Source organism: Microtus oregoni, unplaced genomic scaffold, assembly GCF_018167655.1.
Source record: "Microtus oregoni isolate MIOR12 unplaced genomic scaffold, Mior012 000003F_ref0000135, whole genome shotgun sequence".
Classification (NCBI taxonomy): Eukaryota; Metazoa; Chordata; class Mammalia; order Rodentia; family Cricetidae; genus Microtus; species Microtus oregoni.
In genome coordinates, this window is record NW_024543062.1 from 64,523,533 (window position 1) to 64,645,428 (window position 121,896).

The 121,896-nt window shown below is 44.8% G+C and overlaps 4 protein-coding genes, 1 non-coding gene and 1 pseudogene across 9 annotated transcripts; 5 read left to right on the forward strand and 1 right to left on the reverse strand.

Moving 5' to 3' along the window:
• Positions 1 to 8,869: 8,869 nt before the first annotated feature.
• On the forward strand, positions 8,870 to 14,810 carry LOC121446560 (NADH-cytochrome b5 reductase 1). The gene is made up of 9 exons (XM_041649245.1): positions 8,870 to 8,936; positions 9,197 to 9,346; positions 9,491 to 9,563; positions 10,004 to 10,110; positions 10,547 to 10,676; positions 11,336 to 11,419; positions 12,886 to 12,971; positions 13,614 to 13,713; positions 14,043 to 14,810. Exons 1-9 carry the CDS (start codon positions 8,922 to 8,924, stop codon positions 14,213 to 14,215), a joined length of 918 nt encoding a protein of 305 aa, XP_041505179.1. The 5' UTR covers positions 8,870 to 8,921; the 3' UTR covers positions 14,216 to 14,810.
• Positions 14,811 to 17,997: 3,187 nt separating this feature from the next.
• Adipor1 (adiponectin receptor 1) lies at positions 17,998 to 37,957 on the forward strand. Of its 2 annotated transcripts, none has more exons than XM_041648881.1 (8): positions 17,998 to 18,156; positions 25,275 to 25,509; positions 28,299 to 28,415; positions 29,144 to 29,315; positions 31,114 to 31,300; positions 33,217 to 33,404; positions 36,617 to 36,810; positions 37,103 to 37,957. In XM_041648881.1, exons 2-8 carry the CDS (start codon positions 25,369 to 25,371, stop codon positions 37,229 to 37,231), a joined length of 1,128 nt encoding a protein of 375 aa, XP_041504815.1. In that variant the 5' UTR covers positions 17,998 to 18,156; positions 25,275 to 25,368; the 3' UTR covers positions 37,232 to 37,957. The 2 variants fall into 2 exon arrangements, with proteins under 2 accessions (XP_041504815.1, XP_041504816.1); XM_041648882.1 differs by lacking the exon at positions 17,998 to 18,156 and adding an exon at positions 18,233 to 18,559.
• A 15,340-nt stretch (positions 37,958 to 53,297) lies between these two features.
• On the forward strand, positions 53,298 to 90,180 carry Klhl12 (kelch like family member 12). Of its 4 annotated transcripts, none has more exons than XM_041648447.1 (12): positions 53,298 to 53,677; positions 56,867 to 57,123; positions 65,283 to 65,436; positions 68,432 to 68,649; positions 73,339 to 73,488; positions 77,600 to 77,714; positions 82,863 to 82,969; positions 84,163 to 84,358; positions 86,096 to 86,254; positions 86,554 to 86,652; positions 88,241 to 88,427; positions 88,701 to 90,180. In XM_041648447.1, exons 2-12 carry the CDS (start codon positions 56,929 to 56,931, stop codon positions 88,825 to 88,827), a joined length of 1,707 nt encoding a protein of 568 aa, XP_041504381.1. In that variant the 5' UTR covers positions 53,298 to 53,677; positions 56,867 to 56,928; the 3' UTR covers positions 88,828 to 90,180. The 4 variants fall into 4 exon arrangements, with proteins under 4 accessions (XP_041504381.1, XP_041504384.1, XP_041504382.1 ...); XM_041648450.1 differs by having other exon boundaries at positions 88,322 to 88,427; XM_041648448.1 differs by having other exon boundaries at positions 56,923 to 57,123.
• LOC121446208 lies at positions 90,027 to 91,839 on the reverse strand (annotated as a pseudogene).
• Positions 91,840 to 94,858: 3,019 nt separating this feature from the next.
• Positions 94,859 to 111,876, forward strand: Rabif (RAB interacting factor). Its single transcript, XM_041648948.1, has 2 exons — positions 94,859 to 95,036; positions 108,971 to 111,876. The coding sequence occupies exons 1-2, from the start codon at positions 94,911 to 94,913 to the stop codon at positions 109,214 to 109,216; spliced, it is 372 nt and encodes a 123-aa protein (XP_041504882.1). The 5' UTR covers positions 94,859 to 94,910; the 3' UTR covers positions 109,217 to 111,876.
• Positions 96,679 to 96,754, forward strand: LOC121446683. Its single transcript, XR_005974114.1, has one exon. It is a non-coding gene; the product is annotated as a small nucleolar RNA SNORD19 (small nucleolar RNA).
• Positions 111,877 to 121,896: the final 10,020 nt, after the last annotated feature.

Sequence of the window (121,896 nt, forward strand, 5' to 3'; positions counted from 1 at the left end):
GTCCTCCTGTAACGCTGGCCCGTGGGCAAGCGTGTGTGGGTGTTTTCTGAATTAGTGTTTGATGTCTTAAACACACAAAAGTGAGCTTCTCAACATCATCACTCTCTGGCCTCCTGCGCACGTACACACACACACACACACACACACATACACACACACACACAAGCTCTGCTAGGAAGTCAGATGTTATGGCCCATGCCCAGAATCACAGCAATTAAGGTGTGGGGGCTCAAAAATTCTCAGTTACCTCAATACTAGAAGGGCTATTACATGAGACCCTCTCTTTAAAAAAAAAGGGGGGGAGCTAGATGTAGTGGCACTCGCCTTCAATCCCAGCACAGGGAGACAGAGGCAGGAAGATCTCTGTGAGTTCAAGGTCAGCCTGGTCTACAGAGCTAGTTTCAAGATAACCAAAGTTACATAGACTATTTCAAAAAAAGAAAGGAAGGAAGAAGGGGGGAAAATGACATAGATGTTGATTCTCTAATGGAGAAGAGATGAACTTCAATAAAAATACAAATGAGAGTGTTTTTACATTGTCTACTTTTTCATTTTAAAGTATTTTTTCATACAGAATACTCTATCATGGTTTTCTTCCCCTCATCTCCTTCCAGATCCTCCCACTTCCCTATGTAACCCCAGCAGTCCAACTCCATGCCTTCTTCCTCTCTCTCATTAGAAAACAAGGAGCCAAATAAACAAACAACCCAGAATAAAACAGTCAAAAAGGAAAAGTGCAAGAAACATGTACATGCAGATACACACATAAAACCCATAAAAATGCAAAAACAGAGACCATAATCTATAAGCAAAAGACAAGTATGGTGAACAATAACCAAACAGCAGGGTAGTGGGGGCACAAGCCTTTAATCTCAATACTAAGGAAGCAGAGGTGGGCAAATCTCTGTTGCAGAATATTTATATGCTGTGAAGATGCATCTTTGCCAAGGTGCTTTCTAATTGGTTTAATAAAGATCTGAATGACAGGGGGCTGAGATGGCTCAGAGGTAAAGAGCACTGGCTGCTCTTCCAGAGGTCCTGAGTTCAATTCCCAGCAACCACATGGTGGCTCACAACCATCTGTAATGAGATCTGGTGCCCCCTTCTGGCATGCAGGCATGCATATAGACAGAACACTGTATACATGATAAAAATAAATAAATTTTAGGGGCTGGAGAGATGGCTCAGATGTTAAGAGCACCGATTGCTCTTCCAGAGGTTCTGAGTTCAATTCCCAGCAACCACATGGTGGCTCACAACCATCTATAGTGGAATGTAGGGATACAAGCTGTACACTCATACATAAAATATAAATAAAAAATCTTAAAAGGAAAGAAAAGAAAAAAGATCTGAATGACAGATGAAAATAGGCAGGATTTCTGGGGAGAGAGGGACAGAGAGACACCAGCAAGATGGGGAGCTAGTGCTGTACTGAGGAAAAGAAAAAGTCATGTGGCAGAATGTAGATTAATAACAAGCTAATTAAGTTATAAGAACTAGCCGGGCGGTGGTGGCGTACGCCTTTAATCCCAGCACTCGGGAGGCAGAGGCAGGCGGATCTCTGTGAGTTCGAGACCAGCCTGGTCTACAGAGCTAGTTCCAGGACAGGCTCCAAAGCCACAGAGAAACCCTGTCTCGAAAAAAAAAAAAAAAGCAAAAAAAAAGTTATAAGAACTAGTTGCGGATAAGCCTAAACTAAAGGCCAAGTTTTCATAATTAATAATAAGTCTCTGTGGGCTGGTGGCCCAAGAAAGTCCAACAAGAAAGCTTGCTACAGAGCTGTTCGTTCAAGGCCAGCCTAGTCTACAGAGCAAGTTCCAGGACAGCCAGGGCTACACAGAAAAAAATCCTGTCTCAAAAAAAAAAAAAAAAAAAAAAAAAAGCTAACCAAAGAAACAAAAAGATCAAACAAAGTCATTATGAAACGAAACATCTCCAAAAGTGCCATTAAGTTTGTTTTATGTTGGCCATCTGTGCTGGGCATGGGGCCTCCCTTTGGTGTGGTTTGTGTACCCAGTGAGACTGCATTGAAGAGAACTATTTTTTTTTCCTTTTTGAGTAGTTGTCAAATGGAGACAGCTTCTGGACTAGGGAAGGAAACGCCTATCCACTTCCCCTCTCAGTGCAAGGGCACCGACTACTGTCTTAGACCTGTGCAGGTCCTGTGCGTGCTGCCAGAGTCTCTGAGTTCACGCGTGTGTCAGTCTGTTGTCCGGAAGGCTGCTTCCTTGGTGTCCTCCATGCCCTCTGGCAGTCTTTGCGATCTTCCTACCTCTTTGTCTACTGTTTTTCACACTTTCCAAAAGCTAGAGAAATGAAGATTCCACATAGCCAATTGCTTTTCACTGCAATGTTTATTCTTCTTTGCAGTAGAAAAAGAATGTTGGGCCAGGTTCGGTGGCACACGCCTTTAATCCCAGCACCTAAGAGACAGGCAAATTGATTTCTGAGTTCGAGGCTACCCTGGTCTACGGTGTGAGTTCCAGAACAGCCAGGATTACTCAGAGAAACCCTGTGTAGTCCTTGAAAAGAGGAGAAGAAGGAGGAGGAGGAAAAGGAGGAGGAGAAAGGGATGGAGGGAGAGAAGAAGGGAGGGAGGGAGGAAGGGAAGGAAGGAGGGAGGGGGAGAGAAAGGGGAAGGGAAAGAGGAGGAAGGGGAAGGGGGGAAGGGGAAGGGGGAAGAAAGAAAGGAAAGAGGAAAGGAGGGAGATGTTGGGCCAGCAAGGTGGGTAAAGCTTGCTACCAAGCCTGTTGACCTGAGTTCAACTCCTGGAACCCACATGGTGAAAGAAGAGAGCTAATTCCTGCAAGTTGTCCTTTGCCATACACACACACACACACACACACACACGCACACACACACACGCACAAACACACACGCACAAACACACATGCACACACGCGCACGCATAAACATTTGCATATTCTCTGTTTTTCTCTTTTTCAAAACAAATGAACAAACAAAAACAGAATGTCACGAGAGACCATGTGCACATCTTTAAAAAGAACATAATTCAGCCATGCATGGTAGTACCTATAGTTCCCGCACTTGGGAGTCAGAGGCACGAGGATCTGTGTGAGCTCAAAGCTGGTCTGGTCTACATAGTGAGTTGCAGAGTTCCAGGCTAGCCATCGTTACATAGTGAGTTCCTGTCTCAAAAATAAATAATAAACAATATACTTACATTATTTTTTTTGAGATGCGTCTGACTGTGTACCCAGGAAGGCTATGACCTTGAGCTCACAGAGATCCACCTGCCTCTGTCCCCCGTGCCAGCCCTCCAGTGATAATATTAAAGTCATGTATCACTTTGCTGGCTTATTACTTTTATATGGGTGTTTTGTCTACATGTATGCCTGTGAACTACATGCATGCACGGTGCCCACAGGGCCAGAAGAAGGCATCTATCCCCTGGAACTGAAGTCACAGGTGGTTATGAGCCACCAGGAATTGAACTCAGGTACTCTGGAAAGGCATCCATCTTTCACACCCTCTGGATTTTTTTTTAATTTTACTTTTTTATTTAGAAATTATGTGTGGAGATGGGGAGGTTCAAGACAAGGATTCTCTGTATAGCTCTGGTTGTTCTGGAACTCTCTGCACCAGGCTGTCCTTGAACTCACAGAGATCCTCCAGCCTCTGCCTCCTAGTGCTGGATTAAAAGTGTGCACCACCACCACCATCCTACCCCAGCTTTTTAGATTTTAAAAAATCATTTTTAATCCTGTGTCTGTACGTATGTGTATTGGTGTCAGTATGTTCACATGAGTGCATGTCCCTGCAGAGGTCAGAGGCATCAGATCCCCCTGGAGCTGAGTTATAGGCATTGATGAGTCACCTGACAAGGGTACTAGGAACCAGATCTTCAACTTGGGTCCTCTACAAGAGCAGGTCACACTCTTAACCACTGAGCCATCCCCAGCCCCCCCCCCCCCCCCTTTTTAAACCTAGGCTAAAAACAGCCCTAGAACTTAATGTCTTCCTCCAGGGCACAGGGCAGGTTTGTTTATAAAGACAGTGACTCCCTGTGCAGAGATTTAGAGGCTGCCTCTCCTGCGATGTGAAAGCTCTGAGAATTCTCCTTCCTCCCTAGAGAAGATCTGTTTGTCTCCTAAGCAGAATAATAAAGATAATGTTTCCCCCTGTGGCGAGTTTGACAGTGATCCTTCTCCGTACAAAACCAGACCTTTCCTTAGGTTAGCACGTCTCAGCCATGGTGCAGATCCTCCGTGTGCGCAGCATCCATGCAAGCCGTGGTGAATCATCCCACACTAGGTTCCCCCTGGAACTGGAGGGCAAGGGGAATATGGCCACATGAAGTCTATAGTGTCTGCATCACCAGGGAAGTCTGGCATGTCCCTGGGAAAGCTATCTTCCTGGCAGTGATTACATTTTCTTTCTTTTACAAAGATTGATTTATTTATAATATATTCAGTACTCCTCCTGCATGTATACCTACATGCCAGAAGAGGGCACCAGATCTCATATTGGAGGGTTGTGAGCCACCCTGTGGTTGCTGGGAATTGAACTCAGGACCTCTGGAAGAGCAGCCAGTGCTCTTAACCGCTGAACCATCTCTCCAGCTCTCTGATTACATTTTGCTTTGTGTGTTTTTCCTAGAACCCTTTCTTACTTTATTATTCATACTGTTCAAGGTACTTAGTAAACAGAGACTGTTTCCCCCAGGGGCCTGTGCATGGAAGAGAGCAGAAACATTAGATAGATGCATGAGTGTGTTCCAGAGGAGCTGCAGAGGTTTTCTCTCAGCAGAGTGGCACAGTATGCTAAAGTGATAGAAAGAAGCCAGCCAGAGCACTCCAGGAAGAAGCAGGCAGAACTCTGTGAGTTCAAGGCCAGCCAGGGCTACATAGTGACACCCACTCTAAAAAAGTGAATTAATTTAATACATTAATTACAATTAAAGTAACTGAAGGAGGAAAGATATGGAAATGACACTAGGTAGGATGCAACTACAGGAATCCGCAGAAAAGATGGTGGTGCTTCAGCCAAAGCAACAGCAGGTGGTGAGACTTGGTTAAATGTTGAACATATTTAAGATTGACCAAGATTAGTGAAGACTGGTTGAGGGTTTGAGAAAAGGAGCAAGCAACAAAATGGATTTTTCAATTGACAGAGAAAATAAAGTCACATACAATGTAATATATTTATATACATATATACTTGAATAGCTCTCACTAACATGTACTTCACCTTACAAGGTTCTTATTTTTGTTTGAAAAACAAAGAATTGAGACTGTAAAATAAAAAAGCACAAGGGAGCTTTGGAGGTAAAAATTATCCTATATCTTGATTGTGGTAATTACACAAATCTATACATGCTTTAAAATTCATAGAACAATACACCAGAAGCCTACTTCAATGTATAACAATTTGCAATTATTGTATTGCAACAGTGGCAATATGATTCTTCTTAAGGCCTTATCTTTTCAAGGTATACGCTAAAAATATTTAAGAGCAAATTACATGAAACATGAGGTGTTATGGAATATTAGTTTAGGATGTGTTACATTTGCGCTTATGGTGTGGAATATTTGTCTAATGATGCAAAGATGTGCTGTATTCTTTTATGTTTGTTGTATTTGTTTACCTCCGTGAAGCTGTATTACTTTGCCTGTCTAAAACACCTGATTGGTCTAATAAAGAGATGGATGGCCAGTAGCTAGGCAGGAGAAAGGATAGGCGGGGCTGGCAGGCAGAGAGAATAAAAAAGAGAGGAGCTAGGAGTGAGAGAAGGAGAAGAGGATGCCAGGGGCCAGCCCCCTAACCACACAGCCAGTCATGGAGCAAGAAGGGAAAAAAATATATAGAATAAAGAAAGATATATAGAATAAAGAAAAGTTTAAAAAAAGCCCAGAGACTTTTAAAAAGAGAAACAGGATAATTTAAGTTAGAAAAGCTGGCTATAATAGTTAATCCTAAGGAAAAAGAAAGAAAGAAAAAAGCTGACTAGAAACAAGCGAAGCTAAGGCCAGGCATTCATAAGCAAGAATAAGTCTTCAAGCTGGGTGATGGAGTCCCAAAGAGTGAAAAAAAATACAATAAGATTTGCTTCAAAATCATACTAGAAGGGATGAGCAAATTGAATTGCCCAGTGAGCGAAGTGCCTGATGCACAGGCATGAGAACTTGTGTTTTTCACCAGTGCCCATGAGAAAAGATAGATGTGGTGGTGTGTAACTCTAATCCCAGGTCCAGGCAGTGGAGATGAGATGATTTGCAGTTTACAGGCCAGTCAGTGGGTATAGGCAATCAAAGAGCTCCAGGTTCAGTGACTGACCTTGTCTCAAAAGATATGGTAGCAGTTGGGTATAGTGGTGAACACTCTAATCCCAGCACTTGAAAATCAGAGGCGCACGGATCTCTGTGTAGACCAGGCTGGTCTCAAACTCACAGAGAACCACCTGCCTTTATCTCCCTACTACTAGGATTAAATGCATGTGCCACCACTGCCTGGCCCCCAGAGATTTACTTAATTTTAGGTTTTCAGGGAGAGGGGATTCATGAGGTGCTGAGTCAAATCCTTGTTTAAGCCAATAGGGTGATGTTGGGGGTGGAATTGAAGTAAAACTTTAGTTCCCCCTTCCATGCAAAACAAGGTCTCTTGTTTAAGGCTCCTTCAGAGGAGGTAGAAAAGGGGAGTGGTGTTGCACCGTCAGGGTAATGAGCCTGGTTAATATGTGACCTGCGGAATGGCCTGTGAGGCATACAGGGCTGTTAATATGTGACATTGTGAGGCTGCTACCACTGAAAGGCATGGAGGCTGGGCATGGTCTTGTCAGCCCTTTGTGGCCATGGCCTACTTACCTGAAAGGCCTGTTTCCCTGCCTGTGCAACATGACGGTTGAGAGCACACAGTACCCAGGATAAGCCATCTCACCTGACCCAGTAGTTGCCAGAAATGCACTCTAACTGTGTGCCCCTTTGGCTGCCATGCTCTCCTCTTGTTCTGTACCTCTCCCTCCCTGCCACATCCCACCCAGGAAAAGGAGGAGGACCTGGAACCGAACCCGGCAGTAAAAAGGTCAGCGGTGGTGATCTCTGAGCAAGTCAGACGCTCCAGAACGTAATCCCATGGGTCTCCTAGAACAAAAAAGAAAGAAAGGGCTGATTGTGGTGGTACATGCCATAGGATATGCTGAAGAGGCAGAAGCAGGAGGATCACGGATTCGAGGCCCTGGTGGTTCACAATCATCTGCAACCCCAGTCAGTTTTCCTGACTTATTTGGGCATAAGACATGCACATACATACAAACATACAAACATACATACATACATACATACATATATACATACATACCGGCAAAATATTCAGACACACAAGACAAAATGAGGAATTATTTTTAAAAATTAAGAAAGTATGACTCCATCCTCTCCCTCCTTCAACTTCCTACACTGGTGGGCACTTTACCATTCCCGGGCACACGTTCCTTTAGTCGGTGTTTCTGAACTGTGTTTAAACAATGTTTCAGAGCAGACATTCTAGCTGTACTCAAAATTCTGAGTGACATCTTCAGCCACCCCAGAGGGGGAAAAAAACCAAAACCATCCTTGGGACACTCAGAGTTGACTGAAAACCAAGGCTTCATTGTCCCTCATGTCCCTAAGGTATTCATTTCTGATGTTGGTAGTGTCATGTGTGGACCATTCATCCATCATTGTATCTCAAAGAGCAAGTGCCACTTTGGAGAACATGTCTGAGAAAGCATGGCCATGGCAAATGTGCAGCCCCAGCGGCTTCTGGCGTCTCTTTCTAGTTTTTGTTCCATGCTTGTTCTGTCAATAGAGCTGAGTCCTAAGCCCTAAGGGAGTCTTGGGGCCGTCTTCTGAGGTATAGTATAGTATGGTATCGTATACTATAATAATTATATAGTATAGTAGTAGAGTAAATGAGCTGCTATCCATTTAGCATTTTGCCCTCTGAAAAACATTACATTAAAAACAAGCACATCTCACTAGGCCTCAGAATAGTCTATGAGCCAATGACTCAAAGATCGTTAAGTATATTCATCTATTGATGAAGAAACACAGAGGAATGAAGTAAGTTGTCCAAGGTCTCAGGGCCACTAGGGGCTAAAGGCATTGTTCTTGTGTAGTGCTGAGGACCCATATTTGGTGGGAAGCTTGACTTGAACCAAAAGGAAGCCCTTGATTTTTAAAAGATATTGATTTATTATTTATTTTTGTTTTGCATATGAGTGTTTGCCTTTATGTACGTATGTTTGTATGTACAAACATAGTATATACCGTGCATATAGTCCCTGAGGATGTCAGAAGAGGGCACCAGAACCCCTAGAATTAGAGTGACAGATGGTTGTCTCAATATAAGTGCTGGAAACGCAGACAGGGTCCTCCACAAGAGTGGTGAGCTCTTAACTACGAAGGCCCTCCTGACTGATACTGATGAACTGATATTGTGAGCAAAATCAGTTGTTTTGTTGGAAGGACTAGGAAATGAAGTTGCCCTGTCACTCTTCCTGAAACAAACACAGTTTCAGTACAATTGTCTGGCAAGGCAACCTGTTGGGAAAAAACAACAAGAATTGCCATCTGATGACTTCCTGTTCTACTTTAAGCCTGTCTCTGGCTCAACATTCCACTTTCCATGAGGCTTTCAAACTAGAAGATACTTATCACGCGAATTAGCCTGGCTCCATGTTAGACGGAATTGTCATCCTTTCCCTTTGGGGTACTTGTAAGTGGCGGAGACCCGAAAGCTAGAAGGAAGAGAGCTGACACTGCTTAGCTAGCCGCATCCTAGGACCACCCAGTCCATAGAGAAGAGGCGAGCCACACCGGCCCTCCTCCCTAGACCACGCCCTAGAGAGCTCCGCCCCCGGGCCCGCCCCGCGGCGCATTGTGGGATCTGTCAGCCCCACTGGAGCGGGACGCGGCGCTAGGTCATGGCGATCCAGCCGGTAAGACTCTCGCTCGGTGCCCGGGACCCGGGGTCTCCGCCCCAGCTGATTCTGGGCAGTTGGTACCGCGGGACTGGACTGTGCCAGCCCTGGATGCCGGGGTTTCGCTGCACCAGCTGCGGGCTGGGGTCGCTACTCCGCTCACTCCTGAGGCTTTGGCATTCTTTCTGACTGGAGCTCGTGATCACCTACCCTGGTCCCCCACCCACCTCCTGGCTCTTCTTCAAACGTGGCGATCATGCTTCCTCCTCTACCCGTAGAACCCGGTCCTGCTAGCCTCTCTGGGGGTGGGGCTGCTTACTCTACTCGGACTGGCTGTGGGTGCCTATCTGGTTCGAAGATCCCGCCGGCCGCAGGTCACTCTCCAGAACCCGGATGAGAAGTACCTGCTGCGATTGCTAGACAAGACGGTAAGTTGTGAAGAAGAGGGGTAGGGAAGAGAGGGAACCGAAGTTCTCCTGTATTGAGGGATAGCATCCACTGCAGTTAGATTGCTCCAAGGGACTTGGCAGACCAGACCTGCTTGATGAAACATCTTCTCGTTCATCCTCTAGACTGTGGGCCTCAACACCAGGAGGTTCCGCTTTGCCCTGCCTACCGCCCACCACATTCTGGGACTGCCTGTGGGTAAGGAAAAGGGAGTAGGCTTCTCTCCTTGGCATCCTACAACGACGGCGAGTCACTACTTAGCTATTTTCCCTGTACACATCGTACCTCTTTCCTCACTTGGCTTTATAAGGGACCACTCCTTTAGGGTGTGGCATCTGTGCCCCTAGTCATCTCTAACCTCTGGTACTCCTTCCTGTATCCTGTGGGACTTGTCATAAGCTCCCTCCCACCCCAGCAAAAACTTCCCACCTGCTGCTAACGTCCTGACTGTAGCTGAGGGAGTTTCTCAGGTGGGAGGAGGCAAGAACGGCTGCAGAGGGACTCTCCCTGAGGCACGTTCCTTGGACCCACACCAAGAAGCAAAATATTCTTTTCTCTTAAATCTGAATGTTTTGGAAAGGTGACAGGGACGTAGCACCAGCCACCGCAGCTTATGTAACCCTCCCCATGGTTCCCAGGCAAGCATGTCTACCTCTCGGCCCGAATTGATGGTAGTCTGGTCATCAGGCCTTACACTCCTGTCACCAGTGATGAAGACCAAGGCTATGTGGATCTTGTCATCAAGGTAAGCATAGAGAAAGGAAACCTCGGGGCTGGGGAGATGGCCTGGTCTTTAGGTAAAGAGTTTGAATTCCCCAGCACCCATGCAAAGCTGGACACAGTAGCCCATGCCTCTGAATTCCCAGCATGCCTCTACTGGGAAATGGGAGGTGGATACCTGAGAATTCCCATAAACTCAGAGTTTGGGGGCCAGGTAGCCTTCCAAGAATAAGAAAGATAAGATCCTGTCTCAAACAAGATGAAAGACACAAACCAACATCTGAGGTTGTTCTCTGACGTCTCCGCATTTGTTGTGGCAGGTGTACACACGCACGCGCACGAATGCACACACACGCATACATACACGTTACATGCATGCATACATACATACACGTTACATGTGTACATACACACACACATATATATGCGTACACACATTTTCTTCCTCTCTGCTTCTTCAGGTTTATCTGAAAGGTGTGCACCCCAAATTTCCTGAAGGAGGAAAAATGTCTCAGTATCTGGATAGCCTGAAGATTGGGGATGTGGTGGAGTTCCGGGGGCCAAGTGGGTTGCTCAGTTATGGTGGAAAAGGTGAGTATCTGTCTTTTCCCTCCTACTGTCTCACTTCTGTCCCCACAGTCCCTTGGTACAGTGTGCATACGTGCACGTGTGTACCTAGGTAAGGTCTCCTAAAACACCTCTGCTACAGAAAGGCAGGTTTCGCCTTGCTCACCAGCTGTGGTGGACAGCTGTGGAGATTATCAAAGTACACCTGTGCTCCTCCTCCCCTCCCTCAAAGATTCTTCCCTCTGGCTAAGAACGGAAGGAGAAAGCTTTTAGCCCTTCCCAAGGGAACAGCTGGGTGCTGTGCCATACTCCTGGTGAATGTTCTGGACCACTAGGGAAAGTAAATTCACCCTGGCCCCATGCCTACCGCCTCACCAGGGAGCAGTTCTCTTCCAGAGGGTCTTTGCCTCACACCCCTTCTCTTGCCCTCACTTGGCTCTGAATCTTCCAGGCTGTGGGTACCACTGGGTTTCTTTGGAGTGTGACTTCTGTGCCCCCACTATGTGAACTGACTGGTAGGCAGACAGCCCAGCCCCTTTGTTCTTCCCACATCATTGTCAGGGCAGGCTGACAAGTCCCAGGATCAGATTCCGTAGCAGCTGCTAAAACAGAATTTTCAATTCTGCATTTGTTTATTTAGTTCTTGTTTTGAACTGACTCTAGCCCTTCACTTGACTTCTCAGGGAATTTTCACATTCAGCCCAACAAAAAATCTCCACCTGAACTGCGAGTGGCAAAGAAATTAGGAATGATTGCCGGAGGGACAGGTCTGTATCCCTTGGGAGACAGTTTTGCTTAGCATTGTTGGGCTTGCTTTGCAGATTCTGACATGATCTCAGGCTTTGTAATAGAGGACTAGCTATTAATCAAGGGACCGACATCATTCACCCCCCCCATCACTGTCTAATCAATGGACCATCATCATTCATACCCCCCATCACTGCCTAGACTTCCCCAGTAGCTTAAATCATAAGCAAGGAGAAACAAAAAAAAAATCACAGAATGAGAGCAATAAACCAGGAGCGTTCTCCACAAACTGAGTGGGTTTAATGACTTTGAGAAAAACAGGTAAGTGAGAATAGGGGAGGAAAAGACCAGGCCTGGCCCTTCAGGTCTGAAGCTCTAGATACTTGGAATTTGAATCAAGAGGCTCACAAAGTTGAGAGTCTGCCTAGGCTACATCCATAGATACAGAGTTCTAGCCAAGCCCGGACAGTTTAGTGACCACCTAGCATGCTCACCGTCCTAGATCCAAGCCTCTATATCTCCAAAGAAAAACAAGAGTGCTGTAGTACCACTCTTAGATACTTACCTGCTATCTATACGTGGGTAACTGTGAGCCTTTCTCGTCTACAAATGAGGAATTAGAGATTCCTAGAGCTTAGGTTTCCATAGTTTTTGTTTGTTTGTTTGTTTGGTTGGTTGGTTGGTTGGTTGGTTTTAGTTTTTAGAGTCAGGGTTTCACTGTGTAGCCCTGGCTGACCTGGAACTCATTCTGTAGACCAGGCTGGCCTCTGCCTCCCAAATGCTGGGATTAATGCACCACTACTACCTGGCTACCACAGGTTTAGTTAGTAATGGTCACAGACAGGATTCAAATCTGACTTTGCCTGATTCCAAAGAACTTATTCTTACCCTCTATAAGCAGTGTTCCATAACTCTTATCACTGAAACAGAAGGGACCATAGTGACCTATGACTTTTTTTTTTTTTTGATGGGATCTTATGTTATGTAGCTCCAGTTGGCCCAGAACCCACTCTGTCCTCATGGATACAAGACAGAGTGCTGGGAGGTAAAGATATGTGCTACCATCTGTGTCAGGCCTAATCTATAGTGCTTGTACTCCTACCTCCAAGGGGCTTTCAGGGCAAGTGTCTTAGATTGACTCCTTAGAAGGACTCGAGACAGAGTTTATGTAGCTTTGGCTGTCTTGGAACTCTGTAGACCAGACTGGCCTCAGACTCATAGAGATCCGCCTTCCAAGTGCTGGGATTAAAGGCGTGTGCTGCCACCGCCCAGTTTACACTATGTTCTTATGTGAATATTAAGCTCCAGAAACGTAGGTCCTGGTGAATATACAGGTGGAGGTCAGAGGATTAGATACAGCAGGAAAACATCAGGGTGTAAATGATAGGCTTTGAGATGACAGTTGGTCAGCGAAGAAGTCTGGACAAAGCAGAGAGAACACGTCTCTCCAGCCGGCACATCTCACCATGGGGTTATCCTCATGCAGGAATTACTCCAATGCTGCAGCTGATCCGCGCCATCTTGAAAGTCCCTGAAGATCCAACCCAGTGCTTTCTGCTTTTTGCCAACCAGGTTGGTTTGCTTTTCTCAGTCCCAGGACTCTAAGGTTGGCTGTGTGGATAGACGGGGCGGAGAGAGGGAACTGGCTCGGTGCCTATTCTAGTCTCTGTCCAGAAGCCCTTCTGTGAATACAGGGGCCTCCATCACAATAAGAAAGAAAGAGGAGGACTAGAAAGATGAGGATGCAGATTGAGTTTACAGTCCCCACAAGGCAGCTTACAACTTTCTCTATCTCCAGCTCTACGGGATCTGACACTCTCTCCTGGACTCCAGGGGCTATGGGTGCCAATGCAATGCACTTACATTCATGCAGGCAAAACACTCATAAAATAAAAATAATGACTGTAAAAAAGAAAGAAAAAAGGGGCCTAGTATTAAGCCAATTTCATCTCTGGCCCCCAGGGAAACAAGAGAAGATGGAGGTGTCTCACGCTGAGCATAGGAACTTGGACCTTCTTGGTCAAATATCCCTTTGTAATGTGTAAATAAAGGTCACTTCCTGATCCTTAGCACCTAAAAGTACTGCCAAGCCTTGACTCTTCCTAGAACTCGAGCATGCCTTTAGTATTCCCTTTCCTTCTTGGATGGAAGGTTGTCATAGCAAAGTACTTTTCTGATGTGGGCCTGAGGTTTCAAAGACTCTTTGCATTTCAGACTGAAAAGGACATAATCTTGCGGGAAGACCTAGAGGAACTGCAGGCCCAATATCCTAACCGCTTTAAGCTCTGGTTCACTCTGGACCATCCTCCAGAAGGTATCTTGTCATTTCTGAACATCTAGCTAGTCCCTTATTATCTAAACAAGCCACATCCCTGCCCCTCTGTGAGTTCTGGTTTGAGTAAAACAGACCATCCCGGCACTGCCAGAATCCTAAATCTGTGTGCACGGACAAATGATCTCCTGGTCCTTTCCTTCGGGCTCCTGTTTCTCAGGTGAATGGCAGGGATGTGGCTATAGTTGCTGCTGTAAACTGAGACCTTCTCAGGAGCCCCTCTGGGTCTTCTCAGGGGTCTGTCCCGGAAGCGTCACAGCCTATTGCTGACGTGGATCAGAAGTATCTGTTCTCCTCTCCCTCTACTCCAGGTTGGCCCTACAGCAAGGGCTTTGTGACGGCTGACATGATCCAGGAGCACCTGCCCGCTCCCGCAGACGACGTGCTGCTGCTGCTCTGTGGGCCACCGCCAATGGTACAGCTGGCCTGCCACCCGAACTTGGATAAGCTCGGCTATTCCCAAAAGATGCGATTCACCTACTGAGCATATCGAAGCCTCCCTGACCCTATGTGTGCAGTCGTCCCTAGTCAGTTCTTGACCGCCATGAGACCTAGTGCCTTTGCTAAGAGCGTCTCATCCTGGAACCTGGCTGCTTGCGGAAATGACACTCCTCTAGCTAAGGCTGAGTCACTTCCAGGAAGCCTCCCTTACCCTAATCTCCATGTGATAAAAGGTCTAGATGAAGCTCACAAGGAGCAGTCTCTTCTGTAGGGCCAGGAAGAAGGGAGCGTGCATACTAGCCATAAAGCTGGCTAGTTCCTGAGAGCACCATGGGCTCACCTTCTTAGTGTCTGTGATGAAAGGAATGGGAAATGGACATTTTGCTCAATATTCAGCACTTCACCTACTATTTATGCGAGTCCAGGTTGAGTGGGCTTAGAGACATAGTCCTACGGAAACTGAAGGAATGAAATTATTTCCCAGAATTCTAACCCTCAGAGATACGGTCTTACTATATATTTGCATGTGTATCTCTCAGTCCCTGCCTGGGCTCGAGTGAAATGGTTACCCGCAACTTAAGATTGCTGCTTGTACAAGGAATCTCTGGTTGTTCAAATAAATGGAGCTGAAGCCCTGATGATCTCAAGGAGTCATTGTGTCTGGGCTCTTTGTCTCCCAATGCCTGAGGACACTGGAAGGGAAGGGCTCCCAGCACAGGCTCTCCTGGGTGTTTTACAGAGCTTCTGAGGAGCTGTGCCGTGTGTGGAAATGTGAGCTGCCACCAGACCCAGGGCTTATTCCTGCCACTGTCCTGCAAAGCCAGAGTCCAAGTCCTCCCTGGAGGCTTTAGAGACGGGGGGTGGTGGGAGAAAACACAGTTAGAGGGGACTTTTAGAGTGTGGATAGCCTTCCCAGAGGTCCTTTAATTTGGTCAGTCTTCCCCTCTTTCTGTGGGCCTGCCTTCACGCTATTTATCCTTCAGAGTGCCCAGCATACAAAACAAAGTATTGTCTTTCCATTTGGAAGGGACATCTGCCCCTTTAAAAAGTAACCTGACATCACCAGCTCTGAACAGATTTGGTGACTGGACAGAGTTGGCCTCTCCCAGGCCCATCAGTCCTAAATAGCCTTCTATGCTTGAGAACTCAAGATTCAATCTCTTCACTTCTCCCAGGGTAGGACTAAGGCAGCACTGTGGTTTCCTTGTTAGTCTCATTGGGAGAAAACAATGGTTGGGATTCAGTAGGAAGGTCAGTTTTGGTTTGATTTTTTCCATTTTATTGTGTATATGTGGATGTTGGCCTATATGCATGTCTATGCCCTGCATGCATGCAGTACTAAAGAATGCTAGAAGACAGCATAGATCCCATGGAACTGAAGTTACACACTTTTGAGAACTGTGGGTGCTGGAAATTGAACCCAGGTCCTCTGGGAGAGCAGTCAGTGATCTTAATGGCTGAGCCATCTTTCCAGTCTTGCAACATGGTTTTTCTGCATGTAACTGGGTGTCTGTCTCTTAGGCTTCTGGTAGAAGATTTATGAGACCCTCAGAATTCACACACACACACACACACACACACACACCACACTTGCTCACACACCCTAGTGGCAAGAGAACAGATTTCTTCGGTAAATCCTATTGGTGATATTCCATCTAATATATCTTGATTAGACAGTATGTATGCACCACTGTTCTGTGAGCTACCTCACCTTCAGAAAGGAAATTCTTGCTTAGGATGGTGATCTTAGTGAAGCAGCCCAGCAAAGAGCTTCCTGCATGGAAGCTTACTAGTCCTTGTTTTGTGCAGAAATGACTGCAAACATCTATTAAGGACCCATTATGTGAGCACTCAAAGTATCCTGAGGTTACAGCCATGACCAAGAGTGGATGGTGGTAGATTTTCTCCCCCAAACTCCTCCAAGTCTAAACAGACAAGTGGCAGATCATCTCAACACGGAGTGATAGACACTGAAAGACCCTACAGACCCCCTCCTCAAAACCCGCAGCTAGCATGCTCCCGGGGGAACGTCCTGTTTGCTTAAAAAAAAACATCTCCGGATCAGCAGCCAGCCTGCTCCCATAAGAACATCCCATGTGCCTGAGAGAGCAGGAGAGACTGCAAGGCAAGATGTCAATAAGATAGGATATCAATAAAGCAGGTTAGCTATAAGATAGGAACAGGATGACTGTTGCCAGGCATCCATGCTGAGAAAGGAAACCATTCATGCCCCCGCCTCATTCCAATAACCACGCTTTTGCTTCTGTAAGTTTGCTTTTTGCTGACACCCATGCTGAAAGAGGAAACCATTCATGCCCCCGCCTCATTCGGGTCGACCGATAACCACGCTTTTGCTTCTGTAAGCTTGCTTTTGCTCTCCCCTATAAAAAGACCTCCCCCCAGTCTGCAGGTGCGCAAGTCCTCCGAAAGACTTGCTGCCGGCAGGTACCTGTGTTTACTCAATAAACCTTTTGCTAATTGCATCCTGTGGCCTGGTCTCGGAGTGTCCTGGTTCTGGGGTCTTTATCAGAGAGGAAAGGTCCTCTCTGAGGGTCTTTCAGACACTACTGCAGAAGTATAGGGTCCACATAGGAAGGAGCGGAGAAAGAGCCAGAGGAAGAAGATCTTCACATCTTGTAACAGACATGTACCGGGTGCCATGCTAAGAATTCCGCCTACATTGCACAATATAATCCTCATGCTAATCCTGTGAGTTGAAGATTAAGGATTTGCTAAAGGAAATACAGCCGGTCAGTAGATGGCAGAGCCTGAAACTGAATTTGGGATTATCTGCCACCAAAGCCAAACCTAGAACTGAGCATTGTAAACTGCTTGGATCTTTTGGAAGGTGGTGAGGGAAGGGCGGTGCATTGAAGGATCCGGTACAGAAGCCGAAGTGAAAGAGAAGACTGGCTAGGAAAGGAAACGGGATGTACGTGAACCCGGAGCCCATGCTTTTAACCAGAACAAAATCGACTTCGCTCTCCTGGGACATCCACCTAGCATCCATACCTTTCCCAGCATCTAGAACCGTACTAGAGGTGCATCATTCTTTGGAGTGAAGGAAAATGGACAGTCCCTAAATTCTATGTTGTTTACTTGCGGCAGAGAAATACACCCTATCTTGTTTTCCAGGTGTGCCCTCTGGGTCACATGGGAACATGGGTTGGAGCTGAAAATCGTCAAGCTAGGCTTGTTTGAAACAACTTCTCCCTTTCTGAGAAATAACAGGAACCAAAACTCAAACCAGCTGAATGCCATACTTATAGTAGTTATTCCATAAATAACATACAGAAGGAAGAAAGGGAGGGATTAGGAAAATGGATATAAAAATGAAGAGTTTCGGGGCTGTGTATGGTGGCGCACGTTTGTAATCCCAGCATTTGAGAGTCTGAGACAGGAGGATTGCCGCGAGTACGAGCCCAACCTGGGTGGCAGAATTAAATATTTTCTTAAAACAAAAATGAAGTGTTTCGGTGCTAGAGATGTAGTTCAATGGTACAGGGCTTGCTCAGAGATTCAATTCCCAACACCGAGGGAAGAAAAAAAAAAAAAGGGTTCCGAGCTGAAAAGCTAGGAAGTAGGGTGGGAAATTCAGCATTCCTTCCCAGGGTCCGCTCTAATTCTCCCGGCTCCCTTTTCCACCACGCGCCCAGTGTGTGTGGTCGGAGAAGCAGCTTTTGCGGTTGGCCAATGTGAGGCCAAGCTGCGACAGCCCGGGCGAGCTATTGGTTAGAACAGAGGCGAGGCGGGGCGTGCGCGGGAGCTGGCGGGTGATTGGCACGCGCAGGAATGCCTGGATCGGAGGGGCGAGGTAGCGCCGGGAAGGTGACGCGGCTGCGGAGGTGACGCCGTGAGGTCGCGCGGCCCTTCCGGCGCGGGCAGGGCGCTGAGGATCGGGCGCCCCTCGGCCGCAGGCCACCTCCAACGCCGCGGGATGTAGCGCCCGGGCCCGCGGCCCCCAGCAGAGCAGCCAGCCAGGCCGTAAGTGTCCCGCGGGTGGGCGGGGCGCGGGCCCAGCAGGCTCTGGAGGGGACTGCCCGGGAGTGGCCCGCCCCTGGATCGCTGCTCACCGTCCGGCCCTCCGTCAAGTCCGCGGTAAACATTTCCGGCCCCTCCCACCGCGCGCCGCCTCCGTTCGGGGGGCTGCTCGCCGCGGTCGGAGCCCAGCAGTCCCGGAGTGCTGCCTTCGCAGCCGCGCGGGAGACTGCCGCGTTCCAGCCCTGCTGGCGACCCCCGGAGTTGAGCCTGCCGAGTTGGGTGTGGGAGCACCGGCCCCGGGTGGTCGGGAATCCTAAGGCCCCACAGCCATCCGCAGGTCAAACGTGACGGGATCCCTCCTGAATAGAGTTGGAGGGGAAGTTGATGGACAGTCGACAGGCCTAAGGTAATACTCAGCTAGAATGTAAACAGATGCTGAGAGTGTTGGGAAAGAACCAGATTTCATCTCAGAAATCTAGGGTTGAGAGACGGTTTTTTTGTTTGAGAATTTGGGTCTTCTAGTACTTGCTTTTAAGAAAATAAAGTGGCTGTCCCTCGGTTTCTGGTGCTACGTGGGTGAAGAAGAAGCTGGACGAATTTCCGTTTACACAGTTTTGGATGTCAGCGGAGCGCTAAGAGGCCCTGGGATCTGATATATTAATCAGATTATTTCCCTCGAGTATTTAGCAGACGGGCCAAAGAACCCAGCAATTGCAGTGCCGTGGTAAATCAAACGAAGATGGGAATGGCTGATTCTTTTCCTAACCAAAGTGGTGTTGGGAAGTGTTTACTGCCTTTGCCTTCTCATAGTGCGGGGCAGACGGTGATGATGCGTCCGCTGTTCCTGGGGGTTACAGCAGCACTTTGCTGCAGGCATTCAGATAGGATGGCGCTGAATAGATTGCAATGTCAGGGTTTCCGGCTTGCAGCCACTACATTTCTTTATTCCAGAAGTGGTTTCTGTGTTCTGTTTAGTGATGGGTCCTTGAGAAAGCAGTCTTAAAATGCTGGTGTTATCTATGAAGCATTGGACTTTGGTGTGGACCTTCACAAAGCTGCTCCTACTTGCGGAGTAGAATCTCAGGTTGTGTTCACCGTAGCCCAGAAATCACACGATTCCTGGGGAAGAAGTAAATGAGTGACTACTAGCTGCATGTCAGAGAGAATCCTAGGAAGCAGCCTTGAGCTAATTGGCCCCCACTGCCTGTCAACATAGTATGCCACCTTCAATAGGGTGTTAGGCTATCTCTTCGGGGTGACTCGTTTTGTTTTTCTAAGACTCCCTGATGGAAAAATGAATTATTCACTGCTCTGGGTGCCTTGCTTCTCCACGTCCTCTTTTAGATTCCTGTGCCTTCCCAGAATGCCCTGCTACTATCTGTACCTATCAAATCTTAAACTACTTCTACAAAGCTTTCTTCATCATTTCAACTAAAGTGATGCTTCTAGGTTTCTCCAGCACTTGTGAGCTTTATAGTGATGCTATTAGAAAATTATTTGATTAACACCCCCCTCTTTTAGGGGTGGTTCGAGACAGGGTTTGTCTGTGTAACAGCCCTGGCTCTCCTGGAACTCTGTAGACCAGGCTGGCCTCAGCCTCTAACTCAAAAGAGATCCACCTGCCTCTGCCTCCTGGATGCTGGGATCATAGGCGTATGCTACTATGCCCGGCTAATTTTTTTTTTTAATTTAAAAGATGTTATGTGTACAACTGTTTGGTCTGCATGTATGTGTGTGCACCATGTGCACGCCTGATGCCCACAGAAGATGAATCAGATCCCTCAGAACTGAGCCAGCATGCAAATGCTGGGTATTAAGCCAGGGTCCTCTGGAAAGCAACAAGTGCTGTTAACCACCAAGCTGACTCTAACTTGGCTTGCAACACGGTAACTCCTCGTTAGAGGCGGTCAGCAACCATCCCAAGTTCGTTACTCTGCTTCGCCTTCTCTCTGCTGCCAGAACTGTGCATTCCGGAGTGCTCAGGAGATATTCTCAGACTACAGGACGGAACTTACCCTTTGCTGGGGCCAGTGAGTAGTTCTCTGCTTCTGTAGGGAGGAGTGGAAAGCTGGGCTGAAACTCTGGCACAGCCCTGCTGCTCTATCTGCCCATCGACTTGTCACTCCCAGGGGCTGTGTCATCTTCATATCTAGGAGCTTTATTAAGTAACATGATGTTTTTCTTGTCTGGTGCTGGTTCTCATCAAACTTGTTACATTTTGTCCTTAATGTCCCTTTGTCCCCAATCTGCTCATCAGATTACCATGCTGAACTTGGTCCCATTTTTGCTGCTCAGAAATGTTGGGGGTGTGACTAATGTTTATGAAGTTTGTAGCTGTCTTGAATCGCAGAGATCTTGAGATACTCTCTAGCCAAACCAGTTCCAGGTGATGAGTGGTAGCAAGTGCCAACCAGTTTCCTTGTGCTTCAGTGGGTTTTTAGGGGTGCACTGTTTAAAGTGAATTTGCGGGTGCACAGGTTAGAGTGCGTGCTATCTTGTGCAACTGTATTAACCAAATACTTGGAATGTGCTTGATTCTAAAACAGCAGCTGGCCGAGCATGGGTACATACCTGTAAGTAATCCCAGCATCTAGGAGGCTGAGGCAAGAGGATTGCCAGTGTTTCTAGACCTAGACTCTAGGTTACATAGGATGTCCCAAGGCAGCCAGGATTGCTTAGCAAGACCCTGTCTCAAAAGAGTTGGAGTGGTGACATGAAAATCCCCCAGCTGGTCCTCCTCCTCCTTTGGTTGGAGCTGGATTTAGGAAAGTTTACCTGTCTCTGAGATTTAAAAGACCTGTTTTCTTCCGTTGGGGTAGTTTTAACTGGCAGAGCTACAGAGGAAGTTAGATTGTGACTTGCTTCCCCCTCGGATTCTGAGTCAGTGACACTTGGCATCAAATGAAGAGCAGGCCCCATTACTGTGGTTGGTAATGCCAAGCATTGACCTTCGCCTTGACTCATTTCTCCCCAGTAGAGCTATGATACTACTAACCTCCCTAACAAAGGCGACTTAGAGGAGAAATGGGTCTCTGGCTGGACTGCTAGGCTGGTCTTCTAGAACCTTAGGTCAAATCTCCTGGCCCCTCTGAGCTTTTGGCTGCAGGGAAAGTGTGTGTCGTAGCTTAGAAAACTTGGAAGTTGCCTTCAGAGAATTATTGTCAAATCTCTAAGGGAAACTCTTCAGCTAATTGGCCGGTGATTAAAACTCAACTTTTTCTCCCAAGTTTGGTGCAGGATTATCCTGTTCGTAGGAGCACAAATGCCTCTCCTCCACAGCTTTACTCTATAATAGCTTACGTTTATCCAGTTGGGAAGCTTAGTGGTAAAGTTTATTAGCTTGAGTTGAAGAAATCCCAACAAAAATGCACTCTTGAGTTTGGCTCAATTATAATTTGCTGTGTTGGGTGTGGCCCATTTGAGAGGAAAGGTGTTTCTTCTAAAATGCAAAAGGACATAGAGTGCAGACAGATAGTTGAACTGCATCTTGGTTCTCCTAAGTCTCCTGGAATCAGTCTTAGCACCTTAGGGGTTTGTGTTGAATTTAAATTAACAGACTAAGACACTTCTAATTCCCTGTTGTTGGTGATTGGTCCACCATACAGCAATGTTATTTTCAAGGCGTAGTGTTACTGCTCTCTTTTCTTGCCAGACCTCAGATCCCTCTCTTCCTTACCTGTCTCTGTGTTGCTACAGTTTAGAAGACCAAACTGGACAATGGACTTTTCTCACTATGCTGACATGATCTCCATTGACCTTCATTGTATGTACATTAATGCATGATGATATATTTTGTATGATGAGTTGTGGCTGAGGGCTTCATTGTGAGCTCACTGGGATGGCTGTCAGGTTTCAAGACTAAGAAGATGGGAGGGGCTAGGGGCTAGTGACAGAGGAGCTGGACAGGATCAGTAGAGTCAAGTGATTTGAAACGAAAAGATAATAACATTTTGTCCAAAGGATTTGAAGTCACAAAACTTTTTATGGTCAATTAAAGAAACGAGTAAAACCACCAAGTTGGATTCTGTTTCTGATCTTTGGACTTTTACTGTACAACTTAAAGTTTGTATTATCCTTGTGCCTCTTGTGGAAGATTTAAACAGCACTCAACTGAATTAAGTGTGTGACCATTGTTCTCGAGCAGTGAGATCATGTCACTTAATGTGGACATGTCACAAGTTAACTTAAGCCATCTGATTATAACAAAGACAGTGATAGAACCTGTTCAATTTCTGTTTTACACAGGACCTTGTCCTACTAAATAAGTTTGTTAAGTATTCAGTGAATGAGAAGGCTTACTCTGGGGAAGAGGATGAGAGGAAGCCAGCCCCACAATAGAGAAAAAAGGCACAAACCTTGACCATTGGTATGATGGTAAAGCACATGTTGGTTGGCTGTATTGTACCCCCTTCATTCATTTTGAAATACAGATTCAGACAAGAATTGGATCATTTTAGGACCCATGTATTACTGTGTTCCAGAACGTGGGCACGTTTGTTTTAGTTTCTTCCCTGGTTGCCTGCTGTGACTGGTAGTTTCGTGTGCCCTGTTTTTCAGACTTCTCAAAGATGACTGAAGCTGTTTGTTGTTTGCTACTCAGTGTTATGAGTTGATCTCTGAGAACTGTTTATTCCGTAGGACTTCCCTTTGAAGAAGTATATTTTGAGATCAGCAGTTACGATTTCCCAATATTTCTTTTCATGTGAGTTGCTTATCCACTGAGGTTTCCAGGGGCCTCCAGTTTCCTGTTCCTCTTGAGCTCAAGTGTTGACTGCGATTGTGTGTATGTTGGCAAATGTCTTGTCACAGTCTTGCACACTTTAAGGGGGAAGAACTGGCTGTGTTGACATAAAGGTGTGCTATATAGTGAGTTATTGTTTGTGTCTTACTGTAACTAGATTTGACTCTTTCAGCTTTGTGTGTGTGTTAAGCATAGGATGATACATGAGTTCGGAGGATGCCTTCACCTGAGGGCAGATTAAAATATTAGTCAGACATCTCCAGAACCAGTAGGAAGCACGTAGGCAGGTAGGTAGGTACAGACATTTGAGCGTGGAGATTAACTCTCCAAATAGACCATCTGCAAGCTAGAGAACCAGGGAATGCAGTGGTGTGATTACCAAATGAAGGCTGAATGCTGGAGGCCGAGGCTGCTTGTCCCAGAGTCCAAAGGCCAGCCTGGAGTTCTGACTGCCTACAGGAAGCTTCCGTCACTTAAAGGAGAACACTTTAAACTTATTTGTTTGTTTATTTATTTATCTAAGAGAGTGTAACTGTGTAACTCTGGCTGGCCTGGAACTCTATGTAGACCAGGCTGGTCTTGAGTTCACCCAGATCCTCCTGCCTCTGCCTCTGCCTCCCGAGTGCTGAATTAAAGGCACCATACCCCTTCAAAAGGTCACTTTTCTTCTGTTTTGTTCTGCCTAGGGGCAGCCAGTTGGATGATGTTCCCTTCCAAGGGTGAGAGCAGGTCTTCCTTTCTTGGGTCACTAAATTCAATGGCAGTGTCTTTCTGAAACCCAGCACCCCAAAGAATGCTTTGCCAACTATCTGGATGCTTCTTAATCTAGTCGTTGATACCTAAGAATTACCATACCCTACATATACCTAATTATAATCTCTTTGAGGGAGCTGAGATTACTCTTGGGTAAAAACTAATACAGATGCAAAGATGTTTGTTTATATAGTGAGCTGCCATGGGTGAAGCAGTGTGTCTTTGGGGAATAGTCATGTTTGTGTCTCAACATGAAAGAGTCAGGCTCTTAAGTTTAAATTCCTCTCTCGTCATACAACCCACTCTGTTTTTTCTACATTGTCCTGTATTATTATTCTGACTAGGGCTGTTGCTATGAGTAACAAGGGCCTTGTCTCTGGAAGAAGGAAGGCTTGGTAATTTACAACATAGTAGGAATCTTTGGAAACATTCCTTTCCGTTTTTATATCATTTATATCTCCCTGAAGCCTAATTTGAAAACACTGCAAGTCCAGTGCAGAAAATCCTACAATGTTTGAGTTTTCTGGGAAGACTGAGTTCTGATTTCCTTAAATGATCTTGAATGCTGTATCTAGTTTATAAAAAAGTCATTTGAGTGGGGCTTAAGTTTATGGGCTCTGGTGATCGGGACATGCTCTTGCAGAGCTGGTGATTAGGTATGTGTGTGGCAGAGGGTGAACTTGGGGTGCCTCCTCGTCTTCGGCTTCCTGCTTCCAGGTAAGTCATTGTTTTCTGTTAGAGAAGTGTGATGAAAGCTTGTTATTAGAGCCTGGAACCTGACTGTAACCTTCAAAACATTAGTAGATTTTGCAGAAGAATCAACCAGTGAGCATATCCTGAGTACAGCCACGCACGGCACACTTGTGCAGGTGTATGTAGATAAAGGCCAAAGGCGTTCACTTGGCATTTAATGCATTACCAAACCTGTGTGAGCTTTTAATAATTGTAGCCAGATGTGTATTTCACATAAAAGAGAAAAAAAGCTAGACATGGTGGCAAACACCTTTAATCTCAGCACTCCAGAGGCAAGGGTAGGTGGATCTCTGTGTTTGAAACTGGCCTGGTTTACATATCAAGTTCCAGGTTAACTGGGGCTACACTGTGAGGCTGATCTCAAGCCCCCCACCCCCAAAAGAAGAAAATGGATTTATTGAGTACATTGCAATGAAACAACCAGTTAGACAGTAACGGGTATAGTCTACGGCAAATCTCTGTTTTTGTTGTTGATTTCACATCTAGGCCTTTCATGGGGAGAAAGAATTTGAGCAGTGGTGGGCATTTCTTTTCTCTTTAAATGTGCGCCATTCCTGTGGGAGAGCCTTTCAGGGTGGGTACCCATTTTGTGTTGGTGACAGTTTGGTATAGTAACAATAAAACCTGTGAAGGGAAAGAAAACTATGTATATAATGAGATTATAAATGTATATGAGATTTTATATATGTATAGATCTGAGATTACTGTTCCTAGTGAAGCATAATATTCTAAAGCAGACAGCAGATTTCATTTAAACAGAGAGCTAGCCTGACAATTAGTGTAGCTACGCTGATTAGCTGTGTCATATTCAGTGTAGAATTAATTACAGAAATGAATTCCATGCTGCCAACACCCCTCATGTTTGTGTTTGCAGTGTCTACCATCACAGGAAGATCTCTGCCCCCTGGGGCTGAGAGACCCAAACCTCTCCTCAAGCTGAAGCTGCAGGGTATTGAGGTACCAGCCAGATGTCTTCCCACAAAGGGCCTGCGGTGGCACAGGGCAATGGGGCTCCTTCTGGTAACAGAGAAACTGACACGGTGGAACTGGCTGAACTGGGACCCCTGCTGGAGGAGAAGGGCAAGCGGGCAGCCACCAGCCCAGCAAAGGTAGGCTGCTTCCAGAGTTGTTGCCTTGCCCAGCGCCCTCCTGAGCCCCATCAGCCTATTGTTTAAGATCTCACCTTACTTCTACAGTAACCACAGCACCCTGGGAATAGCTCCGTGCAAGCCTTGTTGTGCTCACTTATAGATATTTTTATTTCACTGTGAACTTTGGGGAGTTAATTTCCCAGAAGAGCACCCTGTACCTTTGTAAACCCAATGTCCAGCAGAACTGAAATAAAATAATCACTAAGTGAACATGAGTCAAGCTTGACTAGTGGAACTTTTTCAGATAGAAGGATCCTGGAAGTAAGCAGTCCAGAGCTGATGGGGAGGCTCCCCATCACATCCCTCTCCTCTTCCTAGTCCTGGAACTCGCCATGTAGACCAAACTGGCCTTGATCTCACAGAGATCCTCCTGCCTCTGCTGTCCAAGGGCTGGGATTAAAGGCGTGTGCCACCACTGCCAGATCGGTCCTAATTCTTAGTGTCTCCCTTCACATGAACATTCCTGCATTATGAAGGAGGAAAGGGGAGTGAGAGGAATGGCTCTACTCCTTCCTCTTTAAATGAGTAAGGAGCTGGGCAGTGGTGGCGCAGGCCTTTAATCCCAGCACTCGGGGGAGGCGGGGCAGAGGCAAATGGGGTCTCTATGAGTTAGAGGCCAGTCTGATCTACAAAGTGAGTTCCAGGACAGCCAGGGCTAGCTACGTAGAGAAACCCTGTCTCAAAAAGCAAACCTGAAAGAAAAAAAAAAAGAATAAGGGGAAAGACCTTGTGGCCCTCCAGGCAGACCTCAGTCATGTTCTTCATGGGAGGGCTGGGACGTGTCTTAGGGGGATCGCCACCCTTTAACCTAGGGACTTTCTTCCTTAGGAGAAGAGGAAAATGGATGTTGGGGTGAGCAGGCTGTGATCTGCACAGTAGAATCTAAGAGGGATTAGGGTCTTCACACAGGGAAAGTGAGGACATCCCAGAGGGTGAGCAGCCAGACCCCATCAATGTCTCCCTCTCCCTTTCTCACTCCGTTGTTGTTGTTTTTGAGACAGGATTTCTCTGTTTCCCTAGCTGTCCTGAAACTTGTTCTGTAGACCAGTCTGGCCTCGAACCCAGAGGTCTGCCTGTGTCTGCCTCCTGAGTGCTGGTGGGCAGTACTATCCTGGGAGCCAGGCATGGTAACATATGCTGGTAATTTCAAAATTTGGTAGACTGAGGCAAGTGGATTGCAAATTGAGCCTAGCCTGGGCTATATAGACCTTTTCTCAAAAATAGCCTCAGCAACAAAAATTGCTGTGCTTATGCGGGTGTATGGCTCATCCCTTTAATCCTTTAATCCCAGCACTTAGAAGGCAGAGATGGACAATCTTTGTGAGCTCCAGGACAGCCTGGTCTACATATTGAGTTCCAGGACAGCTTGGGCTACATAGACCCTGCCTTAAATAAGTAAGTAAGTAAAGTTTGCTGTGTTGGGTGCACTTGGCTGGCCCAGGAATGAGTGGACCAGATCCGAGGCCCCACATGCCTGGGAGTTGCTTTGGGTTCAAAATGGTTGACACTTTGACTTTTTAAGAAAATATGTATTTTATGTGGGTGGGTGTGTCATACACACACCACATGCATGCAAGAATCTGGGGGCTTGAAGAGGGTATCAGATCCCCTAGAACTGGAGTTGCAGGATTTGTGAGCTGCCATGCCAGGAAACTGCACTCCAGTCCTCTGGAAGAGCAATTAAGTTTTCTTAACCACTGAGCCATTTCCCCTTTTTATTTTATTGGTTTTGTTGTTGTTGTTTTATGTAGCTCTTACTGGCCTGGAGCTTACTGATTTACCTTTTAGACTAGACTGGCCTCCGAACCACAGTGATCCCCTCCCTGTTCTGGGATTCAAAGTATATGCTGTCACAGTTGGCCACAGTTGTCATGAGAGCAGTCCCAGAGTAAGTGATCGGAGAGCAACAAATAAGATTGTCAATGTAATCACTAAGGCATCTTTTTTTGTTTTGTTTTGAAAGTCAGTGGACTGGAGCTGAACATGATTGTGTACACTTTCAATCCCAGCTCTTAGGAGCAAAGGCAGGTGGATCACCCTGGGTTGAGGGGCCAACCTGGCCTATATAATGAGTTCCAAGCCAGCCAGGACTACATAGTGAAAGAAACCCTATCAGAGAGAGAGAGAGAGAAGGAGGAATAGATAGATAGATAGATAGATAGATAGATAAATTATTAGTAGATTGGAAGATAAGACTATAAGACTATTTGGGAAATTAGGGAAAGTTGTGGACCACTTGTCCTCGGAGAGAATGAGGGCTGGAAGATGGCTCCGTAAAGGTGCTTGTTCCTAAGCCTGATGAATTGAGTTTGATCGTTTGACCCCTGGAACGTAAATGGCAGAAGGAAAGAATCAACTCCCTCAGTTGTCTTGAGTTCTGTATGCCTTGACATGTGTACATACACACACACTAAAATAAAAAAATATATTTTAAGAGAACAGATATATCTAAGGCAACATGTACCTGAAATAATATTTAAGTAATGAGATTAAATTAAGATGAATACAATCTAGGGCTAGTGCACTAAGCCTGTGTCCTTCCAAGGCCAGTCTCTGTCTGTGCCAGATAGAGCTTACACTCTAGTATTGACGAAGTAAGAGTCTCAGGCAGTGTCATGTTTGGGAGAGGAAGCCTTGGCTTTACAAAGAGGCTGGGTGGAATGCCTTGAGTTTGAGCTGCTCTGGACCTCCTCAGAAATTGTTCAGGTTCAGAGACGATGTCTAGATTGTGTGTTTGTCGTCCTTAGGCTGAAGAAGAACAGACATGCCCAGTGCCTCAGGAAGAGGAGGAGGAGGTGCGGGTACTAACACTTCCTCTGCAAGCCCACCATGCCATGGAGAAGATGGAGGAGTTTGTATATAAGGTGCAGCCTAGACCTGGGAAGGGAAACGGGGATCAGGCTTGTCTGGGATGGTTCTAACTGGCAAGCTTATCTGGGCTGAAGGACATTTGCTTGCTGACCTTAGTTCAGTCCCACAAGTTGTCCTCTGATCTTCACATGTACACTCTTGAACGTGTATGCCCTCATACATACATACAAATTAAATACATTATTGAAAGAAGAAAGAATTCCTGCTTTGACAGATGTCTGTGGGTTCAAGGCCAGTCTGGTCTACAAGAGCTAGTTCCAGGACAGGCTCCAAAGCTACAGAGAAACCCTGTCTCAAAAAACAAACAAACAAAAGAATTCCTGCTTTATAGGATGTAGTATTAGCCTGTAAGAACTTAGAATATAAACGGGGACAGAGGAGCAGAAGACCAAGGGACTACTCTCTGGGAGAACATCAGATGGAGGATTTGTGTTTATGAAAACCATGTCTATAGTTTCATGGTTTTCTCCCATTATAATAATTTTGAAAATTCAAGAGGCCTAAAGGGGGTTCACCATAAACTGGTCAAAATATGAATCAGTACCCTGCTAGTAGTGTTTTGTCCATCTTCGGGATTTCCAAGTCCAGGCTTATTTTATTGTGACGTGGGACCATCGGAAGCCCGAGTGACAGCCTCCTAGACATGTTCTTCTGCAGTGTGGTATTCTCAGAAAGCCCAGCCTTCCCTGTGGCCCATCTAAAGGTGCCGTGTGTGTTACAGGTCTGGGAGGGGCGCTGGAGAGTCATCCCGTATGATGTGCTTCCCGACTGGCTGAAAGACAATGACTACCTGTTACACGGCCACAGACCACCTATGCCCTCCTTTAGGGCTTGCTTCAAGAGCATCTTCCGCATCCACACAGAAACTGGCAACATCTGGACCCATCTGCTTGGTGAGTGATTTAGATTAGGAAAAAAAATCCAATTTTTATTGACAAGTGCTGTACCACTGAGCAACATTCTCAGCAAGAACTCTAGTCTTATATTGGTGGTGGTGCATACTGTAGTGGTTTAAAAAATGGCCCCACAGACTCCCAGGAAGTGGCACTGTTAGGAGGTGTGGCCTTTTTGGAGTAGGTGTGGTTTTGTTGGAGGAAGTGTATCCCTGGGGGTGGGCTTAGAGGTCTTAGATGCTCAAGCAAGGCCCTTTGTCACATTCTCTTCTCTTCCTGCCTATCCAGATGTAGAACTTTCAGGTCCTTCTCCAGTGCCATGTCTGCCTGTGTGCTGCTATGCTTACTACCATGGTGATAATAGGCTGAACTTTTGAACTGTAAATCACCCAATTAAACGTTTGCTTTATAAGAGTTGCTGTGATCATGGTGTATCTTCACAGCAATAGAAACCATAACTAAGACACAGAGTCTCACCATGTGACTCTGGTCAGCCTAAAACCCCTATGTAAATGAGGCTGGACTCAAACCCACAGAAGCTAAAGTGCTGGGATTACAGATGTGTGTCTTAGCTGGGGTTTCTGTTGCTACGAGCAGAAAGCATGACTGCAGCAACTCTTTTTTTTTTTTGATTTTCGAGCCAGGGTTTTTCCGTAGCTTTTTGGAGCCTGTCCTGGAACTAGCTCCTGTAGACCAGGCTGGCCTCACTCACAGAGATCCGCCTGCCTCTGCCTCCCGAGTGCTGGGATTAAAGGCGTGCGCCACCACTGCCCGGCTGCAGCAACTCTTATAAAGGGAAACATTTAATTGGAACTGGCTTACAGTACAGAGGTTTAATCCATTGTCATCGTAGTGGGAAGCATGGCAGCACACAGGCAGATATGATGCTGGCAAAGGAGCCAAAAGTTCTACATCTGGGTAGACAGACAGCAGGAAGAGATTGTGAGCATGACTAGGCCTGGCTTGAGCATCTGAGACTCCGCCAACAAGGCCACACTGCCTAATAGTGTCATTCCTTGAGAGCCAGTGTGGCCATTTTCTTCCAAACCACTATACCCTGTCTCAAAACAAAAAAACAACTAAAAAAGTATTACGTGCCAAGGAATTCTGTAGTGTTTGTCCATGAGGAGAGAATAAAGTTTCTCTGAATAATTGATATCAGGAGCCTTGCCTTTAAATTACTGTTGACCTTAATTGACATTTGATTGCTGATCTTTACAACAGGGTAGAAGGGCCAAAACAGGAGAAAATGATACTATATGTTCTATTGGATTCCTGGTAGAACGTTCTTGTGGTGAGAACTCCTTTTCTAACTTGCCACTGTAAAAACAAAATGCCAACATCTCACAGAATGGTTTTATCGTGACCTGAGAACGTATGCTAGCTGATGGTATGCCTGGCCTCAAAAAGCCCTGGGTTTGATTCCTAGCACCAAGTACACTGGGCATGGTGGTACATGCTGGTAATTCCAGTACTCGGAGTTGGAGACAGGAAGATGAGAAAGAGCATCCTTAGCTACATAAGGAGTTGGAGGCCGGCCACGGTTACACAAGACCCTCTCTCAAAGATAAAATGTCTTGCCAGGTGGTGGTGGCCCACATCTTTAATCCCAGCACTCGGGAGACAGAGGCAGAAATCTTGTCTCAAAAAACCAAAAATATGAAAATAAAAATGAGCTGTGTTTGTCCTGATGGCAGTTCTCGAGGCTGATGCTCCTGTTTACTGGTAGACACATCAGCTGTCATGCTGCTGCGTTCCACTTTTCCTCAGGGTTTGTTTTTCCTTTTCCCTTGTGCAGGTTTCGTGCTGTTCCTCTTTTTGGGAATCTTGACCATGCTCAGACCGAATATGTACTTCATGGCCCCTCTGCAGGAGAAGGTGGTGTTCGGGATGTTCTTCCTCGGCGCGGTGCTCTGCCTCAGCTTCTCCTGGCTCTTCCACACCGTCTATTGTCACTCAGAGAAAGTCTCACGGACTTTTTCTAAGTAAGTTGAAAGAGCAGTAGTGAAAACCATGTGCATTATTGTCACATCTTGTCCCCGTGCTGAGCAGGTACTTGGAGCCTCTGTAACAAACTCTTAATGAATCCCTATTGTGCCCAAGGAAGTGAAGTTTCCTCGTCTGTTGTTATGACAAGATGATGAAGTTTTTCTTGTAAAAACTTCATGATAAACTTCCCACAACATCCCCAGCAGATGGAAACCAGTCCTGGGATAGATTTTCTACTGAAACAGTGCTGTATTTTGTGAAACTTGAGGTGTCGCTGGGTTGCTCTCAAGACCGTGTACATAACACTAGCTTATCTTTGGCTCAGCCTGTGGTGTGTGGCAGGCAGTCTGTGCTTCATACTACTAGTGCCCCCCCCCCCCGAAAAGCTTATCTTTGCTGGCCAGGCATTGCTAGACACATCAGATCTGCTGCCTGTCAGGCTCAGTCACTGTCCCCAACTCAGCATGGGGTTCTGTTTACTTGAGTAGTGGTGGTTGTTCATGCTTTCTTAGTGATTATTTTGTTTCTCTGAGTAACACTAGGTCAGTGGCAAGCAAAGTGGGATTGTTCTCAGCTACTCGGTGAGCTGAGACAGGAGGACCATGAGAGCACAGAAATTTGAGACAAGCCTGAACTCCTAAAGGAGCCTCAGGAGGCTAAGGCAGGAAAATGCTGGGAGTTTCAGGCCGGCTCAGGCTACATCATGAATTTCAGGTCAGCCGGGGATAGAGAGCAAGACTCACTCCAAAGGAGAGTTGGTCAGATGGTTCAGTGGATAAATGCACTTGCCACCATAACCCAAGTTCAGTCCTGGGACCCACATGTAGAAAGTAAGAGCCAACTCTAGTCTCCATACTCAGACATACACACACAAATAAATAATTTAAAGGGAAAAGTCAGTAAGAACAGGACAGGCAAAAGTATCAGCACCAGCTGGGTGAGGTGACACACACCTTTGACCCCAACACTTGGAAGGCAGAGGCAGGTGGATCTCTGAGTTTGAGGCCAGCCTGATCTACAGAGTGAGTTCCAGGACAGTCAGAGCTACTCAGAGAAATCCTGCCTCAAAAAAACAAAACAAAACATAAAAGTATCTTATGCCGAGCATGGTGGCACATAACTGTAGTCAGCACTCAGTATGCAGAGGCAGGAGAATGAATCAATGGGAGGCCAGCATAGGCTACCTAACAACAAAAATCCCCCAGTGTTCCTTATCTAAGGATTTTATGACTGGGGAAATAACCCAGAGCTCTTTTTGAGTGCCATGCTGGGAACCAGCTGTGCTGTGGCAGAATTTCTAGAAGTGTCTTTTGCAGCCCAGGCTGGCCTTAAATCCTCTGAGTAGCCTTGAACTCCCATCCTCCGCCTCTACCTTCTAGGTGCTAGGATTGCAGGTGTGCACCACATGCTTGGCTTTCTTAGAGAATTTTTTACTGGAAAGTAAAATGTGCTTAACCTTGTGGAATCGGGAACTACAGAGTGAGTTCCAGGACAGTCAGGGCTACACAAAGAAACCTGGTCTCAAAAAACAAAATGTAAATTTTATCGAGAATTTCATACTTGTATATTTTGATTCTATCTATTCCACCCTCCAGCTTCCTTCCAGATTTTCCCCACCGTCCCCTCCCAACTTCACACCTCCCTCCCTCCCTTCTCCCTCCCTCCCTCCCTTTCTCCTTCTCTCCTTCCCTCCCTCCCTTCCTTCCCTCCTTCCCTCCCTCCTTCTCTCCCCCCCCCCCCCCCCCCCCCCCCCGTCAAATGACCTGTTGAGCCCAGTTAGTTCCCCCTGTAGGATTGAGAAGGTGGAGACTGGAGAGGGTTGGTCTAGGTGCAGTGGAAACAGTATGTAATGAGCCATAGGATTCTTCATCTCTCCCCGTTCATGTGCTTGATTTTTGTTACTTGTTTTTAGACTGGACTATTCAGGGATTGCTCTGCTGATCATGGGGAGCTTTGTCCCCTGGCTCTATTACTCCTTCTACTGCTCCCCACAGCCACGGCTCATCTACCTCTCCATCGTCTGTGTCCTGGGCATTTCTGCCATCATTGTGGCACAGTGGGATCGGTTTGCCACTCCTAAGCACCGGCAGACAAGAGCAGGTAAGTACAGCTGGGCTTGGTGCTGCATGCCTCTAGTCCAGCATTTCTCAATCTTCCTAATGCTGCAGCCCTTTAATACAGTTTCTCGTGTGTGGTGACCCCCAACCATAAAATGATTTTTGTTGTGGCTAGGTGATGGTGGCACACGCCTTTAATCCCAGCTCTCGGGAGGCAGGCAGATTTCTGTGAGAGCGAGTTCCAGGACAGGCTCCAAAGCTACAGAGAAACGCTATCTTCGGGGGGAGAGGGGGATGATGATTTTTGTTACTACTTCACAACTGTAATTTTGCTACTGTTATGAAATATAATATAAATATCTGTGTCTTAGGTAACCTATGAGAAAGTAATGCTGAACATCCCCCAAAAGGGTCTTGACCCACAGGTTGAAAAACACTACTCTAAGCCAGGCGGTGGTGGCGCACGCCTTTAATCCCGGCACTTGGGAGGCAGAGGCAGGCGGATCTTTGTGAGTTCAAGACCAGCCTGGTCTACAAGAGCTAGTTCCAGGACAGGCTCCAAAACCACAGAGAAACCCTGTCTGGAAAAACCAAAAAAAAAACCAACAAAAAAAAAAAAAAAACAACACTACTCTAACCCCAGTTACTCAAGAGGTTGATGTGCCTGGATCAGAAGTCCAAGGCCAACCTGATCTACAAAGCAAGCCAGGACAGCCAGGGCTACACAGAGAAACCCTGGGGTGGGGGGATGTTTGGAATGTGTATCAAGCACAGTCATTTTAATGACTGAATTCTCACTCAGACAAGGGAATGAAAATTTGACACACCCAAGCCAAGAGTGGTGTTCATGCCCATAATCCCAGTATTTGGGAGGGTGAAGCAGGAGGATTGTATATGTTCCTAGGCAGTGTAGGCTATATACAGATCAAGATTCTGTCTCAAGGGGGCTGGAGAGATGGCTCAGTGGTTAAGAGCATTGCCTGCTCTTCCAAAGGTCCTGAGTTCAATTCCCAGCAACCACATGCTGGCTCACAACCATCTGTAAAGAGGTCTAGCGCCCTCTTCTGGCCTGCAGGCATACACACAGACAGAATATTGTATACATAATAAATAAATAAATATTAAAAAAAAAAAAGATTCTGTCTCAAAATAAGCAAAAAAAAAAGGGGGGGTGCTAGTTCCAGGACAGGCACTAAAGCTACAGAAAAACCCTGTCTGAAAAAAATAAACAAACAAAAAATTTACATACCGTGGGGCATTTTACCAGGAATTGTGAATAAAATATCTTAAGCATTAAGATTAGTAGCAACTAATATAATAGCAACAGGCGTTTAGACATCTTCCTTATGTTGCCTCATCTAGAGTCTTTCCGTTACTATTAGTTTTCAGAACCCTTAACTTTTTTTCTAGTTTATTTTACGTGTAGGGTTCTTTTGTCCATATGTATGTCTATGCACCACTTGCATGCCTGGTGTTGGTAGAAGTCAGAAGAGGATTGGATCACCTACCATGGGGGTACTGGGACATCCTCATCCTCTCAAAGAGCTGCCAGTGCTCTTAACTGCTGAGCCATCTCTCTACAACCATCCCTTCTCACTCTCTTTTTCCAGTTTTTCAAGACAGGGTTTCTCTGTAAACCTGGCTGTCCTTGAACTCACAGAGATCCGCCTGCCTTTGCCCCCCCTCCCCCAAGTCCCGGGATTAAAAGCGTGCACCACCACTGTCCAGCATATGCTGTTTTTTTCATCTTCAGCTACAAGCAATATTAATTGAGCACCAACTCTTTGTTTAAACAAGGGCATCTGCAAGTAGAGAAGACAGGATGGGGACAGTGCCCATTCTTCATTGTTACTTGTGTGTCCTTGCAGCCCCAGGTAGCTGTTCATCTGGAACTTCTCTCTGCTCAGATAACCTCAGAAAATCAGTCTTTTTATGATTTTTGAAAAATGTTAATTGTAGCTGGGCAGTGGTGATGCACACCTTTAATTCCAGTACTTGGGAGGTAGAGGCAGGCAAATCTGAGTTTGAGACCAGCCTGGTCTACAGAGCACGTTCCAGGCCAGTCAGAGCTACACAGAGAAACTCGGTCTCAAAAAACAAAGATAAAACAAATTTAAAAAATGTAAATTTTATTAAGAATTTCATGCTTGTATACAGTGTATTTTGATTCTATGTATTCTTCCCTCCAGCTTCCTTCCAGACCTTCTCCATCCTGTCCCCCATCCAACTTCACGTCCTCTTTTTCCTTTCTTTTTGTTTTTTTCAAATGGCATGTTGAGTCCAGTTAGTTGTGCCCATATGTGCTTGAGTATGTGGCCATCCACTGAAGCCTAGACAACTTTCCAGTGGCTGCACCCCTTAAAGAAAGCTGACTGCAAAAAAAAAAAAAAAAAAAAAAAGAAAGCTGACTGCCTTTACCAGTGTCCATCAACTGTCACAGCTTCTCCGTGGTGGGACTTGTGAGCCTCTCTCCTATCCGTGCTGAAATTTGACTGGCTTGATCCTGTGCAGGTGTTTTAATGATCCCTTTAAAAAAAAGATCATTTATTTATGATTATAAGTCTCTGTTAGTGTGTACTTGTGCCCATGCCCGTGGAAGCCAGAAGAGAATGTCAAATCTCCTGCAGTTGGAGTTCTAGGCAGTTGTGAGTCGCCCACCCTCAGTGCTGGGAACTAAACTGGGAAGTCTCTGGAAGAGCAGCAAACACTATTACGCACTGAGCCATCTCTTCATCCTTCTATGATTTAATGGAAAGCAGCCTCTGAGTCTAGCCATCTATGATCCGTACTCGGTCAGCCATCAGATGATTTTGACAGAACCTCGAGTGTGAGTGTGTGTCTATGTTTTCAAATTTTGTTTTGAGAAAAGATCTCACTAGGTAGCCCTGGCTGGCCCAGAACCCAATATATAGATAGGCTGGCCTGGAACTAAAAGAGATCTTACCTTCCTCTGCCTCCCAAGTTCTGGGATTAAAGGAGTTCACCACCAGCTAGCTCCACCCCACCTTGTTTATCTTATTTGTATATATGTGTGAGTCTGTCAGCCATGTGTGTGCAGGTGTCCACGGAGGCCAAAAGAGGGCACAGGATCCCCTCAGCCTACAAGAGCTGTCTGCTGACAGTCCTCTTTGCCAGCATTCCCTAAACTTGTAATATTCATCAGAAAATAGTTTTTATAAATACATAAATTCCAGATTTGAAGCAGCGCCTTCCATGTAGTGATTCCTGTTTGACAGTCCTGTCTGTTCTGTTCAGGCGTGTTCCTGGGACTTGGCTTGAGTGGTGTTGTACCCACCATGCACTTTACAATCGCTGAGGGCTTTGTCAAGGCCACCACAGTGGGCCAGATGGGCTGGTTCTTCCTCATGGCTGTGATGTACATCACCGGAGCTGGCCTGTATGCTGCTCGGATTCCTGAGCGCTTCTTTCCTGGAAAATTTGACATATGGGTAAGAAATGACTCTTAGCAGGGCCTGTGATGGTGAGTGACTGACCCAAGGCCAAAGCTCTGAGTAAAAGATGTTGAGAGATTTGGGTCATGAAGTATTTGACTGTGCATTGTGTCTGAAGGAAGAGGATAACCTAAATTAACCCTGATGTCTCTCACATAGTTTTTTTGTAATGTTCTATAGCAAGTATCACTTCTGTGATGTCAGACAGTTTTTAAGGGGAGACCAGAAGAGACAGGTGCTCCTCCCACTCCTCTCAGTCCTCAAGGTGGCTCTCTGTTTACTTCCACAGTTCCAGTCTCATCAGATTTTCCACGTCCTGGTGGTGGCAGCGGCTTTCGTCCACTTCTATGGGGTCTCCAACCTTCAGGAATTCCGTTACGGCCTGGAAGGTGGCTGTACAGACGACTCCCTTCTCTGAGCCTTCCCACTGAGGGTGGAGGAGGAACTTCCCAAGTGCTTTTAAAAATAACTTCTTTGCTGAAGCAAGAGGGAGAGTCTGAGTTGTCTGTTTCTAGAAGAAACCTTAGAGAAGTGAGTACCAGTCAGCTTCAGCTCACTGTCACAGCCACCGGGCAATAAACCTCCCCTTCCCATCCCCTGGCTGGGAGCCACCTCCTCAGCAGCCCTCAGCAAGGACTGCTAGTCCTTCAAAGATAGGACTATGAAGCTCATGTTGAGATTTCACCCATTCCTCCAGCCATTTTGGGGAAAAAAAAATATGAACTGGGATTCTTCAGAAATTATGTTTTGCTTTTTCTTGAAGAAAATATCCCTCCCTCACCCCTATCCTTACTTTGTAACCTGGCTGATAACAGGCCATCCGTTTTTGTAGCACACTTTTCAAAAACAATTATAACCTGGTCCCGTCTTTCTAGGGCCTAGACCTGCTTATATGGCAGGACAAACAAAGCCCCCGCCTTGATGTAGCCCGGCTAATCATGGAAGTATGTCCAGGCTTCAAATAACTTGAGTTTAAAACCTTTTTTTTTTTTCTTGGCAGAGTAATGTAAAATTAAAATGGGGAAGATATTTAATATTTAATACTAAGCTTTAAAAAGAAACCTGCTATCATTGCTATGTACCTTGACTCAAAGACTATTATGATAATAAAAGAAAGTACAGGCAACGCTTGGCATTCAAAGAGTTAACGTGTATTGTCTCAACTGCTTGCTCACAACTCCAGATAATTGAAGCTTGAGATGATTCCAGCTTCTACTGAGACACAAATCTGAATCATCCTGACAGACTCTGTGGTCAGTGAATAAGCACAATTCAGTTCCAGCTTCTGATCTCTAGTACAGTATCACCACCCAGACACCCGGTTAGGAACACTGCTGTGCCGACTGGAGGTGTCCCGCTAGAGAATAGCTCAGTCAGTTCAATGTTTGACATATAAAACTAGGGAAAGGTGGCATGCTCTTGTAATCCCAGAACTGAGGAGACAGATTGGTAGATCACTGCCTGCACTCCCAGCCAACCTAACTTAGCTACTTCCAGGCTAGAGAACCTGTCTTAAAAAAAAAAAAAAAAAAAGTGGACCGTGGTTGAAGAACAACTCCTGAGGTGTCATTTGGCCTGCATATCTATACTCCCTCACACATACCCCACCCACAAAAGCCCACTGTATTTGATGTGATTGTCTCACCAAAGGGTAATTGATGGTCTTTGATGCCTTTGTGAATTCTACTGAACCTGATTAAGAGGCTCTGTTCATTGTGTGGCGTAAGCTAGTGGTAATTCTCAGCAAATGAGCAGCCAACCGAGCTGTGAGTTACAGTGTGTTCACATGAAAGTTGGTACAACTGAGGACGAGTCATCTTTTGAAATAAACAATTTAGTCAGATGTGGTAATTAAAGGTAATACCTTTAAATCCCAGCACACCAGAAGCAGGAGGATCTTTGTGAGTTCCAGGACAGCTAAGATTATATAACTCCTGTTTCCAAAACAAAACAAACAAACAAAAATAGAAAAACAATTCATGTAGACCAAAAAACAAAATGTTTCTTAGTCTCAAGTGGTAATCCAGGAGATAGAAATTAAAACCAAAAGGACGAGGGGGACATGGTGATGTATGCCTTTCTTTCCCACAGCCAGGAGGCAGAAAAAGCTGGGCTGCTATCAATTGAGACTAGCTTGGTCTCCATAGTGAGGTCCAGGTCAGCCAGGACTACACAGCAAGATGAAAAAAGACAGAAGGAGAAGCCATTTCACTCTAGCCAGATCTGCATAACCACATAGCCCAGTCAGGCCTCAAACTGGATTCTCCTGCCTCTGCCTCCTGAGTTCTGGGTTTACAGCCATGTACCACACCCTGTAAAAGTAATATTCTATCCAGAGTGTGTGTCCCCTAGCCATCTGTCATTTATATTCTGTGAAATGCTTTATTTGCTATTTGTAGTATTTGAAATAATTTATTATTATTTTAGTTTTTCAAATGGCCAGTTGGATTATATAACCAGAGCTTCATGAGAAGTAGCCAGTTCTAATTTTAGGAAACATTGGTCTTTAATGCACAGATGATTATGACTAATAATTCGTCCTGTTGGTATTAACATCAGATTCTGGTTGCAGGAAGCAAATAAATAATCACATTACAGAAATCAGACAATGTAGTTTTTAATTTTAGTATTTTTAATTTTTTCCCAACAAAATTGTTCTTTCCTCATATGCTAAATATTAGTGACAAAGATACAGACAGGAAACCAGTATAGACAGGAGTCTATAGGTTCTGTGAACATGACATTCTACAATCAGAAAAGAAAATGGGGCTCTAATATACTTGCTCATCTATTTTCCAACACAAGCTTTTAAATTCTTGCTAACTAGACTATAGGAACCTTGAGAATTTATTTTTTAAGATTTTATTTTATGGGGGCTGGAGAGATGGCTCAGTGATTAAGAGCGTTGCCTGCTCTTCCAAAGGTCCTGAGTTCAATTCCCAGCAACCACATGGTGGCTCACAACCATCTGAAATGAGGTCTGGTGCCCTCTTCTGGCCTTCAGGCATACACACAGAAAGAATATTGTATACATAATAAATAAATAATTAAAAAAAAGATTTTATTTTATGTGTATGAGTGTTTATCTACCTGTGTGTGCACCATGTACATGTAGTCTCTAGGGAGGCCAGGAGAGGGAGTCAAATCCCCTGGAGCTGGAGTTACATATGTGTGAAAACCAGCACATGGGTGCTGGGAACCTGACTTAAGCCCTCTGCAAGGACAGCAAGTGCTCTGAACCGCTGAGTTATCTCTCCAGCCCCAAGTCCCAATTTGTTTTGTTTTGTTTTGTTGAGATATGGTTTCTCTGTATATCCCTGACTGTCCTGGAACTCTCTCTGTAAACCAGGCCTGCCTCTGCCTCCTGAGTGCTAGGATTAAAGGCATGTGCCACCACCACCCAGCTCCCAGTACCAATTTTTAAAAATTATTCTTTTTTGAGGTTGAAGCTGAAGTTGAATGCATTTGTGATGCAGCCAGTGAGCAACAAGCACTTTTAAACACTGAGCTGTCTCTCCAGCACCATAAATAATTAAATAATTCTTTGTAATATATTTTTTTCATACTGCTTTGATGATAGCTTTTCTGACAAGGGAAGACTTCCACCCAATCAGAAAACATGTGAATTTAGATTGAGATCTATTTTTATCCTTATCTAGGAAATACTTGGATAAAATTTAATCATCAGGTATTGAATGCTCCATGGGGAGAGGGACAAAACAGACTTCTTGTTCTTCAATTCAGTTTTTAAATGGAAAGATACCTATTTAGTGTAAGTAGAATGTTGGGCTTTACTTTTGTGTTGGTTTGAATAGGAATGGCCCCATAGGCTCACATATTTAGATGCTTGATCCTTAGAGAATGGTGCTACTTGACAGGGATTAGGAGGTGTGACCTTGTTGGAGGAAATGGAGGTGGGGGGGGGGTGGCATGGGAGTTGAGGCTTCAGAAGCTCAAGCCAGGCCCAGTGTCTCTATTTCTGCTTCCTGCCAATCTGGTTGTGGAACTCTGAACTTCTTTATCATTGTTTTTAATTTTGACTTAAAAAATTGTTTTTTACTCTTTATTTTGAGATAGGGTGTCACTAAATTGAACAGGTTGCCCCATTAATTCTGCAGCAGCCTCAAGAGTAGCTGGGATTACAGGTGTGTACCAGCAGGGATTTTTCCTTTTTTTTTAAATTCGTCTCACTGTAACTCAAGCCTAAAACCCTATGTGGACCAGGCTGGCTTTGAACTCACAGAGATATGCCTGTCTCTGCCTCCTGTGTGCTGGGATCATAAGTTTTATCTTTCACAAATGTTTTATAGTCTACTTTGACTTTCTAGTTTTGTCCTCACCTTTTCCATCTATGGGGGAAATTCTTTTCTTTAGGACAGAAGTAGTTCACAGCTTTAAAAACCTTTCTTCTCCAAAAGTGTTCTTGTTTTGTTGGGGTCTCCTGTAACCCAGGCTGACCTCAAACTTGCTGTGTATTTATTTGGGATTACAGGCATGTACTGCTACACTCATTTTTTAAAACGTGTTTTGTTTTTTCTTAACAAAGTTACTTTATTTTCATAACAATCTAGATCTTCAGTACAGGCAAAAGATGTCAACATGAATGGGGTTTGTTCAGGTGGGAGAGTGCCTGCCTAGCATGGATGAAATCCTAGGGTCAATTCCCAGTACCACATAAACTGGGCGTGGTTTCCTGTAAGCATGCTGTTTGTAATTCCAGCACTTGGGAGTTCAGAGGTAGGTAGATCAGAAATCAACAAATTTAGTTTAATTTGTTGAAGATTTAAATCTTAGATAACAGGCACTCAGAAACCGACCTTGCTAAAAAGCACTGACTTCTCATTTGGGTTCACAAAGCAGAACGAAGTAGCATTAAAGTGTGGCATCTGTCTCATTCTGTATTCTCTTTTCTCAGGAACATTTCTGTAGCAGGAAGATGTTTCTGTCCTTCTGAAGGAGGTGTTCAGATAACATCTAATCCTGTTCAGATGTGATGCCATTAATATATAAGTACATTAATCCGCTGAGTTGCTAATTTTAATGAAAACATGAAAGCATGTGTCTGTGGTCAGGAAGCAGAGGGAGGTGGGGGACAGCAAAGCTTCCCAGGATAAACCGTCCCCCATATGAGGGCAATTATCTACGAAGATGCAGCTGCATCCTGGGACAGAGAACATCTTCGAGAACCAGCTTGTCTCCTCAAGCAGAGGACTTCTTAGGGCCCCACAGAAGGAGAACTCGGACAATGATCAAGACCATACCTCAACTAAGACTGTCTCATGTATAGCTCTTGACCTTTGTGCCATTTTTTCTTTTTCTCTATTCAAATTTAAAACATCAGTACCTCGCAGTGGACTTGGGGGCCACTGGACCCCTTCATTTGTCCCTCCCAACGTTGCTCTATTGAAATTTCCTCTTCGACCCTCAGTGTTACCCAACTCTTGACACATTGAGACAGGTGGCCAAGCTCAGAAGAGCTGTCAGTTGGAGATTCTGCACTAAAATCCCTATCACATTACAAACTGAGAGAATTTGGACTAGGTATACATGAGTCCTTAAATATTTTTAAGTCAGGGGGCTGGAGAGATGGCTCAGAGGTTAAGAGCATTGCCTGCTCTTCCAAAGGTCCTGAGTTCAATTCCCAGCAACCACATGGTGGCTCACAACCATCTGTAATGGGACCCTCTTCTGGCCTGCAGGCATACACACAGACAGAATATTGTATACATAATAAATAAATAAATATTATTTAAAAAAATATTTTTAAGTCAATTTGAATCAAATCTTTTTGGGGTGAGGGTACTTTGTCACGTGAGCATGCCATATAACAAATACCAAGAGATAGTATGAGCTAGCCTTTATGTTAAAACTTGAAAGATGAAGCAGGGGCTTGGAAGGTACCTTAATTGGTGAAGTCCAGGAGGATCTGGTTTGAGCCTAAATATCCATATAAAAAGTAGGACATGGAGCTGCAGAAGTAACCCCAGTGCAGGGACCAGGAGACGGGTGGATCCCTGAGGCTCACCATCCAGTTACCTTAGTCCAGATGGGCACCCTAGGTCTCAGTGAGATCCCGTCTCAGAAAACAAGGTAAGTTAGCCGGGCGATGGTGGCGCACGCCTTTAATCCCAGCACTAGGGAGGCAGAGGCAGGCGGATCTCTGTGAGTTCGAGACCAGCTGGGTCTACAGAGCTAGTTCCAGGACAGGCTCCAAAGCCACAGAGAAACCCTGTCTCGAAAAACCAAAAAAAAAAAAAAGAAAAGAAAAGAAAACAAGGTAAGTGCCCCCTGAGGAATGACCTCTGGCCAACTCACACAGATGAAGTTAAGCCATTTAAAAATGAGTGTGAGGTGGCCGGGCGGTGGTGGCGCACGTCTTTAATCCCAGCACTCGGGAGGCAGAGGCAGGCGGATCTCTGTGAGTTCGAGACCAGCCTGGTCTACAAGAGCTAGTTCCAGGACAGGCTCCAAAACCACAGAGAAACCCTGTCTCGAAAAACCAAAAAAAAAAAAAAAAATGAGTGTGAGGGACGGGAGAGATGGCTCAGTGGTTAAGAGCAGTGCCTGCTTTTCCAGAGGACCTGGGTTCAATTCCCAGGGCCCACATGGCTGCTCACCACTGTCTGTAACTCCAGCTCCAGAAGTTCCAGTGTACATAAATAATTATTTAAAAGTCAACGGTTTCTACAAATACCAACTAAAAGAACTCAAGATACAATTACATCAAATCAATACAATTACATCAAATCACAGCACTCAGTATAAACCAAGTAGAAATGCATACACGACAAAAGCTGATGCTTGTTTTGCAGACATAGACTAGTATCTCTCCATTTTTAGGAGCTAATCAAAGCCAGAGAAATGACTCAGTAGGTGTTGGTGCTTGTCAGGCCTGATGACTTGAGTTCAGTGCCATGATCCAGCCAGATGGCAGGAGAAAACTTGACTTCAAGACAGTTTATGGATTACTGGAGAAAAAAGAGTAAAAGAAAGATGAAAATAGAGCTAAGAAGTTAGAGTCCCCAAAACTTAAGTTTGTCTCTTCTAACTTTTTAAAGATTAGGGGTGAGGGTTGCCACGGCACAGGTGTGGAGGTCAGAAGACAACTTGTGGGAGTCAGTTCTTTCCTACCTCTGACCTTCACCCAACACAGTGCCTGGCAAGCACGTACAAGCAACATAGCAGCCAATCAGTAGAGCTTGTCCTTGGGAGGAAGATTCCTTTACAAATGGAAAATTTTAATACAAGTCAGAATGTCCTATTAAGCATACTTTCTAGATTTGTTATGGTAAGTTATGAGTGCCTTACCAGTATGTATATATGTGCATCTGTGTGTGTGCAGGAGCCTGTGGGGGTCAGAGGACAACTTCAGATCTCTTGGAACTGGAGTTACAGGCAGCTGTAGCTACCATGTAGGTTCTGAGAACTGAAACAGTCTCTGCAAGAGCAGTAAGTGTACTTGACCACCAGGCCATCTCTCCAGGCCCAGGGAATACTACTTTATAGGTCAACAGGGTAATCAGAAACTCATCAGCAAACCCCCAGAGTGATGATATGACTCAGGAAACCTCATAATCAAATTTTTTTGCCCCAGGAATTTAGATACTAGCAGAGGCATTTCCCCCTCTTCAAAGAAACCACACAATCCTTTCAACACCGATGGAATTTTGTTCTCTATGGGTTACTAGTGAAGAGTGAAGGAATGATACAGCCGAAAGGCAAGGACAGACGGCAGCAGAGAAGCTAGATTCCTCAGAATCCATCTTTAGTTTCATACAACTTCTAGCTTTTTAAAAAATATTTACTTAGTGGGGTGTGTCTTAGTCACTGTAAAGAGACAGCACCATGACCAAGGCAATTTTCTTTTTTTTTTTTTCTTTCATTTTTTTCCCCCAAGACGGTTTCTCTGTGTAGCCCTGGCTTTTCTGGAACTGACTGTAGATCAGGCTGGCCTTGAATTCAGAGATCCACCTGTTTCCACCCCAGTGCTGGGATAAAGGCATGCTCCACCCCTGCTTGGATGGGCCAAAGCAACTCTCAATTATTTAGCTGGGGGCTTGCTTACCATTTCAGAGGCTGAGTCCATCACAGTCACGGTGTGTGGAGGCTGGAGGAGGAGAGGAGATCATAGCTGTTGCTCGCCTGCCTAAATCACGCCACACTTCCCACCTCCCACCCCAGTCTCTCCCTCTCTAGAGTTGGTAAGTTTGCTGCGACCTTGCAGCTCTCACAGTTTCCAGTATCCCTACCCCCACTTCCCACCCCCTGCCCGCAGCTGCAGACCCTACTACTGCCCAGACTCAAAACAACCTTGAATTGTATTGACTTTTATCATTGCCTTGTGACATCTACCATGTAGGCTAGGTGCCTTGCTACCAACATCCCCACATCCCTATCCCTGTTGACTTCAGGAACTTATGAGAGCAAGAAACCCTTTTGTCCCCCGGAACTGAAGGGTCTGTCTCTCCTTCAGGGCCCCATTGAGCTCCTATGGTGTGGTGCTGTAACTCTCCTACTATCCCAAAACTGAAAAGAATAGAAGGCTATTTATTTCTCTTTAAGACCCCAGGAATGCTGTCCATGATGACTGTTTCTGCTAATGAAGCTCTTTTAATGGCCTGCTCTCTTTGAAGGCCTCAGCATGGCCTATAGCCATGATGCTAAACTTTTTTTTTTTTTCAAGATAGGGTTTCTCTGTGTAGCTTTGGAGTCTGTCCTGGCACTAGCTCTTGTAGACCAGGCTAGCCTCGAACTCATGGAGATCTGCCTGCCTCTACCTCCCAAATGCTGGGATTAAAGGTGTGCACCACCACCGCCTGGCAGCCATGATGCTAATTCTAATAAAATTTATCAGAAGAGCAATTTATCTGGCTTACTTTCCACAAACCTGTAACATCTTTAAGTTATAACAACCAGTGTCCTAGCCCATCACCCTCTACCCTATTCCCTGGAAACAAGGTTTCTCACTGAACCTGGAGCTCACCATTTTTCTGGCAACGCTGGCTGGCCAGCAAGCCCCAGTAATCCTCCTTTCTCCCTCCACCTACAGCTCTGAGATTATTCCCAAGTATGACCACACCCAACTTTTTTTTTTCTCTAAGAATCCAAACTCAGTTCTTTCCCATCAAGGAATCTCCCCAGCTCCCATATCTCTTTTTGCATCCAGTCTCTAAAACTTTTGGGTTTTTTGGACAGGGATTCATATGGGTGTGTGTGTGTTTCATAATTTCTTATTTCCTTTTCAATTCCAGTTAAAGTAGGTTGTACATTTGTTATAGTTTGTTTCATTACCTGAGACTTGTAGTTTACTACATACAAAACAATTAAAACTAGTTTATGAATATCAAAGCATTTCTTCAAATATTTGCAGGTTGAGTTGCCCTAAATACCAAAGGCAAATGTAGCTTACGAGGCAAAGGGTAGTTCCCCCACCGCCTCTGGAATGCTTGCTCCTTCTTCAAGTTTGTTTCCCATTTCTTATCTCTTCTTTCCTGGAAATTGCAGCCTTCTGTGTTAGCTGGAGAAATTCCTGTGTGGGAGGGATCTAAGTGCTATCTCGGAACTAGTAGTTCTTTCATGTCTCACCCAGAGGTGGTTCCTTCCACAGAGTCAAGGGTTTGTGCTACCCACGTACGTATAGCACGGGAGGGGAACACAGTGTAAGAGCCACACAGTGATAAAGTACAGGGGAGAAAGTTACAGACCGCCATGCATATAAGGCCACACTAGTTCTTTATTTTTGGTCAGTGACCAAGAGTGAGCTAAAGCCTCAGAAAGTCTCTTGGTGCTTTACTTCGGGGGTACAGTATTTTTTTAATCATTTATTTTATTTTCATTGGTGTTTTGCCTGCATGTATGTCTGTGTGAGGGTGTCCGATCCCTTGAAACTGGCATTACAGATAGTTGTGAGCTGTGATGTGGGTGCTGGGAATCAAACCAGGGTTCTCTGGAAGAGCAACAAGTGCTCTTAACCACTGAGCCATCTCACCAGCCCCCAAACATCTTTTTGTTTTGTTTTGCTTTGTTTTTTTGACCAACTCGGAGATTTGCCTGCTTCTGCCTCCCAAGGGCTGGAGTTAAAGGTGTGTGCTACTACCACCCGGCAAGGGGCATAGCATTTCTAAAGGCAAAAGACCACACAGACCACAATTACATCAAGCTTAGATGAGGGCCAGAGTAAACTCGCAACATCTGGTGAGACATAGCAGTCATTTCACACATAACATGCCCATTAATTCTGATTCATACCTTTGTCAGTTAGTTTATGTTTAGTTTGTTCAAACATTAATTATTTTGGTTAATACAGCTGGACCGTGGTTAGGATCACAGACAATCCCATGTGCTGCCGAGGCAGTCATGACTGTTGGAGTGTGGAGGGCTGAAAAACGTCTAAGTAGATAAGAAGTGGAGTCAGCCAAGATGGGCTTACCTTCATCACTTCATTTGCTGGTTTCTTTGACTTTGGAATCCTTAATTTCATGAAGGAGAAGGCACTGTGTAACAATCAATTAAGCAGGGCCTGATGATTAACCTAGGAGCACAAGAGGACCCCTGGAGCCTGCGACGAAACCAGGGATTGTTCGTCCTTTGTATTTATCACTTATGAGCGCCAACTGTGATTTGTATGCTTAGTCAGGAAATTGGGTCATTTCTTATAAACCTATTATTATTTTTAGACACAGCAAAGCTAGTAAACGTTTGTGTCATAGTCCAGTCCTGAAGAACTATTGCAATTAGCCCAATAAGAAGTATTTCGGCTAATTTTCCCATGAGCCCACAGAGAGAAAAGGGCCCCTTTGGATGTCAGTGTGGCAATTTCTCAGAAAATTAGGAAACAACGTTCCTCAAGACCCAGCAATACCACTTTTGGGTATATATCCAAAGGATGCTTAATCGTGCCACAAGCACACGTGCTCAGCTATGTTCATAGCAGCGTTGTTTGTCATAGCTAGAACATGGAAACAACCTAAATGCCCCTTGACCGAAGAATGGATAAGGAAAATGTGGTACATTTACACATGGAGTACTACACAGCAGAAAAAAATAGCGACAGCTTGAATTTTGCAGGAAAATGGATGGAACTAGAAAGCATTATTTTGAGTGAGGTAACTCAGACACAGAAAGATAATTATCACATGTACTTACTCATAGGTGATTTTTAAACATAAAGCAAAGAAAGCCAGCCTACAAACCACAATCCCAGAGAATTTAGACAACAATGTGGACACTAAGAGAGACTTACATAGATCTAATCTACATGGGAAGTAGAAAGTAGAAAAAGACAAGATCTCCTGAGTAAATTGAGAGCATGGGGACCTTGGGGGAGGGCTGAAGGGAGGGGAGTAGAGAAAAATGTAGAGCTCAATAAATATCAATAAAAAATAAATAAATAAGTTACATTTATGCTTAACATGACTACAAATACATTCTAAGTACATTGAACATATCAGGTCATTTATAATGTAACTAATCATTAACTTTTATGTCTTGATTATCTTTGTGGTAAAAGTTTACAATAAATTATTAGTTCATGGCCAGGCGGTGGTGGCGCACGCCTTTAATCCCAGCACTCGGGAGGCAGAGGCAGGCGGATCTCTGTGAGTTCGAGACCAGCCTGGTCTACAAGAGCTAGTTCCAGGACAGGCTCCAAAACCACAGAGAAACCCTGTCTCGAAAAACCAAAAAAAAAAAAAATATTAGTTCATAAGATTAGGATTTTAGGGCTGGAAAGATGGCTCAGCCATTAAAGGCTAGGCTCACAACCAAAAATATGAGATTAGGTTTTATCATTTTATGTCTGTTAAGATTTTGAGCCTTAATTGGGTGATGGTGGCATATATCTTCAATCCCAGCACTTGGGAGGCAGAGGCAAGTGGATCTACATGAGTTCATGGCCAGCCTGGTCTACAGAATGAGTTCCAGGACATCCTGGTTGACATAGTGAGTTCCAGGACAGCCAGGGCTACACAGAAAAACCTTGTCTTGAAAAACCAGAAGAAAAAAAAGATTTTGAACTTAAAAAATACATTTTTGAATTGAAACTCTTCTAGCATCAAAATAAACTTTAAACCATAGATACAGTTCATGGGGAAACTGGACTGTTTTTGTTATGACTCACTTTCTCCCAATGGTTAATGCCTAACGAAGTTTGAAAGGCATAAATGATTAGACATACTTTTAATTAGACAAATATTTTAAGCCACATTTTATTACCATGAATGGATCATTATAACCTTATGAATTTATAAATATTAATCATCAAGCAAATATCAACCTTAAGTTCATCCCCCATAAACCTTGCATAATGTACTCAGACCTCCTACAACTTGGCTTTAAGCTTTTATGGTATTTTGTTGTCATCTTGAAGGGCTCTCTAACAGGCTTGAGCATGGCAAACATGGCACTGACTCATGCCTGAGACTAGGCACCAAGGTCTGACAATCAAAAGTCATTATTTGGCTTCCCTAGCTAACCTGTCCACTCAGTACTTACCAACTCGCACAGCACAGTCTGTCTTAAAAAAAAAAAAAAAAAAAAACAACTCAGATCACTTAAAAATTCCTTTTCTAACTAGAGTATCTTCCTTTGTTTTTATAAGAATTTCTGATAGCAAGAAACTATGGCCTTCTTCCTCCAATTATGTATTTCCTACTCATCCTCGTAATCCCTGGATCTCTATTACTTGTTACATGGTAGGCACCATAGAAGGGAACGATGACATTGGATGGGGGTTGTGCTTGGTGTGCAAACCTTTAATCCTAGATCTCTGCAAGCAGAGGCAGATGGATTCCTATGAGTTCAAGACCAGTCTGCTCTACAGAGTGACTCTCAGGACAGACAGGGCTACACAGAGAAATCCTGCCGGGAGTCCGGCAATGACAATAGAACAAATTATCATTTTACAGGCCAAGAGTATGCACTAAGAATCAGACTCTATCCCTTTCCTGCAAGTAAATAGAAAAGGAGACACAAACTATAGGTTAGTTTAAAAAAAAAAATCTGCTCGGGCTGGAGAGATGGCTCAGCAGTTAAGGGCATTGCTTGCTCTTCCAAAGGTCCTGAGTTCAATTCCCAGCAACCACATGGTGGCTCACAACCATCTGTAATGAGATCTGGTGCCCTCTTCTGGCATACACACAGACAGAATACTGTATACATAATAAATAAATAAATATTTAAAAAAATCTGCTCTATAGGTCATCTGTGACAACCCTGTCAATTTCACGGGATTTATAATCACATAGGAAACAAACCTCTAGGCTGTCTGGTCAAGAGTGTTTTTCTAGAGAGTTTAACTGAGGTGTGAAGACCCACCTTGACTATGGGAAGCAGCATCCCATGGGCTGGAACCTAGGACTGAATAAAAAGGAGAAAGCAGGTGAACCTTGCCTTTATCTCTCTCTCTGCTTCCTGATACTGATGTAACAGATCAGCTACTCCACATTCCTGCTTCCAAACCTACCTCGCCATGACAGAGCACCCTAAAACTGGGTGCTAAAAGAAATCCTTCTAGCAACTACTTTTGTCAAGCATTTTGCCATGAAAAAAGCAAATAGCACACTATCCATTTTATTTTTTACTTTTATTTTTTATTTTGTTTTTTTTTTTGAGACAGAGTTTCTCTGTGTAGTTTTTGAGTCTGTCCTGGAATTTGCTCTGTAGACCAGGTTGGCCTTGAATTCACAGAGATCCACCTGTCTCTGCCTCCTGAGTGCTGGAATTAAAGGTGCCTGGCCTTCCATTTTATTTTCAAAGGCAGGGTCTCATGTAGTCTAGGCTGGTCTTGAACTTGAGGATGACTTTGAACTTCTCATCTTTCTGTTTCTACCTCCTAGGTGCTGGAATTACAGGCATGAGCCACCATGACCAGTTTATGCCAATGCTAGGGGTTAAATCCAGGGTCCTATGTGTGCTCCCTCTCCTGAGCTACACCCCAGCCTGTTCATTTTCAGTTAAGAAAAAAACAGAACCTCAGAAATGATGCAGGTTTTCTAGAATGATGGAACCTTTCGCTGACCAATTTCATGACCCAGTGACCTAAGATGTTGGACACTTATGGTCACCAGAGATCAACCTGGGACAGTGTTCTTGTTGTCTAAGGCAAATGGAGGCTGATGGTGTGGACTCATGTGGGCGTATGCAAAAGAAGAAGGCTTTATAAAGAATTATTGTATAAAAGTGTAAAAATGAGAACCTAAGAAAAAGGTAGAGAAACTCCCAAGACGGAGAGAGGTTTCTAAGAGAGGAAGAAACAAAATACAAAACAAAACAAAAAAACCTTTAGCTATTCTATGGGCTATTACCGACCTAGCCAGTAGAGGGCCCTCATACTCTGTGCACGCCCCTCTCTCACCCAGACCCAACCAGAGATGATGTCATCTAGTCTCTAGCTGCACCCCTCCTTTAGGGGTCTGTCTCTGACTTATGCTATTAGCTGGTCGGACCCAACCTTGAAGATGTCTGGCTGGCTGCTTACTTAGACTATGTTCTCCTTGTTCCCACATTTGCACAACCAATGCGTAGCTGTTCCACGGCAGAGAGTTAGCTCTATCACAGCCCCCAAAGCAGCTGTACTCTTTCAAGTTTACCTCCTACTGAGGTCCTTGTGTATGGGGTGGTCTGAGTAGTCTCCTAGGTAGGAACTATGGTTGGCAGCCATCTTTACTTACATTTTAGTCTATTACAATTAGCAGCCTTGGCAGAGAGCACATGAAAGGACAGTCGTGTCTCACATCTGTTCCTCAAGGGCTTCGGGGGACTAGATGGCTTCTCGTCTCTGGCCTAGAGCCTTGTCCTTCCTGTTATATATTTAGCTTGGATGCATCATCCCAGCTACAAGCCCTGTTACTCATTTCCCTGAATGCTCTAGACTCTGCCGTCTTGGCTCTTAATCCTTTTAACTCCAGACTCTGCAGTTTTCACCGGGGCCCTTTTCCCCCACAGACACAGAACAAGGCCCTGCATTGCACCGGAAGCCTTAGAAATTCAGATTATCATAAACGGTTAAGACCCAAAGACACTCTTCACCCTGCTACCTCCATCCATTCTGGCCGCTCACATGCTAGCTACATTTCCAGCTTTTGTTGTTACTGTTTTTAGGACAGAGTTCCCATACAGGCCAGGCAGCCCTCGAATGTGCTCTCTTCTGCTTTAGTTTCCGAGTATGGGTTTACATGTGTGATGCTCAGCTCTCAAACAATTCCTGAATAACTCTGCATTTTTCTGCTTGTCAGAAAAGCATGTGCCTAGAGGAAAGAAAAAGGGCAAAGATTTTACTAAGGGAAAATTACTTTTTTGCTTGTTTTTTTTCTTCCACTGAAGACTTTTGTGGGTTTTTTCTTTGTTTGTTTTGCTTTGTTTTGTTTTTTTTGTTTTCCAAGACAGGGGTTCTCAGTAGCTATAGAGCCAGTCCTGCAGTCCTGGAAGTTACTCTGTAGGCCAGGAGAGATGGCTCAGAGGTTAAGTGCTTTTACAGAGGTCCTGAGTTCAATTTCCAGCAGCCACGTTGTAGCTTATAACCATCTGGAATGAGATCTGGTGCCCTCTTTTGGCAAGCAGGCAATATATTCAGGCAGAACAATGTATACATAATAAATTTTAAAAATCAATACATATATATTTGTTTTTTCGAGACAGGGCTTCTCTTGTAGATTTTGAGCCTGTCCTGGCACTCTGTAGACCAGGCTGGCCTCGAACTCACAGAGATCTGCCTGCCTCTGCCTTCCAAGTGCTGGGATTAAAGGTGTGTGGCACCACTGCCAGGCTAAAATATATCTATATTAATTATTGTGACAAATCCATAGAGCCCTCAATAGAATTTCTATCAGGTCTCCATCTACCACATTTAAACTTCAAGGACAATTTGGGATCAGGAAGATACGACACGAAGGAAACTATGTTAAAACTAAAAAGCTGCCCACTTGAACTACACTTTATTATCCTTAAGAACCAAGTGTTAGCAGGGCTTGGTGGCACACACTTTTAATCCCAGCACTCGGGAGGCAGAGGCAGGAGGATCTCTGTGAGTTTGAAGCCTGGTCTACAGAGCGAGTGCCAGGACAGCCAGGGCTACACAGAGAAACCCTATCTCGAAAAACAAACAGAACCAAATGTTGTACAGAGAAAGGCAGGATAATCCAATTGGTCATTCATACAAGATAAACCAAGAAATATCTTTCCCTTCTCAGCCACAAGGCAAGAAAAGAAAAATTCCTAAAAATTCAGCACTAATGAAGGACATGGTGGCCAGTCAGGGCAGTAGAGATGACTTGGGTGTCCTTTGCAATTTCCCTCACTGTGTCCAATTTCTGGTAGTTTAGTCAATCCACAAGTTCCTTCCCCTTGACTAGGAGTGAAGAAGTAACCACCTCACGGTGACAGGCGCATTTAGGACCCAGAGGCGTGTGGTCATCTCCACGGCGACAGGCAGCCTGATTATTCTCAACTGACCTGGAGAATCTGGAAGTTGCGTGGGACTGCTGAGTGTGAGGGGGACGCAGCCTACGCAACCGCCTGCCGTACCGCGTGGGGACGGCCACCCTCGGAACCTTCGCCTCCGGCCCACGCTCCCGCGCGGCCCTACCCACTCCGTCCACCCTTCCATTAATTTCTTCTCTGTTTTTTGACTCCCTCAGGTGAGCGGGGCCTCTCGACTCAGCCTCCCTACCGTGACGTAACCTGGGAGAGGGCCGCCCCGCCCGCGGTGTGACGTCATCACGTCGCGCGGCTGCTGAGCCCGGAGCCTGGAGTACCACAGAGACTGCTCCGCAGCGGCTGGTCCGGGCGGCGACTGTGGCGCTCCGGCTGCTCAGCCGCCTGTGAGCCCCGTGTCCAGCCCATCGGCTCGGGCGGCCACAGAGCCCAGGTGAGTGGGTGCGGCCATGACACCTTGCCTTCCCCTTCTGCCCTCGGCCTGGGGCGCGGCCTTTCCCCAGCCCGGGTGCCCCCCGAGTTCGGCGGAGACGCGGTGCGGCGCCGCGGGGTTAGCGCTTGCGGTCTCAGCTTCTCTGGAGCAGCCCCTGTCTGCCCCGGGAGAAGGTTTCACCTGGAAGGAAAGAATTCCGCCGAGAAACAGTTAAGGAGAAGTTTATTTAACAAAGCAGAGCTACACACTCCCGAGCTTAGAGTGGGCTTTCTCGGAAGATAGGTGCGAGCAACGCATTGGGGTCTGCGTTGTCCGTTTTAAAGAAGTTTTTTCAGAGGACTAATGAGGTGCTTGGTATATCCGTGCATGGATGTGAGATGACATTCCTTCCCTCCCAAATTATAATGGATCTCATTTCCCCTTGTAGGGCACCTCCCCCGCCCCCCGCCCCCCCCCCCCCGCCAAGTGATCTTGAAAAAAATCAAACCGCAACACATTGTAATGAGGATGCAGATCCTTCTTTAACGTGCATGTTGGCGATTTGTTAAGTACTCTGCTGCTTTGGTTTCTGATACACTGGGAATATCCCAAATAGAGTTTCACGGATGCTCCACCACAGAGGTGTATGCTGACCATGGGAAGGCTTAGTGCAGTTTGATTGATTTCCTTGGTTCTGGCACGCGTTAAGTCCCTACCTAACCAGGAGACACAGCCACCAAGATACAGATGGAGTTTTCCGTGATTACCGAATATCTAACCACTTGCCTACCTAGGTCGCTCTAATACTTGATGAAGGCAAGCTTGGCATTAGCAGGGGGAGAACTCCATTATTTTTTTTCTTTAAATTTTAGAATTCTAGAATGTGGTGCCCGTCTCCCGTTCAGAATGGAACCCCTCTTTTCAGATATTAGCAGTTCTAGAATGCCCGTTCCTGTGCTGGGAGAGAGGTTGCTATCCTGAGGTTACTGTCACTTTTGACACCAACCTTAAGCTCCCAGCCACAAGCTGAGTCCTGTAGCAAGACACCAGGAAAATTTCATAATCTTCAGATACTTCTGAGAAGTCAGCAAATCCCCAGAGTTTCTTGCAGCTCACAATTGGAACTATGTCGACTTAAGGAAAGGTTTTAAGAGTAAAAACCATTTACTTTCTAGAATCATCCCCTATTTTGTAAAATACATTGTTGCTGAGTTGTTGGAGGGAGGGTCGAGAGTGCTTTTGATGTAACTAAACAAAAGGTGAGAACTTCAAACCTCAATTTTACTTTTCAGAAATTCTGAATGTGAACTTTGGAAGAAGAGTTTCTTTCTTTTCTTGGTCCATTTCAGGAAGTTTTGCATCCCAAGTAAAAGTTTGTTCTCATAACCACTTCCATCGCATTCCCCAGAAGGTGTTCTGAGGAGGAAAATAGTGTGACTAAAGTCTGTCCACTCAGGAAAATATTCTTCTTGTTGCCTTTCAAGTACATAACTATTCAACGGATGCATACAAGCGAACACTGCAATTCTGGTTATTCTCTGATACCCATAGGGAATTGGTTCCAGGAATCCCCAGATACCAAAATCTGAGTGTGCTGGTCTTTGGTTTGGCTTGTTGACACGGAGCCCTGTCTGGCTAGGAACTCATTGTGTAGACTAGGCCTCCAGCTTGCAGTGATCTCCCTCTGTCTTCCGAGTGCTTGGATGACAGGGGATATATATAGCACCACACCTGGCTCTGAAGTCATGAGGAAGGACATGCATAGCATTTGCATAGACTGTGCACATCCTACATCAAGGCAGTTCTGGATTACTTACCATACTGAAAACAGTAAAATTGTTGTTTTGTGCTGGCTGGTTTTATGTCAGTGTGACACACGCTGTGGTCACCTGAGAGGAGGGAACCTTAGTTTAAAAAATGCCTGTAGAAGCTCAGTGTGCAGTCAAGCTGGTAGGGCATTTTCTTAATTATTAGTGATTGATGGGGGAGGTCTTAGCTCACCGTGCCACCCCTGGGTTGGCGGTCCTGTGTTCTATTAAGAAAGTAGGCTGAGCCAGGTGGCACTCGGGAGGCAGAGGCACTCGGATCTCTGAGTCGAGGCCAGCCTGGTTTACAAGAGCTAGTTCCAAGACAAACACCAAAGCTATTCAGAGAAACCCTGTCTCCAAAAAAAAAAAAAAAAACCAAAGAAATAGTGCACTCCTTTAATCCTGGTACTTGAGAGGCAGAGTCAGGCAAATCTCTGTGCCCTCAAGGCCAGCGTGATCTACAGAGCGGGTTCTAGGATAACCAGGGTACACAGAGAAACCTGTCTCTAGAAACCAAAAAGAAAAAAAGAAAGGAAGGAAAAAAGTAAATTGAGACAGTCATCAGGAACAAGCCAGTAAGCCATCCCTCCATGGGTCTCTGGATTAGTTCCTACCTCCTGGAGTATCAGTTCCCACCTGGTTTGAATTCCTACCTCTGCTTCCCTCAGGGAACTGTGATGTAGGATATGTAAGCCAAATAAACCCATACCTCCCCACATTATTTTTTGTTTGTGTTTCTTTATTCTTTTAAACATTTTTATGTATTTATGTGCACATTTGTTTGTGTGTGAATGTCGGATCCCCTGGAACCGGGATTATAGACAGTTGTGAGCTGCCATGTTGGTGCTGGGAATTGAACCTGGGTTCTCTGGAAGAACAGCCAGTGCTCTTAACCACCAACCCATCTCTCCAGCCACTGTTTGTTTTTTGAGCCAGGCTTTCCCTGGGTAACTCTGGCTGTCCTGGAACTCTCTCTCTAGATGAGGCTAGCCTTGAATTCAGAGTTCCCTCCTGAATGCAAGGATTTAAAGGCATCTGCCACCACACCCAGCTCCCGATTTCCTTTCTGATTATGTTTTTTGTTTTTTGCTTTTTGTTTTATTTTTATCACAACAGTGATAACCCTGAATAAGACAGTGTTATTATTTAGGGAAAGTAATAAAAAGTCTGTGCATCTTCAAAATCAATACTTTTTGAATATTTTGCTCCTTGCTAGGTTGAATCCAAAGATGTAGACTAGTAGAATTCAGAGGCAGAAGAGGTACCTTGCTGAAGTTAGAGAGATTGTGGTAGTGGAGCCAGGGTCAGGAATGCTCTGTACATGGCTGTTTGTGTTGAAGGAAGCCCTTTTAGTTCCTTAATTTGTAAAGCTCAGCGTATGTTCATTTTCTCGTTTCTTCAGATATGATCTTTCATGTAGCTGTATTGTCCAAGGATCCCTCTGTTCTTCCTTCATAGTGCTTGATGGGCGGCATTATGGCCCCTAAAGACATAATGACAAACACTCACGCCAAGTCCATCCTCAACTCAATGAACTCCCTCAGGAAGAGCAGCACCCTTTGTGATGTGACACTGAGGGTGGAGCAGAAAGACTTCCCTGCCCATCGGATTGTGCTGGCTGCTTGCAGTGACTATTTCTGTGCCATGTTCACTAGTGAGGTAAGTGCAAGTCATTCTCTTATGTCATAGAGCACACTAGCATGTGGTGGTGATGAGACTGATCTGTCTGGCCAGCTAGGTCAGTGTCCCTTTCTTTCATTACTCTTTGTTGGGTGGCTTCTGAAGGGGCTGTTCAGTTGAAGGTGTGTCCCACCAGAAGACCATCAAGAGTGTAGGAGTCCTGCTCTGTTAGAACTTCCTAACAAGCTTTCAATAAAAATATAGATTTGAAACCAGAAGCCAGGCGGTGATGGCGCACACCTTTAATTCCAGCACTGGATGTAGAGCCAGGCGGATCCATGTGAATTCAAGACCAGCCTGGTCTACAAAGATAGTTCCAGGATGGGCTTCAAAGCTACATAGAAACCCTGTCTTGAAGAAAAACAAAAACAAAAAATAAAACTTTGAAACCAGAAATTGTGTCACATTTATAATGCCAACACTTGGGAAGCAGAAGGATCACCATAAATTTGAGGCCAGTGTGAGCTATAGAATAATGCCCATCTCAAAAACACTCAGCAATAAAAAAACAAAATTAGTTTGATAAACCAGTGTGTAGTAATACGAGTGGCGGGGCTGCGTCCCCAGCACCCCGGCCACCTGCTAGCTTATGCCCCGAAATAACAACACACAAACTGTATTCATTTAAACACTGCTTGGCCCATTAGCTCTAGCCCTACTGGCTAATTCTGATATCCCGATCAACCCATCTCTAATAAACTGTGTAGCTCCGGTCTTACCGGGAAGATTCTAGCCTACGTCCATCCTAGGTCGGAGCTTCATCGCGTGCATCAGCCTGGGAGAGAGGAGCATAGCGTCTCTGTCTGGGGCGTTTTACCTCACTTCCTCTTCCTCCCAGCATTCTGTTCTGTTTACTCTACCCACCTATGTTCTAAGCTATGAGCCCAAGCAATTTGTTTATTACTTAACCAATGAAATCAACAGATTGATATATGACACTCCCACATCACTTCCCCTTTTTCTGTTTAAACAAAAAAAAGGCTTTAACTTTAACATAGCAAAATTACATATAACAAAACAGTTATCAAGTAAAAGGTACAATAATCTTTATCATAACTAAGGAAAACTATAACTATAACTAACTATTCTTAACTCCATCAAAGACTCCAGAAAGATACAATACTACCTAAGCAAACAAGAAAAAAGCAACTTTTAAAACTCTAGAAATGACAGAGACATCTCGCTGCCTGGACAGTCACCCAAAGTTCCTCTGTACCGTTGGGGCATCCATCTTCAGCCTTCAGGCCCATGGTATCCAGCAGATATTTCCATAAAGCAGGAAAATTCAAAGTCAGTTCAGTCACTATCTGTTGTGTCCTGCAGAATGTCTCGCAGACTCTTTCATGAATCAGAAACCCCGAAAGATCATCTCACCTTAGGCAAGTTCAGTAGTCCTCTCTCTGCGGGTTCTCTGTGTCCAGTTTATGCAATAGTCCAGGCAAGAGCAGTTTCTTGCCCAAATGGCTATCAAACTCCATAACGAGCCTCTTCGATGCCCATCTTCCTCTTGAAGTAGATTGGTGCTGCCAGGAGCAGAGTGTCTCATTGTCATGAAAAGTCCTAAGTTATTAAAACATTTAAAACGCCATATTCTATAATCTTTGAAAAATATGAAGAATGCCTATCTAAAATATATCTACGCACATCTAGAAAATCTTAACTAACATGACTACAAACTTGACTATTATTTATGATTATCCATCAACAACCTATATTTCCTAATTATACATTACATTTTAATAATGAACTACACAATCACAACACCTTAATCAATATCAGAAATACATATACATATAACAGAATTGACCGTAAATCTCTATCAATAAAGCAAAATCTATACTAATGCAAATTATTCATACCTATATCATATCCCCCTTTAAATGTAAAAGAACGTTTATAAACCATATTTGGGAACATGGGCGCAGTTTTTTCTCTCCAAACTGCTTCCTGCTGAATGGGGGTGTCGTTAATTAGGTCTTTCATGGTATAACCTGTGTGCTAGTTTCATCTCAGTTGGCAGTTGAGCGAAGCAATTTTTTTGAAGGCGTTCACACCAACCCTTCAGGAGGGCGTGGTCCATCATACCAAATCGGAATAGAAGAAATGAACAGCGTCTCATCCTCTGTGAAAACAAAATAAGAAACTCCTTTCCAAAGCATCATGTCCTTAGATCCAAATTTCAAAGTCAAGGCATCAAAATATCTATGTTGGATTAGTTTAGCAGCATTTATAAATAAATATCTTTTAGCAGCTCTTGCTCCTTCCTCAGCATTCAAACAATTCAAAGACAGCATAATAGCATACAGTATCAAGATTCTCTGTGTATTTTCCATCTTTGTTTGTTTTATTTTAACCTCTATTTTGTTTATTTTTACTTTTAACTTTTTGCTTTTTGAGATAGGTTCTCTGTATCTTTGACCTGAAGTAACTCTGTAGACCAGGCTGTCTTCGAACTCTCAGAGATCCGCCTGTCTCTGCCTCCCATGCTAAGACACCTTGAACTCACAGAGAACTGTTTGTCTCTGCCTTCTAGGCACTGGGATTAAAGGCGTGTGCTACCACACACAACAACTCTCTTCCTTTTGTTTTTTTTTTGTTTTTTACTTTAAGAATTTTAATTTTTAGTCTGCATATATTTTTAACACACTGTAAACCATTTAAAAATTTTCTTTGTCTTTGAATCTCTCTTTACTGTATATCTCTCTTTTTATGACCACATGAGTCTTTGATTTACCAAGCAATCTCAGTAGGGCTAAAGGTGTGGCTTTGCCAGCTAGATCCAGTCCATTCCTTAGCTTTCCAGCCTCATGGCGGAAACTGTTACTGCCACAACTGTATGGCATTTCAAGGTCCCTGCCAGCAAGTGAGCTACAACAGACAACACTCAAGTCCTCTCTCGGTAGCCAGCCCTCCTGCCTCAAATAGTCAGAGTTTGCCCTGGCAGGACAGCCCAGAAAGCTGGCATTTTTAAACGGCACAGCTTTTTTCCTGCTACGGCTGAAAACCGAAAAGCATGCGTTCAGCTTTTCGTCAACACCCTTTAAGTGTTTCGTGGCAGGACCTCTTAATGAGCTGCAGGCTTTGCAGCTAAAGGTGAGTCAGGAAGCCTCTCTTAGATGAGGCGCTTGCTTGCCTCTAGCAAGCAGAGTAGAACCGAGAAATTGCTGCTACCAAGAAACCAGGCACAATGCTTTCATTTTGTTCTAGAATTACTTCCCAAGCTGTCTCAGGCTTTATGTGGAAGCAGTTGTCCACGTGGGCGCCATTTGTAGTAATAAGGGGCGGCGGGGCTGTGTCCCTGGCACCCCATCTGCCTGCTCGGCTAGCTTATGCCCGAAATAACAACACACAAACTGTATTCATTTAATCACTGCTTGGCCCATTTCAATCTAGCCTCTTCTAGGCTAATTCTCACATATTAATTTAGCCCATTTCTAATCATCTGTGTAGCGCCCCTAGGTGCGCTTACCGGGAAGATTCTAGCCTATGTCCATCTGGGTCGGAGCTTCATGGCGTGCGTCTGCCTGGGAGCTGGTTGTGTGGTGTCTCTCTGAGGTGTCTGCTCCCGAGAGGAGAGCAGTCGAGTCTGAGCTCACTTCCTCTTCCTCCCAGCGTTCTGTTCTGTTTACTCCTCCCACCTATCTTCTAACCAATAAAATGGGCCAAGGCAGTTCCTTTATTAGCCAATGACCTTCTTCCATCAACTTTTAGTCTGCATATATTTTTAACACGCTGTAAATCATTAAAAAAATTTTTTTTAGGGGCTGGAGAGATGGCTCAGTGCTTAAGAGCATTGCCTGCTCTTCCAAAGGTCCTGAGTTCAATTCCCAGCAACCACATGGTGGCTCACAACCATCTGTATTGAGATCTGATGCCCTTTTCTGGCCTGCAAGGATATACACAGACAGAATATTGTATACATAATAAATAAATAAATAAATAAATATTTTAAAAAAAATTTTTAATTTCTCTTTTTTTTTTTTTTTGGTTTTTCGAGACAGGGTTTCTCTGTAGCTTTGGAGCCTGTCCTGGAACTCCCTTTGTAGACCAGGCTGGTCTCGAACTCACAGAGATCCGCCTGTCTCTGCCTCCTGAGTGCTGGGATTAAATCTCTCTTGACTGTATCTCTCTCTCTTTTTCTGACCACATGAGCCTTTAAATTACTGAGCAATATGGGTAGGATTAAAGCCGTGGCTTTGGTGGCTGGATCCAGCCCATTCCTTAGCTTTCTGCCATTCCAACCTTGTGGCTGAGATACCAGCCAGAGCCGCGTTCAGTGCCACAAGTCTACAGTGTTTCAAGGTCCCTGCCAACAAGCAAGCTACAACACTCAAATGCTCTCTCTGTAGCTGACCTCCTGTCTCAAAGAGTCAGAGTTTGCCCTGGCAGGATGGCCCAGAAAGCTGGCATTTTTAAACGGCGCAGCTTTTTTCCTGCTACGGCTGAAAACCGAAAAGCATGCGTTCAGCTTTTCGTCAACACCCTTTAAGTGTTTCGTGGCAGGACCTCTTAATGAGCTGCAGGGTTTTGCAGCTAAAGCTGAGTCAGGAAGCCTCTCTTAGATGAGAGCGCTTGCTTGCCTCTAGCAAGCAGAGCAGACCCAAGAAATAGCTGCTATCAAGAAAACATGCTTTACTCTTTCCCAAGCTTTCTCAGGCTTTCAGTGGATACAGTTGTCCACACGTCTGGGCGCCATTCTGTAGTATTAGGAGCGGCGGGGCTGCGTCCCCAGCACCAGTGAATTTGTATAATGTGTTAATTAAACAAATGAGCTCTAAAACAGACATGATAACTTCCTCTTTTTTTAATATTTATTTATTATATATACAATATTCTGTCTGAATGTATGCTATATATGCAGTGTTCCGCCTGCGTGCATGCCAGAAGAAGGCACCAGATCTCATTACAGATGGCTGTGAGCTACCATGTGTTTGCTCGGAATTGAACTCAGAACTTTTGGAAGAGCAGGCATTGCTCTTAACCTCTAAGCCATCTCTCCAGCCCCTGGCTTCCTCTTTTAAATTACCAATAATCATAGAAAATGAGTATTCCTTCCACCAATGTAGATATAAGGGTGATTTCAAGTGAGAAGAAGTGAATATAATGAATGGCTGTGCAATATTAGCTTAGCCTGGTGTGGTAGCACATGCCTGTAATGCCAGCATGAGGAGGTGAAAACAAGATCAGGAGTTCAAGGCTGGCCTCATGGTGAGACCCAGTCTCATAAAAACCACAAACAAGTACAGGGGATGTAGTTTAGTTGGTCTAGTGAGTGTCATCATACACAAAGCTGTAAGTTCAACACCATTCTTGCCTTCATGGAGAGTTTTAGGCCATTCTAGGCTTTATGAGACATCTTCTCCAAAAACAAAATTAATTTAAAAAACCAACAACAACAAAAACATGACCAGCAAGATGGTTCATCAGGTAAAAATACTTTCCACCACCAGACCTGATGGACCTGATTTCAATCCCTGAGACCCACATAATGGAAGGAGAGAACAAAGTCTGGCCTTTGTGTGTGTGTGTGTGTGTGTGTGTGTCTGTGTGTGTGTGTGTCTGTGTACATTCGAGATGGCTAGGCCTGTAAGGAGCCTGATGTGACTCCTGAGTTTGATCCCCAGAACCCACATAAATGGAGAAGAAAAGAACCCATTGGCCTCCACACATGCAGGGCACGTGAGTTGTGAAGAATATAAAGCTAATTGGTTTTCTGGTTTAAACTATTTTATGGTGGATAAGTGAATAAAATTGTAATTGATAATGAAAGTATAAAACCCTAAGGGAAGTGCCACAGCTTCAGAATGGCCATCCTAACTATGTTGGAAGTTCATTGAGATAGAGAATTTGGGACTGGGCAAATGTTTGGCTAATCTGTCTGTATGATACTTTTATTTGTGAGTTCATTACAATAAAGTGGGTGGTTTCTTTTAAGTTTCTAAAAAGTAAAAATAAAAATATTTGAACAAATATTTATAAATACTTTTAAGTTTAAGATATATGAATAATTATTATGTATTTAAACTTAGACATATGTCTTCTTTTTTGGTTTGTTTTTGTTGTTGTTTCGTTTTGTTTTGTTTTTGTTTTTTTTCAAGATAGGGTTTCTCTATAGCTTTGGAGCCTGGCCTGGAACTCACTTTGTAGACCAGGGTGGTCTTGAACTTAGAGATATCTTCTGGGATTAAAGTCGTGTGCCATCACTGCCTGGCTAGATATATATTTGAATATTTCATTATACTGAATTTTTAGTTTCTGTTTGTTTTTAAAAGTTAAAATAATGAGCCGGGCGGTGGTGGTGCACGCCTTTAACCCCAGCACTTGGGAGACAGAGGCAGGCGGATCTCTGTGAGTTTGAGGCCAGCCTGGTCTATAAGAGCTAGTTCCAGGACAGGCTCCAAAGCTACAAAGAAACCCTGTCTCAAAAAGTAAAAAAGAAAAAAAAAAGAGTTAAAAATGTATGTGTGGGGGCTGGAGAGATGGCTCAGTGGTTAAGAGCATTGCCTGCTCTTCCAAAGGTCCTGAGTTCAATTCCTAGCAACCACATGGTGGCTGACAACCATCTGTAATGAGGTCTGGACAGAATATTGTATGCATAATAAATAAATAAATAAATATTTAAAAAAAATGTATGTGTGTGTGCCTTCATGAATTTATGTGCATCATATTCAAGCAGGTGTCCTTAGAGTCCAGAGGGTGTCAGGTCCCCTGGAGCTGAGTATCAGTGGTGGTGCCTCCTGATGTAGGTGCTGCAAGAGTAGTAAGCACTTTTAGCCATCTCCAACCCTCAGGTTTGGCATGTGTGCATCAATTTTTGAGACAGAATCTTACTGTATACCCAAGTTGGTCTGAAATATTCCATCTTTCTGCCTCAGCCTCCTCAACAGAGATTATAGGCGTGTGCCACCCATGCCTGGCTATGATAAGACTCTTTAGAAACTATCTCTAACTACCAGTATTTTCTTTAGCTAGTACCCGTCACTGTAATGAAGAAGTAGTTGCTAGAAGCAGATAGAAGAGGAAGTATCATAATAACTCTTTTATGTGTCCAGTTACAATGCCACATTTGTCGCACACAGAGCTTGAGCTACATACAGGTGGGCTTGCCTCTGCAGCTTGTGACTGTAAAGCCTGGTTCTCAAATCCTTTGCTCAGGCAGAAGGCTAGTAGAAATAGAAAGCTGTCAGGTCATTCTGGCTAACCCAGGGTAATTTAAAAACTGTCTTGAATAACACAACAGCACAGATCTCTAGCCTGTACTGTTGTCTATAATGTCTGTCCCCAGAGCATTGGCATTTAGCAGGTAAGGGGTGTTAACCAGAAGTGCTGAGCATGGCATGGGCTGAGACTGCTAGCTGTTGATGGTATATTATATGTCCTGTTTGCTGTCATCTTGGAGAAAGTTGCTGAGAAATTTATAGAGTATATATAACTATAAAATAATTCACTTCTTCTCATACATATTTCATTCTTCTTTTCTTTTTTCTTTTGCTTTTTTAAATTTTTTATTTTTTAAACAGGGCTTCTCTGCCTGTCCTAGGACTCCTGTAGAGCAGGCTGCCTTGAACTCAGAGATCTGGCTGCTTCTACCTGGGATTAAAGACAATATGTACCACTAATGATTTTTTTTTCTTTGTATGTGGGATTCGTCTTTTAAAGAATGGTTTTTTGTTACTCTCTGGGCTGATGGAGAAATCAAAGATGATAAAGCCATTTAGTTACTAATGGAAGTACATAAGATTGTGGTAGGTGTGTGTGTGTGTGAGCACATGTAGGCCTAAGTGTGCTCACCCTTGAGGCCATTGTCAGATGTCCTTCTTCACTCTCCACCTTGCTCACCCTTGAGGCCATTGTCAGATGTCCTTCCTCACTCTCCACCTTGCTCACCCTTGAGGCCATTGTCAGATGTCCTTCCTCACTCTCCACCTTGCTCACCCTTGAGGCCATTGTCAGATGTCCTTCCTCACTCTCCACCTTACTTTTGAGACCTGGTCTCTTCACTAAACTGTGCTTGTCATTTGATTGGCAAATGAGTGGTGGGATCTGCCTGTCTCTGCCCTAAGGTTCTGAGATCACAGGTCTATGTCAGTATCTTGAAGAATTAAAAGATCGTTCTTTTCTACTTCATGAATTTTCAGCTTTCAGAGAAGGGGAAGCCATATGTTGACATTCAAGGGTTAACTGCTTCTACCATGGAAATCCTGTTGGACTTTGTGTACACAGAAACAGTACATGTGACAGTGGAGAATGTTCAAGAACTGCTCCCTGCAGCCTGTCTACTTCAGCTGAAAGGTACAGTCCATAAAATGTGCCCTTATTCATGGCTCATTGGCCCTGGAAGTGTTTTTTATTGATGTAGAATTAACCAAGAGACTTTCAGAAACCCATCTAGAAGCATGACTTTTGAATCTTGGAACATGAAAGATCAGGTGTATTTAAGAACAATGCAAAAGAAACTCTCCAAATATGAGTATTTGGCTCTTGTAAAAGAAACATTTAAACTTTTCCTGTTTGTGAAAATATGGAAGAGTCAGGTGTGGTGACAAACAGCAGTAATCTAGCACTTAGTAAGCAGAGACAGGAGGATTATGTGAGTTTCAAGCAAATTTAATCTATAAAATGAGTGTGTCTCAAAACCAAACCAAAGGGCTGACGAGATGTCCAGTGGTTAAGAGTATGAGCTGGTCTTCAGGGGGACCTGTGTTTGGGTCCCAGCACCTACTTGGTGACTCACAACTCTTTGTAACTCCGTTTCCAGGGAATCTGATGCCCTCTTCTGGGCACTGGGCATGAAAATGCTACACCAGATACATGTGGGCAAAGCACCCATACACAAGAGATAATTAAACCAAACAAAACATTTTCTTAACACATGCATGCATACATACTTACATAGTACTCATGAAAGAATTGCCAAGAAACTGATAGCATTTATTGCCTGCAGAGATGCTGTCTGTTTACCTTGTCATTGGTTGGCTGTGGGAGTAGAGCCTAAGAGTACTTGTCGTTATAGACCTTTTTATATCTTTGGGCGGGGTGAGATAGGGTTTCTCTACATAACCTGCCTGATTGTCCTGGAACTCACTCTGTAGAACAGGCTGGCCTTGAACTCACAGAGATCTACTTGCCTCTGCCTCCTCAGTGCTGGGATTAAAGGCATGTGCCACCATTGCCCGGCTACCTTTTTATATCTTTAAGTCTTGGAATCATGTAAAATGTCTTTTTTTAAAAAATTATTTAGGTTTATTTTTATTATTTTTTATGTGTATAAGTGTTATGACCTTTGGTGGCCACAGAGGTCAAAAGAGGGTGTCAGATCTTCTGGAACTGGAGTTACAGGCAGTTGTGATCTGTGTTCTTGATGCTGGGAACTAAACCTAGCTTACCTTCAAAAGTGACAAGTGCTTTTAATGGCTGAGCCATGCTCCAGTTCCTGTTTTGGTGTTGGTTTTTAAGACAGGGTCTCACTATGTAACTGTAGCTGTCTGGGAACTCATTGGCCAAACTGGCCTCAATCTCAAGCATATCTGCCTGCCTCTGCCTCCTGAGAGCTGGGCATGTACCTCCATGCCTGTCTTAAAATAGCTATTAAAAATAAAGTTTACCGGGCACTTGGGAAAGATAGGCAACATGAGCTATATAGGTAGACCATGTCTCAAAAATAAATAAATAAAATAAAATTTAAATTAATGCATAACAGTTATCGTTTAATTTTCACTGCATTAATGATGCCCCCCCTTCCAGTTTCCAGTCTGTGTTTTTTTGTTTTGTTTTTGTGTATGTGTATACTTATCTTTTATTTTGGTCTACACTGTATAGACAAGGCTGGCCCTGAGCTGTATCCCCGCTAGTCCAAATTCTGTCTTCTTGCCTCAGCCTCTTGAGTACTAGGATTCCAGTTGTGGGCCAGGACAACTAGCCAGTCTGTCTCTTTTAACCTCCAATTATGTATATCCACATAATTGAAACATTCTTACTGTTTGTTTTGTCTTGTTTAGTTAAGTCTCACTGTGTAGTTCAAGCTGGCCATGAGTTTATGATCCTTGGTAGCCTTCTGAATTGCTGGGATTTCAGGCACAAACCACATTGCCCAGTCTACATTCTCCACTTGTAATACAAGATACAAGTAAAGTGGAACACCCTCAGTACAGAGTTATAAAGTTAAGAATTAAGTTTATAAAAAAAAAAGAATTAAGTTTATGCAAGATAATGTGACACACACCTTTAATCGCAGCACTCAGGAGGCAGGTGCAGGCGGATATTTGTGAGTTTGAGTCTAGTCTGGTCTGAATCGTAAGTTCCAGGCTAGCCAGGGCTACATAGTAAGACCCTGCCTCAGAAAAACAAAACAAAAAGACCTGAGTTCATGCATTGCACTTTTTCTTTTTTCCAGTGCCAGGGACTGAGCCCAGGGCCTGTGCTGAGCTGCTGCACGGGCAGAGCTGCTCTTCTGTTATGCCGCATCCCAAGCGTCTATTCTGACTTCCCCATTAGAGAATTATGGGATTCTTTTTCCTCACCGGAGAGGTTGTTTGGTTTTCGAGACATGGTTTCTCTGTGTTACACCCTGACTGTCTTAGAACTTTGTTTGTAGACCGGGCTGTTCTCTAACTCACAGATCCACCTGTCTCTGCCTCCCAAGTGCTGGGATTAAAGTGTGTGCCACCATACCCAGCCTCACTGGAGTTTTAAAATAAGTTTGATATAGAAACTAGAGAGATGGCTCAGTACTTAAGAGCACTTTTCTTCCAGAGAACTTGGGTCCAATTCCCAGCACTCAACATGGTGACTCACAACTGCCTTTTGCTCCAGTCCTAAGGGTTCTGACAAGTATGACCTCTTTGGGCACTGCATGCCACGGGGCGTTTACCTACATGAAAACCTAGTACTTATATACATAAAATAAAAATAAATCTGAAAACAAAACTTTATATAGAGTAGAAAATGAGAGTGTTGTAATTTAGTGGCTGTTTTTAGATGGGTTCCGGTAGCTAAGAATTTACAGTTTCTGATGGCGTGAGTGTCCTGGAAACTAGGTTGGACTTGCTACACTCATTTCAGAGATGAAGCAAAAGCAGATATAAAGGGCTTTTAAAAGTGACATAGTGCATAAGACAGAGATAATATTGGAATGCCTTAACCATAAATTTTCTAATTTGTATGTTAAGGTGTGGAGCCAGTGTTCTTCTGATAACATGTAGAGAAGATGCTAAGATCCAAGAATGTGCAGCCACTTCACACTTGGCCAAGTATCCTGAAGTCTGCTCACTGCCTATGTTTGTCCTAGGTGTGAAACAAGCCTGCTGTGAGTTCTTAGAAAGTCAGTTGGACCCTTCTAATTGCCTGGGTATCAGGGATTTTGCTGAAACTCACAATTGCGTTGACCTGATGCAAGCAGCTGAGGTTTTTAGCCAGAAGCATTTTCCTGAAGTGGTACAGCATGAAGAGTTCATTCTGCTGAGTCAAGGAGAGGTGGAAAAGCTAATCAAGTGCGATGAAATTCAGGTACAGCTTTGGCTTCTGTTACAGTTTCTTTAAAACTGAGCCATTACAAAAATTACAGAGCAGGTGGACTCTGTAATTCATAATCATATACCCAGATTATTGCCAAAGGTTTTAGTTTATTTGCATTTTGTGAAGGAAAAAAATCTGCTCCCTTTCCTTTATCAAATATGCTTATTCCAGTGGTAAAAATTAAATAAACAGAAATTGGGAATTAGGTGAATTTCTATGCTATACTTTCACCCACCAGCTGTGTAGTTTGTCGTATATAGGTATGGTTAGACTGAAAACGGGAGTGAAGAATCCAATAGAGGGCTGATGGGTGTCTTTGAAGCAGGTAGCTTTAATCTCCAGTGGACTGATCTTTAGTTAGTAGCTTCTAGAAAGATACTCAGAGCCAAGTGCTGTGTTCTATGTACCTGTTGAGTTTTTTCTTCACTGAAATAATTACCAAACATCTGTTCTTCAGTTTAGATGAGATGCATTAGAAAATATCAGGCTTGGTTTAATACTTTTTTAAATATATATGCTGTAGTAGTTTGCTACCTAAAGAAATTCTATGGCCAATCCAGGTTTGCTGTTGCATACCTGTAATCTCAGTACTCAAGAAGCTGCTGAGACAGGAGGATCATGAGCTTGCCTTGGCAACATAGTGAGACCTTGTCTCAAAAAAAAAAAAGAAAGAAAGAAAAAATGAAAAAAAGCACCATAGGAGAAAAGAACTCTGTGATATACTTTGTGTAAATCAAATGGTCTTTGTCCTGAATTGGCTAGAAAATGAATTTTTATGTTACAAAATAAAAGGTTTTAAGTATACTTTTATTGATGAGGATTTATTAAAGTATAGAGCCAGGATTTAAGTCCAGGCAGTCAGCTAGATGTGATGCTACACATCTGTAAGTCTAGGGTTTGGGAGGTAGAGCTGGAAGTTCAAAGCTATCCTGGGCTACAGAAGAAACTCTGTCTCAAAGAACCAAGGAAAGAAAATAAAAGGACAAATTTTAAAGCTGGATGTGATATGTTGGACCTGTATTTCCAGCACTTAGGAGTGGAGGATGACAACCAGTTTAAAACCTTTCTTTGCTATATAGTATCAGGCTAGCCTGGGCTATATGAGACAACCCCCTCCCCCTTTATTAAAGTGGAAAGACCTTCTTTTCTTTTTTTATTTGTTTGTTTGTTTTTTTGGATTTTTCGAGACAGTGTTTCTCCGTAGCTTTCAGTTCCTGTCCTAGAACTAGCTCTTCTAGACCAGGCTGGCCTTGAACTCACAGAGGCCTCCTGAGTGCTGGGATTAAAGGCATGTGCCACCACTGCCCGGCTTTCTTTTTCTTTTTTTAATGTGCATTGGTGTTTTGCCTGCACAAGAGTGTCAGACTCCCTGAAACTGGAGTTACAGACACTTGTGAACTGCCATGTGAGTGCTGGGAATTGAACCTGGGTCCTGTGGAAGAACATCTAGTGCTCTTAACCATAGAGCCATCTCTCCAGCCCCCATGAGACCCTTTTTTAACAATACCATCATCACCCCATACAGACCATGTGTTCTCAAGACCTTTCCCCTATAGAGCTGTGAGCTCACTACCAGCTGCCCAGTTTGTTTCTGACTGTCCTCATCAGGATATTAGCACAAACATCAGTCATTTTGGACCTCTTATAGAATCTGGATAAAATAAAATGGAACAGAACAAGCAAATAGCTAACTATTCAGGCCAAGATGAAAAACAATTTGAGCGTTCTTTTATGTAGTTTTCCTTCCCCATATATTAAGACTGGCCTTTGCTTTTTTTGTTTTTTCCAGGAATGACAACAAAAGATTTTTTTTCCTGGTTTATAAACCATTTTCTTAGATAAACAATTTAAGCTTTTATGTCTCTCAACTTCATACACTTTATACCTCTTTTGTGAGTTTCTTTTCTGAATTTGGTAACAAGGAAAATTGTAACTACAACATCTCGTGTTCAGCTCCATCAGAGACCCAGGAAGGATCTAATAGTACTGTTACCTGAGTAAGCAGGAAGTGCAGAGAAAAAAATTCCAAAGCTATAGAAATGACAGAAGCATTTGGCTGCCTGCACAGCCACCAAGGTTCCTCTGCAATGTTGGTGTATCCATCTTTGACCTACAGGCTCAAAATATCTGACAGACTTTTCTGTGAAGCAGGATTTTTGAAGGATTGTCTTACCTTGACTTGGCAGAGTTCAGCAGTCACCTCTTTTTGTGTCCTGCTCATCCAATTTAGACAGCATAGTGTCATCTGTCAAGGCAAGGGCAGTTTCTTACCCAATGACTGACTTGCCACAATAAAAGCAAATTCCATATGGAGGTTTCTCGATGCCCATCATTCCCGCCCCCCCCCCCCTTTTTTTTAAGTAAATTGGTGCTGACAGGAGCAGATGTGTCTCATCATCATGAAAAGTCTTAGGTTACTAAATTATTTTTTTTTTTTTTGGTTTTTGACACAGGGTTTCTCTGCATATCTTTGGAGCCTATCCTGGAACTCACTCTGTAGACCAGGCTGGCCTCAAAGTCATAGAGATCCACCTGCTTCTGCCTCCTGAGTGTTGGGGTTAAAGGCATGCACCACCACTGCCCAGCTATTAAAAAGCCTTAAATGCCATATTCTATCAGTCTCTTAAGTGTTTGAAGACCACCTATCTATCTAAAATATATCTATGTTTAACTTTGAAAACATCTAACTACAAATTTGATTATTATAATTGACTAACTACTAGGCTGTATTTCTTTCGTTTTTCTTTTTTCTTTTGGTTTTTCGAAACAGGGTTTCTCTGTGTTGCTTTGGAACCTGTCCTGGAACTCACTCTGTAGACCAGGCTGACGTCAAACTCACAGAGATCCACCTGCTTCTGCCTCCTAAGTGCTGGGATTAAAGGCGTGCGCTGCCACCACCCGGCTTAACCTGTATTTCTTAATTATACATTTTTATTTTTTTATTTATTTATTTATTTTAATATTTATTTATTTGTTATGTATACAATATTCTGTTTGTGTGTATGTCTGCAGGCCAGAAGAGGGCACCAGACCTCATCAAAGATGGTTGTGAGCCACCATGTGGTTGCCGGGAATTGAACTCAGGACCTTTGGAAGAGCAGGCAATGCTCTTAACCACTGAGCCATCTCTCCAGCCCCAATTATACATTTTTAAATAAGCTGCAAAATAAAACACCTTAAACAAGAACAGAAACATATATAGTATAACAAAAATAACCTTAAATTTATATCAATATACAAAAATGTCTTAAACAAGAGTAGAAATATATATATATATATATATATATATATATATATGTATAGTGTAGCAAAAATAACCTTCTATTTGTATCAATATGCAAAAACACCTTAAAGAAAAGTAGGAATATATATGGAGTATGTTCTAACAAAAATAACCTTAAATTTGTATCAGTATACAAAAATTCATACCAGTTTAAAATACTTGTTTTTTATTTTAAAGTAGATTTAATAATTTACTCTTTTATCCTATCCTTGTTATTTTTGTCTCATATCTCTGCTACTTTCTTATATAATTTTAATCACAGCCAGAGTTTACTAATTAATAGTTGATAGTCCTGGAAGGATGAGATGAGCCCATAAGATGAAGGCCAAGCCTGGCCTACAAGAACTGTATTTGATCTGTCCACTTTTATGTAGTCTGCTGCAGTGAAGTCAGTGCTTGGCACTTAGTACAAGCTGAGTAAATCCATCACATGGTAGAACATGCACATTGTGTCTGCTTTCCAATGTAACACAGTTCTTGGGAAACAGTGTTTTTGTTTGCTCTCCTCTGTCCACAGCCAACGCTCTGACAGATGACTCAGATTACATATGCACAGAGACTGCAGAGAGAATATACACATAGGTGTCTGTCTTTGGAAAATCCTAGTTGTTGTACCTATTGCTTTCCTGGTGGCATAGTACAGGCTTTAGAGGGTGTGTCTTTTTATCTATTTGTCATGTATAATCTAAGTTCCCAAGTATATATATAATAAATAAATATATCATTATATAAATATATATATATATCACAAATAGTACAGAATCTAATAGTTTTTTTAAATGCTGACTGACTATACTTTGAAAGCTATAGCATTATTTATGATGATAAAGTGAAATTCCTGCTACAGAGGCAACTATAAATGCAAAGTATTTTAGTTTTAATAAAGATAACAGATTTCCTCTCCCATGTTAACTGAAGTTGCAGAAATGACTAGATAAAAATTCAAGAATGGGGGGGCCTGGAGAGATGGCTCAGAGGTAAAGAACACTGGCTGCTCTTCCAGAGGTCCTGAGTTCAATTCCCAGCGTTCACATGGTGGCTCATAACCATCTGTAATAAGATTTGGTGTCCTCTTCTGTACTGCAAGATACATGCAGGAAGAACCCTGTATACATAATAAATAAAAATCTTTAATTAAAAAAATTCAAGAATGGATACAGTTCTGAAGAGAAAGCCAACATGTGAGTGATGGTTTATTAAATGCTGTCTGTCCTAGTTCTTTTTAAATTACATATAATTCTTTTTCTGTATCTGGAAAGATTGTTTTCCAGCACCTCCACATCTCTGGAAGGTGGGAATAATAGTCATGGAGGACAGGGAACAGAAAAGAAAAAGATTCAGGGACGCTTTCTAACCGGGAATGGAAAAACCCATGACGTGCAATTACACATTTGCAGGTGGATTCGGAAGAGCCAGTCTTTGAGGCCGTCATCAACTGGGTGAAGCATGCCAAGAAGGAGCGAGAAGAATCCTTGCCTGACCTCCTACAGTATGTTCGGATGCCCCTGCTGACCCCCAGGTACATTACTGATGTGATAGATGCTGAGGTAAGTCATGTCAGGATCTCGGTTATCCAGAACCTCCACTAACTCCACACTTAGTGTGTATAATCAGGAACCAGTAGTATTAATGTAGGGCCACTTGGTTCCCTTCAGCGGGAATGCTGGAGAGGTAGAGCTGGGAACTTCCTAGGCATAAGGAACGTTAATGCTTGTCAAGTCAGGCTCTGTCGAGTGAACATTCACAATTTAAATTTGTGCTTTGTTATCTTTTTGTTTTATGTGCTTCTGAGGCTTTTATAATGAACTGTGTTTCCTCTCTGTTAAACATAATTTTTTTTCATAAATTGTTCTAAAAAAAAAAAAAAAGATGAGTTACTTTGCTTAGCAAACCATGACTTCACTTCTAGTAAATCTGATGTACTTAGTTTGATGCAGTTGAGCTTTCTGTTGTTCTATAAACTCTTTCTCTAACAAGTTCTCTGTGGTGACGTTTTTATAGTTGATATATACTGCTGCCGTAAGGACCAGCCTTCAGCAGCTCTTGACTTTTCTATCTGAGGGAGTAAAACTTAATTCTCTGGGACTAGCGAGGGAGAAAAAAACTTAACTCCCTAGGGTCGGCAACACACACACCTTCAACATGTCAGGACCTCACCTAGGGTGCTGATGAACGTCAAGCCTTCAGCAGGTCAGAGACACTGAAGGGGAGCTGCAGAGCAGAAGAACCACTGGACAGACAGACACACATGAGGACTTTTCTGAGGGCCAAATTAGTTCTTTGTTTTATTATTTTTGTTCTAATCTATTCCTTTTCTGTTCCTTTTTTTAAAAATATTTATTTATTTATTATATTATGTGTATAGCATTCCTTCCCACATGTGCCTGCAAGCCAGAAGGGGGCGCCAGGTCTCATTATAAATGGCTGTAAGCCACCATGTGGTTGCTGGGAATTGAACTCAGGACCTCTGGAAGAGCAGTCAGTTGCTCTTAACCTTTGAGCCATCTCTCCAGCCCCCTTTTCTATTCTTTTTACCCTGATGTTTCCCCATTCTCTCTTTTTTTTTTAAATTTATTTATTTATTATGCATACAACATTCTGCCTCCATGTATGCCCACATGCCAGAGGAGGGCACCAGATCTCATCATAGATGGCTGTGAGCCACCATGTGGTTTCTGGGAACTGAACTCATGACCTCAGGAAGGGCAGCCAGTGCTCCCAACCTCTGAGCCATCTCTCCAGCCCTACCCATTCTCTCTTGATGTCTTCCTTCTGTAACTTTCCTGGTTTTCCTTATCTCTTATATTTTTTTTTCCCTTACAGCTTATATACCTGAGTAGAATCTTTCAAACAATATAAAAATTACAACATGGTTACATACTATTTTTTAAGTTTATCTTTACAATGAATACAAGTGAAAAACAGAGTGTTTTCCATATCCCTTACATGATTAAACATTTTACGTATTACAGGTGAAAAACAAATTATTCCCAAGAATCCACATACATTCATACCCAAGCACCTGTTACAGATTAACAGAGTGTAAGCAAGCAAGGCATTTTTCTCAGCATTTCTTTTACTGGCAGGCTGCATTTTGTGGTTACAAAGAAAGGATCAATCACTTTATTACTTACCTCAAAAGATAATCTTATAAGGAATCTTAAAAGAATCACAAATCTAAACATTTTTATATGAGAAACAAATCAGTCAGCTACTTTAAATCCTCAGGGTGCATACCTCTCGTCAACACTTTTCTATATTAGGAAGCTGAGGGCAGAAATGGTTACAAGGAATTAATCATCACCCTTGATCACCAACCCATCCTAGCAAAAAAGGTATGACTCCAGCAATAGCCACGCTGTCATTGTTCTTGTTTCTTGACCTCAATGAGTTTCTCACTCAGCTATTAAAGTGAGTAAAGTGTGCCTTTTTTTTTTTGTTTTTTTGTTTTTTTGAGACAGGGTTTCTCTGTAGCTTTGGAGCCTGTCCTGGAACTCTATCTGTAGACCAGGCTGGTCTCACACTCACAGAGATCCACCTGCCTCTGCCTCCCGAGTGTTAGGATTAAAGGATGTGCTACCACCCCACCTGGATTAAAGGGTGTCTTTCTAAACTTTACATTTTCCAAGATTTTCTACCTCAAAGCCATTAACAAAATCATCTTAACCTAACCTTAAGTCATTATTTAAGACTTTGTTTCAGCTATAATGCATACTGAAACCTGTAAACACATCTCCCAACATTAAGATGTAAAGAACTTGAGTTAGCTTGGCTTCTGGGACTCAACTGTTTCTCGTAATCATTAACCTAAGCCACAGTCTATATGGCTCCTTAAGAGAAACTAGCTGTGTGACTTTTCCTTGTTCTATTTTTCTCTCTTCTTCTGCAGCCTTTGTTTTATCAGGGGTATGGGCAACACTTTAAACAGTACAGTTTAAGAAAAAAAAAATCATCTTTAAAAATAATCCACAGGGCCAGGCGGTGGTGGTGCACACCTTTAATCCCAGCACTCAGGAGGCAGCAGCAGGCAGATCTCAGTGTGAATGGGCGTGGGAGATCCCACTGACCTTAATGTAGTGTCACACACCAGATAAAATGGCAGTGGCAAACATGCAAAGACACAGCAGTAGCAAGAGGCATTTTGGTGCCGAGGCTTTCAGGACTTTGCCTACCAGAGATTTACCCATCAGAGCTTTGCTTCTGGGTGGGCTGATCTCCTGCAGACAATTGCCACCTGCTGCCCTGACATGACTGTTGGCATATATATGTATACCATCTGTTTTCTGGAGTGCTGTCCTCCTTTGCTGTGATAAAGACCATGACCACAAGCAGCTTGGGGAGGGCAAGGAACCCAGGGCAGGAGCTCAGAATAGGAACCTGGAAGTAGGAGCTGAAGCAGAGACCTTGAGGAACACTGTTACTGGCTTGCTCCCATTGACTTGCTCAGCTTGCTTTCTGATACAGCCCAAGGCCACCACCTGCTAAGAAGTGGTATCTCCTGTTGTAATAAAGGCCTTGGGCCGCTTCCCGCCACCCGACTAGCTTTACCCGAAATAATTACACGGAAACTGTATTCTTTTAAACACTGCCTGGCTCATTAGTTCCAGCCTCTTATTGGCTAGCTCTTACATATTGATCTAACCCATTTCTAATAATCTGTGTAGCCCAAGAGGTGGCTTACCAGGGAAAATCTTAACCTGCGTCTGTCTGAAGTGGGAGAACCATGGCGACCACCTGACTCAGCTTCTTTCTCCCAGCATTCTGTTCTGTTTTCTCCGCCTACCTAAGGGTTGGCCTATCAAATGGGCCTAGGCAGTTTCTTTATTAATAAGAAATCACTCCCACATCAACCTCCCACATCAGTCACTAATAAGAAATGCCCTGCAAGGGCTGGAGAGATGGCTCAGAGGTTAAGAGAACTGACTGCTGTTCCGGAGGTCCTGAGTTCAATTCCCAGCAACCACATGATGGCTCACACCCATCTATAATGAGATCTGGTGCCCAGAACACTATATACATAATAAATAAATTTAAAAAAAAAAGAAATGGCCTGCACATCCAATCTGATGGGGGCAGTTCCTTAATTGAGGTTCTCTCTTACCAAGTGATTCTATATTGGCATAACTGTATTTTGGCAAGCACTGATTTATAACATATAGGCAAGGACCATCTTGACCAGGACCCAGTCGTTTTGAAAATTAACCATAAAAATGGTTTTTTAATTGTTTAGTTTATACAATTTGCTAGGTCTGTTGGGATGAAGTCCTATAATATCAACTCTTGGTAGATGGAGCTAGGAGGATCGATAGTTCAAGGCCAGTCTAGGCTAAATGAGAACTTGTCTCAATCAAATAAACAAAAGGTAGGGACCTCCCCCAAAATTTAAAACAAAAAACAAGAGGCCAGGCAGTGGTGGCGCATGCCTTTAATCCCAGCACTCGGGAGGCAGAGGCAGGAGGATCTCTGTGAGTTCGAGGCCAGCCTGGTCTACAAGAGCTAGTTCCAGGACAGGCACCAAAAACTACAGAGAAACCCTGTCTCGAAAATCAAAAAAAAAAAAAAAAAAATCTTACTGACCATTATTTACCGTGTTAACATAAGTAAATGCTTCTTCATGTCATTTTGTTCTTAATATTAGAAATGTCTTCTATATTTTAGCCTTTCATCCGCTGTAGTTTACAGTGCAGGGATCTAGTTGATGAAGCAAAGAAATTTCACCTGAGGCCTGAACTCCGGAGTCAGATGCAAGGACCCAGGACAAGAGCCCGCCTAGGTAAGCTGGTATTCCTGGCAGAGTGAGGGGCAGTTTTCAGCCCTAGCTGTAATACAGACAGTGGACTTATTTCAGACCTGCTTTTATTCTTCATAGACAAAGCACTGCCATTTTAAACTTTTATTTCCTATAATCTGAGAGTATCTTTATGTCACATAACTATTGGAGAGTAAACTAGGTAGAGGGAAAACATTTTATAAATTTTATAAATTTTTTAAAAATATTTATTTATTTATTATGTATACAGAATTCCTTCCATGTATGTCTGCAGGCCAGAAGAGGACACCAGACCCCATTACAGATGGTTGTGAGCCACCATATGGTTGCTAGGAATTGAACTCAGGACCTTTGGAAGAACAGTCAGTGCTCTTAACCTCTGAGCCATCTCTCCAGCCCCTAAATTTTATAAATTATATATTATGTAGCATTAAATTTTTGTTTCAGAATTTAAACAAAGGGCTCAGAGCTGGGGCTGTAGCTCAGTTGGTAGGGTGCTTTCCTAGCCCTGGGTTCATTCCCCAGCACAATATAAACTGGGTATGGTAGTCAATGCCTATAATTAGGAAGTAGAGGGAGGCAGAAGATTAAGGTCATCCTTGGGTACATAGAAAGCTAAAAGTCAACATGAGAGATTGTCTCAAACAAACAAAAAAAAATCATGAAATACAAGGCTTTTAGCAATCACATACAATATGTAAAATCCTGACTTTTGAGGCCAGATTTGTGGTACAGATTTCCAGTTTACCATTTACCTTAGAAGGAAGTTTAACCTGTCTGTGCTTCAGTTGCCTTATCTGTGAACTGGGAAGCAACGTAGCTCTAACAAAGTTAGTGATTAAATGAAGAAATGTAGGTAAAGGCTAGGACAGTTATTGTCACAGAAGTGGTACCGATGCTAGCTATAATTTTACAGACATAGGTCCAGATCTAAGTTCTACCAGTGACTAATTGGTGATAGCAGTTTATCTGATCTTAACTGGGTATGTTAGCACACACCATTAATCCCAGCACTAAGGAGGCTGAGTCAGGTTGATCTCTTGAGTTCAAGACCAGCCTGGTCTGCACAGTGATTTCAGGACTATGTAGTAGACCCTATCTCAAGAAAACAAAACAAAACTTACTTGCTTCTCTGCTTTTACCTCTAAAATAAGGGTTAGTTTTACTTTATTTTTAAGGATACATATATATATATATATACACACACAGATACACACACACGTGTGTGTGTGTGTGTGTGTGTGTGTGTGTGTGTGTGTGAGAGAGAGAGAGAGAGAGAGAGAGAGAGAGAATGAGTGTTTTCCTATATGCATGATGCATGTATGTGTACCATATGTGTCCAGTGCCCATAGAGGCCAGAAGATGACATCAGATCCCTTGGAACTAGAGTTACAGACAGACTGTTGTGAGCCACCATGTGGGTGCTGGGAATTGAACTCAGGACCTCTGGAAGAGCACAGTGCTCTTAACTTCTGAGCCATCTCTTCAGCCTCTAAAGATGCATATTTAAAGAGAGGAGTGAGGGAGAAAAAGAACTGGGGCTTGAGACATTGCTTAGGGTTAAGAGCACTTACTGCTCTTTCAAAAGACCCACATGAGGTGGCTCACTACCACTGATAACTCCAGTTCAGGGGATCTGAGGCCCTCTTCTGGTCTCCACAGGTATCTGCACACTTGTACTACACATAAGTCTATGCAGGAACACATGCACATACATATATAAAAACACATGGGGCTGGAGAGATGACTCTGGTTAAGAGTCCTGGCTGCTTTTCCAGAAGGCCTGGGTTCACTGCTCATGTTTACTCCAGTTACAAGGTATGACACCCTCACACAGACATGGAGGTAAGCAAACACCAGTGCACGTAAAATAAAAATAAATAAATCATAAAAATACATAAATTAAAAAAAATACTTGGCTGGAGAGATGGTTCAGAAATTAAGAAGAGCATTGAACAAAAAAATCTACCAAAAATGGTTAAGAAAGGTACTAATTCTTGCAGGATGACAAAATGTGTTCTATATATCATAAACTATATACAAAAATATATATTAAGGGATAAATAAAAGTGTAACAATATAGGAAACAACAATTATAGGAAAACATTGGTTCTAACTTCTGTTTCTTTTTTGGTTTGGAGGATTTGTTTTGTTCCGTTGTTTTTAGATGGGCTCTCATACTACTTGTAGTCCTGTCTGGCCTAGAGCTCACTGTCGACCTGCTGACCCTGAACTCAAGCAGTCCTGACTCAGCTTCTACGTCCCAGGATTACAGGCATGAGTCACCACACCCATTTTCTTTTTCTAATTATAATATATGCTAGCTTTTCTAATCATAAAAATAGTACTACATAGCAGGATGGTGGTGGCACACGCCTTTAATTCCAGCACTTGGGAGGCAGAGGCAGGCAAATCTTAGTGAGCTTGAGGCCAGCCTGATCTACAAAGTCAGTTCCAGAACAGGCTCAAAAGCTACAGAGACGGGCGGTGGTGGCGCACACCTTTAATCCCAGCACTCAGGAGGCAGAGGCAGGCGGATCTCTGTGAGTTCGAGACCAGCCTGGTCTACAAGAGCTAGTTCCAGAACAGGCTCCAAAAAACCACAGAGAAACCCTGTCTCGAAAAAACAAAAAAAAAAATAAAAATTAAAAATAAATAAATAAATAAAGCTACAGAGAAACCCTGTCTCGAAAAACAATAAATAAATAAATAAATAAATAAATGTGAGAAGTATTACATATATTCATATTACTAAGCCAAGGAAAAAATTATACCAGCCATATATTGCCTTTATTCTAAGAATTCTTGTTGAAATGGGGGGAGGGAGATAATTACCAGTGTATCTATTATGTAAGGATGAGTATGTTTATGATAAATTATTGATTAAAAAAAAGATATACAGGGGCTGGAGAGATGGCTCAGCGGTTAAGAGCATTGCCTGCTCTTCCAAAGGTCCTGAGTTCAATTCCCAGCAACCACATGGTGGCTCACAACCATCTGTAATGGGGTCTGGTGTCCTCCTCTGGCCTGTGGGCATACAGACAGACAGAATATTGTATACTTAATAAATAAATAAATAAATATTAAAAAAACCAAAACAAACAAAAAGAAACTAAAAAAATAAAAATAAACCCTATAGCAATACAAACAAACAAACAAAAAAAGATATACAAACCAAGTTCCATCAGTAGAAGAATGAATGAATTATAATATGACCATACAGCGGGGTGTTATGGAACTATGCAAAACACTGAGTCATGTATGCATAGCTGGGACTTTTATCGTTTAAAGAAACGATATCTAAATAATAATACCTATTATTATTTATTACCTTGGTGTGTGTGGTGATCAGAGGGCAGCTTGCAAAAGTCACTTCTCTTTCCTCCATATGGGTCCTGGGGCTCGCACTTGAGGTTCTCAAGCTTGGTGGTAAATACCTTTTCCTGCTGAGCCAGCTCCCTGGCCCCAGCTTTTTCTTTTCTTCTTTTTATTCTTTTTGAAATAGAAATTCTCTCTGTAACCTTGTCAGACCTAAAGTTCTTACTTCTCTTGCTTCCACCTCCGAAGTATCTGGACCACAAGCCTGTGCCACTGAGCACCAAGCTGTGCTGACTACACATCTAAGGATAAAACAGCAGTCGTTTTTGGGACATTGCTAGGCGTATAGCTCATGATGGAGTGCTTATTGCAAATGGCAGGCCTTGGGTTTGATCCTCAGCACTTAAGAAGCTCATTTGTAGAAGCAAAGACCCACGACACTCAGCCTTCAGCAGGGTTACCACAGGTGGAATGCAGGATAGTTAGCAATTCATGTTTAATTTGCATACCTCAGCATTATTCCAGTAAATATGTGGTTACCTTCGTTGTTTTAAAAATATTGTGTGGAGTCTGTTGCTCATAATAATAAAGTGATGTATATTGTGTATGAGTACTCTGAGATTAAAGGTATGCAGTACCACCATCTGCCAGACACGATGTTTACAAGCCCATTAGTTCCTGGATTGTCCAGTTCACCAAATGGTTTTCATGAGTTTACAGAGTAGATGCCCAGGAGAACTCTGCTAAGACTGCCCTTTGAAGAGAGCCATGGCCAGAAATAAGACTGTAGGAGAAGGAAAGTTTGGTGTACAGAATGTTACTTTCCGTAAGAAAATAAAAGAGCTTTCTTCCTTTGTTCGTTTTAACATTTTGTGTGTTGGATGGAGGGGCACTTGTGGACAGCTTTGGAGTTACAGCCTCAGAAAGAAGTACCTTTCTGCCAGGCGGTGGTGGTGCACACCTTTAATCCCAGCACTCGGGAGGCAGAGGTAGGCAGCCTGGTCTACAGAGTGAATTCCAGGACAGACTCAAAGCTACAGAGAAGCCCTGTCTTGAAAAACAAGCAAACAAAAAGAAGTACCTCCTGAGGTGGGGAGATGGCTCAGCTGGTAAAGTGCGGCAGGAGCGTGAGAACCCGTGAGTCAAGTGCTGCAGTGGAGCAGAGGAGGCCCCGAGCAGGCTGGGGAGCCTGCCCAGCCTGACTGCACAGCTCCAGGAGTCAGAGAGCAGTATGGACCCATGGCACGCACATGCCCCCACACACACTCAAACACATACACACCCTCACCCTCAAATAGATCGATACACAATATAAAAATAGATAGCTTCCTATCACACAGCCCTACAAATACTAAGGCTTCCTGCCTGGGCCTGGTGACACAGACTTGTCAGCTAGCTGTGTGGGAAACTGAGACCCTCCTGGCTGTGCACAGAGTGAGCAGCTTAGTGAGACTGTCTTAACATTTAAAACAAAATGTTTTTAAAGATTTATTTATTATGTATATAGTGTTCTGCCTGCATGTATGTCTGCAGACCAGAAGGGGGCACCAGTTCTCACTACAGATGGTTGTGAGCCACCATGTGGTTGAACTCAGGATCTCTGGAAGAGAAGCTAGTGCTCTTAACTGCTGAGCCATCTCTTCAGACCTTAACATAAAAAATTGTGGGATCGGAATGGTTTCCTAGTGATAGAACATGGAAGCCCTAGGTACAATACCTAGTGCCACCAAAAAAGACGTCTTTAACCTATTTGAACCTTTGTACTTATATTTCCCTGTAAGTATTTACTTAGGCAAGGTGAAGTAACCTGCCTTTTCCTGCCTTTGTCCTTAGGAGCCAATGAGGTGCTTCTGGTGGTTGGGGGCTTCGGAAGCCAGCAGTCTCCCATTGATGTGGTAGAGAAATATGACCCCAAGACACAGGAGTGGAGCTTTTTGCCAGTAAGTCATCGTGGAACTGTATTTGGCAGAGTTTAAGTGTCATTGGTTGCTGACACTAGATCATAAATGATCAGCTTTGAGAGTAGAAAAATTTCTTTTCTTTGGGTGGGAGTGGTTGTTTCTTGGATTTTTCCTATTTCTTCCTGTGTTTCTTGTTTTCTTTTCTTTTTTTTTTTTTTTTTTTTTTTTTTTTTTTGGTTTTGGTTTTGGTTTTTCGAGACAGTTTCTGTGTAGCGTTGGAGCCTGTCTGGAACTCGCTGTGTATACCAGGCTGGCCTCGAACTCACAGAGATCCACCTGCCTCTGCCTCCTGAGTGCTGGGATTAAAGGTGTGCGCCACCACCGCCCAGCTCTTCTTTTCTTTAATGTATGTCCACATGTGTGAGCATGCCTGTGCTATAGCATGTGTGTGGAAGTCAGAGATCTTTCAGGGGTCAAACTTGGGTCGTCAGCCTTGGCAGTATATTTACTTTACTCACCAAACCATCTTTCTGCTTTGTTTTTTGAGACAGAGTCTCTGTGTAGCCCTGGCTGGCCTCAGACTTGTAGACTTTCTTCCTCCCTCACCCTCCTTAGAGCCAGCGCTGCACTGTGAGCCACTACATCTAGATGGTTTTTTGAGATAGAGTCTTGCTGGCTGGGCCTGATACTCAGTGTGTACCTCAGGCTGACCTTGAACTTGTGGCAATCCTGCTTCTTGCTGATAAATGGCTGGCATTACCCGTCTGTATACCACCACCACACCCAGCTTAGTTTAGACTGAGCAACTTGTGCTAGACTGAACTCAGGGTTGTTCTGTCTAACTGAAATCCTAAGTTTGTGTCTCCCTTCAGATTTCAGTACTGCATCAACAAGAACCATCTCTGAGCAGACATGGAAAATCTTTGGCCACTCTTACCCTTTAGGGTATTTCAGTCCTGGCTCTTGGATTAGCAGTATGTCAGTACTTTTCTTAGGGAAGGACATTCGATCTCTTGGCCCAGTGCCATGAACTCTTTTGTAAACATTGGAATGCGGTCGAAGGATTTCACTCTGTGGGCAGTCACCTTGTAGCCCCTTTGGGATGACCCTTAGCCACAAGGAGGTTTCTATTGGCAAAGAAGATGGAAAGAGGCAGGGTATTGAAAGAAAAGGCAGGACTGGGACTTGCCCAGCGGTAATACTGTTGTTTCTCTTCTCTCCCAAACCCATAGAGCATCACTCGGAAAAGACGGTATGTGGCCTCAGTGTCCTTGCATGATCGGATCTATGTAATTGGTGGGTATGATGGCCGTTCCCGCCTCAGCTCAGTGGAATGTCTAGACTACACAGCAGATGAAGATGGAGTCTGGTATTCTGTGGCCCCTATGAATGTGCGACGAGGCCTTGCTGGAGCTACCACACTGGGAGGTAGGCTTGGTGGCAGATAGTGTTTCCATCTTCTTTTAGCTGCACTATTGCTCTTACCCCTTCTACTGTCTGTGGGAGCATGACATCCGATAAATGTCTACGTTCAAATGCTCATTCTTACCTTTTGATATGTCATTATTAACTGAAACTACTCTTTTGTTGGCATTTCAACACTGGCTACAAAATTGAGTGTTCAAGTTCCGGTGTGCTGTATAGTAAAAGCGCTGGTTATATTTTTATAAACTCCATTCGTGCAGTCTTCAAATGCTTTTCAGTATTTAAGTATGTCATCATACACCATTCTTTTTTGGTTATTTTTGTTTTTGTTTTTCTTTTTTCTCTTGAAACAATTTCACTATTTAATAAAGCTCAGATTCACCTTAAACTCATAATCCACCCACCTCTGCCTCAGCCTTACTTAGTGCTGGGTTTTCAGGACTCTGTACCACCACACCTTGGACTCCTGGCTTACACTGGTTTATATATATAATTTTTTAATTGAGATGTGTTTCATTAAATACCACTATGTAGCCCACCCTGGTCTTGAACCTGTAGTCTTTCTACCTAAGCCTCCTGGGTTTACGTATAAGCCACCATGCAAGACTTTAAAGTCTTTGTTCTGTCTTTCTTGCTTCTGAGACTTAAATAACTTACCACATAAAGGGAAAATGCTCAGAGTACATATATACTTTTACGATAATGTAAAAATATAATTTTACAATGTCCTTATGTAGGGTCATATAGTTCCATGTACAATTCATATACATAAAATGGGAAATTTAAGAAATAATAAAAATCAACTTGAAGAAATACTAAGAAATTTATTTGCTTGGGATAAGATCTCATATAGCTCAGGCTAGCCTTGAACTTAGTCTCTAGTCAAAAATGGCCTTACCCCCCACCCCCACCCCAAAGAAAAGAAACAGTCTAAACGGGAAGCCATTGAAGAAGGTTCTTAAATTCTGGAATAATGGGGCTGAAGGGATGGCTCAGTGGTAAAGATCATTGCTCCTGTAGAGGACTCTGTTTCAATTCCTGGCACCCACATGGCGGCTGACAACTATCTCTGTAACTCCAGGATCCGACACCCTCACACAAACATACATACAGGTAAAACAAAAATACACATAAAATAAAAATAGATCTGGCTGGGCCGTGGTGGTGTACATCTTTAACCCAGCAGTTGGGAGGCAGGGGCAGGTGGGTCTCTGTGAGTTTGAGACCATCCTCGTCTACAGAGTGAGTTCCAGGACAGCCAGGGTTACACATAGAAACCCTATCTTGGAAAATTAATGAATAAATAAATTTTTGAAAAATTTGTAATAAAATGCTGAAATGTAGCTCTTCACAGTTGATGACTTCCATCAGAGTGATGGAAAGGGCTCAGTTTTCTTTAAGGGAAAGAAAGAGTATGCACCCTGATCATACTCAATTCACATTCCTCCCAGGTCTGTACTTGTGCCCTCCCCAAGAAAATTTTAAGAAAAAAAATACACCAAGTATAGTTTGTGTTGCCCATATATTCAGTGGTAAATGAAATTCCCAAATAATCAATGAGAAAATCCTATGTTGGGGCCAGGGGAACAATGGGTTACACTCCTGAACTCCTGCCTGAACCTCCCAGGCGCTGTAATTACATTCACGTGTGCGACCCTCCATCTTAACAATGGGTAATTTTGTATTCTTTCTTTTTTTAATTTCTCATTCTTAATAGTCTAATTTGTTTATTCTGAGCAGACATGATTTACGTCTCTGGAGGCTTTGATGGAAGCAGGCGTCATACAAGTATGGAGCGGTATGACCCAAACATTGATCAGTGGAGCATGCTGGGAGATATGCAGACAGCTCGAGAGGGTGCAGGACTAGTGGTGGCCAGCGGAATAATCTACTGTCTAGGTATGAGTCTGGGATGTGGGATACAGAGAGGTCAATGTTTAGCAGACTCTGGAAGGCATCACTTTTACCAGAATTAAGTGCATATACTTGCTTCAGCAAGAGCTCTGGTCTATCCCAATACGTTGTCCATGAATAGGATTATATTTTTCTTGTAAGCAAAATGTAGGGTGTTGCATATTTGAGCTGGAACTCTGGAAGAACTAAAACTGAGTCAGTTGAATTACTCACCAAAGACCAACAAAAATGAACCTGTGAGCATCTGCCTTTCTTCCTGAAATATTCTTTGCTTTGTCTTTCAGGAGGATATGATGGCTTGAATATATTAAATTCAGTTGAGAAATATGATCCCCATACAGGACACTGGACTAATGTTACACCCATGGCCACCAAACGTTCTGGTAAGACCAAATCTGCAATGGGATGAAGGTGCTGACAGTCCCGAGGTGTGGGGTGTTGGTGTAGTTACAGGTTGTGGGGTCAGAGGAGCTGTACTTCTTGCTTGCCATAGACTCACTGTGAACAGGCACAGTCTGGCCTCTCTCACCTCTGCTTTCTATAAATGCTACGTAAAGACAGTTTAAACTTTGAATTAGATTATAAATTTGAAGACAGAAATTTCTTACTTGTTCTTTTAGTGCCTTTTTCTATTGCATTTTTGTCTAGCTTGCATAACTTTGTGTGTGAAGTACATGTTTAAATCAATGCTTTCATTGTGTTGAGTTTTGTATCTTTGATTTTTAAAACTCTTTGGACTATTTTTTATTTTTTTTCCCTGACACAGGGTTTCTCTGTGTAGCCCTGGCTGTCCTGGAACTCACTTTTGTAGACTAGGCTGGCCTCGAACTCAAGGGATCCACCTGCCTCCCTGAGTGCTGGGCTTAAAGGTGTCATCCACTACTTCTTCCTGGACGTTTTGGTTTTTCGAGACAGGATTACTCTGTAGCTTTGGAGCCTGTCCTGGAACTCATTCTGTAGACCAGGTTGATCTCGAACTCACAGAGATCCTCCTGTCTCTGCCTCCCAAGTGCTGGGATTAAAGGCGTGCACCACCACCACCTGGCATCCTTCCTGGACTTTGTTTTGAGGGTCTTACTGTGTAGTCTTGGTTGGTGCACAGCTTGCTGTAAGGTTGTCCTCCTGCTCTGGCTTCCAGTTACACCATGATTTTTTTTTATCTAAGATCTCACTGTATGTAGTTTGTAGGTCACACCAACTTCAGCCTCCCGAGTACTGGGATTACAGATGCATGCCATACGCCTGATAAATAAATGACAGTAAATTACGTAAACTCTCTAATACCCAAGGATAAAATCTTTTTTTTTTTTAATTCTGAGTATTGCACACAGGGCCTTGCATGTACTAGGCAAGTATGCTACCGTAGAGGTTCATTCCAGCAGCAGCTGAGAACTCGTGATGTGGAGTGGGCTATGGTGTAACAGCAGCACTGCTGTTCCAGTTAACTGCGTCTGGACAGAAATCGCAGCAGCACCATGGCCATTGTGCTTCCACCATTACTAACACCCTTTCCTCCGACTGAAGAGAGATGGGCTAAGTTAATGAACGCGAAGAAGAGAACCATGCCAGTCCCTCAGTTATAATTTCAGGTCCTAGCCAAGGGTTTTTTTTTTTGTTTTTTTGGTTTTTTTTTTTTTTTTTTTTTTTGGTTTTTCGAGACAGGGTTTCTCTGTAGCTTTGGAGCCTGTCCTGGAACTAGCTCTTGTAGCCCAGGCTGGTCTCAAACTCACAGAGATCCGCCTGCCTCTGCCTCCCAAGTGCTGGGATTAAAGGCGTGCGCCACCATCGCCCGGCAGCCAAGGGGTTTATCAATGCATGGAATAACATTTTTGTATTGCACTTTTCTAGGCCTGTTTTACTTACATCTGCGTCCCTCGCCTTCTCCACAATTGAGCCTAGTGACCATGCTTTCTTACTGGGTTCGCATGATAGGCTTAGTACCATTCATTTGCCACCCCTCTCTTTCTCCAGGTGCTGGAGTAGCCCTGCTGAATGACCATATTTATGTGGTGGGGGGGTTTGATGGTACAGCCCACCTTTCTTCTGTTGAAGCTTACAATATTCGCACTGATTCCTGGACAACCGTCACGAGTATGACCACTCCACGATGCTATGTAGGAGCCACAGTGCTTCGGGGAAGACTTTATGCAATTGCAGGGTGAGGATTTTGAAAGTGTGATAGAATTATATATCCAAGGCAAGAATCCATTTGATGCAATCACCATTTTGGAAAGAGGTATAATGTGTGTGGTGGGGGAAGAACTGCTGGGACTGTTTCACTCCCACCCAGGTACTGGGGACGGAACCTTACATGTGGTGGGCAAGTGCCCCATTGCTAAGCTGTCCGACCAGCTCCAGGGGATACTTTAAATGTAGGACTTGTGTGTAAAGGAATGACAACCTCATTTCTTTTGCTTTTTCTCCCTCTTAGATATGATGGGAATTCTCTGCTGAGTAGCATTGAGTGTTACGACCCAATCATCGACAGCTGGGAAGTAGTGGCCTCCATGGGAACCCAGCGTTGTGATGCTGGCGTGTGTGTTCTCCGAGAAAAGTAACTTATTTGAACACCAGCTGGAGCTAATGACTACTCCACGGAACAGATTGTGGGAGAATCAAGGATCCTTTCCAGAATGTTTATTTCTCGCTGTGTGCACAGGCTAACTACAGGCACCAGTGCTGTGATGATTGTACTTACTTGATACGCACTCTCCTTCACACGGGTCATGCTGCTCAGAAGGGTGGGTGACAGGTACTCAAGGGAAGAGAGTACATGTGTGGATATGAGGGACCAGATCATCTCTCTCTGGTCTGCGAAGCACTTTCTTACAGTTTCTAACTTACAGTGTGCTTGGGAGAATGTATGTATGTATGTATGCTGTGCTTCATATATTGCAGAGAATTAAGGTGAGTATGACCTGCTAAGTGTAGGCAGTGTCCATCCTAGGTGACTGGAAGGATATCACCTTACATAAACTTGGTAAAAATGAAAGTAATTCCCCCCCCCCACCGGAAACAAACGTATCTTTTCTAAATACAAAAGTAGCTCCGGCCACTGGAGGAAACCAAGAGATCACTGTTAAAATTTGAGAGGGCAAGAGGAGAGAGTCATGCTACTCTCACTTCGGGGACATGGTTGGTGTCGAGATTTGGATTAAGTGGCATGAACTGAATGGAATGTGAGTGAACCCAGATCACTGAAGTGTAAACTGGAAGGCTGGAGAGTACATATTATTTGACCCCATGGTCTTTCTTTTTTATTATTATTTTAAAAATTTAGGAGTGTATTTCAGAGGCAAGGTTTAAATCTGGTTACTGTGGTCACAGTATTTGTTCCTGCAGTGCTAAGGACTGGATCCACAGCCTTGCACATGTTAGGACAGTGCTCTATTGGGACCACACTCTGAATCCACATAATGTAGTTGCTGAAATAAATGCATATTGCAGCAGACTGTAGCCCCATAGTAGGGTCCTAAAGTCAGTTCCAGCATTAACTAAGTCAATCAATAAATAAAATGTCATTAGAACATTATACAGATATTTATTATAAACATAAGTAAAAAGTCAATGTAAAATATAAATTTATATAAACTACATTTTCTGATTATGCTTTATTGCTGTAAGTAATTAGTAAAGTGAAGAAGCTAACATATTAGGCATATGGACAGCTTCAGACCTGCTGCATATGAGAAACCACCACAGGAATCATACAGCCCCCTTTGCTCAGGAGCACTGTTTCTGTCCCGCTAGGTCAGTCTCAGAACAGAGGGCACAGAGCTGCCTTAGGACAGCAAATGAAAGCATCCTCCCCCAACTCAGACAGCTGTTCCAGTGAGGATACAGAAAGGTCGTGGACTTTTAACATGTCAGGCAATTGAGAAGTCTTCTCTTGAATGCCTCACAGGTGTGAAAAACTTTAGTAGCTCTTTAAAAGTGGACTTTTTACCATGTTGCATCTTCTTCAATCTTTGCAAGCATGGTGTAGAAGATACATTATATCTAATTAGGCAGCCTGCTGCAGTTTTTGAATCAGGGGTTATAAAATGGTTGGTTGGATCCTTTGTTTCTTGTCTTGGCTGTTTTCACAAACTTGAACATTCCTCTGACACTCATTTTCCGCTCCTGGATCTCCTGGCTCTAGAGTGACACTTGTGTCTTCAGTTTTTACTTCCTGGCTATGTCCCTTGGTTTCATGAGCCTCCTCAGTATTTTCTCCCAAATTAAATTTTTCTTGACTCTTCATTGTTAGAATATCTATGATTGTTTGGCGCATCTCTTCAATAGGCTGAGCCCCTGCCAGAATGGCCTTCTCATAGGACTCAATAGGACTTGTGATTAGCTCCATACGTACAAGACATATCCAATACTTAACAAGTTTTTTTGGTATCTGGAATATTATGAATCAGGTCATTCATTGTGTCTAAAATTTCTTCTTTTGGCCATCCCTTATTATTAATCAGGTTCAGGCATTGAGAAATTGTTTTGTTTACTTTTTCAGTAAATAATCCCTGTTCATCTTCTGCCTTGGTAGTCCAAAAGGACTCGACTGGGTTTTTGTTTTGTCCTTGTGGCTCAGACTGATTAGCTATTAAGTTAGGAGGCCTTTTAGCCCTTTCCCTTTGCCAGTTCTCCACTCAGTCATCCAAGCTTTTCTTTCTTCTGTGATTTTTCTATGGACAGCTGCTCCTGCTGCTGAGTGCCTGCGCTGGTCAATAGCTTTCGACTTTTCTATCAGTCTGGTATTAGACAAATTAGTCCTGGCTACATCTTCAGATGCTATGCTTCTTGATGGTGCCTTATCTCTCTTTGTGTCCTGAGGACGGTATCGACAACAGGGAAGAGCCCATTCTGACCGCAGTGAGTCTTTTTCAAGGGGCCCTTTTCTGACTGTAACATTGGCAAGGGTCCTGCCAGGACCCTGCTTCCCAGCGCCCTGGGTATTACTGTGGAGGCTTCTAACAGTGGTCGCACAAGGGTGTTCCTCAACGTAGTGCTCACAGATTGAGTATTTACAAACGTGGCGGCCGCAGTCACACTTGAGGCTCTTATACTGACCGCGTTTCCAGGCGCAGACCGAGCCTTTGAGGCTTTAGACACAGTAATGGGAAGTTTTTTGGTTGTTGCAGGACTCTCTCCTTTGACATTCACGAGCTTTCTAAATAAATTAATCTTAGATTGAACCATCTGACCGTGACAGTAGCCAAGTACTCATTTTTTAGGCATGTTAGCATCCCATTTGGGCTTCTCTGCAGTTGCTTGCACCTTTTTATTGTCTTTAAGGTGATACACCTGGTCTGATATCATAGTCTGGGCTTGGACGCCTTGAATATTATCCTTCAAGTTGTGTATGTCTGACTGGTGACCTCATGAGATTTTAATGGAATGCAGTTCTTTTCAACTGTGTTGTCAATATTTTCATTGGCCATTTTGGTTTTGAGTTTCAGAACTTTCTTCCCTTCTTGGATGTCATCACTTGCTGATCTCTCTGAAGGCCGGCTGGTCTCTCTTTGTCCGGGGTAGCTGCAGGTCCCAGGACACTGACCTGGGAAGTGTTTCCTGGACTCTGCCATCTCTTAACGCACGCGCCTCGGATTGAATCCCCATGGTCTTTCTAATGTAGAATATTGTACCATGTTGGCACTGGAGACTAAGAGATAACAGTGGAAGAAAAGTTAGAATAAGGGATGGGTGTAAATGTGCAGCGTTCAATCAATCTGTGGTAAACAGAAGTATTTGTGACTTTACAATCGTCTTCGTCCCCACTAGGCTCATGCCACCGTGGCAGTGTTTGTTTTTGAATGGGTGAAAGACCAACTTCTGGTGACTCACATGCTACTACATTACTGCCCTTCCATGCTATTTATTTGGGGAGGGGGTGGGGGTACCTGATTATTGCCCTGTTGTTCTAAGGGCACACTTCTCTGTGTGTGGTACATTCAGTTCTCCTCCTGCTATGTTCTCTTTACCTGTCTTCAGAGTGTGTTCTGTTCATCCTGGAACAAAATAATCAAGGGCAGTGGAACCTGAGCTGCCGCTCGAGGCTCCCTGTGTCTGCCATAGGGTGAAATTCTTACATTACTACTATAGCAAGTTTGGGAAGGTGATAGCCTAAGTTGGGCTACATTTTCCCTTTGCTCTGGAATTCCACTTTTCCCTCCTTCCCCTAATTGTGTTGACCTACAGAGTTAATTTCCTTTGTATTTTTTTAAGAAAATATTAAAAATGGACTGTCTGAAATAGCTTCAAGAGAATTTGTGGGGGCTGGAGAGATGGCTCAGAGGTTAAGAGCACTGCCTGCTCTTCGAAAGGTCCTGAGTTCAATTCCCAGCAACCACATGGTGGCTCACAACCATCTATAATGAGATCTGGTGCCCTCTTCTGGCATGCAGGCAGGCATGGAAGGAATGTTGTATACATAATAAATAAACAAATATTTAAAAAAAAAAAGAAACAGGAAGGAAAAACAAAAAAATAAATAAATAAAAAGAGAATTTGTGGCTGGTTCTGCCTTCAACAAACACGTTGGAGGACCGGATAAAGAACAGCTCCTGGTCTCGTCTTCCAACCTGTTTATCTCATGTTTGCCAGTGACCTCTGCTGCTGCTTTCGTACATTTGAAACATCAGTGAAATGTTTGCCTGGGTTTGCCCAATTTATTGGCCCCTTTCACACTTGGAATCTACCAGAAAACGAAGAAAAAAATAAATAAAAGCTGGGCCATGGTGGTGCACACTTTTAGCCCCAGCACTTGGGCTGCAGAGGGATACAGATCTCTGAATTCAAGGCCACCCTGGTCTACAGAGTGAGTTCCAGAACAGCCAGGGGTAGACAGAGAAACCCTGTCTCAAATAACCAAAAAATAAGCAAAAGGAATATAGATATATCAGCTTTGCACAAGGCCTGCCAAACAACTGAAAGACTTTTCCCTTTTTTCTTTCTTTTTTTCTTTTTTTCCTTTTTCTTTTAAAACTCACTCTCACTGTAGAACTCTGGCTGTCCTGGGTACTCTATGTGTAGACCAGGCTGACCTTGAACTGGAAGAAATCCACTCGCCTCTTCATCCCCAGTCGTGGGATTAAAGGCGCGCCCCACCATAGCCAACTAAAACGATCAGACTCTTGGTTCCAGAGCCAAAGGAAAGCAGAACAAGAGGATAAAGCCCTTCAGCCTGTCTGGGCAGATGGGTTGTGCCTGCTGATTGAACCACATGTGGCCTGTGAAATGTTCATTTGTCTTTGAGAGAGAGCGAGGGAAGGTACTGGGTAGGAGAAGAAAACGAGGAGAAAGGACTGGTAGCCCTCACCTTATCCGTATGAGCACTTATCCCCCTAGTCTGTTTTGTTCTGAAATTCAGATGTAACCATTGCAGTATTTAATATACAGCCAATAATTGGCCAATATTGAAGTTGTTTCTGTCCTCAAGTTCCATAGATTCACATTTCTTGTCCATATAAAGTTCAAATTCCTTAACACGCACTGGCTCCATGGTGCCGAGGGGCATATTCTACCATTCTGCACTTACTACTACAGTCTTGTTCCAGTCACTGGTTTGCCACCCATTCTTAAATTTGATCCTATTCTGAAGGATTGCTTTCCTGACAACCCTAATTCTTGATCAAAATGCCACCTAGCGGGGCTGGAGAGATGATGTGTCAGTGGTTAAGAGTATGTAGACTTGATTCCCAGCATCCACTTGGGGCTTACAACGGTTAACTCCAGTTCCAGACATCTGGTGCCCTCTTCTGGCTTTCACTGGCACCAGTATGCACACCGTGCACTTAACCTACATGCAGGTAAAACACAAGAAATAGTAAAACAAACAAACAAAAAACCCACAGAGCTAAAGACCTAACTCTCTAGACATAGCTATTTCCCAATCCATGCTTCATTGGCAGTACTTTGTTACTGAGATTAGAATCTGCGACCCTCTCAGACTATATTCTCACACAATTCCCATCGTGGATTGTGGAACTAATGAAGAGAGCAAAGATCGCGCATGTTAATAAGGTGGTTTAATCGTTTCTCATTCTTATGTCCTTCTGGTCTTGGGAAACATGCATACTAGAATTAATGGGATACAAAGACTAGTTAGAAAGTAAGAGCCGTGGCTTTGGAACGCACAAACTAAACTTATCTTTGCCTTCTTCCTGCACTGAGCCTGAGGGCAAACCCTCTACGGCGGTGACTACGTTTTCAGAAGCACTGTAAAAATCGCTTTGGGGCCTAATAAATGGTCACTGTTAGACACCCGGCTTAAGACTTCCACGCAACTTTTTCCAACACGAAATATACTCAACAATCTACACTGCTTCTTACATTAGAAGCGAATGTATAGTAGCTAAATTTGCTGAGGTCTGACCCAGATTGTCGAGGCAGTGGACATGGTAAGGCGGCCATAGTGACGCCTAGGCCAATATTAGCGGAGGCCCGGTACAGAGAAAAGATTTGTCACAAAGTCAAGCTGACACTTCAGGCCGGCAATAAATAAAGGCGCCTGCGCAATAGAGTGCAGACGCCTGCGCAGAGGTACAGCGAGGAGCACCGGGCGCCCCGCCCCGACGGAGCCGCGCCAGCGTAGTTCCGGGTGAACGAATTCAAATCGCGCGTGCGCCGTTGTGGCCCGTGCTGTGGCGGCGCGGCGATGGAACCGGCTGAGCAGCAGAACGAGCTAGTGTCAGCTGAGGGCCGGAACCGGAAGGCGGTGCTGTGCCAGCGTTGCGGCTCTAGGGTGCTGCAGCCAGGGACTGCTCTTTTCTCTCGCCGACAGGTAGGTAAATACATAGACCTGAGTAGATTCGCTGTCCGTAGCCACCGGGTGGCTCGAAACTGGTCCCGGCTCCCAGGTTTCCGGAGACCGCGCCCTTCTTTGCGCGCCTTAGCCCCGCCCACCTTCGCCAGGTCCCGCCCCTCGGGTGCGGCTGACTTGGTGGCAGGGCACGGTTACCAGACCGCCTGCTCCTTTCTCTCCGTGCAAGGCCCTAGCTCAGCGAGTGCACCTGTCTCGGACGGCCCACCCTTCCCCAGGCCTCGGGTACCCTGTGCGAGCTTAGGGAAGGAGGAACCTCAACCTCCAGATTTCTGGAGCTCTGGCCAACCTGCTGAGTCCGGCAGGTTTATCTTCAGCCGCCACTCGGTGTCGCCCCAGGGCACCTGAGAATGATTAGATTCCGGTCCCACCACCGCCCTCACTCATCTTTTAGTCCCCACTTCTTTTCTCATTTGCTGCTCCCCAGAGGAGCTCCAAAATCAAGTAATATAACCTTGGCTGACCTGGAACTTGCTGTGTGAACCAGGCTGGCCGCAGACACAGATCCACCTGCCTGGTTCTGCCTCCCCAGTGCAGTGCAAACTGTATTTATTCTTCCTCAGACCCTTGTTATAAATGGTCTGTGAGAAGCTGGTGGGCCACTGTTATTTCAGGTGGCACTGTAGTGTCTGCTCCAAAAGCAGAATCCTTTTCCTAAAGAAGGAAAGAAGTGTTAGTGGCTTCCTTGTTTTGTGTGTTTTGATGATTTTCTGTAGTGCCTGTTTTAATAAGAATTCCGGCCCGGCAGTGATGGCGCACGCCTTTAATCCCAGAATTTGGGAGGCTGAGGGAGGCGGCCTGAGTTCAAGGCCAACCTGATCTACAGAGCTAGTTCCAGGACAGGCACCAAAGCTACAGAAAAACCCTGTCTCAAAAACCAAACACAAACAAACAAACAAATCCAAGGACAGGAATTAAAGTTCTCCTTTTGTTTTATAAAGTTAGTGACCTCGTGGAGGGACAGACTGAACCTTGAGCTTGAATCCTACCCTGACCACTTACTAGCCCTGGAAGAGGTGTTGAACCTCACTTGCTCGTTCTGAAAAAGTCAGGATGATGAGAGGGAAGGGTTTGTGTGAGAACAGAGCATTGTGCCTCCGTAGGGGACACATCTGAGACTAGCTTTTAGGTCAGTTCTTTATCCTTTTATGGCAGCTTGCCTGCTTTTGTAAACTGACAGAAATTTAAAGAGTCCTGAACGGTGTGTGGTGGTGCATACCTATAATCCTAGCGCCCAGGGCTAGACAGTGAGTTCAGAGCCATCAGGGATACATAATGAGAGCCTGTCTGTTAATTAAATAAAACTGTTTATTGAAAAAGTCAAGAATTTTCTTAAAGGAATTTTATAGTTTATATTTAAAGTTTTTGTTTCCTGTTTTAAATTGATGTTTCATGGGAAGGAAACTTAGGAACAAATTAAATTATATGTTACATATCATATTTTGGTTCCCAACAGAATTTGTACCTTTACAGAGAACAAACGGTGCGTAGCACTCTTCACCTGAAACCCCCGTAAAGCTTCAGCGTAGCTTTGAATTGTTGAGAAGCCCCTCAAGCCAGTCTAGCAAGGCTGAGGTCGTCTCTCTTAAGGATATCCTTCCAGAAGGTCTGAGGACAATATCTGAGCAGTCTGATTCTAGCTGCAGACTGTAAGATCCATGTCTGACCTTGTTATGGTTTTGGTCCCTTTAAGAGACAAGCCACACCCATTCCCCTCCCCATCTGCTGAGGCAGGCTGATCTTCAGTTTCCGGCCTGAGCTCGCTCCTTTTTCCATCTTCCTCTTGGAGAGGCAGCTTTGCTTCTGCCTCTCTCCCCACTTCTCTCTTCCCCCCTTCTCTGTCTCTTTCTCCTCTTCTCTCTCTCTCTCCCTCTCTCTCTGTCCCCCCCTTCACCCTTCCTCCTCCATAACACCCTGAATAAACATTCAACCTCACCCTGCATGTCGTGTCTATCCATGTTTCTGTCTTCTGCCCGCCCGCCATGTGTCTCCCTGCCTGGAACCAGCCACTGCTCTGAGACCAGCAGCTGTCTCTGCCTGGGACTGGCTGCTCCCAGGGCCTACTGTCTGCCTCCACATGGCCCACCGCCACCATTCAGGCCACCGCTCTGGGACCGGCAGCCATTTCTGCCTGGGACTGGCTGCTCCCAGAGCCCGCTGTCTGCCGCCACATGGCCCGCTACCACCATTTTGGGACCTACAGCATTTCTGCTGCCTACTGCCACCGGGTATCTTGCAGCATTTTAAAAAAAAGAACAACAGACCTCAACATAGAAAAAAACAAAAGAAAAAAAAAACTAAAGATACCCTTCTGGGCCTGGATATATGGGACTGGACAGATGGCTCAGTAGTTAGGAGCACTGGTTGACCTTCTAGGGCTGGACAGATGGCTCAGTGGTTAGGATCACTGGCTGACCACCTGGGGCTGGACAGATGGCCCAGTGGTTAGGAGCACTCGCTGACCATCTGGGGCTGGACAGATGGCTCGGTGGTTAGGAGCACTCGCTGACCTTCTAGGGCTGGACAGATGGCTCGGTGGTTAGGAGCACTCGCTGACCTTCTGGGGCTGGACAGATGGCTCGGTGGTTAGGAGCACTCGCTGACCTTCTGGGGCTGGACAGATGGCTCGGTGGTTAGGAGCACTGGCTGACCTTCTGGGGCTGGACAGATGGCTCGGTGGTCAGGAGCACTGGCTGACCTTCTGGGGCTGGACAGATGGCTCGGTGGTCAGGAGCACTGGCTGACCACCTGGGGCTGGACAGATGGCTCGGTGGTCAGGAGCACTGGCTGACCACCTGGGGCTGGACAGATGGCTCGGTGGTCAGGAGCACTGCCTGACCACCTGGGGCTGGACAGATGGCTCGGTGGTTAGGAGCACTGGCTGACCACCTGGGACTGGACAGATGGCCCGGTGGTTAGGAGCACTGGCTGACCTTCTGGGGCTGGACAGATGGCTCGGTGGTCAGGAGCACTGACTGACCACCTGGGGCTGGACAGATGGCTCGGTGGTCAGGAGCACTGGCTGACCACCTGGGGCTGGACAGATGGCTCAGTGGTCAGGAGCACTGGCTGACCTTCTGGGGCTGGACAGATGGCTCGGTGGTCAGGAGCACTGGCTGACCACCTGGGGCTGGACAGATGGCTCGGTGGTCAGGAGCACTGGCTGACCACCTGGGGCTGGACAGATGGCCCGGTGGTCAGGAGCACTGACTGACCACCTGGGGCTGGACAGATGGCTCGGTGGTCAGGAGCACTGGCTGACCACCTGGGGCTGGACAGATGGCTCGGTGGTCAGGAGCACTGGCTGACCTTCTGGGGCTGGACAGATGGCTCGGTGGTCAGGAGCACTGGCTGACCTTCTGGGGCTGGACAGATGGCTCGGTGGTCAGGAGCACTGGCTGACCTTCTGGGGCTGGACAGATGGCTCAGTGGTCAGGAGCACTGCCTGACCACCTGGGGCTGGACAGATGGCTCGGTGGTCAGGAGCACTGGCTGACCTTCTGGGGCTGGACAGATGGCTCGGTGGTCAGGAGCACTGGCTGACCTTCTGGGGCTGGACAGATGGCTCGGTGGTCAGGAGCACTGGCTGACCACCTGGGGCTGGACAGATGGCTCGGTGGTTAGGAGCACTGGCTGATCTTGAAGTACATGTCAAATGGCTCCCAACTCTTTGTAGCTCCAATTGGTTCCAGGGGATCCAATACCTTTTTCTGCCTTTTGTGGATACTAGACATACATGTGATACACATACACACATGCAGCAAACGCTCGTGAAGTAAAAAATAAATAAATCTTTTAAATTAAAAATCGGGTCCTTTTGGCCTGGCAGTAGTCGTGCACACTGTTAATCTCAGCACTTGGGAGACAGAGGCAGGCGGATCTCTGTGAGTTTGAGGCCAGCCTGGTCTACAGAGTGAGTTCCAGGATAGCCAGGGCTACACAGAAACCCTGTCTCCAAAAAAAAAAAAAAATCCCTTTGAAGTTGGCGTAGGATGACTAGTCCTTACTCACTCTCCATACCAATAGCTACTTTATTTTCTGCACTACGAAGAAGGCCAGACAAAAAGCTCTTGGAGAGGAAAGAGTTTATTGGGGTTACAGGTCCTGATGACAGAACGTTATTGAGGGAAGCCAAGGCAAAGCCTCAAGCTGACCAGGGAACTGAAACCTGGATGAAGGAATCGTGCTGACCAACCTGCTTTTCAGTGTTCTTCCTGCTCCCACACAGCAGTCTGTTCAGCTCCAAGCACTCAATGCTTTTCCAACCCAAGGTTCCAAACGTTTCCACAGTCCTCCCCAAGGCAACATGTTATCACAGCAATAGACACTTTCTGCTACCGACTTCTGTCCTGGTTTGGTTTCTGTGGCTGTGATAATACAACCGAAAGCAACGTGGGAGGAAAAGTTGATTCCATCTTACAGTTCTGGTTCATCCCGGAGAGAGGTCGTGGCAGGAACCTAGAAGCAAGAACCTGGAGGCAGGAGCTGGCTGACGCAGAGGCCAGGGTGCTGCTTCTGACTTGCTCCCCATGTCTTGCTCAGCCTGCTTTCTTCTAGAACTCAGGACCATCTGCCTAGGGGGTAACACTATCTACAGTGGGCTAGGCCCTCCAACATAATTATCAATCACTAAATTCCCTCACAGACTTGCCCCCAGGCCCGTGTGGAGACATTGTCTCACTTGAAGTTCTCTCTTTCCAGATGACTCTAGCTTATGTCAAGTGGACAAAAAACTCTTCAGCACACTTCGGATCAGAACTGTTTCAGATTTCAGAGGTGTGATTTTTGGGGGTGGGACGGAGGAAACTTTTTCAATTACACAATGAGGTATTTTAGGTTTGAGAGACAAGTCTAAACATGGAATTTTTTTTCATAGCTTCCATTCCGCAGAAGCTGAAGATAATTCGGTGTATCTTTGGTGCGCCTGCATTTTGCCTGCAGCCCATCATATGACACCACATGTGGAATTTTCCACTCATGTCAGGCAGTGCTCTAAAAGTTCAAACATTGCAGCATTTCAGGTTGGAGCTGAGGATTGAGAAATCTAAGTTTCTTATAATCTTTTAAATGTTCTTAGTTTATTTTGTATGTGTGTGGGAACCGTATGTGTGCAGGAGCCCTTGCAGGTCAGAAGAGGGTTTTAGATCCCCTGGGACTGGAGTTACAAGAGGTTGTAAAGCACTATGGATTCTGGGAGGAAGAGCGGTATGTGCTCTAGCCACTGAGTCATCTCCAGCCCAGATTTCTGAGAATCCTAACTAAAATTGTTGGTTAAGCTAAGTAGAGACAGGGTGACAATTCCTTGTAAAAAAATGTAGTGTTTTGAGCTGGGCGGTGGTGATGCACACTTTAATCCCAGCGCTCAGGAGGCAGAAGCGGGTGCTCCAGGGCAGCCAAGGCTTCACAGAGAAACCTTGTCTCGAAAAACAAATCGATAGATAGATAGATAGATAGATAGAGAGTTATATAGTGTGTGAGTTTTAGAAACTGTCTCCCTTAGCCAAAATAGAGGTTCTGGAGCTCTGGGCATAAGTCCTCTCCATGGGAGTGGAAGGTCGTGATCAAGTAAGGACATGGAATCCAAAGGAAGACTGAGCCAGGTGCCACTGAGTCTTCAATGGCAAGGGCAGAGTGACCATGATGGGTGACCAATCCGTAGAAACCTTGCAGAGGTGATGGGGGGCAGCTGAGAACAAGAGGAGCAGCTCTTCCTCTCCAGGTCCGGCAGCTCTAGACTGCTGGGTCATGGGCTGTGGCCTCCTCGCCAAGAGCCTCACTCTTGTGCAAAGAAAAAGGGAAAGTCCATGGAGTTTGGAAATTAGGAAAAAAAGGCAGTGCTGTAGAAGAGGGATGTTTGGTCTTTTGTGGGAAGAGCAGAGATTGGCTTGTAGGAAGAACAGTATACACTGTGCTGGGTGAAGTGGGAAGAAGACAGCACCTACAACACCTGTTGCTCTTTCAGAGGACCCATCCGTTCCCAGCACCCACATGGTGGGTCACAACCATCCGTAACTCCAGTTCCATGAACACCGCCCTCCCAGTGCCTTCTTCTAGCACCCACTGGCACCAGGCATGCACATACATTTAGGCAAAACACCAACAGCAGTGGTGGCGCACACCTTGAATCCCAGTGCTTGGGAGACAGAGGCAGGCAGATCTCTGAGTTCAAGGCCAGTCTGTCTACAAGAGCTAGTTCCAGAACAGGCTCCAAAGTTACCCAGAAACCCTGCCTCAAAAAAACAAAACAAACAAAAAAACACCAATACACATAAAATAAAAATGAATAAATCTAAAAAATATATTTAAAAGAAAATAGTATTGGGTTAAGCATATTGGAGCAGAGAACGTGAGGGCAGTAACCAAGAACACTTTCTTATAAAACTAAACGTGTTCTAACGAATGAGCAGCACCCTGGTGTTTTTCCCAGAGAAGTGAATTTAGGTTCATATCAAACCTGTAGAGATGTATGTGGTGACTGTGCTGTTCAGCGCCACACTGGAGATGGCACAGAGGGCCTTCCAGCAGGTGAATGGGGTACAGATGAACTGAAGTCTGGTTTTTGTTTTTGTTTTGAGATAGCATCTCATGTAACCCAGATTGGCCTCAAACTTGCTTTGTAATGGAGGATGATCTTCAACTCCTGATCCTCCAGCCTCTACCTCCCAAGTGTTGGGATTACAGTACCACAGCCAACTTGATACAGACAACTTGAATAATCTACGGAGAATTACACTGGTCAGAAAAAAGATTATCCGCTTTATGAATCTATTTGTATAACATTCCCTCACTCCACCCATCCATCCCTGTTTATTTTGAGGTCACCAGCCTTCCCCCTGCCACCGCCCCGTTTTTTTGTTTTTTTTTTTTTTTTTTGAGGCAGGGTTTCTCCATGCAGCCCTGGAACTCACTTTGTAGTCCAGGCTGACCTCAAACTCACAGAGATCTGCCTGCCTAAGTCTCCCAAGTGCTGGGATTAAAGTCAAGGGCCACCCACCCCAGGCTTTTTCTTTCTCTCTTATGTGAGACAGGTCTCACGCTAACTATATTGGCTTTGCTTCCTTGTGTAGCTGAGAGGATGACCTTGAATTCACCAGGCATGGACCACTAACCCCAGTTTATATGATGCTGGGGACCAAACCTAGAGTTTTGTTAATGCTGGACAAGCAGCTCTGTAAACTGATGGCTTGCCCAGGCCAGCCTGGGCCTCATGATTCTCCCACCTCAGCATCCCAGTAGCTGGAATTATAGGCGAGCGCCACTGTTCCGGGTTAGTATAACATCTTATCCAAACAGGGTTTCTCTGTGTAGCCCTGACTGTCCTGGAACTCTGTCGACCAAACTGGCCTCAGACACACGGACACCCACCTGCCTCTGCCTCCCGAGTGTGGGGTTAAGATGTGCGACACTACACTCGTGCATGTGTCTGTGCGTCTGCGTAACATTGTTGAAATGAGGAAAGAATGAGTGGTTGCCAGCAGATGGGATTGGGGGGCAAGGTGCTGATGCATGAGAGGAGCTGTTCGCTGTCCTGGCTGCAATGGTGAACAACAGGCAAATGAACACGAGTAAATGGATCGGAGTTGAAGGCCACCCTAGGCAACAGGGCCCGAAATACAGCCAACAAAACTCAGCTCTCCAGATTGCATCAGATCGTGTACTCTGGCTGTGAGCGCTGCCCCAGCTGTGCAGTGTTCCCTCGGGGAGACGAGGAAAGGCTCAAGGGATTTGTGTTATTCCTTTTGGTTCTTTTGTCTTTTGCGACAGGGTCTCACTAGGTAGCCATGGCTGTTCTGTAACTCTTGGCGTAAATCAGACTGCTTCAATTCACAGAGAACTTCCTGCTTCTGCCTCCCAAGTACTGAGATTAAAGGGCTTTGTTATTTCTTAAAAGGTTAGGTGTGTGTGTCTCTATGTGTCTGTGTGTGTGATATGCACATGGATGCAAGTTCCAGCAGATTCCAGAAGCAAGCATTACATGGAGCTGGAGTTTCAGGGAATTTTGAGTCACCAGAAGTTAGGAACCAGACTTGACTGCTTGGAAGAGCAGTTGTCCTTAGCTGTTGCCAAGCTCTTGTCAGTCCTTTTATGGGTTTTGTTTTATATATATATATATATATATATATATATATATATATATATATATATATGTATGTATGTGTGTGGGTTTTGTTGTTGTGTTTTTTGGGTTTTTTAAATTTTTATTTAATTTTTTTTGGGGGGGGGGTGGTTTTCAAGACAGGGTTTCTCTGTAGCTTTGGAGCCTGTCCTGGAACTAACTCTTTTTTTTTTAATATTTTTTATGGTTTATTTAACTTTATTTTATGTGCATTGGTGTGAAGGTGTCAGATCCCCTGCAACTGGATCTTCAGACAGTTGTGAGCTGCCATGTGGGTGCTGGGAATTGAACCCGGGTCCTCTGGAAGAGCAGTCAGTGCTCTTAACCACTGAGCTATTTCTCCAGCCCTGGAACTAACTCTTGTAGACCATGTTGGCCTCGAACTCACAGAGATCTGCCTGCCTCTGCCTCCCGAGTGCTGCCCGGCTTTTGTTGCTAACGTCTTTTGAAACCGTGCCTCACTTTGCATCCCCGACTTACCTTGAACTGACCTGGAAGTTATCTACCTGCAAATGAATGCTGCTATGCCCAGCTCCTTTGCATCATTTCTTAAAACTAAACGTGAACTTGTCGGGACAGTAAGTGAAATAAGCCAGTCCAAAAAGGACACATGCGGAGTGACTCCTGACATAAACTACCTAGAGTGACTGCAGAAGAAGGTGGTTGCACTCTCAAGGCCAGCGAAGGGAGCATAGGAGGGCTGGTACATAGGGAGAGTACGTGGGGAGATGCTTCTTCAATGGGACTGCCTCCGACTGGGCTCTGGTGTTCTGTAGGCAGTGGCAGCACAATCGTGAGCATTCTTGTTTACTGGACTGTACACAGAAACGCGGTTTAGTGGAGACTGGAGAGATGGCTCAGCAGTTAGGAGCACCCGTTTGGCAGTTCACATCCCCTCTAACTGAAGCACCGAGGGATCCAGGGGCTTCTGACCTCCACACACATGCGCACAAGTGGCATTCATTGACACACACACACACGTACCCATAAGTAAAAATACAAACTTTGTAAAAGTGGGTAAGCGGTAAGTTGTCTGTAATTTTACCACTAACACACACACACACATCAAATGGAACATGAATCTCAGCTATGTAAAATAGTGTTGTTTTAATATTAATAATGTGATGATTGGCCAGGTGGTGGCGGCACACTCTTTAATCCCAACACTCAGGCAGAAACAGGAGAATCTGTTTGAGTTCAAGGACAACCAGGACAGGCTCCAAAGCTTCAGAGAAACCCTGTCTCAAAAAAACCATAAATAAAATGTGATGTTTAATCTTTTTCCCCCTAGCTAAACCCCCCTAAAAACAAGGTCTCACAGAGACTGGGTTGGCGGCTTCTTGTGCTCTTTGAGGTTAAGGAAGAATCTGCTTTTCTAACTGAGTGTGGGTTTTACAGTACATTGTTTGGCTTATGAGCTGTGCCCTATTATATGTGCAGCCATTTCATGTGATGAGGCAGTTTGTTTTTTCTTGGCAACCTTTAAGTTTTTTGTTTATTTGTTTTTTCAGACAGGGTCTCACTATGTAGCTTTGGCTATCCTGAAACTATTTCTTTAGACCGGACTGGCCTCAAGCTTTCAGACATCCACCCACCTCTGCCTCGCAAGTGCTGGAATTAAAGGCAAACCCCACAACATCTGGCTATGATGATTAATCTTGTCAACTTGACTGAATTAAGAGACACTTAGGAGCCAGGCCTTTAATCCCAGAGTGAGTCTACACAGCAAGTTTCAGGACAGCCAGGCCTAAACAGAAGTCCTGTCTCAAAAAAACCAAGAGAGAGAAAGAAAGCACTAAAAGATGGATAAAGAATTATCTCAGCTCCATCCCGTGAGGATGACCCAATGGGGCCTCTGAGGGTGCTTCAGCCCACTGATGGATTTGGAATTTGTGTAGACTGTTGGGCGGTGTTGGAATGGCCACTTCCGGGACATGTGCTTGGGTGGTATTGTCCTCTCTGCTTCCTCTCCCCTTTGACGTGCATGGCTCTGTCTCTCTGTCCACATGATGATGAACTGAAACTGTGAACATTCCCGGTTCTATTGCTCTTACAGAGGACTCAGGGCTGGTTCTCAGCACCTGTGTATTAGCTCACGGTCACCTGTAACTCCAGTTTCAAGTGATCCCCTGCCCTTTTCTGACCTCAGCAGGCACTAGGCATACATGTGGTGCATTTACAGACATACATGCTGTCAAAATACGCATACACTTGAGTAAACAGGAGGAAGATGAAGAGTAAGGAAGAAGTAGAAACTGAGTGTGCTGCCGGCCATTAATCTCAGCATTCATGAGTCGTAAGCAGGCAGAGCTCTGAGTTTGAGGTTAATCTCGGCATTCATGAGGCCATTCATCAGGCATAAGCAGAGCTCTGAGTTTGAGGTTAGCTTAATTTACATGGTGAGTTCCAGGTCAGTCAGAGCTACATAGTGAGACCGTGTCTCAAAAAAAAAAAAAAAAAAAAAGGGAGAAAAAGGGGCTGGGGAGATGGCTCAGTGGTTTAGAGTACTAACTGCTCTTCCAGGGGTCCTGAGTTCAATTCTCGGCAACCACACGATGACTTACTACCTTCTGCAATATGATCTGATGCCCTGTTCTGGTGTGCGTGAAGACAGAGCACTCGTACATAAATTACATAAACAAATAAATCTTTTAAAAACTAAAGGAGGGGAAGAAAAGAAATGTATATATATGTTTTGCCTTTTAATTCCAGTACTCAGGGAACTGTGAGGCAGGAGGATCATGGCTTGACCAGCTAGCACTATAGCGAGACTCTGTCTCAAAAGTGTTGTGTCTGGGAAACAAGCTATCGGCAGCAGCCGTCAGAGGAGCGGAAGCTGAGAAAGCTTTGCTGGCAGTGCGTGTTCCAGTGGAAGGTGTGCACACTGCCCACACAGGAAGTGAAAGCAGCCATTCGCGTGTGTGTGCACATGCACCAGAGACTTCTCTCTCTCCTGGTAACTGAGGCTGAAGTCTCTGAGATCTTGGGGCTAGGAGCTGAGAGATGGCTCAGTTGTTAAGAGCAGTTGCTTCTCTTCTAGAAAGCCTGAGTAAAGTTCTTAGCCCATGTCCAGTGGCTCACAATTGCCTGTATCTGGACTCTGTGGGCTCCCCAGACATAAGACAGCATACCCTTGACAGCACTTCAGATTCTATCCTTTTTTTTTTAAATATTTATTTATTTATTTGTTATGTATACAATATTCTGTCTGTGTGTATGTCTGCAGGCCAGAAGAGGGCACCAGACCTCATTACAGGTGGTTGTGAGCCACCATGTGGTTGCCGGGAATTGAACTCAGGACCTTTGGAAGAACAGGCAATGCTCTTAACCGCTGAGCCATCTCTCCAGCCCCAGCACTTCAGATTCTAAAGTTAAGAGTTTCTCTTCTGTTTTTTTCTTTGTTTTGTTTTGTTTTTTTGTTTTTTGTTTTTCGAGACAGGGTTTCTCTGTGGCTTTGGAGCCTGTCCTGGAACTAGCTCTGTAGACCAGGCTGATCTCGAACTCACAGAGATCCACCTGCTTCTGCCTCCCGAGTGCTGGGATTAAAGGCGTGTGCCACCATCGCCCAGCTAGAGTTTCTCTTTTTTAATCAGATAAATCCAATCCAGGAACAAATACTCTAATGGAGAGAGACAAACAATAAATTAAGACACTTTCCTTTAGGCACCGGATTGATGACTCAGCAGGTAAGGGCACTGGCTGTTCTTACAGAGGACCCTGGTTCAATTCCCAACATCCACAAGGTGACTCTCAAGCAACTATCACTCCAGTTCCAGGGGGTCCAACAGGCACACATGTGAAGTACATACATACATGCATGTGGACAAAACATTCATACACATTAAATCTAATAAAAGACATTTTTCAGAAAATTTGGTCATGGTATGAGGAAACTCAGGTGTGATGAGTATGTTATGAAGGTATTATGACTATGATATTTTCATCAGCGAATGCAGGTGCCCAAGTGTGGCAGCTGTGCATTTAGATACATGTAGGGTACACATCTGTGATTCTTCAGTTAAGCTCTCTTTTAAAAATAAGTGGAGCTGGAGAGATGGTTCAGCGGTTAAGAGTTCTGCTTCGGGGCTGGAGAGATGGCTCAGAGGTTAAGAGCATTGCCTGCTCTTCCAAAGGTCCTGAGTTCAATTCCCAGCAACCACATGGTGGCTCACAACCATCTGTAATGGGGTCTGGTGCCCTCTTCTGGCCTGCAGGCATATACACACACAGAATATTGTATACATAATAAATAAATAAATATTTAATAAAAAAAGCTAAACAAAGAAAAAAAGAGTTCTGCTTGTTCTTCCAAAGGTCCTGAGTTCAAGTCCCCAGCAACCACATGGTGGCTCACAACCATCTGTAATGAGGTCTGGTGCCCTCTTCTGGTCAGCAGGCATACATGCAGACAGAACACAGGATATAGAATGAAATTTGATAAATAAATAAAATGGGTGGTGGTGGTGCACACCTTTAATCCCAGCACTCAGGAGGCAGAGGTAGGCAGGTCTCTGAGTTCAAACCAGGCCTGGTCTACAAGGTGAGTTCCAAGACAGCCAGGGCTACTCAGAGAAACCTTGCCTTGAAAAAAAAATTTTTTTTAATATACTAGGCAGTATGGAATTCATTCAGACCGTGGTGGTCAGAGACTTCCTGAGATTATGAATATCAACAAGGGGGCCATCCACGCCAAGTCTGCAGGCAGAACCATCTTGAAGAAGCAAGGCTGCCAGTGTGGCTGGTCCACAGTGAAGCTAATGGGAAGCTAGCTCAGGTGGTGCTGTGGACTCCGTGGACAGTGACACAGAGGCCACCTGCTCAAGTGCCCCTCCCACATCTCTTAGGCTCATCACAAACCCTTGGTTCCCTTTCCCATCAGAGCTTGGTGCAGAGTTTGGTGGTGGTAAAGGAAGAAGAGTACCCTGTGGACTCACGGTGATAGCATCGTAGGGCCAGACATACAAGCCCAACACTGATTACAGTGGAACATTTGAGATTAAAGAGATGAGCGTGAAGTTTGTTGTAGCAGTTCTGTCTCCTCTGTGTGTGTTGGGGTGGAGGCGGTGTGAGAGGTGTGTCACCAGTGAAGAGGCCCTCATTGGAGAAGCGTCACAGGAAGGAAAGGAAGGACAGCTCTGAAAGCAGAAGCTGTTGGCTAGTGCTATGTGATTCATACCCGTGTAACTGGATCAGTAAAGACTGGAGAGTGGAAGCTCAAATCGCCAGGGCAAGCCATGTGTGGTGGCGCACGCCTTTAATCCCAGCCCCAAGGAGGCAGAGGCAGGAGAGTATCTGTGAATTAAAGATCAGCAAAGGCAGGGTTGGAAGGATGGCTCAGTGGTTAAGAGCACTGGTTGTTCTTCCAGAGGACCCACGTTCACTTCCCACATGACAGCTCACAACTGTCTATAAACTGTCTGGAATGCCAGTTCCCTCACACAGACATACACGCAGGCAATACACCAATGTACATAAAATGAAAATAAAGTATTAAAAAACAAACAAACAAAAACAAAGATCAGCAAAGGCATGGAAGGCCACGTCTCAAAATAATCCTAGCGGTAGTAATAGTGATCATCAAGGCAGGCACCAAGCAGAAGAGCGACCATCACCCTAGAGTGTAACCTAATGTGATGACTGCCGTCTTTTATTTTATTTTATTTTCTCCCAGTCCAGAAAGCTGCTAGGTGTCAAGGTCGAGGGTACGTAGACTAGGGGTGAAGATGTGACCAGAGCCAGTTCAGCTTTCACATGCCTTATGTTCTCTCTCCCGCTGCAGCTTTTCCTCCCCTCCATGAGAAAGAAGCCAGCCCTGGCTGATGGCAGCAATCCTGACGGTGATCTCCTCCAGGAACACTGGCTGGTTAACGACATGTTCATCTTTGAGAATGTGGGCTTCACCAAGGACGTGGGCAACATCAAGTTTCTGGTCTGTGCGGACTGTGAGATTGGACCCATTGGCTGGCATTGTCTGGACGACAAGAACAGTTTCTATGTGGCCTTGGAACGAGTTTCCCACGAGTAACTGAGGGGACTCGGCGCCACCCTATAAAGCTGTGCTGGCCGTCTTCTCCCTCTCAGCGGACATCCTGCCTCCTCCGAGCCTCAGTGCGTGCCTCCTCCCACTTAATCCTCCGTGTGTCACAGCTGTCCTCACCCCCACCTGCCCGATTCGGAACATGGAAAAACATGGAAGTCCTCTAGAAGTGTGGTCTGGTCCGTGGCATTCTGCCTGGCCGCTTTCCACAGCTCCCTTCCTGCTCAGCAAGAGCAGTAGTCAACTTTTCAGCCACGATGACAGGGAAAGATGCTCACTTGCTATTAGTTGAAACTCCACCTTTTCTCCTTCAAGAAGCCAGGTGTACTTCCTCTTGGAAGGTGGAAGCAGGAAGGTCAGGAGTTCAAGGCCAGCCTCAACCACAAAATGAAGCCAGCCTGGGCTCTGTGAGAAGTCTCAAAAAACATAAAGCAAACAAATATTTGCAAGTGACTTCGTTGTGTGCGACCTGCTTGTCTACAGCAGTTTGTTCTCTTTAAAGATAAAACATTTACAAATGTCAGTATTTAAGCCACTAGTCAGAAACACATTACTTCAGACACATTTTCAGTACTGTGTTCGGACCCTTTGTTCCAGGTTGATAGTGATATTCTTCAGTGAAGACGGATGTGGGCGGGCGTTCTTCCCACAGATCTCGATGGGGTTTCTCTTTGTATTAGTGCCTCGCTGCTGCAGTTTGCACTGTTAACCCTAGGGAGACAGCCTGACTGTACCAGGCTCTTTTGGAATCAGAATGGAAGATGGAGGATATACAAAGGATTGCTTAGCTGCATCACACCTGGGTTTATTAGGAAAGATTTCTTTAATGGGTAAGGTCATAGTTCATAAATACAGGTTGTAAGGTCCTCAGGAGTTTGGTTCACTTGGACTGTCTATACCAGCCCAGGATGCAAACCCTTTCTACCTAGATTTCCATTGTTTCGGGGTTGATATCACCTTTTCTTATCCGCCAACTTACTCTGCAGTAACAGTTGAAATAGTTTGCCATCATCCCTTCCTCTGGAGGCCTAGAACTGAAACATGGACTAAGTACAGACCCTGTTATTCCTTAGAATACCAGTCATGGCAGATCAAGGACATTCTCAGTTACATTTCGAATTCATGGCCACCCTGTACTACATGAGAGCTTGTCTCAAGCAAACAAAAAATGACAAATAGGAGTTGAGAAGATGGATCAACAGTTAAGAGTGTTTGCTGCTCTTTCGGAGGACCTGAGCTCAATTCCTAGCACCCACATCAGGTGGTTCACAGCTGCCTTTAAGGCCGGTTCGAGGGGATCTGCACTCTGGCCTCTGCAGTTGCCTGCACACGTGTGACGTACATACAGACAAGCAGGCACACACATACAAATAAGCAAATAAAAATTTTACAAATGAAAAAGCAAAAGTTTCAATCAGGCGGTGGTGGCACACACCTTTAATCCCAGCACTAGGGAGGCAGAGGCAGGCCTGGTCTACAAAGCAAGTTCTAGGACAGCCTGGGCTGTCACACATTGAAACTCCCTCTGTCTCTGCTTCCTGACTGTTCTTTCCTCACTGAAGTTTTCTGAGTACTCCCTCTTAAAGTACAGGCTCCGAGCACAGTTTTGCCAGCGCCCTGCTCACTTGGGTGGCTTTCTATCCCACTCAGTCTGTGTGGGCTCCACTGGCAAGGGAGAGACCGTGTTTTCCAGACAGATAAGCAAGCACACCTGAGTGTGGCATTTGCAGGAAAATAGCTAAGACTACTGACCAGCTCGGGTCAGAAGGAACAAAGCAAGCAGATGCTCTAGGGACCCATGGGCCCTCACTTCACAAGTCAAAGACCCAAGCTGAACTCGGCTTTTAACTCCTGTCCACCTTCTAACCACAGAAATGATATATGATAATTATTTATCAATGTAAGAATCAGTATAAAGTTCTAACTAACTCAAATCTGTTGGGCAGTGGTAATGTGTATATCCTGGCTTCCTATGTGCAAACATGTAGTTTTCTAAACAAATAGGAGTTCATATTGTACTCTTTTATAGCTTGTTTTCCGTTTACCAAAACAGGAACATCTTCCTTGTCAGTAGACACCCGGCCGTGAACACTGTTGCCAATGCTCCATTGTATTGCTGGGCTATAATTTCAGTAACCCACTGTTGTGTTGCCTACAGTTGTCCCTAACAGTGACACGACATGCAAGGGTGTTAGCTGTGTTTTCATCCTTATTTCCTCAGCTTGTGTCATAAGAAGCGAGGTTGCAGGGTGGGCTTGCTGTCAAAGCTCTGCCAGGCAGACATTCTTCGAGGTCACCTTGTCACCCCACTCCCTCTTCAGCAATGTGAGTGTTGAAAGAACACTCAGTCCCCCCCCCCCCCCGCCACTAACACTGGGGGATTTTATCATTAAGAAACACTTGCTCTTCCATTTTTTTTAAAGTATCTTACTGTTTTATTTCTACTTATTTCTGGTTTAAAAAAATCTGACCACATTCTAGTTTTTATTCATTTATTTTGAACTGTACAGACCAAGGTGGCCTGAAACTCAACTTGTTTCTTTTTCGAGAACTGCCAAATGTTTTTGACCCAGTGACCAAAAAAAGCTGAATTACTGTTCTGCCTTTTCGGTTTGATGTAAAAGAAATAAAGTCATTTAAGCAGTGAAGCTGGGGTCCTGTCTGTCTTGGGCAGAATACGTAATCTGTGAAGAGCAGAGGGAAGCTGAGTCCTGAGCAGAGGGGGTCAGCTTGAGGTCTCTCTTGTCGCCCCTCTGGTCCTCTCCTGTTAAAGGTCTTCATGTAATACTTGCAGCTCAGCTGCTCCTTGCCCTAGGAGGGTAGAGGTAAGCCATGCTTGCTGCTGGGAATAGAGCATCTGTTGTGGGGTTCTCACTAGTGAAGACTGCCCAGACATGGGTTTAAGCCAATAGAAAGTCTTTATTAACTGACTGGGTGTTCAGAATCCCAGGGTAGCCCTGAGCCTTCTTCAGAGTGAGCTTTTAAGCACAAAAACCATAAAGTATGGGTTGCCATACTTTAGCTAAGAACAATTAGCCGGGGTGTTGGAAAGATGGTTCAGTGGTTAAGAGCACTGCCTGCTATTCTAGAAGACCCAGGTTCAATTCCCATATGGCAGCTCAGAGCTGTCTATAACTCCATTTCCAGGTAATACGACAGTCTCGCGGAGACGCACATGCAGGCAAAACACCAATGCACACAAAGTAAAATTAAAACAAAAACAAGCCGGGCGGTGGTGGCGCACGTCTTTAATCCCAGCACTCGGGAGGCAGAGGTAGGCAGATCTCTGTGAAGTTTGAGGCCAGCCTGGTCTACAAGAGCTAGTGCCAGGACAGGCTACAAAGCTACAAAGAAGGAAAAAAAAAAAAAAAAAAAAAAAAAAAAACAGCCAGAAAGTGGAATTACAGAAGCCAAAACAAGGTCAATACATTTAGAGCTTTTCCCTTAACTACGGACTGATGGATTAGACCTCTGTTTTAGTTTTGGCAGGTGGTGCTGTCTACATGTTGATTTTTACAGCCTTCTACCATGGAGTCAGTTGTGCTAAGGTCTGAGGATCTGCTAAGTAAGGTCTGGGACCCTATTACAACATCCTGAGACTGGAGAGATGGCTCTGCAGTTAAGAGCACTGCCTGCTCTTTCAGAGAACCAGGGTTCAATTCCCAGCACCCACATAGCAGCTCACAACCATCCGTAACTCCAGTTCCAGGAAATACAACATCCTGCAATTCCAGGCTGGATGTACAGGTCCTTTATAGGCATCTCTGGCATGCCAGTCTGGCTGTAACACCCAGCGAGTAAGAAAATCCCTGCAATTCCTGCTGTCTAGTGCAAGTGACTTTGCCAAGGCCTGTTTACTTTCAGAGTTGTCTTTTGAAAACACAGAATCAGATTGGAGAGATGGCTTAACAGTTAAGAGCGTGTGCTGTGTGGCCGAAGACCCACGTTCAGTTCACAGCCACCACATGGTGGCAGCTCACAACTGTCTCTAATTCCAGTTCCAGAGGATCTGACAAATTCTTCTGACCTCTTCCAGGACCAGGCAAGAATGTAGTACACAGACTTACATGCAGATGAAAAACTTATACAAATAAATAAATAAATAAACCACCTCACAAAATCAGTTGGGCACAATGGCATATAACCTTTAATCCCAGCATGTGGGAGGCAGACGCCAGTCTGGTCCACATAGTAAGTGGTTTACATAGTAAATCCCTGCCTTAAAAAAAAAAAAAAGTGTTATCCTAGGAAGCTTATTCTGTCAAAAAGATGCTTCTCAAAGATTGGAAAATCAGGTCTTTCTCATCCAATCACCATAAGATAAGGGAAGGAAGTAGGCTCAAGTCGCACCAACTTCAACTGTGCTGAACTGTCCACATTTGTAATTTACTCTTAGGGAAAGCTTGTGCAGTCTTGGCCCTGGTTCAGAATGGGCAGTAGATCATAGTAGTGAGCCCGGTGCTCACTATATTTACTTTGACTTTTTCTTTCCCCTGAGGATGGATCTCCACAGGACAACCTATAGGAGGTAGTTAGCACTTTCCACCAAGCAAGTCTTAGGGATCCAACTTGAGTCACCAGGCTTGGTGGCAGATGTCTTTATCCTGAGTCATCTTGATGGCCATATCAGGACTTTACTACTCCCCGGACAAGATATTCGTGTACCTACAAATTCCGTCCATCCTCCTTCGCCCCTCCCTTGATCAAATTAACGGTGGCAACCATTTTAATTCATAGTGCTGCTTTATGGTTGTGTGAGAGAGGGATGGGCGGATGCCTTTAGCTAAAGGGTGCATCTAGGCTTGTCAGGATACCCTAAAAGGCTTAAATTCCAGCTGACCTTCGAATTCTGGCGAGTTGGAAACGTTTTGAATATCCTAGATTCCTGAAGAGTCGAGTGGAAGTAGTGTGTGTGCAGTGGCATAGGAGCTGCGAGCAGGGACTGAGATGCAGGAGACAGAGCACAACAGCATGGCTCAGGGGGCAGAAGTCCTTGTCTCGACAGCCAACAACATGAGCTCCAGCCCGAGAACTAGAGGGTAGCCAGTTCCTGAAAGTGGCCCTCTGGCCTCACACGCACTCCCCCACAACACACACACTCACACTCATACACACGCACACACACTCATACACACACACACACACTCATACACACACACACACACTCATACACACACACACACACACACACACACTCACAGGACTCTGGTGGCAGACGCAGGCAGATCTGTGAATTAGAGGCCACCCTTTTCTACATGGTGAATTGCAGGATAGCTAAGGCTACATAGCAATTGTTTCAATCATAATAAAATAATAATAATAATAATAATACAAAATAGAAAGGGGTGAGAGCTATAAAACTTAAGCTTGGAGGCCGTCCAGACGACATAACTAAATCCATATGCTCTAAGAGGCTTCGTTTCCATTGGTTGGATGTGAGGAAGCATATCACAAGAGAGAGGCTTGTGTCACCTCCACAAGGGACACTGCTGGTGCCCATTTCCAGTAGTCTGTGGGAACAGCTGACTGAGCAGCAGAAAGGGAAGGACATCTTTGAGGAAGTGATGACAGTGTTGAGTGGATGACTTCCGTTTTTTTATTATTTTTATTTTTTAATAAAAGTTTATGCCCTTAACCCCCCCCCCCCCCCCCACACACACACACAGGATCTCACATACCCCAGGCTGGTCTCAAACTCACTTGGCAGCTAACGATGACCTTGAATTCCAGTCCTCCTGTCTTCACCTCCTAAATGCTGATACCGAGCCACGTCCCCAGCCAGAAGCTCCTTTTTCATGTTATGTTTATGCTTTTTTTTTTTTTTTTTTTTTTGGTTTTTCGAGACAGGGTTTCTCTGTAGCTTTGGAGTCTGTCCTGGCACTCACTCTGTAGACCAGGCTGGACTCGAACTCACAGAGATCTGCCTGCCCCTGCCTCCCAAGTGCTGGGATTAAAGGCGTGCGCCACCACCACCCGGCTATGTTTATGCTTTTTGAGACAGGGTTTCTCTGTGTGGCCCAGGCTGTCCTGGAACTTGCTTTGGTTTTTTGTTTGTTTGTTTGTTGTTTTTTTTTTTCTTCAAATTCCCCATCCTCCTGCTTCAGTCTCAAGGACTGCGATGACATGCGTGTAACACAGACGCAGAGCTTTTTTTTTCCTCATCAGCATTCCTGTCTTCAGCACACCATAACATATGTGAAATTCTTCAGGGGCAATGACAGGCGAAGCACTTACCTGAGTGTTCATCGTGAGCTCTAGCCTTAGTCCCTAGCCATATGCCTCCACTTTAAAACTGGCAGCCTCATTCGGCCCAATTCTTTGAAATCAAAGAATTTTTTATTTCAGAATTTAAAATTAACCTATCCATCCTGGATTTTAACCTCCCTTGGGTCACGTGAACAAGCATTGATGTTTATTTCTGGACAGTTTTGAATAGCTTGGTTGGTTTTGTGGGTAGATGCATGAATCGAAGCAGCAGCTGGTCAGATGTCCCCGTGACTTTGGATCTTCCTGTGCTCCCAGCAGAAAGTCACTACAACGGCAGATTGTCCTCTAGTGATTTAGGTGTCCAAGCCTGGCTTCATAACTTGAGAATTGAAGTCGGATGTGATGGCAGATGCTTAGGCTCCTCTTGAACGTGCTACACAAATGTCCAGAGTACCGTGGCGGTGAGATGTGCAATCATTTGATAAAACAAATACCAATTATCCCTCCCAAGACAGTAATGGGTCTAGCTTAGAATGTGTAGGTATTCTGAAGTAAAGTCCATCTCGGCTAATAAGTAGCCCGGAGAGCTCTCCCCCGGCCCCCGCCGCGAGCTAGAACAATTACCTACTCACCCCTGGGGGGAAAACATACAAATAACATCTATTACTACCTAAAATGCTGGTCTGAGTCACCGGAACAGGCGCAGCTGCCTCAGTCAAAAGGGAGGTTAAAATCCCATCACCAGCAGTGTAATTTCCCACACCTGTCTGCCCCTTGCCCCAACCCTTCAACGCCCCGCCCCCCCCCCCCGCCCCCTCTTCCCCCTCCATCTGGCCCCACCTTGCTAGCTCGCCAGGACCGCATTATTTTTCTAGTGCTTGCTAAAAGAGTCTCAGTCATCCTCCCAGGTTTGCTCACGTTTCAAATGAGCTTCGCGGTGTTTCTGGGGTAAAGCCTCAAGGTAAGGACAGAGGTGTACCCCTAAAGATAGGACCTCTGTGCACACTCCCATGGAAGGTTTAATTGGAGAGGAAGGTGTACCCCTAAAGATAGGACCTCTGTGCACACTCCCATGGAAGGTTTAATTGGAGAGGAAGGCAACCGTAGGCCTTTACAGACTGCCCAACAACCGGACGGCACAGTATGAGGACGAAGGACCGGCCTGGTGAAGACCCGGCCCAGCGCCTGGCGCCGGGCGGCCGCTGTGTACCCAATGGTGGCGCGGCGCGTCCGTGGGCTGCCGCTCTCCCCCGCGGGCCTCACCTCGCAGGCGCTGTGATTGTGCTGTCTGCGGAGCGCGAGCTGCCGCGGGAAGGAGGGCTTCGGGGCGCGAACCCAGAACTCGGTACTGCTCGGCGTTAGGGATTTGCAGGGGACCTTGAAACTGCTTTTTGCTCCGCTCTCCTCTCCCGGGTACCTGGAGGCACCTGCTGAGGGCGCTGGGACAGGTTTCCCCGGCCGCCCCGTGGAGCCTTTGTCTAGCCAGCGCCTTCACAGCTGGTTCACGCCCTTGGATCCCGGAACTGCCCAGAGCTTCCGAAAGCTCCGACGCCTGGAGAGTTAGTGTTTTTGCCCTTACTCTTTGGTGCTTAAAGGACTTGGGTCCCTCTGCTGAAACTCTAAGGCGTCGTCCATAGAAATTGCCCAACCCTCAAGTATGTTCCAACGCCCCCTCTTAAAGGCTCTGAGGCTGTCCTAGAGGATGATAGTTCCTAAGACCTTGAAACTGTTTGTCCTGCCCTTGTAGAAGGTCTCTTCTGTGTGTGAGAGGCTCTCAACCCTGTCAATCAGATTGCTCTGAGCCAAATAGCTGGTGAGTTTTCTCCTTTCACGTGATCCAAACTTTGATAGCTTTGTGGAAATTGGGAACAGTTCAATTTTCCATTAAAGACTTTTCAAGAGCACCAACATTGCATCAAATTGATACACAGTCTTACAAATGATCCTAGCTTTTTAAAAATAGATTCTTCCAAAGCATGTAACATCGTGCCAAGTATTCCATGCCTCTAAATATGTACAAATAACGAAAACACAGACACTCCGTCTCAAACGCTTGGCAGGGAAATATCATACTATGCAAGTCTGTGCCACTTCAGGGGGCTGCCCTGGCTGCTGTGCTCGACTTATCCCAGCCTAGACAGACTCGGGAAACGGCAATGCCTGTGTGAAGGCTTGGTCTGAATTTCTTTTCTGACAAAGTCATAAATACAGAAGAACACCAGTGACCTGAAATTCTCTGGAAGAAACGAGTTGACAGACCCTGGAGACTTTCCTGATGATCCCTCATCTCTGCTTGGCACTTTTTGTCCGAGACAGCGTGACTACAAATATTCAATGACAGCTAAAACAAGACTTTTGGCAGGGTGTGATGACACACGCAATCCCTGCACTGTGAAGGCAGAAGTGGGGTTATGGGAGCAAATCTGAGGCCAGGCAGAGCTCTGTAGTGAATCCAGGCTGAAGCCAAACCAAAGCCCTGATCCTCTGGGAGGGGCGTTGGGAAGACAATGAGAAGGCGTCTGGAGAGCTGGCTCAGCAGGTAAGAGGGTTGCTGAGCCCCATTGTGTGTGGTAACCTCTGCACCGTGGGGATTATCCTGTCAACTTGGCACAAGCTGGAGTTAGCTGAAAGCAGGGAACCTCAACTGGGAAGGAAAAAAAAAAAACCTGTATAAGATTCAGATGTAGAAGCCGGGCGGTGGTGGCGCACGCCTTTAATCCCAGCACTCAGGAGGCAGAGGCAGGCGGATCTCTGTGAGTTTGAGACCAGCCTGGTCTACAAGAGCTAGTTCCAGGACAGGCTCCAAAAAAAAACCACAGAGAAACCCTGTCTTGAAAAACAAAAACAAAACATCCCCCAGACAGGGTTTCTCTGTATAATAGCTCTGGCTGTCCTGGAACTCAATTTGTAGACCAGGCTGGCCTCAAACTCACAGAGATCCACCTGCCTCTGGTAAAGCATTTTCTTCACTATGACTGAGGACCCAGCCCATATGGGTGGTGCTCTCTCTGGGCTGGTAGTCCTGGGTTCTGTAAGAAAACAGGCTGAGCAAGCCATGGGAAACAAGCCGGTACCCATCCACAGCCTTTGCTTCCACTCTTGCCTCCAGGTTCCTGCCCTATTTGAGTTCTGGTTCTGACTTCCTTCAGTGATAAGACTACATTGTGTGAGTGTAAGCCAAATAAACCTTTTCCTCCACACTTGCTTGTGGTCATGATGTTTCGTGGCAGCCATAGAAGCCCTGACTAAGACAGGGACTGAGACAATGGATTCCTGGAGCTTGGTGACTTCCAGCTTAGCTGCTGGCTCAGTAAGTCTCAAAGGAATAGTGTAGAGAGTGGTAAAACAGGCCACACTGTCCCCTGGCTTCTTTGTGGCCACAAGTATAAGTATACCCATATGCATATGGGCACACATCACACATACATACAGCATACTTACACACACACACATAATGTTTTTAAAAATGAGAAAATGAGTCTATGTATTGTAAAATTTACCTCAGCGAGGAGAACCGGAAGGTGTGGTAGGTTTTCTGGCATCTGTGTGACTCTTGAGTGTAAACTAACTTCTGTTGACCTATCTCTACCCAGGAGGTGGTGACAGGTGACTGTATGCCAATTTCTAGAATACTGGTTGTAATGTCCATGGTCTGCACTTGATCTCTGCCCCTTTGGAATGTGGAGGAAACAGAGAGTTACCACCATGGGCGAGCCCTCTCCTAGGCCCAGTGCTGGGAGTTGGAAGTTCCAGGTAGGCCTGTCCTGTCACACGGGGCTCTGCACGTGCCGATGTCAGCTGAGGCTGCACAGTGCAGTGAGATTGAGCTGGTTGGATTTAGCTTTCTCTAGTTCCTGTCTTGCAAGACCCAGACATACTCACTCTTATTGTCGTTGTTGGCTTTGGAATTTGAAGACAGGTTTTCTCTGTGTAACAGTCCTGGCTGTCCTGGAGCTTACTCTGTGGACCAGGCTGTCCTTGAACTCACAGAGATCCACCTACCTCTGCCTCCAGAGTGCTGGGACTAAAGGCGTGTGCCACCAAGGCCTGGCTCATTGTCTTAAGTGAAAGGAAGTGAGCAGGGGGCTGGAGAGATGGCTCAGTGGTTAAGAGCACAGACTGCTCTTCCAGAGGACCTGGGTTCAATTCCCAGCACCCACATGGCAGCTCACAACTGTCTGAAGATCAGTTCCAGGGGATCTGACACTTCACACCAATGCACATAAAATAAAGTTAAATAAACCATAAAAATGTTTAAAAAAAAAAGAAAAAAGAAAAAAAAAAGAAAGGAAGTGAGCTGCTGGAGGTTGTTTTTCTCCAAATATAGGAATGCTTAAAAAGAGAACCCAGCCCTTGGGATCTCAGACTGCACAATACACAGCTTCAGCCTTCTCAGGGCCGGCTTTCCAGGTTCCTTCCTGCTCCTGACAGGCTCGCAGAACATCACTGCTCCTTTGCCCACCAGATTGAATGCATCCCTGTTGTCCCAACCAAGCTAAGGTGCAGATGAGCATGTCTGCTGATACCAGGGGCTCCATGGTCTAGAGATGGACACAGCCCACCATGACACCATGCTGGCAGGCAAGATCCCTGGGTGCAGACAGGATTCTTCCAAGACTTCCTTCCAGTGAGACAGTCTGGGAAGCATATCCCGAGCCCCACCACCCCCAGGCTGTCTTTGTGGACCTGGTGTAATAATCTGTTCTGTCCCTTTAAGAGACAAGCCTCGCCCACTCCCTCCCCTGTCCGCTGAGGCAGGCAGATCTTTCTGCTTGCAGCCTGAGTCTCTTCCTTTTTCCTTCTCCCTCTCAAAGAGGCAGCTTCTGTCTCTCCCCACTTCTCCCCTCCCCCTTCTGTCTGTCTGTCTGTCAGTCTGTCTCTCTCTCTGCCTCTCTGTTCTTCTCCCCTTCTCCCCTCCCCCTCCATAACCCACTAAATAAATATCCAACCTCACTCTGCATGGTGTGCTTATCAGTCTGTCTCTCACCCACCGCCTGGGACCAGCCACCTTAGGAGACCTGCTGTCCCTGCCTGGGACTGGCTGCTCTGCCCCCCCCCCCCCCCCGCTCGGGGACCTGCTGCATGTTCTCATGGCCCACTGCCTGCTGCAGCCACTCAGGATCCGCAGCATTTTTAATTAATCCATTACAGACGGGGCAGCCCATATTTCTTGTCAACCTTAAAGTCAGCGGGAAGCTCTGTTTAGGGAGAAAACACTTAGAATGCAGGTGGTCCCTTGCCAAGAACAACACTAGGGCCTGAAGCCTATGGTTTTTGTCTAAAAGCCAAGGGTTAGGGGGTTAAGTGGGTATGGGGTGGGAGGGTGGGGGTTGGGGGATTTTTGTGCTTTGCTGAGAGGGACATAGGTTGCTCGTTCTACCTAGAAACCACCAGATGTTTGAGTCAAGTATGAAGACTGCAGAAAGAAATGGATGAAGATAAAAATATTTTTGCTGTTGGTTTTTGTTTTTGTGAGACAGGGTTTTTTTCTTTGTAGCTTTGGAGCCTGTCCTGGAACTCGCTCTGTAGACCAGGCTGGCCTCAAACTCAGAGATCTACCTGCCTCTGCCTCCTGAGTGCAGGGATTAAAGGTGTGCACCACCACTGCCTGGCTGAAAATAAAATCCTTAACCTTCCCTTTCTCTTCACTCAGGCTCTTGAGGATAACAAAGAGCCCAAGGAGCTGAAGTTGAGGACATTCCTGACAGCCCCTGCTTAGCTTTGACTGAAATGGCCCTCTAACAGGATGGACCTGTGTAACTTGGTTGGGCCCATCTTCCCTTTTGCATCTGAAGTTCTGCAGTTTCTTGACAACTTTACCCTTCCTCCATCATCTTAAAGATGGTTTAAGTGTTAAACTGTGGACTGGGTTTTCTGCTTTATTTCTTTTTTTTTTAATATTTATTTATTTATTATGTATACAATATTCTTTCTGTGTGTATGCCTGAAGGCCAGAAGAGGGCACCAGATTTCATTACAGATGGTTGTGAGCCACCATGTGGTTGCTGGGAATTGAACTCAGGACCTTTGGAAAAGCAGGCTCTTAACCGCTGAGCCATCTCTCCAGCCCTTCTGCTTTATTTCTTATTCCATACTACAGTAAGAGATTCCTCTGAACACTGATTCCTCACCAGACTAATTGGAGTGTCTGCAGCCAGAGAGAAGGGACTGTTGGAACAAGCTCTTGTGCAGCCCAGGCTGGCCTCAAAATCACTTTATAGTGACGATGACTTTGAACTCTCCATCTTCCTGCCTCCACTTTCCAAATGCTAGAACTACAGATGCACACGCTCAGCATAGGGTATGTTGAAGGTCCCTTAGCCTCCCTCTTAGCCTCAACCGGAAACATGGGTTTAGAAGTGGATCCATGGACCAGAGAGTGGTTGGCACACACCTTTAATCCCAGTTCTTGGGGGGCAGAGGCAGGTGGATCTCTGTTGAGTTCAAGTTAGCCTAGTCTA

Bases quoted from the DNA above. Each gene is read 5' to 3' on its own strand.
- LOC121446560 (XM_041649245.1), top strand. The intron at 10,111-10,546 runs GTAAGCATAGAG...CTGCTTCTTCAG, and splicing joins ATGTGGATCTTGTCATCAAG to GTTTATCTGAAAGGTGTGCA. The intron at 11,420-12,885 runs GTCTGTATCCCT...ATCCTCATGCAG, and splicing joins AATGATTGCCGGAGGGACAG to GAATTACTCCAATGCTGCAG.
- Adipor1 (XM_041648881.1), top strand. From the start codon at position 25,369: ATGTCTTCCCACAAAGGGCCTGCGGTGGCACAGGGCAATGGGGCTCCT. The intron at 28,416-29,143 runs GTGCAGCCTAGA...TGTGTGTTACAG, and splicing joins TGGAGGAGTTTGTATATAAG to GTCTGGGAGGGGCGCTGGAG. The intron at 31,301-33,216 runs GTAAGTTGAAAG...ACTTGTTTTTAG, and splicing joins GTCTCACGGACTTTTTCTAA to ACTGGACTATTCAGGGATTG.
- Klhl12 (XM_041648447.1), top strand. From the start codon at position 56,929: ATGGGCGGCATTATGGCCCCTAAAGACATAATGACAAACACTCACGCC. The intron at 65,437-68,431 runs GTACAGTCCATA...TGTTTGTCCTAG, and splicing joins CTGTCTACTTCAGCTGAAAG to GTGTGAAACAAGCCTGCTGT. The intron at 68,650-73,338 runs GTACAGCTTTGG...ACACATTTGCAG, and splicing joins TCAAGTGCGATGAAATTCAG to GTGGATTCGGAAGAGCCAGT.
- Rabif (XM_041648948.1), top strand. From the start codon at position 94,911: ATGGAACCGGCTGAGCAGCAGAACGAGCTAGTGTCAGCTGAGGGCCGG. The intron at 95,037-108,970 runs GTAGGTAAATAC...CTCCCGCTGCAG, and splicing joins CTCTTTTCTCTCGCCGACAG to CTTTTCCTCCCCTCCATGAG.